Source organism: Anolis sagrei, chromosome 1, assembly GCF_037176765.1.
Source record: "Anolis sagrei isolate rAnoSag1 chromosome 1, rAnoSag1.mat, whole genome shotgun sequence".
Classification (NCBI taxonomy): domain Eukaryota; kingdom Metazoa; phylum Chordata; class Lepidosauria; order Squamata; family Dactyloidae; genus Anolis; species Anolis sagrei.
In genome coordinates, this window is record NC_090021.1 from 315,783,615 (window position 1) to 315,927,793 (window position 144,179).

A 144,179-nucleotide genomic window follows, 5' to 3' on the forward strand; every position below is an offset into this window, starting at 1 on the left:
AAAATGAGTTTGTCATTTGGGAGTTGTAGTTTCTGGGATTTAAAGTTCACCTACAATCAAAGAGCATTTTGAACTCCACCAATGATGGAATTGAACCAATCTTGGCAGATAGGACTCCCATGACCAACAGAAAACACTAGAAGGGTTTGGTGGGCATTGACCTTGAGTTTGGGAGTTGTAGTTCACCTACATCCAGAGAGCACTGTGAACTCAAACAATGATGGATCTGGACCAAACTTGGCATGAATATTCCATATGCCCAAATATGAACACAGATGGAATTTGGGAGAAATAGACCTTGACATTTGGGAGTTGTAGTTACTGGGATTTATAGTTCGCCGACAATCAAAGAGCATTCTGAACCCCACGAACGATAGAATTGGGGCAAACTTTCCACACAGAACCCCCATGACCAACAGAAAATACTTAAGGCAATTCAACTCCCTTCGTGAGGACAAGCAAATGTAATCAAAGCCCTCCTGACAAAGAGCCATCCAGCCATAGATATAGATAGAAATATATGATTCTCTCACACACAGATATAGTATAATAGATTTGAAAGGGACCCCTAAAGAAGGACAATATGTTGCATATCCCAGAGTAGGCAAACCAGACACTCTCCACACCAACACTAACAAAGAAACAGCAAGAAATACTGTTTACTCACTAGCATAAAGAAATTACATATATTAGAAACCAACACTTTCTCATTACTTTATTTTCCAGATCAACAGACTGGGCCACAGCAACGTGTGGCAGGGGACGGCTAGAGATATATATATATATATATATATATATATATATATATATATGGAGCCCCCGGTGGCGCAGTGGGTTAAAGCACTGAGCTGCTGAGCTTGTTGATCGAAAGGTTGCAGGTTCGATTCCAGGGAGCGGTGTGAGCTTCCGCTGTGAGCCCTAGCTTCTGCCAACCTAGCAGTTCGAAAACATGCAAATGTGAGTAGATCAATAGGTACCACTCCGGCGGGAAGGTAACGGCGCTTCATGCAGTCATGCCGGCCACATGACCTTGGGGGTGTCTACGGACAACACTGGCTCTTCGGCTTAGAAATGGAGATGAGCACCACACCCAGAGTCAGACATGACTGGACTTAATGTCAGGGGACTACCTTTACCTATATATATATATATATATATATATATATATATATATATAGTCAAATACTGGCTGTAGTTTTAGGCCAAGTGTGGCTGAGGCCTGTTGCGACTTGCCCACCCTGCTCTAAAGCGAGGTGGAAACATGAGGTAAAATTCCACTGCTTTTCTGGTTAGGTTTTACATTTTTTCACTGGGTTACCATTGAAAGAGGAATTTTAATTGCTCCTTTTATAGCCATGTTTCTGTCAAAAAAGCACCTTCCACATACAGAATTTAGCATTAGGAAGAAGTATCAAATGGCAACAATATGGAATAATGACCATTAGACAGAGAGAGGCCTGTTTTCCTGAGGTAAAATTCAACTGCTGCCCTAGCTAGATTTTAAATGTGGAGCAAAGTCAGTAATCCTGTATCAGGGAGAAAAACAGGGTAAAAATAAATAACTAAAATAACTAATACGTGTTGTCATTTGTTTCAGAACAGCAAAATGTGCAAGATTTCCAAGGAAAGCTCAGTGGAAAGGATTTCTCCATCACTCTGTGCTTCATTAGGAAATGGGCAACTGTTTTAATGGGCTTAGGAAAGACTTATTTAACTCGAGAGCTGAATTCAGAATCTTTTCCTCCTAGAGTTGAAATACACATCAGCATTGCCTATCCACCAATTTGCTTTGTTGCCAAACTTTTCTCCAGCAATTCCTGACTCTTTCCATGCTGTTTTTGAGCAAGGTTCCACTATCACATGTGAATGGCAATCATAATAAAAATAAGTCATCATAACCAGCTGGGTTGTGTGAGGGCGCTTCCAGACAGCACCAAATTGCGGGTTTTCCATGAGGGACAAAATAAAACCCGGGACCTGAGAGCATGTCTGTGCATAGACCTGTTGGTCCCCTGATTTCTGCCTGCAACGTCCAGACTTGCTGCTGTTACGGGATTTTGAAGCCTGCAAGGTGGCTGCTAAAGGATGTCCACCAGAAATTTCAGTGTTTTTTTTTAAATGTGCAGGTGCGAATATGCACATCATTCATATGAGTTTTGTGCCCGAGTCATACATATTTGTTCCTCAAGAGGGCAAAAACTTTGTTCTGGCAAAAGAAACTGTCTTCCACACATTTAATGAAGTTTATGGCTGCTGGAGGCAGGTGTATATGTTGCAATAAGCATTAATTAATTTACACCTGCCTCCAACAGACAAGAGTTCTTTCTCTCACCCTGGACCTTCAACAGATATATAAACCCCACTTGCCTAGTTTCCAACAGACCTGCCATAGATGTGGGTGAAATGTCAGGAGGGAATGCTTCTGGAACATGGCCATACAGCCTGGAAAACTCTCTGCAAAAACTCACTGTTGTGTGCAAGGCTTTTTCTCACATGATCTTCAACAATTTTGTCTAGATGTGTACAGCTTCTAAGTCCTTTATAGATATATATCTATAAAGAACTTAAAAGGACATGTTTTTAGAATTCTGACTCCTGGCACATCTTGTTGCAGCTGTCTGTACTTCCTCATGTAGATTTGGGGATTCTTGTTCCAAATACAGAAGAGAGAAAAAGTGCTGGATGAAGGAACCATTTTGAACATTATGCTCAGATACAACATGTGTATTGTGATGTATGAAATGTGTCCATTTGGATTTCTAAAAAGCTGGACTTTGAAAGGAGATTGTTGAAGATTTAATAACTGTAATTAATATTTAAAAAACCAGATATTAGATTTCAAAATTATAACCTGTACTTATTTGGAATATACTATCTCACTAGCTTCAGTTATGAGAAGTCAAAATGCAACAATTTATTATGAACAGAAATTCCTGAAACTTTGTTATAAATTAATTTAGAAGGATTTAGATATTTTTAATCAATATATAAATACAAACCAAAGGCTCTTTGCATTCATTACTTTGGCAACTTCTAGGAAACTGTATTTTCATGATTCATTCTATTACCAAATTGAAATCAATCTGCAGGGTAGTAGCTAAGAGAAAAGGCTCTGAGTTCTAACATAGAACTTACATTATAGACCAAAATCCAAGGTCAAAATCAAAGTTAACCAAGTGAGGGTTCTGCTTGAGCTAACAAGAAGCATGAAGGATACAGGGGGATGAGGACATTCACGTTCTCTTTCCTGCTGACAGAACCGTTCCATCAGTGATACCAAGTATTATTTTAATGCAAACTACATGAAAAACAGCATAGAAAAAGGGTAGATCTTTAGAGATGGTGTGTCTCAAATTATTCTTTTCAAGGCATCAAGAACTCTTTCCAGTCCTTCTGTGAATAGCTTGGGGACACATTCCCTATAGTTTATCCAAGTCTGAGCAGCAAAATGTACAGAATTCTAATTGTTTTTATGTAGTCCTATGTACATATTGGAATAAAGCATAATTCACTTTAGGCTTTATACATATATTGATACTTTAAATCCCCATTCAAAAGTATGCAAATAAGCAATCCTCTTTTAAATATACAACTTTAACCATTACAGTATTGCATATTTATACCCTACTTACACTATAAATATACAAATGGGAAGTCAGGTTTGCAATTAGTGGTCAAATGAAAATTAATCATAAACTCAATTAATGCTGGCAGGTTTGGAATATTTGTTGCATTACATAGCTCCTGGAATTAGGAAACAACAACTGAAGTATTGCCCAGAAATAAAATCTTGCATTAATTGTTTTCTTAAACTTAAAACTAACAGTTCCTTGCTCACCCAGAGACAGCACTGTCATGAGCATGCTGTCTAGAGCATATTTGAAATATAGACTTGGTCAGCTAATGCCATTCCCTTTGGAACTCTCTACACCCTCTCCACTTTATAGAATGATGATATTCCATTCCTCATAACTAAGGACTGCTGTTCCAGGCTGAGGTGATGAATCAAGATTAAACCTCACCATTCTGCAAGGATTGGGAACACATAGTTCCCAGACTTCCTCAGCACACACAACAATGAACTTACTTTGAAAGGCATGGGTTAGAAGTGCCAAACCAATACCTCACTGGACCAAATACCTTCCACAGGTTGTCTAATGCCTATCCTATTGTGCTCATTTCCAAATGTGCAAGTATTTTCTGGAGATGAGCACGTTTTTATATATTCCCCCTAACCAATGACCCCAAAGCAGCAAACCAGACACCTTTTGATATAGCAGGAAGAACCAAACAAATTGCACATAAGGTTAAAATAATACTGGTGTTAAAATGGATGTTGAATGGTTGAAAGGCTTTGGATTGAATTATTAAACATCTTGCTTTTTTGTTTTACATGTAGGCAGGATTTTCCACTCGAAAGTAGATTCAGCAAACTAGTAAAAACAAGGACTGATTCTGTAAGGGCAACTACGAAAGCAATGAATAGGCAAGAGAAAAACTTTGGAAAATTTGGGAAGTGGGGGGAAGGTGGGAGAGACATTAACATCTTAAGAGCAATTGAATATGAACAACTTTTTACAAAAGGCCTCTTTGTGGTATATTATACAAATGCAGTGTTCTTGTTTTCCTTAAAGTGCTACTGTCATCATCATCAGCATCAATGTGGAACTGTCTATTGCTTGAGCAAGTCTTTCAGTATTGTCCCAGCACTTGCATCAGGGGCTACTGGCAATGGGGTGAAAGTGGGCAAGGCATCAGAAATAGGCTTCATAAGCAGATGCCCAGATCCGCTGGTTCCAAGATTAGATGGGGTGATGAGGGGGACTGCTGCCGATCGGGGTGCGAGGAAGGGATTCACATCTGGTCTCCTACTGGTTCCTGGACCTGATGGATCTGGCAGAAAAAAATCCCAGAAAATATTGCTTAGTTATTGAAGACCTCCTTCTCAGAATGTTAACAACAACAACAACTTCATTTCTAACCCGACCTCTATCCCAAACAGACTCAGGGCAGCTTCCATAAACAAGAGCGGCAAATATTCAATGCCGTGTACAGTATAAAGTGCAAACATTTAAAACCAAGCTAGACAGCCTTGGCTAAAAGCATGTAAATATAAAAGCATATAATACAGTCAGTCCGGCATCATAAATAATATAATTCCACAATTAAAATCCTCATAACGATGTAAAATATAGCTCTTCAATGAATTAAAATAGTTGTTGTCAGGTTTCATCTACTATGAAGGAATCGGTTGATAATTATTCATCTTACTCTCCATAAGCTAGTGAGCAGAAGTTTTAAACTTTTTCTTAAAGGAGAGGAGTGTGGAGGCAGTTCTAATTTATTTAGGAAAGGAGTTCCAGAGGAAGGGGGCGACCACGGAGAAGGCCCCCTCTCTCGTTCCCATCAACCAAGCTTGAGACGGGGGTGGGACTGAAAGGAGAGCATCCCCAATTGACTGCAGAGTCTGAACAGGTTTGTAATCGGGGATGCGGTTTGTCAAATAGTCTGGGCCTGAACCTTTTACGGCTTTATAGGTAATAACAGGCACTTTCAGGGACTAATCATTCTTGAAAACTTGCTGGAAGAAAATTGCTACGAAGAGTGTGGCAGTCTGACTGATCTCCCTGATCTCTCACATCTGTTGAAAGCTTGTCATTTCATTATAGTCTGGTGTCCTAACCTTCTGAATGTTTTAATATTATTTCCTGGTATAAAATTAAAGCTTTATTCCTCCTCACACCTGCATAGGAGGGGAAAGGAGGGGAAAGGATATTATATTCAAGTTCATTCAAGTTTCTTGCTTCACAGCAGTGAACTTGCCACAACCTGTTTCAAGGCCATGAAGAGCACAATTTACCACTATGCACTAGAATCCTTCCTGATCTTGGAAGTTAATCAGGGTCACCCTTGGTTAATACTTGGATGGGAGGCTGCCACTAAATAACAGGTGCTGGCTATATTTCAGAGCAAGGAATTAGCAAAATCACACCTGAGTATCCCTTGCCTAATTCAATGAAATGCACAATACAACAGGTGTCTTGAAGGCACTACACAGACTAATTATAACCTGACAACTTCTTTCTCTTTTATTTTAAGACATGGAAAAGAACATATTCTTATTTTTCCAAAAAACAAAAACAAAAAAACAACCCAAAACAAAACAACAAAACAGTGGAGCAGCAGTCTTGCAAAAAGAAATGACCTAAATAGAATAATAGAATCATTGAGTTGGAAGAGGCATGATGGGCCATCCAGTCCAACCCCCTGCCAAGAAGCAAGAAATAATTTTGCATTGGATTTGTGAGAAATAAGGAAATGTGGGAACTGCTGTGTATTAATTTGTTGCCACATGGAGAAGTCCCCACAAAACTGCAATTCACCACCATTTTGAGCAAACCATCTCTTTTAAAAAAGGATTTTTTTTCTATATGAGAATCAGAACAGAGACTTTAAAAATGAATTGGGACACTCAGGAATGTGTGCATAATAGTTAAAGATAAATCTTTCATTCAGTGAGGCCAACCTTGCAACTATGTATTTATGTCTGTTAATCTATTCTTAACATTTTAAAAGAAATCTGAAATACCCAAACAATTAAGGGATACAGAGTGCATGTCTGGTTTTGTAAGGCACCAATCCAATTCAGGAATGGACAAAGTCCCTCTGAACTTTTTGTCCAGACAAGAAATTTGGGTGCCTGCCAAATAAAATAGGGCACCTTCACTATTCTACCATGAGTGATAAGAGAACAAAAGGTATATAAACCATACTTTTATTGAAAATATAAACTTTCAAAGATAAGCTTTCAGACTGGATATTTCCCAGCGTTGCTGTGAGAATTTAAAGCTAAGCATTCACTGGGAAAACTTTCAGAACCCTGTAGCAAGGAACATTCTCCACAGAGAGGCAAAGTTTTCATAAACTTTTCAAAAGATGGTGTTTTATGAAAAGCCATCTTCTGGGCTCTACTTAACCATTTGCATTGCACAATACTCAACAAGAGCATCCCTCTGGACAGCAAAATGTGATCGCTGTTGTCCGGTTTTGGTCAAAAATGATTTAGCCACTTGTGCTCCTTCTATTTTTATTGGTTTTATACTGATTTATGCAATGCTTTTGACACTAAATAAATAAATTTGCTTCTACAACATGGTTCTGTAGGAAATTTAGGTCATCATCTATAGGACTGCAGTAAAAATAAGAAGTGTAGTTTTTAAACCATATTTACAGCTTCACTGTCACAATGCTTTGATAGCAGGCTGAGGAAATGCAAAAATATTATTTATTATTTATTTATTTACTGTATTTATATACTGCTTTTCTCACACTTGGGGGTAACTCAAAGTGGTTTACAACAAATAATGGCAAAATTCAATGCCTTACATACATAAAAACCAAATCATAAATCTAAACATATAACTACGCATAAATTCAATAAGACAGTTAACCCTAAAATAAGAGGATATTTAAACATGAAAACATAAAAATTAAAAACACCTAATAAAAACATTAAATTCACATGATTAAAAATATTCCCACTTGTAATTGAACCTATCATTTTGCTAAGTCAAAAAAAAAAAAAAGACTTCTAATCTTACCTTGTGCTGTGCAATTAACTTAAAAAACCCTGAAAACCTATATTCAACTGATGCAACATCATCATTCAAGTTCAATATAATGTTTCCTACCTTCAGAAAATGAAAAGGCATTACCTGTCATGTTGCTGGAAGGATTAGCACCAAGTTTGCCAATTCCTGTTGCTCCTAAAGGTTTCATGTCATGAACAGACAGTTTTGGTGGGGGAAGAACTGGGCGGGATTCTGTTTCAAGGAACTTCACAAACAATTCTGAAAAAGACTGAACATTCATACACCAATTATGTGACAAATATTTGGCTCATCAGTTCAAGATGCCTTGAATCAAGTACTGTAGAACAATGCTACGAGTATGGTTTTTATTTCAACATAATCACATTGTTTAACACAAATCTTCAGGACTGTCTGTCAGCAGACAGAGAATCAGGTTCTCACTGATTTCAGGATACAATCCTAAGGAGGGAATTTAGATGATCAAAGTTTTTTTTTCTAAGGTCAACTAGGAATGAAACCAGATTTTGCATGTATGTTTGCATGTATGTTGAAATTAGTCAAGGGCCTCCTCACTTATTAATGCTTACTAAAATATAGAAGATTGATGTTTTAACAATTTGTTTTAGAACTTAACAGAGTGTCCTATATAATTTACTTTGAAGATCCATGATTTCATTGATGTAGGCACTGCTCTACCAACATGGACTGCAATTACTTTTTGCTTCCATTGTGTTTATAACTGCTGAGGCCTATTTATCACCTGAGGCAAGCCTTCTTGTCATGAGCTTCTCCATATCTAAGGCAGTACGTTAGTTTGTCAGAATTCAGAGGAAAAAACAATTATGGATTTACCACACAAAAGCAATTAAGTAAAATACTTACACTGTTGAAAATCGATTGATGGCTTGGCCTCAGAGGTGTGTTGGGGACACTTTTTGATCCAGCACCTCCTCCAAACCACCCAGTCACCCATCGAGTAACACCTGCTTGATCTTCAGACAATAACTAGAAAGCAATTTAAACCAGAAAAAGGGTATTACAATCGGCTACAACCTCATACAACAACAAGAATAAATCCAACAATGTGTTGATAGTTTCAATTTCTTCCTTGCCCATTGCAATCTTCCACCCAAGCTGAAAAACAGCTCTGGGTACAACATAAGTCCTCCAGGGCTGGTTTTGGGAGCACATGAACACCTACAGAAGGAGGTGGGCCCTCTCCTCCTAGTTTCACTTGCTCTATTCTTGTATCAAGAAAACTCAGCTGATCATGCCCTTCATTACAGATGCTATCACTTTTACTATTTATACATTTACTATTCAAACTGGGTATATAATGTATTGTATGTGTGTGTGTGCATATAAATGGCGCAAATAAATAAATAAGTGTGTGTGTGTGTGTGGGGGGGGGTGATGACAATATATCAAATGATATGTTAAAACACATTATAAACTATGCAGTTATATACAGTAAATAGGTTTACCGTTATTAAGGATAACAATGCTATGAAACAAACAAGCCATTCAAAAGCAAAGGAGAAATCATAGTTTCTAGCAATGGAGCTTTGACTATTTTTCTGAATAATCTGCAGAAGGAAGATAAATCTTACATGAGAGAATAGAAATTATATAATGTGCGCAATCTTCAAAATTTCTTCATACACAATTTAGATACCATTTCATTCTCTGAGCACACACTGATCTTCTTGTAGCTAGAGGAGCAGGAACTTCCATTGGAGCAATGGGTTAAACCCTTGTGCCAGCAGCACTGCTGACCAAAAGGTTGGTGGTTCAAATCCAGAGAACAGGGTGAGCTCCCATCTGTCAGCTCCAGCTTCGCATACGGGGACATGAGAGAAGCCTCTCACATAGACATTGCCCAGGATGGCATCCCTGGACAACGTCTATGTGGACAGCCAATTTTTTCACACCAGAAACGACTTGCAGTTTCTCAAGTCGCTCCTGACACGGGAACAAAAGGGGAGCAATGCAGTTTTCTATGAAAAAGGCTCTTCTTCCTATGTACTGACAAATCAAATGTCTTTTATAAGAACATATTAGTATCAACAGTTCGGTCAGACTCAAAACTGTTCAGCTAATTTCAACTGGGCAATTTGGAATAACTTGGTGAATAGAGTATAGTCCATGTGACCAACAGTACTTGAGACAGTTTCTTTATTAGAAGACATGAACAATTAGCTCAAAATGACTCATCTGCTTTAATTTTAAAATATCAAAATAAAGACAACATCATAATTTGCTTACAATTTTTCCAACTTCACAATGGTAGATGATCAACAGCCTGGCTCTCCACTGTGTTTAGCTCCCTACTGTAAGGTAAGTTGCTGGTCTGCTGGAATGGCCATCAATAAATTGAAGCAAGATGTTGGAATTACCTGCTCAATCTCCTCCTTTGGTATTCCCAGGATATTTCCCATTAGCCGGAGCACTTCATGACGCTTATTTTTTGGAGTATGGAAATGACCAATAAAAAGGTTTCTCATCAGCACCCTATCATTGTGGAAAAAAATCTAGCATTACTTGACAGTGCTGATAATCAAGAAAAGGAATTGCATTGATACTGTTTCAAGTAGTAAGGAATAGAAGTCTTACTTTTGAGGCAATACGTTGGAAAACAAGAACTATTTGATAGGCTAAGACATTAAAAGGATTTCAAAATAATTTTGACATGTAATGAAAGACCAGGCTGAGTAACTTTTCTTTTTTTATAAACTGCTTTGTGCCAATCACAGATCTGGCACTTTGTGCTCTTTACTTACATGTTTCTTCCATCTCTGCTCTTTACTTACAGCACATTATCATTTTATGGCACTATAATAATACTGCCACAGAAAAGAATCAGTGCAGAAAATACATTAATCTACTTAACAAACTAAATTAAAGGCTAGTAAATTAACCTTTATTTGTTTTGCAGGAGTTGAATTTTAAATGAATATAGCTGGCACTGTGTATTCCTGGATTCTACATCCAGAGATTTGACCATCCATTGCTTGAAATATTCCACTTCTCTACAATAAATCCAAAAATCAAAACATGACTTTTACCATTTTATATAAGGATTGCCACATAACTATCCCATTTGTATCTAATGGGACTTGAGCATTCATGGATTTGGTATCCATTGGGTGTGCATGCGTGCGTGCATGTCTAACCAAACCCCAGCAAATACAAAGGTCTTACTGTATTCTAAAGAAAACTCTCCATGAACATTTTTGCATATTTTAATTCCTGACAGAGCAATCTGACAGAATTTTTTCTTGCATAAACTTGGTGTGAAGTTGTGCAGAAACATAGCACTGTCAGAGAGATTGTGTACACAACAGCATAGCTCCAAGGTGAGTTCTACAATATGGACATATATCACAAGCATTTGGGTTGCTCCTCAGTTAAAGAAATTGTACTTAATCATATTGGGTTTTAGAGAATAAATTTATTTTGCATCACAGTATTAATTATGAAAGAAAAGACCTTGCTGCCTGGACCAGACAAAGTATACCCCATTAATCTTGATGGGATTCACTTCAAAAGAATTCTGAAGAAATGTGGTCTTGCAGCCTGGTTGGAACAACCTCATCCAATGTCTTATACAAGCAGTCCCCGAGTTACAAACATCCAGCTTACAAATGACTCAGTTCTTGTGGGTTTTTTTGGGCTATATGGCCATGTTCTAGAGGCATTTCTCCTGACGTTTCGCCTGCATCTATGGCAGGCATCCTCAGAGGTAGAGGTCTGTTGGAATTAGGACAATGGGTTTATATATCTGTGGAATGGCTGGGGTGGGGCAAGGAGCTCTTCCCTGCTGCAGTTAGGTGTGAAGTCAGGAGAAATGCCTCTAGAACATGGCCATATAGCCCGAAAAAACCCACAAGAACTGAGTGATTCCGGCCATGAAAGCCTTCGACATGACAAATGACTCATAGTTAAGAATGGGGGTGAAATGAGAGAAATCTACTCCTTGGAAGAGAAATTCACTCCTGGAAAAATTATCATGGGGAAAAGGTGTCTCAACTGAAGCTTTCTCACCAATCCTTGTTTCCACAACAAGCCAAACTTTTCCAAATCCAATTCTTACTGGAACATTTTCTGAACAGGGGCACAGACAGCAAAACAAACACCACAAGGATGTTAATAATACTGATAATAATATTTTTTATTTCTTATCTGCCTCTCCCCATGGCTCGATACATGTAAAGTATTTCTATAAAATACACATTAATCACACAGGACCCTTCTCTGTGCTATCCAAAGTGCTCTCTCTATCTCTGGCTAGATATAAACTTTAAAAATGTACCTCTTCTGACTTACAAACAAATGCAACTAAAGAACAAATCTACAGAACCTATCTTGTTTGTAACTTGGAGGCTGCCTGTACTTTATTATTTTGGAGGGCTTGTTTCCCTTCTTGAATCATCTCATTGAAGACCAAGGTGAGAGTCAGTATTACCAACTGTATACAATTCCCCAAGCTTTCACTGAAGTTGTTCTCCTCCTTCTATCTCCCATGTGGGAAAGGAGAGAAATATCAGGAATCAATTTAAATGTTAGTTATACTTCCTCTGAAGTGGTGCTCAATATTGGGGAGGGGGCTCTTGAAAGAAATAATCTGGAAGATTAGTTAATTGATTGTGACCAATTGAATATGGCCACCATAATACAAAACACCTTTTGAAACAGGCATTTCATGTCACAGCAAGTGTTTTAGAAAAGGTGCGTGTTCCTTTCCAAAAGAGAGAATTTAAACTCCAAATATAAAACATTTTTCTCATTTTAGAGACTCACTTGTCCACTTTTCCTTCTGTGCTGTTTATGAGGTTCATTAGTTTCTTTTGTGCATCTTCTAACATTTCTTGCTGTAGTTCACCTACAGAAATAAGATTTTGCTGTAATGAGGAAACAATAAACGCTGCAGATATTTTATCATCGTAATGATTCCTTTCTTGTCTGAAATGGCTTCCCTTAGAATTTCCATGAGGAACTTCTATGAATAATAATATACAAAAAGCACTTCCCAATATAAACATTATACTTATTCTACTTGTTCTTTAAAATTACAGTAGCAGTGACATGATAACAATAGCAATGTCTTATTTGAATCATTCCAAACTATCTCCATTTCAATTTCTGTGGACTTTACTAGTTTAGCTCGGATTTTTTGGGGCTGCGACTGCAAATGTAGCAACCTTTAATATTGTATTTTTGGAATAATCTGCTAACAAGTCACAGATAACTGCTGACTGTTGCCATGCTGCCCTTTCTTCCAAAAGGCCTTCCAGAAGATTGTTTCTAGGGTCATTATACAAAGGGCAATGTAACAGATAGTGGGTTAAATCTTCTCTTTCCCTCGACTCACAAATACAATGTCATTGGGCATGAGGGATCTCTCTATAGCTTCCCTCTAGCCAGCCTGATGCCATTGTTTGGAAGTGCAGGGCTGTAAATGCTTTTCTAAGGGCTATAGACATCAAGTCTTGAAGATATTGTTGACAATATTGGTCACTCTTTAGTAGAGGGTACCAAGTAGTAAAACCCTTCTGTTTATCAGTCTGCAAGTTGTCAGATGTATCCACCTCAAGATTTTTTTTTCTAATCGCCTTCTTGTCCAACTGCATTAGGGTTGTTGTTGATCCATCACAATACAGATGGAGCAGGGCCAACCAGTGTTGAGCACAACCTCCCTGCTTACATTGCTCCATCAAGCATTGCTTTGTTATACTCTCATCCATGCGAGGGACTTCTAGAGTGTCATTCTGCTGACATTCCAGCTCTCTTCCATTTGCATCTCTCCCTCAGAGGTAGCCTTTCTATCTTTATACTGCCCTCTTGTGGGTTCACCTAAGTGCTGCATACATACATACATACATACATACATACATACATATTTATTCATTTTGGGACCAACGCCCAAATGGGGTAGGTTTATTTGTTGAAACCATCCATGTACTTTAAATTGGATAATGAAGGGCATGTGTATCAAGTCTGGTCCAGATGCATCACGCCATGTACAAGCCTTTGTGGAACGTACATACATACATTCACTTTTAGATATACAGATATGAATAAGAAAGGTGCAAAAACTACTCTGATCATATATGTAAACTCCAAAACCTGAGATTTTAAAAAGAATACTTTTTACACACTCTTGTTATATTGGCAAGAAGATAATTGTTTGCTTTTTCACAAAACAGTCTGAAGCAATCTGGCCAGGATTTCTAGCTAATGAAAAGGATTATAAATTGGCACAAAGCAAACATCTTTTCAGAGTTGTTTCAGAAAAGGATGACACATATGGAAAAATTGTTAATACCTTTCAATTTCTGTTAAAATATCTGTCATATTATCCTGACAGAATGGAAAGAGAGCCAAAGCACAGACAGCAAAATATAAATCCACCACTCAAAACAAGTGAACCATTCAGCCTTGGTTAAATTATATAAAACTGAGAAAATAAGATCTCTTAAAATGATTCGGCCTGTAACCTCAGACACATATACTAGTGAGTAAACCTCTCAGAACACAATATGGTCACATAAACATGGGCAGGACTGCACTGTTCTAAGTTCCTGGTCAGAGTCTAATATAATCAATCAGTTGACGATCTCCTTCCATCAGTGGCAATCTCCTCTGTCCTTTTCACTCCTTTGTGCACTCAAAAATCTGCTCCAGAGTACTGGGAAATCCTCTGAAGCTAAATCTCATTGGTACCAAGGACTACAGGAGGGACGAAGAAAGCAAGCTCTGGTGTTCCACCATGAGAGCAACACTGGACTTAGGCAAGTATAATAAACTTAGGTATTCTCATGAGATGTTTAGACAAGCCAGATCAAAATGTGATCCATGAAGCATCCGTAAGAACTAAATACAGATTTCTAGAAAAGAATTTAACTAGCTTTTGGAGCGATATACTAATGAACAGAGCTAGCTTCTGTCTATTTTTGGAGGGTTAACTAATGGATAGAGCTAGCTTTTTCCGGTAGCCATAATGCCTATGCAAATGGGCCAGTGCCTAAAAGTACACTTACAAAGTACCAACTTAATTTTGTTTCATACTACACATCACTATGGACCAATTCTGATACAGTTCGGTTCTATAGTTTATATGTGTGGTGTGATGGGAAGAAAGCTCCAAGGACATTATGAATTTGGAAGCATCTACTGATCTTGAGAATATACAAGCTTCTGACTCCACAGAAAACTAAATGCATTTGAGATTGTTTATAGTTTACAGTCCATTTGTAACAAAGTAGGATTTTTAAAAAAAATCTCCAAAGAAAACTCTTAATGTCAGTAAAATATATACTCAATTTAAGGAACAAACTATACCAGTAAGGCTATTCAAAAGTTATTTCTGTTTCCGAGAATCCGTTTTTGATTAAAAATGTGAGTATGCATGCTCAATAACTTTTTATATTTCAAACAGGTGTGGTAGACAATGCATTTTAGAAAAAAGAGGTAAAAAATCTTTATTCTGACAACATGCATTTTTAGCTATAAGTTTAGACATGTCATTTCCAAAGGTAAGGCTTTAAAAGATCAATAGTGATTTGGCAGTGCTAGTTAAGTACTTTGTGCACATAAGTAGGAATGAAGCTTTTACAAATATAGAATGTATAACTATACGAAAAATATAAGCAAGGCACAAGGAACACATTCTAAAAATATAGAATCTATCTTTTTATTTCATGCTAATTAAAGTGTAAAAGGAGAGCCATTAGAGTTTTGGGTCAGAACAAGGGAAACTCAGGTTCAAAGTAACATTCAATCATGAAACCCTTGCCATATGACCTTTGGCTAATCACTACCCTTTCCTCCAACTCCACAGAACTGTAAAGACAAAATGAAATGGAGTAGAGAACCATACTTCTCACTTTTAGCTCAATTGCAGGAAAATAAGAAAGAAAAAAAGTAAATTGTTTTGTTAATATATTGTTTCCTTCAACTAAGCATTGCTTACATCTCATCTAGACTACTGTAACAGGCTCTATGTGGAGCTGCCCATGAAGAGTGTTCAGAAACTTCAATTAGTCTAAAGAGCTACAAGCCAGGTTACTTACAGATGCTTGGAGCATACAACTCCTCTGCTACGGCACCTTCACTGGCTGCCAATTTGTTTCCGAGCCCAATTCAAGCTGTTGGTTTCGACCTTTAAACCCTTAAAAGGTTCAGGTCCAACTTACTCATCTGACTGCATCTCCTCATATCAACTGACTCGCTCTTTATGATCTTCAGGGGAGATCCTACTCTCACTTTCACCACCGTCGCAAATGTGATTGACATCAACGAGGGAGAGGGCATTCCCAGTGGCTGCCCTGAATTTGTGGAACACCCTCCCAAAAGAAATTAAAACAGATCCCTTTATTCTTTTAAGATCCAACTAAAAACCTTCTTGTTTTGATAGGTTTTTAGTGAAGGAAATATCATACATTATGGACTGGAGCAATGTGCAATATATCTTGATGGGAATGTACACTGCACCTGTTTCTCAAATTTGCTTATTTTATGATGCTTATATTTATTATCGATGTATTCTGATTGTTGTTTATATGATTTTAATATGTTGTAAGCCGCTTTGGGTCCCGTGAGGGAGAAAAGCGGGATATAATTAAATATTTATTATTATCATCAGGCTAAATTTAGTATTGCACAAAAGATGACTGCTCATCTGTTTGTATATAATCAACTTCTATCATAGAATGGACTTATGGAAAGATATACTGTGATACTTTAATTAATTGGCATAAAAAGACAGGGCAGCACTACAGTTCAGTGTGGGCTCCTGATAATTAGAGACATGATTCTCTGCAATTTTTAACCATTTATGGAAATTCAAAAACCTCCATCTGGTATGCCTTCTATTTTTTTTTTATTAATTTCGCCTGCCAAAAAAATACAGTTAAAAATTCCTTCACAGCAGTTTAGGCCAACAAATCTGTGTCTGGGAATGTATTGGCCACCGTTCAATAAGGCATTATATGTTTGCTTGTGTAAATAATGTCTTTTGAATACAGTTTCCTTTTTATTTTGTTAAACTGTCACATCTGATGGGTGATGGGAAGGGAGGAGGGTGCCAATTCCATTCCCAAATCCTATACAACACTCCACACCCACAATCTGTGCCAGAGATACAGTACGATTTAGAGTAGACTATTATATTTGTTATTACAGTGGTGGCACACATGCCAAGATGCTGACCACTACTATTAGGTTAACCATTGAGGGAAACAGGGAAGCTATAATGGTTCACGACAAGGGTAACAGCCATACTGAAAGAGGGAAGCTAAGAAGTTGAAGGTGGAGCAAGATACTTCTCTAAATCCAATCTTAATCTCCGATTATTAAAAACTGATGATTGCCTGTAGATACTGAGAAACATAATAATATTAGAAGTATCGAGACTCTTGCTTGGCAAACCAGATAGCTAATTTTAGGTAGATTCCTCCTTTTTACTATGATGGCTTAGTCACTGAGTATAGGAACAGTTTTGTGGTATTGATATTTGCTTTCACTAGAACTCAAAAATCTATTTGCTGCGAAAGGCACATGAAGAACTGAGAATCCTTCAACAATGAAATCCAAACTTTTCTTCATTTTATTAATAAAATAGTTTAAGACAGGAATGGCAGTTATACAATGGTCAAAATCCTTGCCAATCTACTAAAATTGTCCAAAGATCTACCAAATTATTCAGACTTCTCTTTGGTGGATCCTTGACTTACATGAGACAGAAAAATGTATGCATGTATTCAGAGACACTGTTGAATATGGTAGACTCTGCTCTAATGGACTAAATTTCTAGAAGAAACCACATGGACTGAAGCCTATTTACTTCATCTCACAGATTTTAATTTTGGGACTTGACCTTTAATCCTTATCTGTAGGAACGTGCCTAGTGTTCCACTTCTCATTGATACTACAGTGCGACACAATGATGTCAAATAACAGAAATGCTGCGGACAGGCTATTAAGTTTCTAGTTATCTGCCCTGAGCAGTACTGGATAGCATAATTTATGAGATTATTAACCAAGGCCTTTTATGTAGTTTTGAATTTTAATCCAATAGAGATTTGATGTTATTAAGAGAAAGGTTTATTCTAACAATGAACCAAATTCTTAATCATTTTTGTTTGGACAAGGATTCAAAGGCATAGAATCGTAAAAATAAGTTATCTCACTTCCCAGTTAAGTGTGGAAAACTTTGGCTTAAAACAAAGTAAGACTTTGGCTTTTAAAAACTATTTATGATTTAACATATTGCTTGCTGCAACATCCCCTTTAGTTTAACTGCTACTCCCAGCAATGGTTAATTCTAGACCAATTCCATATGGCAATACACAAAACAGATGGCCAGATCACAAGGAAGGGATATGTCCCTGATTCCAGTGGAATGTGCCATGATTTACATCCTTGTCTGGAGATGCATCAAAATTTAGCACACAGAAGCAGCTTTACTGTGCTATTCTATTTGCTTCCTGGCCTAAATACCCCAAATTCTCTGCAGTGGTTCTCAACCTGTGGGTCCCCAGATGTTTTGGCCTACAACTCCCAGAAATCCCAGTCAATTTACCAGCTGTTAGGATTTCTGGGAGTTGAAGACCAAAACATCTGGGGACCCATAGGTTGAGAACCACTGCTCTAGATTCTATCTGATCTTGGAAGTTAAACAGGATCGGTCCTGGTTAATACTTGGATGGGAGATCACCTATGAATGCAGGTGCTTTACACTATATTTCAGAAGAAGGAACTAGCAAAACTGCCTATAAATATTCCTTGTTCAAGAAAACGCTATGAAATTCCTGAGGCCACCATAAAGCAATAAGCGACTTGAAGGCACACATACACATTTTCCCTCTAGCACAGTAAGGCATGGCACCAACAAATTCTACCTTTGCTAGTAAGTGACAACATCATGAAAAAAAAATTTCCTTATGACTTACATGTTTTTTAACCAATCTGCAAACCCCAGGATTTTGTTTGTTTATAACATACTATAAAAATGAAAACGAATTGTCTCTGCCACATTCATCAAGACTATCCAAAAGGTGTGAGAATGTAGCACATTGGCTACAGGTTGCATATACTTTCCGCAATATTATCCTATGAAAGTAAAAACTGCAACACACAGCTGGAATGTAAGGCAGTGTTTATACAATGAATCCATAAACATTGCAACTTCTTGTGCAATCAATGCTGACCTACTGTGGCCTTTTCTCTGTGGCCAAATCCCCATATGTCTCACTGACCCCAATCATTATTTTCCCATCTGATGATCAAGGGCGTACAGAAGCCACTGCTGGAAAAGATTGCATTTTTATCTTCTTTTGCTTAGGACAACTCAAACACAGGATGGCTCCTTCGAGACTTTTTATAGTTTGTATTAATTTTGATTTACTGAGCTGCCTTGAGTTGCTTTTGCTAAATAGGGAGCATGATTAAATGGTCTAAACAAACATCAAGACCCACACTCCCCTTTTAAGCACAAAGTAGACAATGGGCCAATAATGCTGAGCCTAAATGCAGAAGGCTTGCTTGCTCACTTTTCTCTTGAAACCCTTTCACATGGATGATGAGTGGAATAAAAGCTTTAAAAATTGTATTTTGGATGCTGTGAGTTCTAAGGCACCAGGGACAAAGCAAGATTTAGATTAAGCACATCATCTATCCTAATGCAGCATCTGTATGAACTCAAATGTTAGAAGATATTGTGAGGGGAATTCCTCATAAGTGAACAAATTCCCAATCACACTCGAGCTGTGTTATCAGTAGGTTGTTGCCTGTTATTCAGAAATATTAGGAAGACCAGGGGGCATAAATATACACAGCCAAGGACTAGCAGAACCATATTTCTTTTGCAATTCCAGTGTCTGATTATGTCAGTCCAAAGAAACAACTCTCAGTAAAATGGAAGCATCAATAACAGATTTGAAGAACCAGGTTTTCATAGAGGTTAAGTATGCTTAGCTTGCTTATGCTGCTGACAAACTTTCTCTATGAAATATCTATGAGACTCAAGACGCATCTATATGATAAATAAAATTCTTACAGAAAGAACCTTAATTATACTTTACTAAAATGTCAAGAGATCATTATTCTCAAAACAGTTTAGAAGTAAGGAGGCTAGTCCCTACATGTTTGGTTTCAGGTTCTCTCATACAACAAGAGCTATTATCTTTTATTAAACCAATGTTTCTCCTGGCAAGCCTTTCAGCTGTCTGGCCAAAAGGCATGTTAAAATACATTTCAAACGTATTTCCTCAACACTTTGGAGTGTTTAATCAAACCCCCCAAAATTGGCAAGTTTTCCAGTAAACACACTATGTAATATATAGACTAGGGATCAATGCCAGTTCTGATCTCTATTTTTTTTCTATTTTATGTCCACTAGATGCGGATTCTGTATAAATTGTTATTTGGGGGGGGGGGGGGGAAGCTACAAGAAAATCTATATGACTTTTTGTGCACATTTCTATTGGTATATATCTTTCCAAGTTTTACAAGCAGTTTTCCTAATTTTGTGCCTTTTGGACATTATTTTTTCACCAATATTTGCATTTGTGTGGACTATTTGATTCATGTTTTTCAGAAACCAGATAACAGCAATCAACAATTTTGTTTACTCCTTATAGGATATGGAGTTTGGGAGGAGCACCTTAATGTGATTTCCATGCCTGTTGCTGTACAAAAAAAATGTAAGAGTGATACATCTTTGTTTAAATGGAAGATTTCTGAATCTAGAACAGTATCTCTCAGCCACTGATCCTCTAGATCGCTTCTTCTTAAACTGTGGGTCCCGACCTCAAATGAGGTTCCTTTAGCTCAATGTTTGGGTCATAAGAATTTTGGCAACAGTAAAAAGTTTCTTAACTCCAACCATTTACACAAATCTGTTAGGAAGAATGTGCAGATTACAGCAGGCTCTGCAGAAAATGCTTTGGCAGGGACTGCTGTAATCTGAACTTCATCTAAAGGAAAATCAGTCTATTTAGTAAGCCTTGCAAATGCTGATTTATTATTTTTTCCTACCTATTTTATATCCTTATATACCCAAAATCTCAGATGAAAACAGGTCACTACAGGAAAAAGTTTAAGACAGGATATTAACTGAGATAGCATACTAGTTGTAGGGTAGGTCCCTACAAGAAAAAAAAAATCAGCCAACTTGCTACAGCTCCTCGGTCTCCTCTCTAAGGCACACATATTATAAAACAAGAATAAAGAGAGAACAATTTACTTCCCACAATCTGCATTTTCTGTCCTATAGGACAGAAAGGCTTCATTCAGTCTTCCTGTTCTGGCAACAGCCTTTTCTCTTTTGAGAACAATTTCCTTTAGTTAAATGATCAACTTAAAACAGGAATTTAAGCATTAGGATAGACACTCCCAACTTCAAAAATACATTGTTAGGTACAAAACAGACCCTCTGCAAATGAAAAGGCACTCAATTTGAGCAAGTTACTCCTTCAATTCCCTCCCTTCCTCAATAACTCTTTGAGCACCTTCCCACACACCATTAGTAGGCATGGAGGGCAGCAGTAGAAAGGAGAGTGAGATAGAGCTCTTGCATGACTAGAATTTTGGGTTCAGGCAATGGATGATCTTTAAATCAGCTAAAGAGCACCATCGCTAAACAGCCTTCTTGTATTTTTGTTACAATCAGTCCCTTGAAGAAGCAGAAGATAAGTTTGCTGGTTGACATAAAAATGCTTGCAAGCATTGATCCCAACTTCTTTCAGAAATGACCAAAATCTAGTCTAAGTATACAATTTCTTAAAGGATGCTCAAACCATCTGGTTTTTGTGACCAAAGAGAAGTTTCATGAATTATCATGAAGCGATGGAGAAAGCCACTCACATTCACTAGAGATGCACACTACATGTAATACAATAACAGTTAAGTCCTCAACCTCATGAGGGTGCTCTTGGACAGTTTATAAATCTCCTTTCTGGTTACCAGTCAGAATCACACCACATGTCAAATCTCCCTCCACCATTCAGGTAGTCGTCCACCCACTCGGGCCTTAGGAAACGCCTTTTATCCTGCCATTGTCCCTCAATGATCTGTTGTTAAAACTTAATTTGTCACCTCATCACTATATCCACAACTCTCACATATTATGGCTATTAATACAGTCTGATTATAACAGTCCGCTTCTAGGCACCAGTTCACCCCATGCATCTGAGAAAGTAGACTGAGTCTGTAAATGCTTAAACTACAACTCTGCTCTCTCACTTAATCTCAAAGATAATACGAGCCATTGAAATAACAAGCATGTGGGCGATTTCAACAGAAAGAAAGAAACAACAAAAATGAACAAAATCTGGCTACCAGTATTTAAAAACTTTAGAATCAGAACAGTAAATAAAGAGCAACACTAAAAAAGCAGGGGAATTCCAGATTAGAATCAATCAGGGCTAGCTAAGACCTCCCAACAAAGGATTCCCCCAGGCAGGAAGCAGCCAGGCTCTGAAGCTGCAAGGCCATTCAATGCTAATCAAGGTGGCCAATTGCAACATTCCTGCCTCAAGCAGACAAAGAGTTCTTTCTCCCACCCTGGACATTCCACAGATATATAAACCTCAGTTGCCTAGTTTCCAACAGACTCTTCAACCTCTGAGGATGCCTTCCAGACATGTGGATGAAACTTCAGGAGAGAATGCTTTTGGAACATGGCCATGCAGCCCGGAAAACTCACAGCAACCCAGTTATTCCAGCCATGAAAGCCTTCGACAACACATAATACTAGATATCTTCTATGTTGAACTTAAAGAATATGCTGTTCCCAATTGTCTGATCAGAGAAAGGAGGCATACTGACAAGAGTGAATCAGGGTGAGGCAGATTCCTTGAATAGAACTTAAAACAGAAATGTTGATGCAAGAATTTGGGACTGGGGAGTGAGGGACACACTTTACGACATTCACTGCAGAATGAAAAATAGGTTCTAACAGATTTCCTGCATTTATAGAGGTATTCATGACAGACTACTTTGTGCAAAAACTTCAAAGAATCTTGTTACCTTGTTTTTTAAGCTCCTCAATTTGCTCTTCTTTGAGATCCAGCTGTTCTGTTAACCTTGATGCAGAATCCAATGCTTCATTAGCTTCTTCTAACTTTTCCTGTTAAAATGAAACAGGTCATTATAGCACTTATTTGTCATAGCGGCATATCTACTGATACAGCAAATTTTAGTTTAAAATAAATGTTGTTTTATTCATCTGGTCTACATGCCCCAAACTTTTTACAGGAAGCTCCTATGAGTCATTTCTGGAAAAAAAATCTAGGCAAGATCAGGTATGTTCTATTCCTGTCCCAAAACCTTGACTTGCCTTTAAGATGATCTTATCTTTTTATGGACCTTCTAATTAATTTCCATTTTTTGGCTCTTTCTGCCATTGCTGTCCTTATTTGCCTTACTAATTGAAATCAAAACAGATTGCATTCTGCCACCATATTATCCTACCTGCAATGAAATGACTTTCTCTTCCTGCTGTTCTGCTTTTTTCTTCCATTCTGCAGTCTGCCTTTGATGTTTTTGTAACTCTGCCGAATACATGGCTTTCTCTTCTGAAGAAAAAAATAGGCCCATTTAGCATATCTAATAATCAGCTCCCACCATCCTTTTAATGTTTCCAAATGTTAGGGAATGTAAGATTTTAAAGGAATTGCTCATTTTAAAGATAGTTACAAAATTGTAGCTCTTTTTAAAACATACACTCACAAAGTATTTATGGCAATTTTCACATCACACCTGGTGAGTTAACCTACCTCGCTGAAACTGCTCTAGCACCATCTGCAGATTGGCCAGGGACATTGCATATTGTTTCACTTGGTCCTGCGAAATTGTTAGCTGAAGCACAGTTTCATCCCTGTGCCTAGTTACGAGATCCAATTGCTCTTGCAAGGATTCCACCTGCATACTTGCTTGATGGCTACAAGCAAAATATAATAAAATAATATATACGCACGCACACACACAATCAGGATATTTTTAGAAAAAAAAACCCTGACTTTTGAATTCTAGGCATCTGGCAATCGTTCAATCAACTTATAAAAATAAAAACAGCTGCTATAGACAGTTTTTCCAGGAATAATAGTTGAAGCGATCCCCTCTGCACTATTAAAAAAGACTAATCAACGTCCTGGCACAGAAGTAAAGACAGCTGTTAGAAAAACAATCTATTCTATTCAGGAAACGACTCTATTTATATAAAGAGGCATTTGCTTTCCACAGAGACGTAAATAAAAAGGAGGGTAGGCGGAGGACACATGAAAATGACCTTACTTAGCAGAAATGCAATGCTTAAACTAAGTCAGGATGAGTCGATGACCATATTATAAGATATCAAGCTTAGATCTAAAAACAGCATGCATTTCTCCATATGACGGCATACATGTGCCGGCTTTCCTGTGGTGAATGTTCAGGAGAGTCTTTACCATATGTTTGTCTTGTCAGCTTATCAGCCACTAAGCAAACTGGTACACAGTGTGGAAATGGCAATTCTAGCTGCACTGCTGGAGATGGAGGTCTATCCTCATGCCTCTTCCTGGAATCTCAATGAAGCCACATGGCATTGTGGTCATAAGGCAAGGGTGGAAAAAAGTTAAAACCTGCACTCGCTAATATGTCCTGCACTTTCTAAGATGTCAATCGAATCCAGTATCTTGTCTCCAAGAATGACCCATCGTGGCCAAGGAGATAATAGCCCTTTTACAATATTGCTCCTGAGCAACTAGAATTCAAATGTTTACTGCCACAGTAAAATGGAAGTCCCAATAATCTATGACATGTAGTAACTACCACTCTTCTTTATAAATTTGAAAAAAAAAAACACTAGGTTACTACAGCCTCTGGTGGTGCACCTGGTTAAATCGCTGAACTGCTGAACTTGCAGTCATGCCGACCACATGACCTTAGAGGCGTCTAAGGACAACACCAGCTCTTCAGCATAAAAATGTAGATGAGCACCACCCCCAAGAGTTGGACATGACTAGACTTAATGCCAAGGGGAAACCTTTACCCTTTAGCTTACTAGTGGTCATCACCAATCCTGTGGCCCTGTATGAAGCAGTACAATATGACTCAGTTAGGTTTTACTTATCTACATCAGACAATATATATATTTCGAGGTCCTCCACTTGATTTTATGGCATGATTCTGGCAGATAGTACCACAGAGTTGCTCTTGGGGGGGGGGGGGTCTAGCAAATTCTTAGAGAAGATAACATTTAAGGTATTGTCGAAGATAAAGTTCTCCAGAGTGACTCTATGGTTACTAGAAGCCACTCATTTCAATAGGTTTCACTATTATCCACAATTTCCTGTTTCCATGGAAAGTTCGGGGATGTATCCTCCACAGATATGGGGTTTATTTTCCTGCAATAATCTACTAATCAACATTGTATCATCACATGTTCTAGTATGGAGCCTCCGGTGGCATAGTGGGTTAAACCCCTGTGCCGGCAGGGCTGAAAACCGACAGGTTGTAGGTTTGAATCCGGAGAGAGTGCGGATGAGCTCCCTCTGTCAGTTCCAGCTCTTCATGTGGGGACATGAGAAAAGCATTCCACAAGGATGAGAAAAACATCAAAACATCTGGGCGTCCCCTGGGCAACGTCCTTGCAGATGTCCAATTCTCTCACGCCAGAAGCGACTTGCAGTTTCTCAAGTCACTCTTGACATGACAAAAAAAATGTTCTATTATGGGAAAGGAAGATTTTTTATCCAGTTTCCCAGACCAAGCATAGTCTTTTGAAAGTTTATCATATCCTCCATCAGTCCCTTTTTTCTATCACAAAAACCTCTGCACTTGTTTATGCTTATTTTCATATCCCTATTAAATCTGCCATTATGTGGTAGCAACAGAAGAAGCACCATGGCAGAAAGTATGTACCTTCAACATTAAATAGAAATGAGAAATGTGCCCAAGTTGTGGTTAAAAGCCTGCAAAGGCTGAACATTAGTATTCAGTGATGTCTGTATTGCATAGAGACATTTTCCACTGATAAATGCATTACTTTCTGAAAGGAGTCAAGAAAGAGAACCAAATACACACGGGATTTTTGGATGAGTGCTACTGAACTTCTGTAAAATAACCTCAACTAGCTGCTGACAAGACATTCAGGAGTAAAAGAAACAAAGTATTACCTAGCATTTTCTACTGCAGTTGATGAAGACTGCAGCTTTTCCTCCAAAATCTGAACTTTCTTTCGGAGTTTCGACTCCCGATCTTCTGCAGCTAAAGCTTCACGTGTGGAGGTGTCTTCCCTTTCCAAAAGGTGGTTGCGTAACCTCTCTAGTTCTTGATTAAGGCGTTGCTCCTTATCACGTAAATGCTGCATCTGCATGATATTGGGGATACATTCCTTCAGTTTTTCTATTCACCTCCCACTCTTTTGTTTCATAGAATCATAGAGTTGGAAGAGACCATAACGGCCACCCAGTCCAACCCTCTGTTTAACCATTGCCACCCCATACCTCATTCTGCAGGGCAGTAGTCTCCATTTGTTTCTGCTTGAGTGCCAACATGACTTGATCCCTCTCATGCTGAAAAGCAACAGCTTTTTCTTGCATAGACTTTGCTTCATTCAGCAGTTGGTTTAGCTCCCCTGCATTTCCCTTTTGCTAACAGAAATAAAGAGATCTTAGGCATTTTAAAGGTTGACCTTCTGTTACTATAAAAATAAGCACTGAATGGCCATATAGTTGCCATATATTATCTAAGTCATATTGGACACATTGCATGGAGAAAAACACAGCACAAACACAGCTAAAAACACACACACACACACACACACATACACACACACACACACACACACACACACACACACACCAGAATAGTTCCACTCCTTTTTCTCATAAATAAGCCTTTGATGGTGTCACATTTGTGGCCCTCCAGGTGTTTTGGACATCAGTTCCTCAAATGTCTTTGAACAAGCTGGCTAGGGCTTCTGGGAGGTGGAGACCCAAACATCTGGAGGGCCATAAGTTGACACCTCTGCTTGTCAGTATAAAAAATATTAGCTTGCTGGGGTCTGAATGTGGAAGCTCTTTTCTATTGTAGCTTTTCCCAGAATTCTACATATGCTCCAGTAACATGTATTGTAAGATATAAGACATATCCTTTACCCCAATGGTTCTCAACCTGTGGGTCCCCAGGTGTTTTGGCCAACAACTCCCAGAAATCTCACCCAGTTTACCAGCTGTTAAAATTTCTGGGACTTGGAAGGCCAAAACATCTGGGGACCCACATCAATCTATATAATCTATATAAATAAAAATGTAATGTTCATTTGTGGGATTAATATAACTCAAAAACCACTGGGCGAGTTGATACCAAATTTGGACACAATACACTATCAGGCCAATGAGTGACCACCACTCATAAAAACACTGAAAAACATAGTGGAAGAGACTTTAAAACCAAAAAAATTAAAAAATACATTACAATACATGCGCAAAACCACACATATACATACACACACACACACACACACAGACTGGGCCATAGTAACGCGTGGCAGGGGATGGCTAGTACAAAATAAGAATTTAATTCATCACACACCTGTTCTCTCTCTTTCAACATTTTTTCAAATGTGAGAGCTTTCTCCTTCATGGATTGTGATTCAAATTCCTTCTCTCTCAACATCATGGAAAACTGCATGTTGGTCTCTTGCAGTGCTCGAAATTCTGTTTCTTTTTCCTGGCATCTCATCACTATTCTATCATTTTCCTCTTTCAATTTACAGAGATCCATTTCCAAAACAAAAGTCCTCTCTTTTAGGTTAGTTACACCTTGTTTCAGCAGCTCATTTTCACTCTCTTTATTACTAAGGTTTTCATTTAGAGAAGCTAACTGATCACTTTTTGATTTTATTAACAGATCTTTTTCCCTGAGTGATTTCTGCAAAACATCACACCTCTCCCTGAGCTGTTTCATTTCCAGGTCAGATTCTACTTGACACTTCCGTCCCATTTCTGATGATGCAGCCACAGAATCGGACAACCTCTGATTATTTTCCTGCAGAGTCTGGATTGTTGCATCTTTTTCCTCCAATGTTTTTGCCATGCGTTCCAGTTCTTCACAGAGTAGTTTGGTCTCACTGGGAAGCACCTGAGAAACTGCTCTACTAGGAATGTTTTGTGGCTGTCCACTTGCGGGAGAGTTTTCTGGCAGAGGTGGTGTTACTATATCAAGCTTACCCAAAATTATATCCTTGGTATTATTAAGCTCTCCTATACTATGTTGAACATGTACTAATTCCTGACTGAATGTTTTCAACTTTTGCTCATTCTGCTCATAGCCCTGGATTAAACCATTATATTTGATTTGCAACTGAGAATTATTCTCACTGTCAGTTGAAATCTGTGCCTGAAGGCTCTGTAGTTCTACTTGGAGATGAGCAGACTCATGTTGCATATTCTGGACAGTGGTCATTACTTGCTTCTTCCACTCTTCCATTTTCTTAACTTGCTGTTTCAGCTTATCACGCTCCTGCAAAAGCTCTTCAAACTGATTGCTATTGATTCCTCCTAAGTCACTGCCTGCGCCGGCGCTGGATGTCTGAAGGACAGTCAATAAAGTTTGGCACTTCTGACTTAAAGCATCAATCTCAATGTCTTTTTCTCTAATAATACGGGACAAGTTTTTAATAGTTTCTCGGGACATGTCTTGACTGCTACTTTCAAATTCACTGGCTAGCTTTTGGTTTTCTTCTTGCAGCTTCTTTAGGGCTGCTTCCTTAGCTGCTACGATATCCATCATCTTGTGATAATCTGTCTTCAATTGACTGTTCTCCCTGGTCTTCTCACTGAGAACGGCCAGCACTTGCTCTCTTTCCATGGCATAGGCTTGCAATTGCTGTTGGAGGTAAAGAACATCCTGCCTATACGGTGGAGAGGAGACCCTGGCATGGAGAGCTTGGATCTCTAAGTTTTTCTCTTGAATGATCTGTGTAAGTTTGCCAACTTCATCTTTGGATAACTGATCTATTTGTTTACTTAGAGAGACATTCTGTTCATTCAGAAGTTTGATTTCCATTTCTCTCTCCTTGATGCCTTTGACCAGTTTTTCAATCTCAGCTTTAGATAAATCATGTTTCTCATTCCCATTTTCGCCATTAAGTGTTTGCACTTTGGTTGCTTGGAAGAGATCAGCAGGATCTGGCTGAATGACCTTTCTCTGATTGTGCAATTGTTCTATTGTCCTCTGCAGGCTTTTAATTTCCTCATCCTTTTCCAAACACACTTGTTTGTGTGTAAGGTTCATTTGTTCCTGCTGAAATCTGTTCTGCTCTATCTCCTTTTTATATTCCTGCAAGGATTGCTGAAGCTGGGCCATTTTTTGATTTTGATCCTCAAGCATCCTTTTGCTCCTTTTCCCTTCTTCTTCAAGATTATTTTTAAATATAGTTAACTGAGTTATTTCTGCTTCTAATTCAGTGATGATATCCAGGGTTTTTGGCTCTGCCAAAGGAGTGGACCTATTTTGTTGATCTTTCAGACGTTCAATTTCTTCTTTCAAATGATTGTTCTCTTCTTTCATGGCTGAAAGGATTTTCTCTTTTTCTTCTAAACTTTGCTTTAAAAGTTCAAGTCTTTTGGAATCCTTAGCATAATCTTCATGTTGCTGCTCCAATTCATAGGCTCTTCTTTTAAACTTTTCAACAAAAACCTCTTTCTCTTTGATGAGCTCTGTCAGTTGTTTCTGACCGGCTAAGCTACTTGTCAACATCTCTTTAGTTTCCTCATGATCAACTTCCATCTGCTCAATGTTCCTCTTAAGTTCTGTGATCTCAAAGTCTCTCTCTTGATTGAGCTTAACTAAGCGTTCATGGTCAAGCTGTAATGCAGTGGTGTCCATGTTGCGTGCATTTGACAACTCTTCAATGGTTTGCTCATATTTATGAGCCTGTTCCAATAACTGGCTTTCAGTCTGGTTTAGTTCATTTTCTAATCGACCTTTTTCTGTTTTCAAAGCCTCCAGCATGGTATCCTTTTCAAAGGCAATCTTGTTTTTCTCGCTACTAGATATTTGCAACTGTTGCTTAAGCTCTTCACATGCTATATGAAGCTTTTCTTTTTCCATCTGAAGATCCAAAATAGATTTTTCTAAGTCTGTGGTTCTTAGTTTACTTTCTGAAATTTGCTCATTCAACTTGGAAATTTCTATTTCACTTTCTTTGACTGAATTATCTTGATAACTGTGAGACGATTCATGGCTGATCTTGGCTAATTCCCTTTTGAGTGAAGAAATTTCTTCTTCTCTTTGAAGCAGATTTTTCTTTAATTCAACCATTTCCTGTTTATTTTGGGACCTATATTGCTGTGATGCTTTCAGCTGCTCTTTTAACTCTTTTATTTTAGTTTCTAGTTGCTGCTTAGTCATATGCAAATCATTAAGTGCAAATGTACATTGATTCAATTTCTCTCTCTGGCTTTCTTGCTCTTTGATAATTTCTAGTTTCTCTTCTTCTAGCTTGGATGAGTTCTTTTTTTCAGAGTCTATGTTCAGTTTTAGTTCGTTGATAGTATTAGCAGCTTCAGCATTCTGTTTGGCTAGCTGTCCTTTTAACACAATCATATGCTAAAATAAAAACAAACAAATTAATGGTAAAGAACAATAAAAACAATACAGAAATCCAACTTATACATGATAAATATGTAAATAATATCGTAAAATATTTAAGAGATAAATTTAAGAGGCTAAACTGGCTTCCTCTTTGCTCTCTTTGCACTGTCACAAGTGAGGCTGGTGGGGACGAGGAGTAGGGCTTTCTCAGTGGTGGCCCCTCACCTGTGGAACTCACTCCCGGGGGAAATCAGGGCATCATCTTCCCTCCTCGCCTTTAGGAGGAGGGTGAAGACGTGGTTATGGGACCAGGCCTTTGGGCACTCTGGCAATTAAATTAGACAATCAGCAAGTAAGACCAACAGGATTGATGAAGTGGAACATAAAACTAGATCTATGAGTTAGCGAACGCTAACCATGTAAGAGGAGAAATTGGGTTTGTATAGGTTTTATTGATTTTATGGTTATAATGCATGAACTGTTATTAATTGCGAATTGATGTAATTTTGTGTATGATTGTTTTATGATGCAGGCATCGAATTGTGCCTTTGCCTCTGTAAGCCGCCCTGAGTCCCCTTCGGAGTGAGAAGGGCGGGGTAGAAGAACCCCAAATAAATAAATAATAAATTGGTACCTAAAGATCTTTTTAGTCCAACAGGCATCTGGTAACTTTACAAGACAAAGGATTTTTAACGCATGTAGTGCTAATTCATCCTTTTAAGTCAATGTTTTAAGTGGTTTTAATTTTAGAAAAAGGTTAGCACTATTATAATCATTTTGGTATATGTCTAGCTACATCTTTTCTTTACTGGTAATTCTTTTTGTTATGTAAGATGTCTTGAGTGACAGATTAGGGGGAGTTGTGGGGTATAAATCAAGTAATATAGAAGAAATGGTTGCACCTCCTTGCTGGTATTTTAGGATTATTTGGCAATAATTAGATAATTAAATGGGGGGGGGGCAGTGGCACAGCGGGTTAAACTGCTGAGCTGCTGAACTTGCTGACTGAAAGGTTGCCGGCTTGAATCCAGGGAGCAGAGTTCGAAAACATGCAAATGTGAGTAGAACAATAGATACCACTCTGGCAGGAAAGTAACGGTGCTCCATGAAGTCATGCTGGCCACATGACCTAGGAGGTGTCTATGGACAATGCCAGCTCTTCGGCTTAGAAATGGAGATGAGCACCACTACCCCAAAGTTGGACTCATCTACACTTAATGTCAAGGGGAAACCTTTACTTTTAGATAATTAACAATATAAACCTCACTTTGAACATCCAGAATATTAATGTTATAAATAGGCATTGGTGTTTTGTGTACATCACCTTCATAAGAGAGGAAGATGTGCACTTTCAATTTAGCCATCTCAACAGAAAAAAGTTCTCATGTCCTCCTTTGAAGAGAAGGGTGGATAAGAACTCTGAAAACTAGTAAATTTTGTTGTTGTGGTGTCCTGCACTCCATATATATATATATATTGCAAAATGTGGTGTTTTTTCCTCCCATCAAAATTCAGTGTTATATGGAGGAGACATTGATGAAGAGGGTTCATGTAGGCCAGGGGTCCACAAACTTTTTAAACAGAGGGCCAGGTCACAGTCCCTGAAACTGTTGGTGGGCCGGATTATAATTCGAAAAAAACATGAATGAATTACTATGCACACTGCACATATCTTATTTATAGTGCAAAAACATTTTAAAACAATACAATAATTAAAATTAAGAACAATTTTAACAAATATAAACATATTAGTATTTCAATGGAAAATGTGGGCCTACTTTTGGCTGATGAGATATGATTGTTGTTGTTATTGTGTGCATTCAAGTAGTTTCATACTTAGGTTGACCCTGAGCGAGGGCCAGGTAAATGACCTTGGAGGGCCGCATCCGGCCCCCGGGCCTTAGTTTGAGGACCCCTGATGTAGGCCATGAATTACCCCTCCCCTCTATTAAAGTCTTGAAATATTTTGTAATAAGAAGTGTTTAAGATGATTGCCTGTCTTCTTTGGTCAAGCTTTAATTTCTATTGTGATGCAGATGTTTTACTGAAGGAATTATATGTACACAGTACAAATGAAAATGGATTCAAACAATAATTCTGGTTGGTATGCAATCAAAAGGTCCCCCTGGTGGCATAGCGGGTTACATCACTGAGTTGCTGAACTTGCTGACCGAAAGGTCGGCAGTTCAAATCCACAGGATGGGGTAAGCTCCCGCTGTTAGGCCCAGTTTCTGCCAACCTAGCAGTTTGAAAACATGCAAATGTGAGTAGATCAATAGGTACTACTCTAATGGGAAGGTAACAGCGCTCCATGCAGTCATGCTGGCCACATGACCTTGGAAATGTCTATGGACAATGCCGGGTCTTCGGCTTAGAAATGAAGATTATCACCACCTCCCAGAGTCGGATTCAACTAGACTTAATGTCAGGGGAAACCTTTACCCTTACTATGACATCAGAACTGAACTCACTAAAAGGTTGCTGATATACCCTTCGCTAATAATGTTTTAATCAGGTACACGTATTTAATCAGCAACCTATGACTTTCTCTTATTGGAGCTATGTGCTGATACCACCAGCAAAACTAGAAACTAAAAACACCACAGCAAAATTGAGCTATCTGCATGGCTCCCTACACTCTTGAGAAAGTAAGGTTGCTTACCTGTAATCATGTTTCTTCTAGTGGTAACTGTGAAATTCACACCTGTGGTATTTCCCTGCGTCCACGCAGCTGACTCGGATCTTTCTTGAAAGCTTTTCCTAATTAGGGACTCCAGCCCCGCCCATCTACTCCTAATAAAGCCAGGCAGCGGGGCTTGGAGCCTTAATTCCGTACCGCGAAAGACAGTCGGAGATAAAAGGCATGACAGAATGTGGGGAGGATGGGCGGGTTGTGTGAATTTCACAGTTACCACTAGAAGAAACATGATTACAGGTAAGCAACCTTACTTTCTTCTGCGTGGTACTGTGAAATCCACACCTGTGGTAGACTAGCGAGCAGTCCCACGGATGGTGGGTGTCATGCTAGTGCAGAAAAAAGTACTGCTCTCCCAAAAGCCGTCTCCTTCTTGGCAGCTAAATCCAATTTATAATGGGAGACAAAAGTATGCGGTGTTGACCATATGGCCACCCGACAGATATCATGCAGAGGCACACTGTGCAAAAAAAAACCATGGAGGCTGCCAATGCTCTAGTGGAATGAGCATGGATCTGAACAGGTAAGTCCAGTCCTGCCATTTCACAAGCTAGCCGGATAGCTGCAACTATCCAGGCCGCCACCTCTGGGTAGAAACAGGAAGGCCCACAGTATCCCTACGGTACTTAACAAAAAGTCATAGTGAGCTCCGTAATGGAGCTATGCGGTGGACATAAAAAGCAAGAGCCCTCCACACATCAAGAAGGTGCAAAGACTGCTCCAGGGGAGTAGAAGGATTTGGAAATAAGGTTGGAAGGGCAATGTCCTGAGACATATGAAACTATGATGCTGCCTTAGGTAAGAAGGGAATGTCTGTGCCCAGCATGACGTTATCCTTATGAAATTTCACGTAAGGACTATCGACTCAAGAGCCATAAGCTCGCTAGCGCGACGAGCAAAAGTAATAGGCACTAAAAATGCTGTTTTCCATGATAGATGGAACATGTCAGAAGTGGCCATTGGCGCAAATGGTGGTTTCATAAAGGCGGAAAGAACAATCTCCAACCTCCAAGAGAGGGGCACAGGCCTACTTGGGGCCAGAAATTTGTAAAGCAGAAATCTCTTTACAAGAGGATCGGATAAAGGAGAGGGAAGAGAATGCTCGCTTCTAAACGAATCTATATTTGCCAGATTGACCTTCAAGAATGATAATGAGAGTCCTGAATCTGACAGAGAGATCAAAAAATCCAGGAGGAGGGAAGTGGAAGCAGACAGAGGCTGAACCCCTTGCTTTTGTGAAAAAATGCAAAAATGACACCACTTACAAATGTAACAATGTTTAGTGGCAGGTCTCAGGGCAACATCCAAAATGCCCTTTACTGGTTGAGAGAGGGCTGAGGCTGGAGCTGCCACGCCGTCAACCGGAACTGAGTGACCTGGGAGTACGGGACTGGGCTGTTGCCCATAGCCAGCAAGTCTGGCCTGAGTGGCAACTGAATGGAACAGCTGCCTGCAAGTTGGAACAGAATGACAAACCATGGCTGGCGGGGCCACCATGGTGTGATGAGAATGCAATCTACCTGCTCTGCTTGAAGACGAGAGACCACGCTGGACAGCACTGGCAATAGTGGAAAGATGTACAGGAGGGTGGATGTCCAATCCAGGAGGAAGGCATCTCCCAACAGCCTGTCTGGTGGAGGCAAGACGTGCTCCAAAGAATTGGCACTTCATGTTGGCGGGAGAGGCAAACAAGTCCAGAAGGGGAGTGTGCCATCTGACAAAGAGTTCCCATGCCTGGGAAGGAGGAAGGGACCATTAGTGGTCAGTATAAACTGTCTGACTGAGGGAGCCAGCAAGAGAGTTCTTGATGAATGGCACTGATGGTTATGGTATACCAGTCCCAGATTCTGATGATGAGGGCAAGCAAATCACAATCGTGGTGGTGGTAGTAAGGTGGACAATACTGTCCATGAGCAAATGAGAGATAAGGTGCAGTGCCATTTCTACTGTGAGTAACTCCAAATAGTTGATGTGCTCCATGCCCTCTATGGCCGCCTAAGGACCATGGATGGTGTGACCCTTGAGGTGAGCTCACCACACTGAGAGGGAAGTGTCGGTTGCTAACATCGCCCACACAGAGATTGGAGCGATGAGTCCACTAGTTGAGAGACCTGTGGATGGCTAGAGGGACAATGACACATTCATTGGGCTCATCCTGCATGGGATGAAGTGCCCGAAGAAACCAATTCTGGAGAGGCCGAAGGTGCAAACAGGAGAAAGGAGTGGCAGCTGTGGTGAATGCCATGTGTCCCAAAAAGCACTGGACATCCTTGGCATGGATGTATGGCGTCCGCCAGACTCAAAGAGCTAATGAATGCAGATTCAGAAACCTGTCTGCTAGCAAGTAGGCCCTTGCATGCCAAGAGTCCAATACAGGCCCATGAATTGGTTGTTTGGATAGGCTGAAGAAGAGATTTTACCTTGTTGATAAAAAGACCAAGCGTCTGCTATAAAGACAGAGTAAAGTGAATGTTCCTCTGTAGATACTCACAGGACTGTGCACCAGCAACCAGCCAGAAATATAGGGGTAAACTACTACCCCGTGCACCCAGGGATGAACCGGCATACAGCCATCTCCTTAGTAACACCTGTGGAGCTGTGGAGATACCAGAATGAAGAACTTGAAATGAAAAAGCCTGACCCATGTCTTGCTGGATAACAGAGGGAGGATGGTTGGTAATGACAATACCTGAAATTTGCAATATGCAATATATGCATAAAATCCTGTAAGGTCCAAACCTGGCCAAAGCCCACTGCCTTTATTGGAAGCCAAAAAACAGCTGGGGAAAAGGAAAAAGAAGGAAACATAGAAAGATGTAAAGAAGCTACTGCTCCTTTTGAAACAAAGTAAGTACCTCCTGCTAGAACACAGGAGGAGGAGTGGCCCGTAGAGTCCCTACTGGGGACAGTTTGAAAAATTCAATTGCATAAACATGCTCTGTAATCTCCAACACCCATGAGTGAGAAGAGATCTAATGCCATGCATCTAAAAATGATGAGGTGGAGCTCCAAAAACTGGAGCTGAAGGGTTGGAGGCTATGAAAGAAGAGAAAATGGATGCGAAAAAACGATTGGCCCTGATCTACTTCTTCCCTTTAGTTTGTTGTCACCCCTGGATAATTAAGCTGAGGGGCTGGCCACCACAATCTAGGCTAGATTGTGGTAAAAAGCCAAACTTAGAAGCAAGCTATGTTCTGCCATGGGCAGTTATCCTGCCATTGCTCTGCCTTCTTTGGAGAGGGTAGAGGATATACACATGCTGGTGGATGGCTGCTGCAACAGCAGCAAACACCTTTAGTACTGTATCGGTGCTGTGCTTAGCCGTAGCGTTGTGATGAGAAGCTAAGGTGAGATACTACTGACAGAAAGCCCTTGGGATCTGTTGATGTTGTAGGGGAAGAAGATCCAAATAAGGTGCTGAGCTATGCCACAAGAGCACCTGATAGGCTGCCATACAAGCATGGTAATGAATCATGCAAGTGAGTAGGCTAGCAGTGGGGTGGATCTTCTTATCACAGTGGATTAAACAACTTTGACCACAATAAAGTTCAGTTTAGTAGGCTTAACTAACCACTCTGCTGAAGAGGTGCGTATGCAGTAAAGTGCATTTACAAACTTAGAAATTCCAGACACAGATACAGGAGTTGCCCTTTGTTTTTCTCCAAGCTTAAGCGAATATGGAAGTGCTGGGAGAACTGTACTTGGAGCTTGTTTCTGCTGTTGCTCAACTGAGAAAAGCAGATCCTCTAAGCAATCAAGGAGGAAAAATTAGGTAACACATCCCCTAAGGAAGCTGGGATGGAAAAATCCTCCTCAAGAGTAGGAGAAATCTGCTACTCATAGGAGTCAGAATCTACATCAGACTCATTGACTGGTTGCAGCTGAAGGAAGCACCAGAATGAGCTTAGGAAAAAGTTTTAATAAACTCCTGAAAACCAAAAGAAGGGACTACAAATCCTTGAAAAGGAAAGGAGGGTGCAGTTTGCCTATGCAAAAGAGTAGCAACCTACCTGTTGAGGCATGGGCCAAGTGGAGATGGGGCCCAAAAGACACAGTACTTACAGTCTGAGCCGTCACTGAAGCTCCCAGGCAGCATGACGCAGAGGGAGGATAGTAGCCCGAAGGCCCCTCCAAGGAGTTATATTCCATGGGCTTAGACCCAAAGCCTTGGCAGCCATCACTCACACAGGTGGCGTGGCTACCTTGAGCCTCCCCTCCCCTGAGGGGGGCAAAAGCATGGCAGGAATTGTTGCAACCCGAAGGCCCCTCCAAGGCGTTATATGCCATGGGCGTGGAGGCAAAGCCTTGGCTAGCCATCACTCACATAGGTGGCGTGGCTGCCTTGAGCCTCCCCTCCCCTGAGGGGGGCAAAAGCATGGCAGGAATTGTTGCAACCCAAAGGCCCCTCCAAGGCGTTTTATGCCATGGGCGTGGAGGCAAAGCCTTGGCTAGCCATCACTCACACAGGTGGCGTGGCTGCCTAGAGCCTCCCCTCCCCTGAGGGGGGCAAAAGCATGGCAGGAATTGTTGCAACTCAAAGGCCCCTCCAAGGCGTTATATGCCATGGGCGTGGAGGCAAAGCCTTGGCTAGCCATCACTCACACAGGTGGCGTGGCTGCCTTGAGCCTCCCCTCCCCTGAGGGGGGCAAAAGCATGGCAGGGATCGTTGCAGCGTCCACTGCCTGCTGGGGTAAATGGGGCAGGGAAAGCACGGGCAGTGAGAGCAAGCTGTCCTTAAAAAAACAGAGACAGCTGAGAGGCGTGGCTGCAACCCAAAACAAAGTTATTGGCACAAAGCCACAGTGGCAGTTTGTTGCCACAAGCTCTACCAGTTCCTGGGTCTGGAAGGGGTGGTAGGCTGGTAAAAATCTTCTTCCCTCCTGCTTTCTGAGCGAGGGGAACAGAAGAAAAAGAAGGTAAGTTACTGCCCATTGCCAAAGGCAAAAACGTCTGCGCCTCAGAGGACACGGCATTTTTTTTATTTATTTTTTTAGAGGGAGGGAGTGGGTCTGTCCTCCCACTAGCCTAAATAGGATAAACAAAGGTCCCAGAACACAAGTTGGAATTGCTGTCTGTTAGAGTAGTCAAACTGGAGTCCTTGAGTCAAACCAATAGTTGTTTTAGGAGAGAACACCGAGTTGTTGCTGCTTTCGCGGACAAAAGGAATTAAGGCTCCAAGCCCCGCTGCCTGGCTTTATTAGGAGTAGATGGGCGGGGCTGGAGTCCCTAATTAGGAAAAGCTTTCAAGAAAGATCCGAGTCAGCTGCGTGGACGCAGGGAAATACCACAGGTGTGGATTTCACAGTACCACGCAGAAGAACCTTGGAGTCCTACTACGACTGATTAGCCCATAACATTCTGCAAACAGGCCTGGGGTGCAGATGTCATTTGCCAATATTTTGATCACAACTGCATCGGAAATCCTTAGTTGCGGCTCTACCAGGCTGCTAAGGTAAGTATTTGAGGTCATGATTGCTTATTCATGAACATAAACATGAATCCCCAGCTGTTATTATATTTTTGTTCAGCTTACGATAACTCCTGAACAGGATATCAACTCAACGTTTTGAAACATCAAAACATGTTGTTTCCTTCCCATTTAGTTAATTAAATATATGACCTGTGTAGCTTCTTGATTCTGCTTGTCCAGTTCTTCTAGTTCTCCTATAAGAGTTTTGTTTTCAGCAATGCTTTCATTAAGTTCCTGTTCCCTTCTTTCCAAGTCTTGTCTTAACTGATTTAACACCATGTTCTGTTCTTCACTGGATTCACATGTACTAGCATTAGATTGTAAAGTTGCCACTTCTTTCTGGAATCCTTCCTTAATTGAGACAGAAAAAAGACTAGGATGAAATCAATCCGGGTATAGTCATAAATACTGTGCTACCATTTAAAAAAGGCCATAAATATGAAATTGATTCTTTCTGAGAACTAAAATGTTATAAAAGCTTATGTCATTATAATTTGTCTTTAAAATGCAATAGGATTCTTGTTTTTTCTGCAATAGACACATAATCATCCCTTCTAGGCTTCTTCTTCTGAGAGTGTATTTTAACATATTGACAGTGATGAGAGAAGAAACAACAGCTGATTACTGAAATGTTGGTCCACAGAGCAGCAACCAGGTGAGAGAGGACAATTTACATCTGCCATGTAAGCCTTTTCATTGGTGTAATGCACTGATTTTTTGGAATCTGGAGGATCTCTGATTTCTGGAGTCTCATAGTGACACAAGGAAATTGGAAATGCTATGGGGGAAAAATCTGGTGCAGCCAACTAATTTCCCATTTTAATTATTTGGCTTGTTCCAAGACCGGCCCTCATGTGACAAATGCTAGGCAGAAGGTAATACAATATATCACCATCTTAAATTGTATGAGGAGCGGCTTAGGGAACTGGGCATGTTTAGCCTGAAGAAGAGAAGGCTGAGAGGAGATATGACAGCCATGTATAAATATGTGAGAGGAAGCCACAGGGAGGAGGGAGCAAGCTTGTTTTCTGCTTCCTTGGAGACTAGGACGCGGAACAATGGCTTCAAACTACAAGAGAGGAGATTCCATCTGAACATTAGGAAGAACTTCCTGACTGTGAGAGCCGTTCAGCAGTGGAACTCTCTGCCCCGGAGTGTGGTGGAGGCTCCTTCTTTGGAAGCTTTTAAGCAGAGGCTGGATGGCCATCTGTCAGGGGTGATTTGAATGCAATATTCCTGCTTCTTGGCAGGCGGTTGGACTGGATGGCCCATGAGGTCTCTTCCAACTCTTTGATTCTATGATTCTATGATTCTATGAAATCTACTGCATGGCTATCGGTCTCCTCCCAGTAGACTCAAATCAAGGAAAAAGCTTCATGAGAACGACCAGTCCTCTTAACGTTCCACCAGCAATAGCAAGGGTATCCCTCTGGGCAGCTAAACCAGGAAATCCCAAATGGTTGGCTCCACACAAGGGTCTGCTTCTAGGGGCAAACCAAGAATGGGCAACTTGGAAATCCCTGAACAGACTCAGGAGTGGGCAGATCAAAAGACAACCTGGCAAAATGGCACTATCTAAAATAATCCACCTTGTGTGATTGTGGAGCAGAACAAATAACTCCGCATCTCTGTCCTCAATGCCCTGCCTCATGCACAGAGGGATCATTGTTTAAAGCTACAGACAATGGGGTTGCTGTTGCCCGTTTTTTATATAAAATTATTTAGTTGCTTGTTCTCTCTCTATTTTATCAGTTTTATACTTATTTATGCAATGCTTTTAACACAAAATAAATTTTAAAAGTTGTAAATCATGGTCTGGGAAATACTTCCATTTCAAGAATATTCATCTTTCTTAAACATTAACAATCTCTTTACCTGTTCTGACTTTTTCAGTCGTGTTATTTCATTTTCTGCATCTGTAAAAACAATAGATGAAAAAGCTATTTCTCTTAGGAGAAAATAAAGACAGAATCTGATATTAAGAGGGTCATTTTAAATCACAAAGGCAAGAAAAAAAGGCAGCATGAAAGGCTGCACTCTTTACCATACAGTCATTTCAAGTAAAGAAAAAGATAATATTAAAAACAACTTTAAATACTAGTGATACTAAAAAGTAATGCATTTATTTTTGATCACTTGAATGGATCTCATTTATGCAGAAGTGACTCAAATGTGATCTAGGAATCTAATTGGCATGAGAGAAGTGGTAGCAAAACAGTGGCTTTTAAGAAAACATTGAGTAGCAAATCATTTTAAAAAAAAAACTTTCATAAAAGCAAACAGAGAAACATTCCGGGGATATTCCTATCTTCCCTCTTCAGGTGGTAGCTTCTTAATTTTGAATATTATGGAAAACTGACTGGAAATTATTGGAAGATAAAATTTCCTATTGCCATTCCGATAGATGTAAAGATCTGAAAAAAGTGGAATAATCTGGAGAAAGGGAAAGAACCCCCCCCCCCTCTTGCCCCTACAGGCCTTTTTTGGAAAGAAAATATATTTTCTATTAGAATGATCAATAAAATAAAGCTTTTCATGTATTTACGAACCTTGATCCATTTCTAAAATTGATGTAAGTGGAAGACTTTTACGTAAGATATAGTATTAAATCACTACAATCTATGGTCTTGGTTGTTTCTCTCAAATCATTTTATGGAAATGAGTGCATTATTGCTGCCTGATACTATAGAAAACTAGTACAGACAAAATATTTTTATCTCTTTTACTCATATTTCTTTTTCTGCTTTTATAGAGGGTTGTTCGCACAGTTAAAACTTGTTCTCCAGCTGCGATCGTATCTTGAAAAGCCTGACTTGACCACAGTGGTCCATGCCTTAGTTATATCCAGAATGGACTACTGTAATGCACTTTATGTGGGGCTGTTTTTGAAGATGGTTTGGAAACTGCAGTTAGTATAGAGGTTGGCTGCCAGATTACTAACTGGACCTAGCTATAGGGAACATACTATGCCCTTACTCAAGCAGCTCCACTGGCTTCTGACAATTTTCTGGGCTCAATTCAAGGTGCAGGTTATTACCTACAAAGCCCTATATGTTTTGGTTCCAACCTATCTTGGAGACCACATCTCTTTCTATGACTGGTGGGGACTTTGAGATCGGCAGGGGAGGCCCTTCTCTCAGTTCCACCACCGTCTCTAGTATGGTTGGTGGGGAAGAGAGATGGGGCCTTCTCTGTAGTGGCTCTCCGGCTCTGGAATACCCTCCCAAAAGAGATTAGGTTAGCCCCTACCCTTTAGTCCTTCCGATCCAACCTAAAAACATGAATTTTGACCTCGAGTAGGCTGAAATGGGCCCATATGAGGTTGACACTTTGGTACTTTAGTTGTGATCTGAAGGCAGCTAGTTGTAATTAAAGATGGTCTGTGTTTAAAACTGTGTTTTAATTTGATTTTATGTGTTAATAGTGGTTGTTTTTATAACTTTATGTGATAATGTTTTTATACTCACATAGTTTATTTTATATACTACACTTGTAGTGCCTTTTAAACATCCCTGAGTTTGAGAGATAATGATGGGATATATAAATAAATATTATTATTATTATTATTATTATTATTATTATTATTATTTTGTGTGTGTTGGGGGGGGGGGGATGGTGTGATGGCCTGTTCCTCAAATGGGCAAACCAAATTTCCTGATAACTTTGGTGCTCCTTATAGTCTAGGACAGGGGCCCTCAAACTTTTTAAACAGAATACCAGGTCACAGTCCCTCAAACTATTGGAGGGCTGGATTATAATTTGAAAAAAGCATAAATGAGTTCCTATGCACACTGCACATATCTTATTTGTAGTGCAAAAAACACATAAAAACAATACAATAATTAAAATGAAGAACAATTCTAACAAATATAAACCAATTAGTATTTCAGTGGGAAGTGTGGGTCTGCTTTTGGCTGATGAGATAGGTTGTTGTTGTTTTTGTTGTTGTGTGCTTTCAAGTCGTTTCAGACTTAGGTTGACCCTGAACAAGGGCTGAGTAAATTACCTTGGAGGGCCGTATTTGGCCCCTGGGCCATAGTTTGAGGACCCCTGCTCTAGGACCTTGTAGTCCCCCAATACTTGAAGAAACACATTGGCATTAACTCTGTAAAAAGAGTGTGTTTAATATTGCACTGTTCAATTCTTTTTATGGGAAAAAAAACCCAGAAAATTTCCCCTCTGCAGAATTTCTGCAATTTTTACATCTCTCTAGTCTTTACATATTGAAAAGAGATATAGAAAAATATGGAATTCCCTCTGTCTTCATACCAAGGAGGGCTTGTTGTAGTCGGAGCACTTCTGCCTGAAGTGTGTCTGCTGAATTATAAGACACTGCCTCGTGCTTTTTCAAAGCAGCCTGTTCTTTGGTAATAGATGCTTGGAGCTTATTGAATTCAGATTTTAGTCTTTCATATTCCTGTGCTAGTTGACTTTTCCCCATTTTTACCAATTCAAGTTCTTTCAAGAGACTATTGTTCTCTTCGTCTGTTGAAGACAATTGCTGACTTAAACTTTTTACTTTATCTTGTAGGTCCTTCAAGTGTAGTGCTGTAGAGTCAGATGGACTGTGTGGTACATCGTGTTCAGAAGATGTTTCAACAGCTCCACCAACTGTAAAGAAGAAAAAAATAGTGTTTTCTTGGTAACTGTCGGAGAACCAGAGTCTGAGAGAATTTAAAAGCAATTTTGGTGATGAAAAGGACCATAAAACTAAATAATTCAAATTAATACTGCTGAACTATACTCTCGGGGTTTTTATTTGTTGTTTGTGGATATGAATTTAAAGAAATCTAAAGGTATCTTTTAATGATAATGATCATTTCTCGTTATCATTACTTGAGTGAGGAGCTGCTAATAACATGTAAATCCTTGGCTATAAGCAACCTTCTGAATGGGAAGGGAGAAGTCAACAACCTAGAAACAATCCTCCCCCAGTCCGCGACATCATGTAAAATACACTGGATGTAAGAACTGCACGTAAACAAGTGTAGAAATTTTATCCTGTCATTGCCACAAAGTTGGACTTCCCTCTTGAAGCCATTTTCAGCCTGCAGACAATAGAGACAGCAATGCACAAATAATTCTTTTTCATGTAGGTCGGTGTATGCCTCCCCTTGGATCCACTAAGGTAGATCTAACCAAACTGAACTGATGTTGAAGCCCTGGACTAGTCCTTGTTCTCACAAATCCTACTGTTGGGGTCAAAGAGAAGAAGCTGAGCTGAGATTATACTGAGACTTTGAAATAAATTCCAGATTTGATCAAAGGCTTAGCTTCATTGTGCATGAAAGCAGTTATTCTCTTGAGTTGCTGTGAGGACTAAATGAGAAAGAGGAAAGCCACAAATACCATTCTGAGCTCACTGAGGCAGATACAGATATAATTATAATTAATCACAAGAGATATGACAGTACTCTTGATGTTCTTACTCAAAAGTGTAAGTAATTGGATTAAGAACTGACCCTCCACAAAAAGATGGGCTCTTTTTGTTGGTGGAAGAAACCGTGATCCACAGGAATCTTCCTACTAGAAGGAGGAGAGAGGCTGGCTCCGTCTCCCTCCCCCTTACAGTCTGCAGGGCCACTACTCTGTGTTGGAAAGCCTTTGAAACAACCAGAGAACATTTTGGGAGTATGAGTGGGCAAAGGAAACCACAAAAGAGAGGGTGAAATTGCCTTCCTATCCTGTTACCCACAAGATTAACCAATTAGTATAGTTCTATTTCATACAACTATGGAGCACAATAATTTACCAGTGCATAAAGGACAACTCATTTTATACTATATTATGATTAATCATCATAATATAATGTTCTATGAAGTAACCTGCTAAAGCTGTAAAACAGGAGCTACCACTAGACAGCTGTGAAAAACAGGTTGAGACTAATTCACTGGATCCTTGGAGCCTTTTATTTAGGACAGGTGCTTTTGCACTGGCAACTTTCCAAATGCACGGGATCCAGATGACAATTTTCCTCAGTAGCAAGTTATGCCAGCTGGAGATGATGGGAAAAATAGCCAAAATACTAGAGGACTACCACATTGAGAAAGCTTGGTTTGAAGCTATTCAGAAGAAATCACTCCCCTCCCATCAAAAAAGTTTAGACTTTGAATGGGGAGATCTTGACAAAAAAATTCAAACTGATCATATAATTTATTAGGTAACCTGTTTCAGCCACTATACCCAGGCCAATCTTATACATGATTATGAGAATAAAATGGGACTATCTTTCTCAACCTCCTCCAATATGCTGTTCTGAATGCCAACAAAATGTTTTAAGCATGTGCATGATTACAATGTCAAAACTGCTGGCCACTGACTAATATCAGTTAAACTATGACAATCCTCTCATTAGAATACCTCACAAAAGGTTTAGGAACTTTTGTAGCTCTTACTAGCAGACAAATATCATGTTAGATAATGTAGCTATAAGAAAACTAAAGCAGGAATTGGATTTACTACCAATACTCTGGTAGGCAGACAGTGTGCTCCCTGTGCTTGAGAAAAGCTGACACTGATCAGACTTGGGAAGTTGGAAATACTACTACAGTAGTCTCACTTATCCAACATAAACAGGCCGGCAGAACGTCGGATAGCCGAAAATGTCAGATAATAATTAAGAAAGTGGGGGCATTTTCTACCTTTTCTCTCCTGGCCTGGAGGAACCCCAAGCCCCGCCCCTCAGAACTGTGGAGTCGCTGTCCCTCAGGGAATTGGTGGTGCGCGCTGCCCACTGCTTTGGCCTCCCTCCCTCTGTCTCGTGCCTCTCTCCTTGTCCCTCTTCCTCCAATGCCACATGCACGCGCTCCAACGCCCCAAGCACGCTGTTGCCAGGCAACCAAGATTGTTTGCTGGTGTTGCCAAGGTGCTGAAGGTTGCATTGCCCTATCTTTGATCTAATGGGAGGTTGCGCGGAAGGATTTGAGAGCGTCTGATAAGACGGAATGTTGGATAAGTGAAGGTCGGTTAAACGAGACTCTACTGTACATCAGCATTTCCTAGCTCTCATCATCTTAAAATAAAGACCACTCTATCTGGTGATGATGAATTTCTGGTATAACATTTTTTGATTAATCAAGCTAGAAAACAATTAAGTACTAAAAATGTTTTAAAAGTCACACTCAAAAGGCTAAGGGGAAAAACACAAGCACTTAGCAAAACATAAATAGAAAGAAAATTTCTATTTTCCACTTGAGGAAGAAATTTTAAGGCTGCTTTATTGTAATTCTTGTGAAAACTAAGTGTTATCTTTCAAAGTATATTAGGACAGAATGGGGTGGGAGGCACATGACAGGAAAATGATATAGTTTATTCAGCTTTATTCTGTAAAATGTTCTTTTTAAATTTTGGATGATAGAAGATCTAGACCAAGATGGGAATCATAAAGATCTCCAGATATGGCAGGACTGCATCTTCTAGCAATCCTTCATTATTAGCTATAGTGGCTGAAGATGCTGGCATTTACAGTCCAACAAAATCTGGAGGACCATGTGATTCTTGCTTTGGTACAATTTGTAGATATTATGGAGAAAATAAGGAAAATGCAGTGACATTTCAGATATAAAGATATACTTGAAATGTGTGGTGTTAGGGTCTTTGAAACTTTGAAACTCCCAATGAAGGAAAAATAATCAATACCTCTTTGTATCTGATCTTCAAGTTCTTCAATTCTTTCCTCATATTCACCCAGTTCTTCTCTATGACGCCGGCTTATATCTCCTAATTTTTGCCGGTGTGCATCCTGCAATACTGAAAGCTCATGCTGGTGCTCATCAATTTCTTGACTCAACTTCTGTTTTAGCTCCTAAAATTTGTAATGAAAGAAAATTGAAGACAAGCCTGCATTACTCAATCCAACCAAATATTACATATGATTTTAAAGAAAAACTATCACAAACAAATGTCAGTGAAAATACACTCTGCTGCTTCATTCTACAGACACACGAAGAACTCAAAAAATCCTATACAAATAGCACAACCAAATTTATCTGTATTAAGGACAAAAATGTGAAGGTATCCAGGGGATGGAGGGGAAGGACACCGATTTTTTTTCTCCTGTGGTATGGAGATTGGTCCTGGTGCATAAATCATTGACTATCACAAATCAGTTATGTCTTCTTGCCAAATTAGGGGGTGGGGTAGGAATGTAACTCCTTACAGCAGATACCTTGACAATCACAGATGTAGAAGAACACTGTAGTTCTTGGTTGTAATTCTTGAAACTCTCCAAGGGCCCTTCCACACTTCCATATAACCCAGAATATCAAGACAGAAAATCTCACAATGTCTGCTTTGAATTGGGTTATCTGAGTCCACACTGCTATATATTCAAAGCAGATAATGTGGGATTTTATTCAGCTGTGTAGAAGGGGCCCAAGTTTCAATGCTTTATGTCTGTGTTGTGTGCCTTCAGTCATTTTGGCTTATGGCAACACCAAGGTAAGATTTGTCATGGGGGTTGGGGGGAGGGGGTTGCTATTGCCTTCCTAACACTGAGAGAAAATGACTTGCCCAAGGTCACACAACAGATATTCCTGCCTGAACAGGAATTAGATCCCTTGTCCTCAAGAGTTGTAGTTCAACACTGAGAACACTACACCATGCACCAATGGAGACAAAATATTGTTTTAGTAAGTGTGATGGTACCTTTGTAGGTAAAGGGTTTCTTTTGTTTGATCATTATAAGCTAGCAAAACCAAAGAGGCTTCTTAGCATTCAGGACTTTGCAATTATAGATTCACTCAGAAGAAAAAATAAAATCTTAAAAAGTAAGTTCACTATTATTGTTTTCTGAATAAACTGCGCTTCTAACATAACAAACAAATATAGGTTGAGTATTTCTTATCCAAAATACTTGAGACCACAAGTGTTTTGGTTTTCAGAGTTTTCATACTTTGGAATGCCTATATTTGCATATATGTACAAAGTGATATATCCTGGAGATGGGACCCAATCTAAATATGAATTTCATTTATGTTTTATAAATACCATATACATACTGTATAATCTGAAGATAATTTTGTATTATAATAATTCTATGCCGACCAAGGGCAAGATGGATGGATGGCATCCTTGAAGTGACTGGACTGACCTTGAAGGAGCTGGGGGTGGTAACGGCCGACAGGGAGCTCTGGCGTGGGCTGGTCCATGAGGTCACGAAGAGTCGGAGACGACTGAACGAATGAACAACAACAATGCATGAAAAAAGTTTGTCTACACTGAACTATTAGAAAGTAAAGGTATCTCTGAAATTGCCAGCCATGTGGGCACTTTCAGATTCTGGAGTATTTTGGATTTGCAGATGAGGAATTCTCAACATATAATTTTATACCAAACCAAGTAAGAGATAACAGAGTTTATGTTCCTAAAGGAATAAAATGGCTTGGAATCTGCAGACTGCCAATATGGCATATTTTTTTCACATTCTACACCTGCCAACCCAGAAACTTTATTTTCTCTTTATGGCTTGAAAATCCATCGGCATTTTATGTAAAGATCAGAACTTCTGATGTCCATCAATACTGTATATGAGATCATGACCAAAATGCGTAGGCAAGTTCACAAGTACACAAAATCACTTATAATTAATCTGGAAAATGTATTATGAAGTTAACAAGATTTATATTGATCTTTATGTGAAATCAAACTGTTTCACCTTAGAAGAACTGAACACAAATGAGTTATATATTGGAGGTGAGAAAAGATATAGCAAATGCACAGAAATAGCAGATTTATTGAAAGAGTGGCCTTACCTTGATAATATTTTGCAGCTTGCAGATTTCACTCTGATCTACATTATTTGCCCCCACTGGCTTGGAAAACTAAACAAAAGAGCAAAATTTATGTGTAGCCACAACATGACTTTCAAAGTCATGCAGCAGTACAAAAAACAACTATACATTTATACTGTTTAGCCATTACTCTACCACCTGACATTCGCCGGGAGGTAGAAGCCAATAATGAAAGGCCCATCTCCTGTTCAAATATCAGCCAGCCCGCCAATGCCTTAAATCAAGAAATAGCTTTCTAAGATCTACAGTGGCACTCACAGGAACACCTCAGCAAGCGAGAGTCCGAAGTGGCAGGCTCAATCCATGGCTGATACTGAATGAGAGAATCCCTTCTGGGAACACAGAAGACTGGGCAATTTGGAAGGCACTGAACAGACTGCGCTCTGGCACCACGAGATGCAGAGCCAACCTTAAGAAATAGGACTACAAAGTGGAGTCCATGACATGTGAGTGTAGAGAAGAGTAAACCACAGACAACCTATTACAATGCACTCTGAGCCCTGCCACATGCACAACGGAGGATTTTCTTATAACAACACTAGAGGAACTCCAAGTGGCCAACTACTAGTCAAATGACATTCAGTATAATGTCAAGTTTTTAACTTTGTTTGTGTTTTAAAATGCATTACAACTGTCCCCTCAATTTGCTTATGACACGATAAATAAATACACGTTTCAATGTCTACTGTGTTGATGTGCCACCAATTCAAAACCACAACACCTGAAACAAGCTTATACTTTACAGAGAACTGGGGGCCTGGGTTAAAATGCTTAGTTCCTCCAGAGGCCTCAACCCAGGTTTGAAAGATAGTGAGATAGTGAGATGTAACTGTACAACTTCTTTTGCAAACTACACTGATAAGGGTTGTTGTAAGTTTTTCGGGCTGTACGGCTATGTTCCAGAAGCATTATCTTCTGAGACCTCACAACCTCTGAGGATGCCTGCCAGGGATGCAGGTGAAATGGCAGGATAGAATGCTTCTGGAACATGGCCATACAACATGATAAACTTACAGCAACCCAGTGATTCCGGCCATGAAAGCCTTCGACAATACATTGATAAGAATTATCTGGTTCAAAAATGAAGAAGGGAGTTATCAGCAAATTTCGATACTCAGGCAGCTATAATAATATTGCATTTCATAGAATCATAGAATCATAGAGTTGGAAGAGACCTCATGGGCCATCCAGTCCAATCCCCTGTCAAGAAGCAGGGATATTGCATTCAAAGCACCCCTGACAGATAGCCATCCAGCCTCTGTTTAAAAGCCTCCAAAGGAGCCTCCACCACACTCCGGGGCAGAGAGTTCCACTGCTGAACAGCTCTCACAGTTAGGAAGTTCTTCCTCATGTTCAGATGGAATCTCCTTTCTTGTAGTTTGAAGCCATTGTTCCGTGTCCTAGTCTCCAGGGAAGCAGAAAACAAGTTTGCTCCCTCATCCCTGTGACTTCCTCTCACATATTGATACATGGCTATCATGTCTCCTCTCAGCCTTCTCTTCTTCAGACTAAACATGCCCAGCTCTTTAAGCCGCTCTTCATAGGGCTTGTTCTTTGATTTCTTTGATTCTAAAATGTCATCAATTGTAAGATGCACACTAATTTCAGTACCACCAACATAAAAAGCTACACGCACACATGTATGAATGTATATATAAAAATCACTTGCCATTCTAAGATGCACACTATTTTAGAGCTGTTTTTATATGTAGGAAAAAAATGCATATTAGAATCTAAGAAATATGGTACATCTCTATACTGTATTCAAATTTAAAATTAGGACTTATTTGTTCCTGATAAAATTCAATATACTAGTAGAAACATGGATTTGCTTATTATAAATTTTCTTTACAGGTGCATCATAAACAGATACATTATACATGTATAAACATATCATCTACAGATAAAAGTGACCAACCTGTGCAATTTGTCTCCAATGGTCAACTTCAGATTCCAGCCTTGAAACTTCATTGGACAGTCTGTTTATTTCTTGCTGGGACCAGATTACATCTCCAAAATCCATGTCATCTCCTTGAAAACTGGAAGGACTATGTCTAACCATAGGAACAAAGGAAGCTGATGTACTAGTGGATGAAGAGACAGCTGCTTTTAACTGAGATGACTGAGCAGCTGACTGTACCTTCTGCAGTTGCTCTTGTAGTGCATTCTGCCTTGCTTTAAGATGGCTGATTTCCACCTATATAGATGGGGAAAAAGACATTGAAAGTTTAGTAAGGAGGGACAAATAATCTCTAAAAACTATCACATTTTAGCAACACCTTAGAATTGGATTACATTTCTTAATACTTGCTAGTAGACAGGTGACTTGAAAGCATATGTGCACATGCACACATGCACTTGCTAGAAGAATTCAATGCTCCTTTCAACAAATCAAATGTGCAATTTGGTTTTGATGTTCTACAAAAGGGGTGGGGGGGGGGGTAGGATGTCAGATTACTTCACCCATACACTCACCAATTGCTCTGTGGGTCAGATTACATGTAACGAGGGGGCCAGGTGGTGGTAACTAGGTTCCAGGCACTTGAACTGTAAATTGTATTTTATGACATAAATGAAAAATGTAATAGAAGACCAAGACATGGTGATTTTGTTAAGTGTTCTTTATATCATTTTGTACCTCTTTCTGCTGAAGTTGGTTGCGGTATTCTATAGACTGCTGCTTTATTTGAAGTTCTGCTGCTTCATGTTTTTCTTCCAGGTCACTACAAACTGTCTTCAACCTCTCATTCTATGGAAAGAAAAGTAGCTGAATATTTCAAAAACCGAACTCTCCAAATCAATGAAGCATACGCTGTATTGGAAATATACCAAAGCTGCCAAACTTATGGAAAAATAATAACAAATTTGGAAGAGACCACAAAGGTTATCCAGTCTAGTCTGCTGCCATGGAGACACACTGAATGAATGCCGGCCTGATTGATCAACATCTACTTCTGCTTAAAACTGGGTTTTTTCTTGTTTTTTTCAACAAGCCTCATTTTTGCAGCATACTGTCTTACCTCCGATCTTAGTGTTGCAATAATGTTCTCTACATCTCGGAGACCAGAATTGGATACAGGAAAACCTGCTGCAGTATCTGAAAAGGGTGAAGGGAAAGTAAACAAAACAAGAAATTCTCACAATACTGTATTCTATTGACATAACTTTGGCAAGTACTTTTTAAGACCAGAAATCCAAATATTTTAAATGGCCTTCTCAGATTGAATTCCTACACTTGTTTATATTTAAAACACCACAGATAATCTTCAGAATGCACGTTTGGGATTCAAAATGAAAAACAAATATATAAGGGAGCATATTTTACTCAGATTCTTCAAACATAACTGAAAGTCTGGCCCACCTAATACTGAATTTCCTTTACACAAACCATAGGCTATGCATATGCAAGGGTACTAAGTTTCTTTTCTTGGAAATTGAAATGCCTTAAATTGGGCAGAGCTACTTGCGCCCTTCAAATGTTACCAGACAGCCACTGCCCTAATCTCTGGCCATGGGCATTGAAGGATATGGTTGATGACAGCTGCAATTTAACTGCATCTTGACAGACACATACGGTCCACCATAACCTAAATCACCTCAAAAACACTATTATTTATTTATTTACCATATTTATTCCCTGCCTTTCTCTACCCTGAAGAGGACTCAAGGCGGCTTACACACAAGCAATTATTCATGACTATTTTCCATTTCATTACAATAGTTGCTTTGACTAATAATGACAATAATTCATTTTTAATTGTGGACAAGTGGTATACGCTGAAAGCTGTGTATTTACTTTTGATTTTATTTTTGTTTGTTAATTTGACACTAATGGTACGTCACTTTCTTCTATTCTACTCATCTTTGTCATTCCTTAAAAATTACTCCGTAAAAATTCCTAGCCCTCTGGACTAGGTTGTTTTTGGGAGGGAGGGAGGTATATGGAGGACTATATGATTGTTGGGCTCCTTTTCATTTCTGCTGGTGGAAGCAGTATTGTCATTAGAACCACTTTGTTGATATTTTCCATAATTAAAAGCAAATAATAAATTTTATAGAATAACTCATTGATCCCAAACAGATCAATTCATAAAACATGGTTTGTTACCAGTTTAGAAATCATGTTATTCAAGAGCAATCCTCAAGAAGTTTAAGTTTCAATGTCACAGAAAACTTTCTGGTTTGTTCTGTTATATCTGCTCATGCAAACAAGATATTAAATCAGTTTATGTAACTGTATGCTGCTTATTCAAAATAATCTAGGGCAAAGCTGGAATGTTACCTTATCATTATGTGAAATAATACTTATTGTATCTAAATACTAGGCAATGTAGTACTTCTGTCAGAACAAAGCCCAAAGCATTCAGATTCATTTGAAAGTTAAGACTCTGAAAACTAAAACAAAAGCCCATTGCTATCACCACTTAGTTAAAGATCTCAAAATCCAATGTTGGATAAAATCACCACATATTTTAAATTCCAACCTATGCACTAAAACTTTTTAAAATTAGCATATTCTACACAATTCAGGGAGTCATTTTAGATTGTATTTGTTATCATACTTAGTATGAAGAACATGTGATCTCTTGAATTTATTTTAACAGTGACTGCAGAAAACTTTTAACATAGCAACTGAACTTTGCCTTCTGCGTGTCCACAATGGAAAATGTTCTCAGATGAGATAATCTTATTTTTTTCTCCACACAATGCACAAATATTCTCCATGCAGCACTGCCTCAATGTGTACTGATGTTGCCATTTTTAAAACTAATTTCTGATGTGAGCTTTGCCACAATAGCATTCTGTAATAACTGAGAAAGTACACGTCACAACAGAAAAGATCTGTTAGTACCTATATATATCATTTAGGCCCAAAGAGAGATTTAGTTTATTAGTAGTTGGAGTCCTGCTGCCAATAACTCCATGCAACATTTATGTGCCAAACATGTTGGCAACATTACAACAAGCTTGAAAATCAACTCACATAATGCAAAGTGAAAGCAGTTATCTATGGGGAATTTTAAAGTAAAGTGGAACCTGAGCATTACTTAGTACTACCATCCAATGCTTTTTTCCTCAGATATGTATATTGTTGAGTATAAATGGGATGTAGTTCCATATAGATATATATTTAATGCTAAAATATATGAATGCATGATGCTATAAAGGAAGCAATTTACAAAGCTCACAACTAAAAATGAGAATGCTCTAAAACAGGCATGAGTAACTGTGGTACTCAATTTATTCTTATCAGCCCTTTTCAGGATACTCAAGGATGAATAATTTAGGAAGTTGAAATCCAAAAAATAACAGAACATTGAAGACTAACACCCAGATTAGCCACATCACAGCCCAATACAGTTAGTTAAAAAATACAATAAATCTCTCCCAGGTTCAAAACATCGCCTTCCCAAGGGTTTGAAATAACTGATCCAGTTTTGGACCCCATCTTGTTTCAACTTTATATGCATATTTTGGTCATCCTTCTCCTCCCCTTGACACCCCCAAAATTTGTAGTTAATGGTCTTCAGGTCAACATCAACTTATGGCAACATCATAAATGAGAGACCTCTGAATCACCAAGAGACCTGCTGAGAGCCCTGACATCCTGATTAAGTCTGCCATCTGGAATATGGTCATCTTCTATCTCTGCTGCCCTTAAGTCTACTCCTCCCAGTAGACTTAAATAAAGGCAAAGTTTCATGAGAACCACCACCTCTTTTAACATTCCTCCAGCAACATCAAGAGAATCGCTGTGGGCAGAAAAACCAGGCAATTCCAACTGGATGGCCCTTTATGATGGTATTAGATATTGATATTTGGAACAGCCCTGGACTAGGATTGTTGGCTTGTGTGATTTTAACTCTTATATAAATATGTTTTTAACTCCACGTTTTAATGTTTAAATATAATTGCATTTTTATTATTTAATTATGTACGATATTACTATTTTTATATATGTGAGGCATTGAATTTTGTGGTATAAATGTTCGAAATCGCTTTGAGTCCCGTCCCCCCACCCTCCCATCCCCAGGTGAGAAAAGCAGTAAACAAATGAAGTAAATAAATAAACAAATGAAATATTCATTCAGGGGCAAACCAAGATTGTCTGCTCGCTCCATCTCTCTCCAAATACCTATCCTAGTTATATGTCACCTTGTCATGCCCAGCATTTACATTTTTTTTAATTATTACATTTGGCCCTGCCATAGGTTTTTTAAGTGTCGTGGTGTTATTGTTACTGTTTATTGTTTTGTTTATGAGTTTATTTATTGTTTGTATTGCTGTTGTTGCTTTTTTATTGATTTATTTGGGCTCGGCCTCTTGTAAGCCGCACCGAGTCCTTCGGGAGATGGTAGCGGGGTATAAATAAAGGTTTATTATTATTATTATTATGTATTGTGGAAGGCTTTTATGGCCGGAATCACTGGGTTGTTGTAGGTTTTTTCGGGCTATATGGCCATGTTCTAGAGGCATTCTCTCCTGACGTTTCGCCTGCATCTACGGCAAGCATCCTTAGAGGTAGTGAGGATGCTTTGCCATAGATGCAGGCGAAACATCAGGAGATAATGCCTCTAGAATATGGCCATATAGCCCGAAAAAACCTACAACAACCCAAGCCAAGAATGGGCAAGTTGGAAGTTCCTGAACAGACTCAGGAGTGGAGTCAGCAGATTAAAAGACAACCTGGCTAAATGGCACTTCCTAGAATGGTGGTTCTCAACCTGTGGGTCCCCAGATGTTCTGGCCTTGTGACGGAGCAAGTGGCGCCACCTATGTGTAAAACTGTTAGTTGCAAGATTTAAGCTGTTGTATCATGCTTAATCCTGCCCCTTTTACCCTGCTAATGTATAGTTGTATGGATTGGTTACTTATAGCTGTCAATCAGTACTGTTTGGCTCCACCCCTTCCTGCAGGAGGGGAGAGCTTCCTTTTCTTTCTCATTCTGCCATCAGAGTTCCTACCATATGGACGTGAGTAAGAGACTTGACTCTAAAAGACCCTGATTTAAGTTACCTCTTAGCATCAACTCTGAGGTTTTTTACCCTTGGGGCTCATGCTTTATGTCCAGATCGTCCTGGACAACATTGAGGAGACCCAAGCGCCTTCAAACCGGTCTTTTTGGCACCAAAGGAAGATCCTGAGTCTTCAAAACATAGGCCATCTGAACTGGGGTTGTGGTTTGCTCTGGCATTCACAGCCATTGAGGAAAGAGGAAACTTGGTGAGGCTTCTCGGCTTCAAATCCCTTGGACCCAGGACTAATTAAGACTGTAACGTATATTTTCCTTCACCAGCTCATTGCTTTAAAGAAATGACTTTGTGATAAATAAAACTTATTTTGAGTTATTTACAGCGTTTTGGGTTCTTGAAAGTTCCAGTTTCCTATAGGAGGGCAAGAAGCAATTCCCTGAGGGAAAGATGCCATGTCCATCCCTCCTTTATTGAGAATAATAGCCCCCAGGCGCGACGGCATAGGCTTTAAACTCCCAGAAACCCTAACAACTGGTAAACTGCCTGGGATTTCTGGAAGTTGTAGGCCAAAACACCTGGGGACCCAAATGTGGAGAACCACTGACCTAGAAGAAACCTCCACTTTGTGCGGCTGTGGAGAAGAACAAACAACTCAACCCTTCTGTTTAAGGAGCTCCACTGGCTGCCATTTATCTTCCGAGCCCAATTTATGGTGCAGGTGCTTACCTACAAAGCCCTGAACGTTTTGGGACCAGCCTACCTGTGTGATCGCATCTCCGTTTACGAACCCACGCGCTCTCTTCGTTCATCTGGAGAGGCCCTGCTCGTGATCCCACCTGCGTCACAAGCATGTTTGGTGGGGACACGAGACAGGGCTTTTCCCGTGGTTGCCCCCCGACTCTGGAACACCCTCCCCAAAGATCTTAGACAGGCCCCTACATTGGCAGTCTTCAGAAAGAACTTGAAGACCTGGCTGTTCCGATGTGCCTTTCCTGAATAGGAAATCTCCAATACCAAGTCCCATAAGCACTTTACTAAAGCTAAGACCGCCGCACACCGCACACTGCACTTGCCCATAAGCCTTATATACCACCTGTCACATCAGCACTTTTAATCCTGTACCCATTACTCTGGCCCAGCCCAGTTCTATTGTGTTTTAGTGTATTGTTTATTGCTTATTGTTTATATTGCTTTAATTGTTTTAATTTGCCTTAGGTTTTGTATTGTTATGTTGTGTATTGAGGCCTTGGCCTTTGTAAGCCGCATCGAGTCCTTCGGGAGATGCTAGAGGGGTACAAATAAAGTTTAATAATAATAATAATAAACTGCCTGGGATTTCTGGGAGTTGTAGGCCAAAATACCTGGGGACCCCACATGTTGAGAAGCACTGACCTAGAAGAATCCTCCACCTTGTGCGGCTGTGGAGCAGAACAAACAACTCCACATATGTATGCCCACAATGCCCTGCCTCATGCACAGAGGTAGAACTGTCACGCTACAGACAATGCAGCCGCTGTTGCCCGCACCCCACGTAAACATTAGGAAGGCCCTCCTGACTCTGTGAGGGCTTTTTTCCCCGCCGCTTGCCTGCCTTTCCCTCTTTCCCCTCTCACCTGCTGCCTCCTCCGCAGCGCCTTCCAGCAGCATGTCCTTGGTGAAGCTGGAGATCTGCCCGGTGAGGGTAGAGAGGCTGCCGCCCACTTGCCCCACCAGGGACTGGCCTAGCCCCGCGCCCAGGCCGCCCAGCCACGACGCCATCCCTCAGGACTCAGAGGCAGAGACAGACAACAGAGAGAGAGGCAGGCAGAGTGGCGCTGAGGGCCGAGGCAGCCACCACAGCGCTCTCCCGGCCTCCCACCGCCGCTTTCCCGCCTGCTCCGTGCCCCTCCTTCAACCGAAGGGCCTCCAGCGAAGGAGCTGGTCAGCTGTCAGCCTTTCGAGGGAAAGCCGGCCATGTAATGCCCCGGCCGAGCTCCTCAAGCGGCGGCGAAGCCTCTCAACCGGGCTGCCACCTCAACCGCCGCCATGACACTTCCCGGCTCACCATAGAGAGCAGGCGGGTAGAAAGTCCTCTCAGCCACTCAGGTAACGTGTCCCCGCGCGAAAGGCACGCCGGGATACGGGAGGCTCCGCAGCCGCTTCTTTCGAGGACAGCCTTGGCTGACGTCATCACCTGAGGATTTCTCTCTCGCCTTTTGTTTTGATGCCGGCTTCTCTTGATCCTCACTTCCAAAATGCCCCAAAATTGTGCAGATATCATTATGTATACCAAGCATGGGCAAACTTGGGCCTTCTAGGTGTTTTGGACTCCAACTCCCACCATTCCTGACAGCCTCAGGCCCTTTCCTTTTCCCCCTCAGCCGCTTAAGCGGCTGAGGGGGAAAAGGAAGGGGCCTGAGGCTGTCAGGAATGGTGGGAGTTGGAGTCCAAAACACCTAGAAGGCCCAAGTTTGCCCATGCCTAATTTATACTTTTGCTTTCTGAAGGTTCTCTGTGCAACTGGTAATTTTTAAGTAATGTATTGTATATATTTTACATGTTCATTTGTTTCTGACTTTGTTATACCTTCCCTTAAGCCATTATGAGAGGTGAGGTATAACAATTGATATGCCAATTCTGTATCTCTGTGTAGCAAATGTTGTGTTTTAGGTAATTTATTGTATTTTATTTATTTACTTTATTTGTATACCGCTCTTCTCAGCCCTTAGGCGACTCAGAGCGGTTTACAACAGTTTAGATATACAGAATACAAAATCATTAGATCTAAGGAAGTAATGCTACCCCTCTATTCTGCTTTGGTTAGACCACATCTGGAATATTGTGTCCAATTCTGGGCACCACAATTCAAGAGAGATATTGACAAGCTGGAATGTGTCCAGAGGAGGGCGACTAAAATGATCAAGGATCTGGAGAACAAGCCCTATGAGGAGCGGCTTAGGGAACTGGGCATGTTTAGCCTGAAGAAGAGAAGGCTGAGAGGAGATATGATAGCCATGTACAAATATGTGAGAGGAAGCCACAGGGAGGAGGGAGCAAGCTTGTTTTCTGCTTTCTTGGAGACTAGGACGCGGAACAATGGCTTCAAACTACAAGAGAGGTGATTCCATCTGAACATTAGGAAGAACTTCCTGACTGTGAGAGCCGTTCAGCAGTGGAACTCTCTGCCCCGGAGTGTGGTGGAGGCTCCTTCTTTGGAAGCTTTTAAACAGAGGCTGGATGGCCATTTGTCAGGGGTGATTTGAATGCAATATTCCTGCTTCTTGGCAGGGGGTTGGACTGGATGGCCCATGAGGTCTCTTCCAACTCTTTGATTCTATGATTCTATGATTATGCATTTAAAAACAATTGCTAGTATTATATTGCATTACATTACAATATTATAAATATTATATGTATATACAATATATTATATTATAACATATTATTAGAATAGCACAGGAGACAAGGTGGAACTGTCCCCTGGCCCCTCTTTCTTCGCTCTGGCCCAGAGTGGCAGTTGGCGCTGGGGGGAGGGGTCCCCAACGGATGGCAAATGCAGGAGACAAGGTGGTGTCTTGTATATATTTAATGTTCATATGTTTCTGACTTTGTTATAAACCACCTGGAGTCATTAGGAGAGGCGGATAATAAATAAAATATAATACTAAACATGATAATATTAATTAATCATACCCCTTATTTTGAAACAATTGCATTGTAGGGGCAAAAACGATCAAGATAATCCACAAATCCAAAATCCAAGAGCAGATTGCCCCTTCCAAGGAGGGCGAGGAAGGACACCACGAAAGTTGAATCTTTAAAACTGCAAAATGCTATTTATTGCGCAGCTGAAGCAATAGTGACAAACATGCATATGGAAATGCAATAAAGGGGTTTGTCCAACCTAAAGTTGGTTGCATTGATTATTTATGACTTTCATTAAAACAGTTTGATTGGTACATAGAAATCAATCATCTCATTGGTTCCCAAAGACAAATCATTTCATTGGTCTAAGTTAGCTATGCAGTTGTTCATTAGTTGTTTATGATTTTGATTGACATTATAGCACACGTGGGATCCTAACAATGGCGCAGCTATAACAGTTAGTCTGTTGCAAACATGGCTTCAGAGCGACTGGGAAACTTGGGGGTTCTATCTAGCAAACAGCTAGCTGGTTTTGTCCGGATATGTTGTTACCCTTGAATAGTAACTTCTTCTTTGGAGCACTAATTTCTCAAACAATCAGCATTTTCTGTGAACAAAGGCCTACTGCAGAAATAGGCCAATATGGCAGTAAATCATGACATATGGGCATTGGGGAAATATATGAAAATTCCCTTTTTAAAACCACATCTCCTCCATTATATAGTTATTTTGGAGATGAGACTCCAAAGGTTTTGGCACCTCAGCACACCATATCTTTTGAAAGAAACAGCCCTAAATTCATTCAGATTCAGCTTGTCCAGAAGAACACCATTTATTGGAAAAGTACAAAGAAAAAATAAACTTATGTTTTATACAGAGTGGTATGATTTCATTTCATGCGTTATATGAATCCCTTCGCATAGTTATTTTGGAGATGAGACTCAAGTCTAAATACACATGTATTATTATTAATAATAAAATAGTAGACTAATTATTATCTATATAAATAAAAATGTAATGTTCGTCTGTGGGATTAACAGAACTCAAAAACCACCGGATGAATTGACACCAAATTTGGACACAAGACACCTAACCAGGCCTGTAGCCTGTAGCCAGGTTCTACCCCCCACCCCTGAAAATTTTCAGGTTAAAAAAAAGTGGTTTACTCATGAATTTTAACTGGTTAACCAAATCCCCATGCTAAGTCTATGAGACACAAAAAAATCCCACCAAAACTGCAAGCACTATCTCAAGCAAATATTGACAATTTATTCACACTGTCAGTACTTGCAGCCATAGCCAATGTAGTGAAGCAACCAAGTTGGGGGGGGGGGGAGTGTTGAATGCTCTCATTAAGGAGGTCAGACTTGGTGGTTGACAGGGGTGGAGTTGCAGGCTATTGAAGGCTGCTCTGCCCCCTGCTGTGCTCTTTGCTTCAGTATGAGCTAGGAGGCAGGTTTCAACCCCCCCCCCCCAAATTTTCAACCCCTCCCGATTTTTTTTTTCTGGTTACAGTACAGCCCTGCACCTACAACCCAATGTATGTCCTTCACTCCAAAAAAAAAAAGAAAAGAAAAGAAAAAAAAGATTTTGTCATTTAGGAGTTGTACTTGCTGGGATTTATAGTTCACCTACAATCACAGAGCATTCTGAACCCCACCAACGATAGAATTGGGCCAAACCTCCCACACAGAACCCCCATGTGGGCCACAGCAACGCGTGGTAGGTGACAGCTAGTTATTAATAGAGATTTAAAGATGGGCTCAAAGCCAAAGTTAAAAACTCTGGCATAAACACTGAGAACTAAGAAGCCCTGGCCCTTGAGAGCTCCAGCTGGAGGTCAGCTGTGACCAGCAGTGCTGTAGAATTTGAAGAAGCACGAATGGAGGGCAAAAGAGAGAAATGTGCCAAGTGGAAGGTGCATTAAGCCAATCCTGACCAAGACCGCCTTCCACCTGGAAACCAATGCCCTCACTGCAGGAAAACGTACAGATCAAGAATAGGGCTCCATGGTCACCTATGGACCCACCGCCAGTACACTGATCTTGGAAGACAATCCTACTCAGACAACAAAGAATTGCCTAAGTAAGTAAGTATTGTTAATAATAAACATCAACCCTCGTTAACCATAAAATGTTTCCCATTCCATCCTGTATGCCAGAATTGGATCTTACATTTATGAAATCATGCTGTTAGTTTGCACAAGTAAATGATCAAGCACTTTCCATCTTTCAGCTAATGAAGGATGTAGGATAGTTAAAAAAAAAGCCAAGGAAAAAGATTTGGCTATGCTGATCAAATATAATGACAGAATGCTTATCAATGCTTTAAACCCAACTTTTTGTTTAGGAGTATGAATGCAGAAGTAATGATGCATTAAATCAGTGTTTCTCAACCTTCCTAATTCCATGACCCCTTAGTACAGTTTCTCATGTTGTGGTGACCCCCATCATAAAATTATTTTCATTGCTACTTCATAACTGTAATTTTGCTACTGTTATGAATTGTTATGAGTTTTGTAGTTGTAGTTCACTTACATCCAGAGAGCACTGTGGACTCAAAACAATGATAGATATGGACCAAACTTGGCATAAATATTCAATATGCCTAAATGTGAACATTGGTGGTGTTTGGGGAAAATAGGCCTTGACATTTGGGTGTTGTAGTTGCTGGGATTTATAGTTCACCTACAATCAAAGAGCATGCAGAACCCCACCAACGATAGAATTGTGCCAAACTTCCCACACAGAACTCCCATGCCTTGAAGGTACTTGCTGGCGCAAGCCTCCCTCCAACCTTGCACACTCTCCCTCGCCCACACATGCGCACCAGGCTGGCATGTGTCAAGCATGCCAGCTCTCCCCTCACCCACTTGGAATCTCAGAAACAGCCACCCCTCTTGGCTGAGAGGCCGGCCAATGACAGTGGAGGAGGGCTTTTGGTGGGAGGAATTGCTGTCTGTTTCAAAAAAGGAAGAGGACGGGCAGAGAGATCTTCAGCCTTCTCTGCCAAAGGGGTTCCTAAGACCATCAGAAATATGTTTTCTGATGGTCTTTGGTGACCCCTCTGAAACCCCTTCACAACCCCGCAGTGGGTCCCAACCCCAGGTTGAGAAACGCTGCATTAAGTGATTTAAGAGCTTCACAATTTTCAAAAGCAGGTGGGAGGATAGGCAAGTAAAGACGGTCTGTGTCTGGAACACCAGTGATGGCCAATGCATTTTATGTTATGCAGGCTGCGTTCAAAGGTATTGGCACCTGCCATCTTCAAGAATAATAAAACTACTACTTTTGGAAGTCTACATGAGTTGTAAAACTCTGTGGGCTTTTTCTAACCTTTCTCTAGAGGGGTTGCTTGTCACAGAAAGTCCCTTGAGGAACCTGTATGTCATCCATCAGCCACCCATTATCCACCTCTGATTTAAATCTAGTTTCAGCTAATATTTCAGCATAAAGAAATCTTGCATTTCAAAGGAGACTGCAAAAAGAACATGTTCTGTCTGAATTATGTAAGGCATTTATATTTCAACCACAACTTGATTCCTAAATGCCCCTTCTCCTCTTTTTGTTTGAGTACATTTTAAACAAAGGTAATTTTAAAAAATGACTGGCATGGTAAAGGTGTTTCATTAGAGATCTGCACCTCAGCACACCATATCTTTTGAAAGAAAGGGCCCTAAATTCATTCAGATTCAGCTTGTCCAGAAGAACACCATTTATTGGAAAAGTACAAAGAAAAAATAAACTTATGTTTTATACAGAGTGGTATGATTTCATTTCATGCGTTATATGAATCCCTTCGCATATTCATTTTCAAGTAATAGCTTAAAAGCAACAAAATTATAATAAATGCAGATAACTTTAAGTAACTAATGTTGCAGCTGTTTTAAAAATCCATGATCTGCGCATGAAGTTTCCTACTATTAAAAAAGTCAAGTATGGTCAAATAGTGCTGCTTTAGGTTTATGGAAACAGTAAAGCTAGATGCAGTCCTAAAAGTAATGCTCATATTCAGAGCCACATCCCATTGCCAATACTTCACAAAGATCAACAAAACATGAAGCATGCAAATAAGATAACTGGGATTTGGCTCCTTATACGTACAGAGCCATTTAAAATCCATTACTGTAAACCAGTATCATCAAAATCCAAGTGCTCTTTTTATATCGCATTATTCCCTATCGTACCATATAGTTGCATACAATTATATTTTTCATTCAGTAGCTAGGAGTGACACATCAGTATGGTGCAATAATAATAATTTTGAAACAATGAGCAAACACAAATAGATTTTCCAATATTTTCTTACTGTATCTGGCTAATGCCTATGGGCTGAGAATACAGTCTGAACACTGTAAACATCCATAACCAGAGCAATCAGATATAATATGTAAACAGAAGGTATGCTTAAAGCACCAATTGCAAAACAGAAAAACTGTTTTTGTAACACAGAATGCCAATTTTGGTCATTCTGTCATAGAAATCTTGTATATCAAAAGTATAATTTGACTAACAAAAAAGTAGGTTTGCTCCCTATTCTCTCAGTAACAGAAACAATGACAGAAAACTGTAAGGTGCATGAACAAAGGCCATTCATGAAAAGCTTCAAAATTCTTACAGGCAAAAGACATTCATTAACTTCTGATAGAATACACACCCACTCACACATTCCTTTATGAATATTCATTCTCAACACATAGGTATCCATGCAGGGTTCATTTCATGTATCTTGTATGCATAATCATGGCGTGGCACTGAAGTCGTGGCATTAAAATGTTTCCTTCTCTTCCTCAATTCTGGACAGTCTGGAATACTCAGAGGACCATAATTCAGTGGAAGATTACATGCTTTGCATGCGGAATGTCCCAGGTTTAATTCCAGACATCTCCAGTCCAAAGCAACTCAGAAGGACTTGAAAAAATTAGTATTTGAGATCTTTGAGAGATGCTGCCCATCAGAGTAGACTGTGCTTAATGTAAGGCAGCTACATAACTTCCTTTAATACATGTAGAAACAAAACAGTAAAGAGAAAGCATGAAGCAAAGATTTAATTTCCAAACAGAAAAGGAATAAAGGTGATTGCATAACAAATAACGCAGCACTGTCAAGTTATTCAGCCAACATTCATATACTTGAGTGCTTGTGCTAGGACAAAACACCATGATGGAGATTGCCCAAAATTTATCAGAAGAATATATTTAAAAATCCCTTTCCTCCTCTTCTTAAAATAAAAGAGGAAAACTCTAGTATGAGCTTAAGAATTCTGTCTTTTAAATGTGATCCATGATGAACTTGTCTTGCCTATCTCTTGCAAGACGTAGAATTCAACATATGCTTTAACTCACTGGGTTTCACAACTTAAAACAGATTTTTCTCTGTTTTTGCACACAATTTTAATACTCTCACCTATAAAATGCTTTCATGTTATAACAAACAAAAATACTTGTCAACATTTTGTTTACATACAGTGTAACTGGAATACCTTTCAGAAATTAATGGCAAATCATATTTATATGATTCAGAATATAGAAGGGAAGGTTAGAATACCCTTAAACATGTGAGTCTAAGAGGTTTCAGATGTCAACATACAGGTCTCATGATTATGAATGTGGGTCTATTTTTAAAGGCAATTTTGCTCCAAGAAAAAGGAGTCTGCAAGAGCACAGCATCATAACTGACTGGGGCTGTGGTACTTTACAACTATTTCCCAATATCATAAACACACCCTGAATGCCTACACAGGTTGGGAAAGTGCTGGGGAAGACTTTATGACAGAATGCTATCTCTTTACTCAGATGGGGAGTCTCTATCAACTTGATTAGAACTAACCATGTGGTCAAAGCTAAAACCATTCACTGGTAATATTTTATTTATGTTATATGAAGGCTGCCTTTTAATTCTGATCATGAATCCCAAAGGTTTCAAGCCAATATCCTGCTTTGGTACATCAGTGAAATGAACCCGACTTTTATACCATCCTCACAAGATTAATACAGGATTTAGTGTTTGAGATAAAAACAAAAATAGGCATTTTTATCATTTCTTTTCTTCTACATTCATGTTGTTTCTAACAGTTTCCAAGGACATATTCATGGCTGCTTGAAGCATATCATCTTCACTCATAACGCCTCCTGGCAGGAAACAAGACAAAATGGATTTGATTTTAGAGTATCATGCCAAAAAAACACACACACAAACTATGGTGTATGAGATCAGGAAATAACACACTGACCAACCTCTTTTCCATAGCCTCTTCCCGCCACTCTTCCTATCTTAATAATCAATACATTCATATGGGTTAAACCCCTGTGTCAGCAGGACTGAAGACCGACTGGTCACAGGTTTGAATCCGGGGAGAGGCGGATGAGCTCCTTCTATCAACTCCAGCTCCTCATGCGGGGACATGAGAGAAGCCTCCCACAAGGATGATAAAAACATCAAATCATCCGGGCATCCCTTGGGCAACATCCTTGCAGACGGCCAATTCTCTCACACCAGAAGTGACTTGCAGTTTTCTCAAGTCGCTCCTGACACGACCAAAAAAAAAAAAAAACTTTCAAGGTAGTCACTTCAGTTCAGGAGACTACTGAACTCCACTTTGAGTCAAAACATAAATTACAGTGGAGTTTCTCAAATTGTGCTCCTCCAGACGTTTTGGACTTCAGCTCACACAATTCCTAATAGCTAGTAAGCTGGCTGGGATTCCTGGGAATTGAAGTCCAAAACAGTTGGAGGAACAAAGTTTGAGAAACACAGAATTACAGTATACGAGATCAATAATAATAGTTTAAACTAGCCAACGTTTGTTATATCTCTTATGCGATATTATTGAAATCTATTTTATTTTTCATCATGCAATCAATTGCAGGACCAGGCATATTATTACTAGAAATAGTATTTCCCAAACTGGCATTGGCCAGATATGCTAGGCAATTCTTATTATTCTCATGACCAGTGGCCATAGAGGATAATATGATAGGATCTATGTCTATAACACTTTTGGAGGATGTCAGGTTGAAGACGGCTATGGTCAAAGAGCAGGACAACAAGTACATATAAAATTCAAAGAAAAAGAAAGTTTAAAACTGAATTATAATGGATGTAGAAGACAACTAGAAAAGAGTTAGGTGACAATAACAACAAAAGATAAGTTTCTGAAAAACGGTATTATAGCGAGAAATAGGAGGTAAAGGTAAAGGATTCCCCTGACATTAAGTCTCGTCATGTCCGACTCTGGGGGGGGGGGGGGGGGGGGTGGTGCTCATCTATTGATCTACTCACAGTTGCATGTTTCTGAACTGCTAGTTGGCAGAAGCTGGGGTTAACAAGGGGAGCTTACTCCACTCCCCGGATTCGAATTGCTGACCTTTTGGTCAGCAAGTTCAGCAGCCTGGCAGTTTAACCTGCTGCGCCACCGGAGGCAAGAAACAGAAGGCAGAACATAAATGCAGCAGACCACACAATTCAGGAGACAAAACAGATTGAGGGGTAAGTGGGTCCTTATTGGCTTCCATTACTTCTGATTTCTCTTTTCTGCATGGCAGAATGGATGCCTCTTGTGGCCGCTTCCAACTCTAACATTCTATTATCACACACATCACTGCACCAGCATATATAAAGGATGGAGAAACAGTATGATCAGAAGCTAAGGATGGCTGTTCCTTTAGAATTCCCTAAGCTCTGTCTCCTCTAGATGTTGAACTCCCAACTTCTGGAGAGGAAGGACATTTTACATTGTCTCCTGAAAGTAAGAACAAGTCTATAAACAAGAACAATAAATATTTCTATCAATGTTTACTTTAAACAAACAACTGCACTATAATTACCAAACTTGAAAACTTCAGTCATTATTGTTTTATTATCAGGAGAGAATTATTCTTGCAAAACCCACAAATGGAATAGCACAATTTTTCTCAACCTGTGGGTCCCCAGGAGTTTTGGCCTACAGCTCCCAGAAATCCCAGCCAGTTCACCAGCTGCTAGGATTTCTGGGAGTTGAAGGCCAAAACATCTGGGGATCCACAGGTTGAGAACCACTTAATAGCAGGTTATTGTATGTATTGTCACATATTATGCAAGAGAATCCTAAGCACTGAATAGTACCTGGATCCGACACTTGTGCATTTGTACTTGTAACTGGTATGCCATGAAATTCTGTATTCTGAACTTGTTGATGCAGCTGCTGCTGTCTGAAAGAATCAAACAATAAATTGTTTCAAAAATGAATGGAAATACAGAAGATTTAATTTTGATTATATAAAGGAAAGTCTACTACTCCCACCATTCCTTGTCTTTCTCCTGGGCCTTAAGTTTATTTCTTCAATGCTGAGGTAATAACTGTTATGTTTAGAAACGGTCAGCAATGAACTGTAGAAATGTCCTACTCAATCATCAGTTATACATATTTAAAAATTAAGCCTTAAACCCAAATGCTAGTTTTAACTAGAACATATCTATTATAAATGACAGGGATATATAAAAATCCCATTGATTCAAATGTGTATACTTTTGTTGGAGCTAACAAATTGATTTATATATAAATGTCTAAGAAATTATTAATATTTGTCAGGAATTTCTGATCAACAACTTTGTCAATAATTATGCGGAAAAATACTATAGTTTAATGAACCAAAATCAACAAATTTCACGGAAATTTGTCAATGAAAACCAGACTGATCTATTACACTATATGAAAAACAATTATAGTGCACATTATTATAAAACATTCATCTATTTGTTTCTGAAGACAGATTATAGCTGAATTTCTCTTTCATGGAAGTGTTGCAACAGGTAGTAAACTTCTGTAGCTACTATTTTTTATTACAAGATTAAATAGGAACTATAAATATTCTTAAAATGTTTTTCATGCATTGGGTTGTTTCAGGTTTTTCGGGCTGTATGGCCATGTTCTAGAAGCATTCTTTCCTGGCGTTTTGCCTGCATCTGTGGCAAACATCCTCGGAGGTTGTGAGGTTTTCATGCATTATTTATTTATTTATTTGAAACATTTATATTTCGCCCTTCTCACCTGCAAGGGGACTAAGGCCAGAGGCCCACATATATATGGCAAACATTCAATGCCGGGACATAAAACCATAAATATACACAAACATTAAAATCACTTATATTCTCTTTAAAATCAGTTGCTTAAAAACCATCTCAGGACACCATTCTATTATTGCCTCATTGCACTGCCCCAAAGGCTTGGTCCCACAGCCAGATCTTCACCATCCTTCTGAAGGACAGGAGGGAGGGGATGATCTAATATTGCCAGGAAGGGAGTTCCTTCCAATCATTCAATCCAATAATTCTCCCACTATGTGAATGTATGGTAGTGATATCAGATTTTATTAATATAATCTGTAATTATTGTTGTAAAAAAGGAAGAAATTGGAAGTTTTGTGGCATATCTAAGAATTTGATGTTATGTTTAAAACAAATAACAATAGCATGACTATCCAGGTTAGATATGCTGCATGCTGGTGAAATAGAGGCTTACTGTGAGGAAGAAATACAATGATGTCAATTAGGGAGCACCTGGAATTTCTAAATGAATATGAAAGGCGATGTTACAACTCACTTGAATAAAAGGGTATGATATTTGTCAGGAATGAAAACCAAACAAAAAAAGCAAAAGAAAAGAGCTGAAATCCTGCTGTGTCTGGGCTTGCAATTTATCACACCTAACAAAAACACATTTGTGATGAGAATCTACCACTATATATCCTTCTGCATTACAAAAAAATGGATAATAAGTTAAGTGATAATTAAAGGTACCAATTACTGTTTTCAGTTAATAAAAGGCTTCCAGGACTATCTATCCACAAATCTCACTTTGAAAGAATCAACTTTACTTTTCAAAATATGCCTGTCTTCTTCGACGCAGTTCTTCAGATGTCAACGATTCAGCCAGGTTTGTTCCAGAGGAGTGTGGAACATTCTGTGTGGAAGACTCTGGAAAGCCAGTTCGAGGGCCTCCTAAAATTAAAACATGAGCACCATTACTGAGGCAGGGTGGTTTAATATAACAACAACAACAACAACAACAACAACATATTTCTAACCCTCCCTCTCTCCCAGGAGGGACTCAGGGCAGCTTCCAATACAAAGGAAAATATTCAATGCCATATACAATCATAAAAACAAAGCACAGTAAAATAATGAATGAGTCGTAATTAAAAACACATATCAAATGATCAGGCCTCATAAAGTGAATTTTTCCAGAACTGGAGGTCATTTGGAATATAATACATACTTAAGTTTACAATTTAAACAGCCAATCACCCTGTGTCTGGTGTATACCAGAGGGAGCCCACTGCACAAGAGTAGGAGACAATTCTGACCCAGCTGCATTGACACAGCCTAAGTAACATCACATTACTTTCAATGGAGAGATGGGGGAGAATAGGGGACCAGGAGGAGGAAATCTGCCACAAAACCTTTCCAAGATGAGTGTTCAGGGGGCCACAAAAGTGGAAGTTGGGAAATGTATGTGACCTTGGTTACAGATCCTATAGTTCTGGTCTACATCATATACAAATACAAATAATAGGCACCACCAAAAGACCCAATTGAATATAAACATTTTTAAAAATTACCAACAGTCATCTAAGAGCTAGGAGTATACTTGCAATTCGAAAAACTGAAATTGCAGTATAGAATTTGGTCTTTAATTAATCTGAAGCTTCACATTAGGATAAAATTAAGTTGTTTCCACTCTAATCTTTCCTGTCTAATATGAACAGCATTGTTTGCTGTTTTGTTTCCATGCCCAACTCCAAGTGCAGGTTCAGCCTTTAAAATAGCAGCAGCAATATTTATTTTTATTGCATTTATAGAGTATTTATACCCCACTTTTTAGATGCATGGGCTTTCAGTGCAGCTTACAAAACGTTAATTTGTCATCAAGCTTACAATTTAAATGAAATGTAATAAAAATACAAATGAGTAAATGGGAGGCAACCAGGAAGCCAGCTGGTTTCCTGGTTGCCTCCCACTTAGTAATAGAGCAGCCACCATATTGAACATTTTAGTGAAAACTTGTTTTTACAAATTATTTTTTAAAAATTTAAGATACAGGTATATTCTATTGTAATTTTGATATCTTGGATACTACCTTGCGTCTTATAAGATGAAATATGACAAAACATACTTTCAATTAAAGGTCTTTCTACCTTGCATACTAAGTTGAATGGCTCGACGGAGATCAGCTTCTTCATCCTCCATATCAATCTCCTGCCTGCTGAGAGCAAGTGCTTTTTGGAAGTTTTCTTCATCTTCATCTAACATGGCCGTGCCATCAGAATGGTTAACATCTACTGTTTGTTCTACATCCGGTTTTTGCACCCTATAGAAATTACAAAGGTAAATATAAATGTTTCCACTCTAATGTGGAATTTTAAAAACAGCCAATTACATTCTTCTTCCTCAGAAAAAAAAACTTTATAAAGTCTCTCCTTTAAAAAATCATTAATTTAAATTTTTCAAATCAGATTCCCTAAAACATCTTATAGGACTAATAAGAACATAAAATAGCATGTATTGTCGAAGGCTTTCATGGGCAGAATCACTGGGTTGTTGTAGGTTTTTTCGGGCTATATGGCCATGGTCTAGAGCAGGGGTCCTCAAACTTTTTAAACAGAGGGCCAGGCCACAGTCCCTCAAGCTGTTGGAGGGCCGGATTATAATTTGAAAAAAAAAACCATGAATGAATTCCTATGCACACTGCACGTATCTTATTTGTAGTGCAAATAATATTTAAAAACAATACAATAATTAAAATGAAGAACAATTTTAACAAATATAAACTTAATAGTATTTCAATGGGAAGTGTGGGCCTCCTTTTGGCTAATGAGATAGGATTGTTGTTATTGTGTGCTTTCAAGTCGTTTCAGACTTAGGTTGACCCTGAGCGAGGGCTGGATAAATGACCTTGGAGGGCTGCATCCGGCCCCCGGGCCTTAGTTTGAGGACCCCTGGTCTAGAGGCATTCTCTCCAGAAGACAATGCCTCTAGACCATGGCCATATAGCCCGAAAAAACCCACAACAACCCACAAAATAGCATGTTACAGCTCCTAATGATTCACAAACGTGAATGCTAAACATCCATCAGTCAGTTGCTTTCCAGCCCCTATCCAAAACCGTAAGAAATGAAAGAAAACCACATGTCTTATGTCCTCTAGTTAACTAACTTCTGCCCATAACTGCCCCTCACTTTGATACATTATGTTAGACAAATTCCACAGTATTAAATATGAGTTTGTCTACAAATAATAACATAACAAATAATAACAAATGCAGTTTATGTTAATCAATATGAACAAAGTATCCCTGCTCTGAGGAGCTGCTAGTCAGGAAGTTAAGAGTTCAAAATACCATGCTGACATCATGCAGAAATTAGTTAGGATGGCTGAGAAAAAACGTAACAGGGCAAAATAAGATAAACAGTTAATAAGATCATACCAACACTTCCAGGTGAAGTGTAGCTCGTGTCACCTAGAATCCTTATTACAGCTTCATTCATGCACATAACTATAATTTAGGGTTTTTATATGAGGAGGGAAAAAAATCATTTTCTTTCCTTAAGGGAATGACAGCCATAGCTTAAAATATTTTGCTTCATTATTATTAGTCATATGCAATCTTCATAAAGAAAACTTTATATTCTTGAGTATTTCATATAGAAATTATGACACAGAGAGTGGGGAAAAAGGAATCTGACAGCACACCATAAAACAGTTGTGCAGACAAAACAAAAGCAAGTGTGGGAAATGACGCCCCATGATCCTTTGCAAACTGCAGGTGTTATTTCCCATAGTACTTCCATATTTGCATTTTGGGTTTGGAATTATTCACAGTTCACATTCAACACATTATAATATTGAGTTTTTATTTACCTTACCTCTGATCTTTTGATTGCAGGCTATCTTCCCCAATCAGTTTAGGCCGCTGCATTTGCTGCACCTGAACTATCTGCAATAACTGATCAGCCTCACAATCTGGTAAATCACCTTTTACAACAAATATTGAATAACCTGAGGAAGATAAAAACACATAGTCCAGTATGAGAGAGAGGCTATCAATAAATATGAAAAAGAGAAGAAGCAGGAAATAATCTTTTGCCCCACTGTGACATTTTTGTTTTTTGTTCATTATAGCAACATTTTATGACTTTACTGTTTTGCTCAAATATTAAGACAAACAAGGCTTTCTGTAAAAAGGTTTGACATCTGAAAGTCAGAATTACCTTCCTGTTGTAACTGGGCCAGGAAAAGTGCAAGGTAGGTGTCAGATATTAGTTCTGGACCCGTCAAAAGGGAATTCAAGTTGAACCACTGTAATTTTAAAAATAGGTATCAAATAAAGGTGGTTACCATGTTATTTAATTACTCTATTCTTAAACATAGCAAGCATCTACCTTTTCTCTGAGCAACTGTTGTTAGACTAATATAGTATGCTACAGCATACATGAATTGTATTGTCGAAGGCTTTCATAGCTGGAATGACTGGACTGTTGTACGTTTTTCAGGCTATATGGCCATGTTCTAGAAGCATTCTCTCCTGACATTTCGCTTGCATCTATGGCAAGCATCCTCAGAGGTTGTGAGGTCAGACCTCACAACCTCTGAGGATGCTTGCCATAGATGCAGGCAAAACGCCTTTGACAAGGGTTGGACATCACACCACTATGTTGAAGAATACATCTTTGGGATTCTGGTGCAAAATTATGTTGAGTTTTCAAACTAAGCCTGGAAGTGGTGTACTCCCCATGCCCATGTTTCATCAAATCATACAGTTGAAAGAACTTTAATGTTCAGCCTACGATTGTGTCTAATGATCAGGTTGCTTTGGATGATGGGGATGACAATGTTGTTCATGTTCAAGTTGATTCCTCTGATGGGAATGGGGATGCTGTCCATGAAGATGTTTCTGAAAGGAATGGGGATGATGGTCTGTTTTCTTGGCCTCGTTTTAGAGATGTCCTACACCCTCTGAAGTACTCCATTTCACTACTGAACAGCTCACTCCTTTACCTTATAAAGAAGCCTGACCTCGATAAATCTAATATGATGTGCTTTATCATAAAATCATAGCACTCTAAAGTCGAAAAGGCATGTAAAAATCCCTCACCATACAGAAATTCACAACTAAAAGCACTCCTTAAAGGTGGCCATCTAGCCTCTGCTTAAAGACTGCCAAAGAGAGTAAGTCCATTAACATAGCAGTCTATTTCATTGTGAAAAAGCTCTTGCAATTAAAAAAAGTTCTTTAATTCATATCAAAATGCACAAGTGACTTGTAATATTATAAACTATGAAGCTCAATCCTAAATGTTCAACTATGTGAGGGCAGTATCAATTCCCAAAACGAATATTCTTTTGATATCTATGTTTATAACCATTTTTTAGAAAGAAGGAAAAAAAAGAATATCACCTGTTTTCCTAATTTTCGAACTGTAAACCAGTGTTCTTTATAGTTACAAATAAAAGATCTTTCATTTCTGAAAGAAGAAGAAAAAACAATGAAATGTTAGAACTCATGTTTAAGGGTTTATTTTGGAATCCTTAGTCATACAATTTTGTATTTTAAAACATTTTAGGAAACAGAACTAAAATTCAGATTAGATCTAATCATTTGATCTGCTTTGGTGGTTCAGAGTATTCTAACAGCGTTATGTTGGAAATATGTTTAGTATGTAATATACTTTATAAATCTAGACAAACAGAATGATGTCATAAAGCAGATATAATGCCACATACCATTCAAAGTCAGCATTCTGTGATGCCACAGATACTGAGATATCATGAAGGCTCAGAGGACAAAGGGACATGTAAAGCCTCAAAAATATGAAAAAGAGTAAGCTGGGGGGATAAAACCAAAACTTCAGATAGCAATTCTCAAAAGAAACTCTCTGAGGGAAACAAAAGGTTTCTTTTTCTGGCATTATTTGATCTTTCGGTATATGGAAAAAGGGAGCTAAATAGAAAGTCTTACATAGGGTTGATTCCGAGCCTCTGATATTCTGGGCTGTTGAAGAGGATTAGTTCTAAACCCCAAACTTTCAAGGCATTGCTTATAACCTGTCAAAAAACAGCACTTTTCATGAAATAAACCAGTCAGTTACAAATTTAAAGCAATGCAACCATTTTAGCCACTATTAAAACAAATATATTGTTTTCACAAAGCTGGGATTGGTAAAAATTCTAGGTTTCATATAAAGAAAACTATTGGAGTGAGAAAAATTCAAGGTCAACCTTCATGAATCTACATTCAGCAGACCATACATAACACGGCAACGAGTGAATAACAAATACATACTTTTACCAAGTGATTCTCAAAAAGCTCACAATTTCAGAATTGTACTACAAGTAGCTGTACACTCATCACTTTATTTCACCTTTAAAGCATCAGATATATGCTATGTGCCTAAAATGTACATTGCTAAGTTATTTTGGGGCTATATCCCTAATTCCTTTAGCCATTAACCCGAAATATAGATGCCACTGTGTTCTAGGCAAGTGAAGACCTACCCAAAAAATCGTAAATGTGCACATATTATCTGTATATCTTTGGCAACATTATAAACATATACAGTAGAGTCTTGCTTATCTGACATAAACGAGCTGGCAGAACATTAGGTAAACGAAAATGTTGAATAATATGGAGTCTCCTACTGTTACCTGTCCCAAGGAGGTTCTAGACACCTAGAATACTAACAATAGAGACTCAAAGGGTTAAGACAAGGCAATGCCTCAGGGCTAGAGCGGCCCAGCAGGAAGTGCCCAGATGTAGAAGAGGAGCGTGGAAATTACAGAGGGAAGGAGGGAGGATGCTTCCGCTTCCGGTCCTGCCCCTTTCCCCTCTTTCCTCCCTCATCCTTGTCTTGCCTTTTTCGCTTATTGGGAATGAAGAGAGAATTGGGGAAAGGTCCTTTAATTGAAAGGGAAATGTTGGAGGGAAAGGGGGGGGCGTGGCGTTAAGTGTTGGATAAGGCAGAATGTCGGAAAAGCGAAGGTTGAATAAGCGAGACTCTATTGTATTTGCCATTAGATTTTTAGTTTGAAATACATAGTTAATATCAAACGTCTTCACACATCATTGAAAGCTGTTTGGAGTGGCAGATAGGAAATTTAAAAAGACAATTCACCTTCACCCCAGATATACACTCTGTACAAAACAGTAAAGCAATTTACAGCAAATTGGAATTCCAAAGAAAGTCTCCCTGTTTCAGTAATTTCAATCTGTTTTAGAAATGCAGAGTAGCACTACAGCACAAATTTGTTTTAGTACTTGCACTCCAGTGTTTCTTGCAGCAAACATACAGAGTTTAGGGAACACATACACACACCCGAGTTTTGAGCCTTGGTGATTTACTTAAGATATAGCCCACCTTTCGCTCTGCCATACCTACAAAAGAGCTTATAAGGACATGATAAATAAAATGCTTTCTTCATGTCTATAAATGACTATAATCCCATAGGGTGGTTTTGCTGCTGACCTGCAATATCCTCTCACTTCTGCAGCCCCCTGTCCACTGTAAAACCTGCTCTGGAAGGATAGGAAACCCTCTGGAGGTGGCTTTCTGGTGGTGCAGAGGGCTGGAGGGAGGGAAAGAATATTTTGTTGAACTAGAAGGCATCTGCTAGCACAACATGGGGTCAAAATTTTGTCTGCATGCCAACCACATTTTACACACTTGGTTTAGAAACATCACTTAAGTAGAAACAATTTATACACATGCTCTATAAAGTGTGGGGCTTCTCCATTGCTTTTTACAACTCTCAATTGAACACAAGGCTTTCAACTGACGGACTAATCTATTTATTAGGATCACAAGTGAATGGAAATTTTCCTACATGCCCCCCCGCATATTTTAATCGAGAACTTAAAGAACAGCTCAATACACTAATGGTTTGCCACCCTAGAAGACAGAGATAAGCAAACCACATACCTAAGTATGTAGATGAATCTGACTACAACTCTCAGCATTTCTCACCTTTGCCTACACTGGTTAGGGGTTCAAGTACTTGCAGTCCAGCAATATATAGATTTCTACCACACTTCTGGGCTGCTTTAGACCCATTCAAAGTCTAACTGCAGGACTCCAAGTGCAAGGACCCAATCCAGTGATATATCTACATTATCATTTTGAACTATACTTTTGAAAGGTGAACAGATTCTAAGATATCTAATTTCACCAGGTATCTCCTAAACTTCCTAAAACATAGACAATGCTTTTATTGAAATGCACTAATCTCAATATTTTCAAAACAGTGGGACTATATCCGAATGCTTACTTGAATTGAGAAAAAGCCACTATCATCCATGTTTCCAGAGGGTTGCTATTGACCAAAGAAACATAAGTAAAAACATGATTAATCCATACTGCTCAAACAGTTTAAGAAATCAAAAACTGTGCAAGATATATAGCCATTTTAACACTTTATCCACCCCGGAACATGCAGTCTGTTTCAAACTATCCTAGAACTGCACATAAATGAAACAAATGACCATGGGTTGATTTTGGTACTGTTTTTTTCTTAATATTGTATAGCTTTTCACAAAATGTATTTCTCAAAAGATCTAGATACCCATTTCAGACAACATTTTTGGGGAAGTGGATGGATTGTAGAAACTTAAGGAAGGCTTGGGGAGTTAAATCTATTTATTCTGGGATCTGTTGATGTAGATTTTTCACCAAAAGATATACTTAATTGGATCCTGGCCTGACATTGACAGAAAACATGTAGAGGAATACAGAAAATTGACTCAAAGGCAATTTGAGAACCCAATGGGAGCTACCATCTCAAACAATTACCATCTTGGATGCATAACTCCTCCTGTGTTACCTTTTTTTGTAGGCACCAACTTAAAAGCAGGGCAAGAGACATTTTTGGTTCTAGTTTTCCGGAACAGTGATTTGTGTTGAAAACATTAAACAGAAAACCTAAATATGATGTATAGAATTACAGTTCTACAATGGAACTATCCTGACCAGAACACAAAATCTGCATAACACAAGCCTGCAGGATAAGTCAGCCAGTTTAAATAACTTTAAAGTTTGGTACCTGTAAAAATGTCCTATATTCTTCACTAGAAAGTCCTCCTTCTGCCATTCTTTTTCTTTCTTCTTCATCCAGCTGTTGTGCAATAAAGGACAGTTCTACAGGACTGAAATATTCCCCTTGCAGCAGATTATTCAAACAGTGTTGGGCACACAAGGACCCTTCTTGCTATTAAAATAAATAAGAAACACAAAGGCAAACACAAAACACTACTGTAAAAATTATGAAATCGTGCCATGATTTTGGCTCAAATGTGATGTCTAACATAGAGAAGCAATTCTAATTGTTGAAGTATGCCATTGTTGCTGAATTTGGCCAGAGCCTGAGAAATGCTTTCTCGACAGTCAATCAAAAAGGTATGCTTAAATAATCCAAATGATTATTCACTGATTAATTCAACAATTTCATGCCTCTGATTGTATAAGTTTATTTACCAGCATTACCTGGGTGTTGGAATGCCCTCCCCCACTTCCATCCCATCTTTCTCTTTCCCTCTCTAATATATTTTCTCCTTTTCTTTCCCTACAGTCCTTCCTCCCTTTTTCTTCCCCCCACCTCCCTCTCTTTATTTCCTTTCTTTTTGTCTTTCTTTCCTCTCCCCTTTCTCCTTTCTCCAGCTCAGAGGACCTGCCTCAACATGGCTCTCCTTGTTGATCTTTCCATTCTTCATCTCATCCCCTCATACACATGTCACCCTTCTATTCCAGGGACATCATAGAGGCCCATTTTATCTATCAACAGGCAATCTTTCAACTAGCAACAGCCAGTCCAGTGGTATCACAGAGGGCCACTTTACCTAGCAACACCTTTTGTGGTGAAGACAGACATACTTTGACTTTTATAGAAAGAGACTGAAAATAGACTATCAAGAATGGCATTCAAGTTGGCTAATGGTTTCAGTCATACAGTGCTGATACAGTTAAAACACCAGAGATTAAAAGCACACACAAACCCATTCATCTATAAAAGAAAAAGGAGCATCCATTCTGTTAAAATCAATTTCCCCAACAACTCATCATAACTGTGAAAAAGCTGCCTCATTAAAAAAGTATCTGCCCTTTAAATTGTTAAATGGTTAAAAATATTCACAAGGGATAATCATTGCAAGGTTAATCAAAAGTAGCAACTTAAAATTATATTCATATAACATAAAATAGTAATTGCTACTACAAACATTATTGAAGTCAGCATTTGGTTGAAAACTGGAATGAATTAGTGGTGCTAAATTACTGTATGTACTTTAGTATAAGTCAATGCTGTTTTTGATCAAATGATATTTAGTCGCCTGTGCGCCTTCTATTTTTATCAGTTTATACTAATTTATGTAATGCTTTCGATACGAAATAAATAAATAAATAAATAAATAAATAGCATAAGTCAAGGTAGTATAATGTATAAGTTGAGGGCAATATTTGGGGCCAAAGTTATGGATTTTGGTGTGAGCAAATCAGGCATTCAAAAAAAGCCAGAAACAATGCTATTTTAGAGAGAGATGGGGCAGTCAGTGATATAATAGCAACTTTTTGAATACAATGTTACAGAACTGCTCAATTCTTATCCCCAGAAACAAGTGAATTTACGAAAATTACAATCTCCACAGGATGCTGGTCAAAAATATAAATTCACAATGCAGTCAGTCCTCCATATTTACAGGTTTCACTTTTATGGTTTTGATTAGTCATATATTTCCTTAATGTATTCTCTCTAGGAATCTCTAGGTCAGTGGTTCTCAAACTGTGGGTCCTCAGATATTTTGGCCTTCAACTTCCAGAAATCCTAATAGGTGGTAAACTGGCTAGGATTTCTGGGAGTTGTAGGCCAAAACACCTGGGAACCCACTGGTTGAGAACCACAGATGTGTTGCCTGGAGACGAGGTGAACTGATGAGAATGCATTTTATTTTACCTTTCTAACAACAAATCCAGAAATCCATGGGAGGCAGCCATGCCAGTTAAAATGCAAGCAAGGAGAAACTTTGGCCCTCCAGGTGCTTTGGACTTCAACTCCCACAATTCCTAACAGCTTACTGGAAGTCCAAAACACTTGGAGGGCTGAAGCTTTCCCACAGTTGGGCTAGAACATGGGGGAGTAGTAGCAGCAGCAATAATAACAATATTCCACCCTATCTCCCCAAAGGGACTTAGGGCAGATTCTGATCACAAAAAAGGCAAACATTCAATGCCCAAATACGACAACCAATACACACATAATAGCAAAAAATAATAACCCAATGAATAAAAACAAATTATAGCCTAACATCTAAAATTAAAATAAGACATAACCTATCAAATAAATTATAAATTATATCAACATAAAACAAAACATCTAACAGAAATATAGCCGATAGAATTCAAACTAAAAATGATTCTGCCTAAATATTAGGGAGAACTGCCTGACAGTGAGAAGTGTTTCACAGTGGAATATGCCACCTCCTTGAAGTGTAGTGGAGTCCTCCCTTCTTTGGAGCTTTTAAAGCAGACGCCATCTGTCAGGAATGCTTTGATTGTGTGTTCCTGCATGGCGGAATATGGGTTGCACTGGATGGCCCTTGAGGTCTCTTCCAACTCCATCCGATTTCTGCTTGCCCCATCTATAGTGTCGCCTCTATAATGATGAATGAACAATAATCCCGACCTGGCCAAATCCTGCAAAAATGTCCTTGGAAGCACTTTTTTCCTGCTAGTAATCATACGTTGTCCCCCGGATCTGCTATCCTGACAGTTTACATTGCTCCCTCAACCAGTGTTTTTAAATTTTTAATTCTTTGCAACTGGCCCTGCCCACTGTGATTAATTTTCTGTGTTCAAGTGTTCTGATTTTATATTGTTTGATGTGTATATTTGTATTGATTTTGTATGTTATTTTTTCTGTTGTATATTGCTTTATTGTACTACTAGCCATCCCCTGACATGCGTTACTGTGGCCCACATGGGGGTTCTGTGTGGGAGGTTTGGCCCAATTCTATCGTTGGTGGGGTTCAGAATGCTCTGTAATTTTACGTGAACTATAAATCCCAGCAACTACAACTCCCAAATGTCAAGATTCTATTTTCCCCAAACTCCACCAGTGTTCACATTTGGCCATATTGAGTATTCGTGGAGAGTTTGGTCCTGATCCATCATTGTTTGAGTCCACAGTGATCTCTGGATGTAGGTGAACTACAACTCCAAAGTGGAATCCTCGACATGCGAGTGTGGAGAAGAGCAAACTACAGACTACCTGCTGCAATGCAACCTGAGAGCCCTGCCACATGCACAATGGAGGACCTCCTTGCGGCAACACCATAGGCACTCCAAGTGGCCAGATACTGGTCAAAGGACATTTCATTAACTACCAAGCTTGCAAACTTTGTTTTTTATCTATTTGTTTTGTTAAAAATGTAATACAAATGTCTGGTTGCTCCTGACACGATAAATAAATAAATAACTCCAAAACCAAAGGACGCTGCCCACCAAACCCTTCCAGTATTTCCTGTTGGTCATGGGAGAACTGTGTGCCAAGTTTGGTTCAATTCCAACGTTGGTGGGGTTCAGAATGCTCTTTGATTTTAGGTGAACTATAAATCCAAGCAACTACAACTCCCAAGTGACAAAATCAGTTTTTTTGAGTGAAGGACATACATTGGGTTGTTAGGTGTCTTGTGTCCAAATTGGATGTCAATTCATCCAGTGGATTTTGAGTTCTGATAATCCCACAAACAAACATTACATTTTTATTTAAATAGACTAGCCGTCCCCTGCCACGCGTTGCTGTGGCCCAGTCTGGTAATCTGGAAAATAAAGTAATGTGAAAGTGTGGGTTTCTAATATATGTAATTTCTTGTTGTTTCTTTGTCAGTGTTGATGTGTGGATGGTCTGGTTTGCCTACTCTGGAATATGGAACATAATTGTCCTTCTTTAGGGGTCCCTGTCAAATCTATGATCTCTGTGTGTGTGTGAATCATATCTATCTATCTATATTTATGCCTGGATAGCTCTTTGTCAGAAGGGCTTTGATTATGTATTCTTGCCCTGGTGAAGGGAGTTTAACTCGATGGCCTTAAGTATATTCTGTTGGTCATGGGGGTTCTGTGTGGGAAGTTTGCCCCAATTCTGTCATTGGTGGGGTTCAGAATGCTCTTTGATTGTAGGTGAACTATAAATCCCAGTAACTATAACTGCCAAATGTCAAGGTCTATTTCCCTCAAACTCCATCTGTGTTCATATTTGGGCATATGGAATATTCGTGCCAAATTTGGTCCAGATCCATCATTGTTTGAGTCCGCAGTGCTCTCTGGATGTAGGTGAACTACAAGTCCCAAACTCAATATCAATGCTCACCAAACCCTTCCAGTATTTTCTGTTGGTCATGGGAGTCCTGTGTGCCATATTTGGTCCAATTCAATCACTGGTGGAGTTCAGAATGGTCTTTGATTGTAGGTGAACTATAAATCCCAGCAACTACAACTCCCAAATGATAAAATCATTTTTTTTTTTTTGAGTGAAGGACATACATTGGGTTGTTAGGTGTATGCTGTCCAAATTTGGTGTCAATTGGCCCACTGGTTTTTGAGTTCTGTTAATCCCACAAACAAATATTACATTTTTATTTATGTAGATTTCTATCCTGCCCTTCTCCTCCTGAAGGCGAACTCAGGTGAACTATAAATCCCAGCAACTACAACTCCCAAATGACAAAATCAAAAAAATTTGAGTGAAGGACATACACTGGGTTGTTGGGTGTCTTGTGTCCAAACTGGGTGTCAATTCGTCCAGTGGTTTTTGAGTTCTGTTAATCCCACAAACAAACATTACATTTTTATTTATATAGATTGGACTTGGCCTCATGTAAACCACCCCAGGTCCCCTTGGGGAGATGGTGGCCGGGTATAAATACAGTTTATTATTATTATTCCTCATGATTCAGCTCATGTTCTTTGTATCCAGCAGGTATTCAAGTCACCATCCACCCCACAATTACCTGTCTAATTACTTTTCACTTCTAACGCTGCGATTCTATGATTGTAAGAGTGATATCATGACAGATGTCAGTGAAGTGGAGCAAGCAGGTGGACCAGTAGCAGAAGCTCCCATGCCAGGGTTGTGATTAAGTGTCTGACAAAACAGGGCTGAGCCCACACACCCTCCTCCTCCTCCTCCTCCATGTTGAGACTCATACTTCCCTATTTGGGACTCACTGCCACCAGCAAGAACTCCACCCATTTCTACAATGTAGATCAGGCATGGGCCAAGTTGGGCCCCCCAGGTGCTTTGGACTACAACTCCCACAATTCCTAACAGCCGTAGGCTGTTAGGAATTGTGGGAGTTGTAGTCCAAAACACCTGGGGGGCCCAACTTGGCCCATGCCTGATGTAGATACAGCTTTCCCTCCTTCCTCACAACATTAACTTCGGTCCCCGAGTAGGAGGCTTCCCCGGAAGGCCTCCAGCTCTCTGCCTCAACTTCCAGCGGGAGCGACAAGCCCTCCTTCCTTCCTTCCTTCTTCCGAGAAGACAAGGAATTGGCTTCTCCCGCCTCCCTGCCGGATCCCGCGTGGCCCCTCCAAGGCGCCCACTCACCCTCTCGTGAAAGATGGCCTCCATGTTTATTTGTCTCCCCACCGACACCAGCCTCCGCGCCACGTGACGGAGAGTCAGCCAATCGCAACAGGCTCCGTCCCTTCGACCAATCACCGCCGCTTCGTCATTCGAGGCTGGGCTTTACCTCACCCCGCAACCTATCTATGAGCTCAACCCATACGTCAAAGAGAGGATGCTAAGGAGAGCGTGCTCTGTTTTACCCACACTTCCGGTTCCAATTGACAACATTTATTTTATATATTTAATTCATGCCCTATCCCGAGCTCTGAAGATCACCTGGGAAGGAATCCCACTGGAGCATGGCAGCGCACCCAAATACCTGGGAGTCACTCTGGACCGTGCCCTGACCTACAAGAAGCACTGCCTGAACATCAAGCAAAAAGTGGGTGCTAGAAACAATATCATACGAAACCTGACTGGCACAACCTGGGGATCACAACCAGATACAGTGAAGACATCTGCCCTTGCGCTATGCCACTCTGCTGCTGAGTATGCATGCCCGGTGTGGAACACATCTCACCACGCTAAAACAGTGGATGTGGCTCTTAATGAGACATGCCGCATCATCACAGGGTGTCTGCGCCCTACACCACTGGAGAAATTACACAGTCTAGCCGGTCAAAGCCATGGTATTCCCTGTAGTAACCTACGGATGTGAGAGCTGGACCTTAGGGAAGGCTGAGCGAAGGAAGATCGATGCTTTTGAGCTGTGGGGTTGGAGGAAAGTGCTGAGAGTGCCTTGGACTGCGAGAAGATCCAACCAGTCCATCCTCCAGGAAATAAAGCCCGACTGCTCATTGGAGGGAAGGAGACAAAGTTGAAGTACTTTGGCCACATCATGAGGAGACAGCAAAGCCTAGAGAAGACAATTATGCTGGGGAAAGTGGAAGGCAAAAAGAAGAGGGGCCGACCAAGGGCAAGATGGATGGATGGCATCCTTGAAGTGACTGGACTGACCTTGAAGGAGCTGGGGGTGGTGACGGCCAACAGGGAGCTCTGGCGTGGGCTGGTCCATGAGGTCACGAAGAGTCGGATACGACTGAACGAATGAACAACAAAAGCCGGTATAGCAACCACCTGACATCCGTCGGGAAGTAGCAGCCAATAGTGAAAGGACCAAGGCAGTGACATCTCCAGCCCATCCCTTGTTTGGGTATCAGCCAGCACGTCAGCGACTTAAATCAAGAAATAGTTTTCTCAGTTCTACAGAGACACTCGCTGGAACACCCCAGCAAGCAAGAGTCCAAAAGTGGCAGGTTCAAACCCAGAACCTCAATCAATGGCTGATACCAAATGAGAGACTCCCCCCTGGGCACACAGAAGACTGGGCGACTTGGAAGGCACTGAACAGACTACACTCTGGCACCACGAGATGCAGAGCCCACCTCAAGAAATGGGGCTACAAAGCGGAATCCACGACATGTGAGTGTGGAGAAGAGCAAACCACTGACCACCTGCTGCAAAGCAACCTGAGCCTTGCCACATGCACGATGGAGGACCTTTTTGCGGCAACACCAGAGGCACTCCAAGTGGCCAGATACTGGTCAAAGGACATTTAATCAGCTACCAAGTTTGCAAAATTTGTGTGTTTTTTTAATGTTTGTTTGTTTTCTTCTGTTAGAAATGTAATACAATGTTCTGGTTGCGGATGACACGATAAATAAATAAATATGGTGTATTGTTTATAGTCTATTGCTTGATGTTTTTGATTTGCTTTATAATGTTATGTGTATTGTTATGTTGTTGTCTTTTATGAACCCACGCGTTCCCTTCGTTCATCCGGAGAGGCCCTGCTCGCGATCCCACCTGTGTCACAGGCGCGTTTGGTGGGGACGAGGGACAGGGCCTTTTCTGTGGTAGCCCCCCGACTTTGGAACACCCTCCCCAAGGACATCAGACAAGCCCCTACACTGGCAGTCTTTAGGAAGAGCTTGAAGACCTGGCTGTTCCGGTGTGCCTTTCCAGAATAGGAAACTCCAGCAATATGTCCCAGAAGCACTTTATCAGAGAGTTAAGATTGTCTGCACATTGCACTTACCCTAAAATCCTACATGTTACCTGTCATACTCAGCACCTTTTAATCTGTACCCATTACAATCGGCCCAGCCCTAGTTTTTAATTGTGTTATGGTGTATTGTTTATCGTCTATTGCTTGATGTTTTTGATTTGCTTTATAATGTTATGTGTATTGTTATGTTGTTGTCTTTTGAGGCCTCTGCCTATGTAAGCCGCATCGAGTCCTTTGGGAGATGCTAGCGGGGTACAAATAAAGTTAATAATAATAATAATAAATATGTAATTTCTTTATGCTTGTGGGTAAACAGTATTGCTTGCTGTTTCTTTGTCAATGTTGATGTGGAGAGTGTCTGGTTTGCCTACTCTGGAATATGCAACATATCTTTAAGGGTCTCTTTAAAATCTATGATACTATATCTGTGTGTGTGTCAATCATATCTATCTATCTGTATGGCTGGATGGCTCTTTGTCAAGAGAGCTCTGATTGAATTTTCTTGCAGTGAAGAGTTGGACTGGATGGCCTTAAATATTTTCTGTTGGTCATGGAGGTTCTGTGTGGGAAATTTGCCCCAATTCTGTCGTTTGTGGGGTTCAGAATGCTCTTTGATTGTAGGTGAACTATAAATCCCAGTAACTACAAATCCCAAATTTCAAGGTCTATTTCCCCCAAACTCCATCTGTGTTCATATTTGGCCATATGAAATATTTGGGTCAAGTTTGGTCCAGATCCATTTGGGTCAAGTTTGGTCCAGATTTGAATCCACAGTGCTCTCTGGATGTAGGTGAACTACAACTCCCAAACTCAAGGTCAATGTCCACCAAACTCTTCTAGTGTTTTCTTTTGGTTATGGGAGTCCTGTGTGCCAAGTTTGGTTCAATGCCATAATTGGTGGAGTTCAGAATGCTCTTTGATTGTAGGTGAACTTTAAATCCCAGCAACTACAACTCCCAAATGACAAAATCAAAAAATTTTGAGTCAAGGACATACATTGGGTTGTTAGGTGTATGCTGTCCAAATTTGGTGTCAATTGGCCCACTGGTTTTTGAGTTCTGTTAATCCCACAAACGAACATTACATTTTTATTTATATAGATTTCTATCCTGCCCTTCTCCCCCTGAAGGGGGATTCAGGGCGGCCTCACATAAGCATCATGTGATGCTGTCAGCATATAACAATAAGGAATACAGTAAAAATCATTAATTCTGCAGGAGGCAGCAACCGGATTTTAAGTGGATTTTTTTCTCTAGTATGATGAGGCCCCCGGACTTCAACCCACACAATTCCCAACAGCCTATTGTCTATTAGGAATTGTGGGAGTTGAAATCCAAAACAACGGGAGTGCCCAAGTTTGGCCATTCCTTATTTACATTGTCGAATTAATGCATGATTTCTTTTCCTACTGCCTTCTACTTTACTAGGCACAATTGTCTTTTCTAATGAGTCATGTCTTCTCATGATACGTCCAAAGTACAAGTTTAAGTCTAGTCATTTGCTTTCTAGGGAGCGATCAAGTTTGCTTTGCTCCAAGACCCATTTATTTGTCTTTTTGGCAGTCACAGAACTCTTCTTTGGCATGACATTTCAAATGAGTAGACATAGGCTTTCCTCACTGTTCAGCTTTTACAATCATATACAGAAGAAAATACAATGGTAAGGACAAAGATTACAAAACACATCATCCTCCTTTCCTAAATGCCGAAGGAATAAGGGACAGATTAGAATACCTCCTTCATTATGTGTTTTTTTTCCTTTTTGAAATGAAATTTTAGTAATGGTTAATTAGGTCTTCAAAGCTCCATTATGCTTCAGAGATACTCATCTGGGTAATAATAATAATAATAATAACAACAACAACAATAACACTTTATTTATATTCTACTCTTATCTCCCTGAAGGGACTCAGGGTGGATTCCAAACAAAAAATGCAAACGTCCAGTGCCCTATTTCTGGTATTCCTGATATCTGCAGTGTTTTCTTCTAGCAAACAAATGAGTTTTAAAAGCACTAAGAAATTTTAAAAAGCTGACAAAGTTTTAGAGGTGTATATTTTCCCCTCTCACTGATTTATATTCCTATGTAGAATGCCTTGTAAAACAAATGTATAACTAAAGCTATTTATATTTCCACTGCCAGCACTAAATAGATATATTTTAATGCATTTGTTTGTTAATATGCAGCAAAGTATAAAGTTTTGGGAGAGAGAATTTCAAAACAAAACATCCAAATACTTTTTAGGCTGGTTGTCATCTTCTTTTTATTTAAAGGTGGAAAAAAGATCTCATGTGTATGTCCCCAGAGAAGAAATTCCAGAAATACAAACTTTAGAATTTTACTCTAAAGAAAAATGAATGCAATGACATTCATTCATAACTGGAAAAAATGTTATGTGTTTCTTCTTAAAAGTAACTTCTTAAGCTCCTGCTAAAGTCATGAATTTAATAGATGGCCCGGGACTAACAATTTTTGTTTCACTCAATGACACGATCATTTCATTTGAAACATTATTTCCATGTGACTTCTTCTCCAGGTTTCAATTCCCTGTGAAAATGAAAGAAAGGATTATCAAATTAGGAATGTTGTCTTTCCAGAAAAAATTGTTCACATTTAAAAGTACGGTATATTCTGCTATGCAACTAGCAATTTTGGTAACAGATGGGAAAAAACTTCACCACAAGTCTTCACTTTTATGCTTTTTTGAACAATATTTCAAATAGTAATAAAGATGACAATTTATTTTTAAAATAATATGTTTGTAATTTTTTGTACTCAAAATCCCTAATTGGATATATGGCCTGTTCCCAATATTTTTTTTGAATAAATAAAATAAAGATGTTCAGCGCTCTTCAGTTACATTTTCAAAATAATTTTGGTTACTAGAGCAATAGAAGACATCATCTCCACCACGTTCAAGCTAACAGTAAAAACAGGAGTAGAAACATGGCCCACTGGCTTCATGTAGCATGCCTTCCAACCCTGTATTCACAATGCCTATGCTTTCCATTACCCAGATTTTTAGTTTAATGAAAATGACAGAACCACAGGTCCAGGTGTGTTTGACTCTGATAAAGCAATCCTTTCCCAAGTTGGTTTAAATAAGCACCTCCTATCCCTTAAAAAAAAACACTTAAAATTGGACCTGACCTGGTTTGGCTTCTAGAAATTGGTGCTAAACACAGTGAATTGGGTAATGACATGCAGGCCACAAATCTCTCAAATTTACCCACCCAAAAGCAACAGGGAAATGCAGGAAAGTGGATAGGACTGTGTGATGTATCGGCAAATAATGCGTGCAGATCCCAGTAAGGTGTCCTTCTGCAGCTGGTAATTTTGTCAGCGTCACCTGAGCAACTGTGTTATGCCTCTGCTTGCAGTCTGTCTGCAGACTTATATTATGTCATTATTATTATTATTAGACATGACGTTGCTGTGTTGTGACCTCACGATCGCGTTAAAATAAGTATGGATCATCAATGCTGCAATCCTAGGAGACAGCAGAACTGAAGAGAAACAACTGGAAAAGCTGACACAATATGAGGATTTAAAGATCAAACTGTAAAGACTCTAGCACAAGCCAGTAAAGGTGGTTCCAGTGGTGATTGGCACACTGGGTGCAGTGCCTAATGACCCTGGCCTGCACTTAAACACAATCGGCGCTGACAAAATTACCATCTCCTTCTTTGGAGGTTTTTAAACAGAGGCTAGATGGCCATCTGTCAGGGTGCTTTGAATGCAATATTCCTGCTTCTTGGCAAGGGGTTGGACTGGATGGCCCATGAGGTCTCTTCCAACTCTATGATCTGTCAGCTGCAAAAGGCCACCCTACTCGGATCTGCATGCATTATTTGCTGATACAGCCCACAGTCCTAGACACTTGGGAAGTGTCTTAACTTTTGATCCAATACAACAGACAGCATAATGATCATGTTTGCTGTGTATTAATCTTCTTGTGATTCTAATAATAATAATAATAATAATTTATTTCTAGAGCACCCTCTCTCCCTGGAGGAACTCAGGGTGGTTTATAAACAAAACAGGCAAACATTGAATGCCGCAAAATGGGTACAAACACATCAAAATAATACAGGATAATGGATAGTAACAACAGTAAGCTTACAATGAAGGAATTGAGCATCAAAATAAAAATAAACATGAACAATCAACTAATACATAAAGAACTAAAACATAATAAATCTTATGTAATATTTATGTAAGAATTATTATTGATCTTATGTACATTGTAAGCTTGAGGACAAATTAAAATTTTGCAAACCAACCTGAGTGCCTTTGTGGCTGATGAGCAGGGTATAATAATTTGAAATGTTATCCTTATGTTACTCCCTACCCCAAAATAACTAACCTGTGATATAATTTGCTTTTGTTTCTGAATAAGCTCAGTTTCTCATCATTTCTCCTGTCAAAGTAACATCCCACCACAAATCCAATCGGAACCAATGTCAGGGCCCAGTGATCTCGCACAAGCTGGAGGATATTCACCATAGTTACTAAAAGGAAAAGAGAAAAAAAGAGTTATATCCAGCAAAACATGCAAATATATAAATCACTTATTAGTAAAATAAATTAGTAAAATTAGTAAAAAACAAAAACAAAAAACACCTCCACTTATAACAATTTAATTAATCAATTTCTACAAATAATCCCATGTTTTATGGTTATTAGAATGGGGAGAATGCGTATTTCCCTCTAAATTAAGAATTCCCAAATATTTGGCCTGTCCTCATAGATGGACATCATCCATTAAGATGACCATAGCAGCCTCAAATCCGTATCCTGAAGCAGGTTTGAAATGGGTCAAGGAAGTGTGTGTCATCCAAGACTGCCTGGAGTTGGAGGGCAACCGCCTTTTCCATCACTTTGCCCAAAAAGGGGAGTTTAGACACTGGGCTGTAATAATTAAGGTCCAGGTGATCTTTAACTGCCATGACTCAGTGCTATGGAATACTGAGACTTGTCGTTTTACAAGGACCTTAACCTTCTCTGTCCAATAGTACTGGTGCCTCATCCAACTGCAACTCCTATCATTCTATAGCAGTGTTTCTCAACATGGGGGTCGAGACCCCTGAAGGGATCGTGAAGGGTTTTCAGAGGGGTCACCAAAAACCATCAGAAAACACATATTTCTGATGATTTTAGGAGTCCCGTTGACAGAGAAGGCTGAAGATATCTCCACCTGTTTTCTCTTCGTTTTTGGAAACAGATGGCAAATCCTCCCACCAAAAGCCCTCCTCCTGCTCTCTGAATGCACATGAACTACAACTCCAAAACTCAAGGTTAATGCCCACCAAACCCTTCCAGTATTTTCTGTTGGTCAAGGGGTTTTGTGTGGGAGGTTTGGCCCAATTCTATCATTGGTGGGATTCAGAATGCTCTGATTGTAGATGAACTATAAATCCCAGCAACTACAACTCCCAAATGTCAAGTTCTATTTTCTCCAAACTCCACCAGTGTTCACATTTCAGCATATTGTGTACTAGACATCCTCTGCCATGCATTGCTGTGGCCCAGCCTGTGTATGTGTTTTGTGTATGTGTGTGCATATTTTTGTGTATATATGTGTGTGTGTATTTGCATATATATATGTGTGTGTGTGTAGTTTTGTGAATGCATCGTAATGTTTTTTTTTGCTTTTTAAGTCTTTTCTGGTGTGTTTTACAGTGTTTGTATGAGTGATGGTCACTTGTTGACCTGATACATGTATTCTGTCCAAATTTGGTGTCAATTCGTCCAGTGATTTTTGAGTTATGTTAATCCCACAAATGAACATTACATTTTTATTTAGCTGTCCCCCGCCACGCGTTGCTGTGGCCCAGTCTCTGTGTGTGTTTGTTTTGTGTGTATATATATATATATGTGTGTGTATATATTTGTGTATATGTGTATATATGTGGTTTTGCCCATGCATTGTAATGTAAATTTTGTTTTTTGGTTTTTTAAGTCTCTTCTGCTGTGTTTTTCGGTGTTTTTATGAGTGATGGTCACTTGTTGGACTGATAGGTGTATTGTGTCCAAATTTGGTGCCAATTCACCCAGTGGTTTTTGAGTTATACTAATCCCACAAACTAACATTATATTTTTTTATTTATATGGGACTAGCTGTCCCCTGCCACGTGTTGCTGTGGCCCAGTCTGTGTATATGTGTTTTGTGTATATATATATTTGTGTATATGTATGTTTGCGTATATATGTGGTTTTGTTTTTTGGCTTTTTAAGTCCCTTCCAATGAGTTTTTCAGAGTTTTTACGAGTGATGGGCATTCGTTTGCCTGATAGGTGTTTTGTATCCAAATTTGGTGTCAATTCATCCTGTGGTTTTTGAGTTATGTTAATTCCACAAACTAACATTACATTTTTATTTATATAGATAGAAGATTCGTGCCAAGTTTGGTCCAGATCCATCATTGTTTGACTCCACAGTGCTCTCTGGATGTAAGTGAACTACAACTCCCAAATGACAAAATCACCCCCCCCCCCCCCGTATTCAAATTTGGGCATATCGGGTATTTGTGCCAAATTTCGTCCAGTGAATGAAAATACATCCTGCATCTCTGATATATATCAGATATATATATATATATATATATATATTTACATGACGATTCATAACAGTAGCAACACTACAGTTATGAAAGTAGCAACGAACATAATTTTATGGTTGAGGGTCACCACAACATGAGGAACTGCATTAGGAAGGCTGAGAACCACTTGCTCTACAGCAGTGGTTCTCAACCTGTGGTCCCCAGATGTTTTTGGCCTACAACTCCCAGAAATCCCAGCTATTTTATCAGTTGTTAGGATTTCTGGGAGTTGTAGGCCAAAAACATCTGGGGACCCCAGGTTGAGAACCACTGCTCTACAGCATTGCGCCCTGGTAGTTAAACTGGTCTCAAATTGTGTTAATTCTGCGGTGTGGATGCACCCGCTGAGAAAGGCCTCCCCAGTCTGACAAGCTCACCTATGATGCCGCCATTCACTCACCCACCCACTGCCTTCTGGGCGCCTTCCCTCAGCCATTCCAACACACACTTCCCCCTCCACTCTCCCTCCTTCGCCTTACCTCTCCTTCAGGCCTTCTTGTTCTCTCTAAAGAGGTCAAACTATTCAGGCCGGCGGGGAGGCGGAAGAGTCCATTCGCCGAGGGAAAGCAAAAGAGACATTTCCTGTTTACTTCAGCGCTCAGACTCCCTTATTCTATGCGATCACATTTTTAAAGGAGACGAGAGACAATTTAGCAGCTTACTTTGAATGAGCGGAGGGGGAGGAGTCTTCCTTGCAGATTTCTCCCTCCCCCCGCTGAGCTGGGCTAATGGTTCGGTCCGAGGCCCTTTCCTTCCTTCCTCCCTCCTTCCGGTTTCCTCTCGGGCCAAAATGGTGGCGATTGAGAGGTGGGAGCTGTGTGGTTGGGAACAGCCCTGCTTCTCTCCCGGTTTTTGAATAGGTTTAGGGCCCTGGCATTAACAAGGGGCTTTTATGCACAGGTAAGGGTTAACATGAGTGCCAAATAGACCCAGATTGGAGCCTTCATCAGTTATTTCTACTGCCTCACATACATACACTGCTGAGGAAACAAGAACTGATCACTTCCCGCCATATTTTTAGCATGGGAAGGGGGAGGCAGATTGGCCGCCTCCCTAGGTCTGTAATCTTTATTATTAGGGCAGAGGATTCGGTGCATCTACATGAGGCATGGGCAAACTTGGGCCCTCCAGGTGTTTTGGACTTCAACTCTCACAATTCCTAATAGCCTAACATCCATTCTGCAGTGTAGGTGCAACATACAGCCCTTTCACACAACCATAAAATCCCACCATATCTGCTTTGAATTGGGTAATTTGAGTCCACACTGCTATATATTCCAGTTCAAAGCAGAGGAGGGCGACTAAAATGATCAAGGGTCTGGAGAACAAGCCCTATGAGAAGCGGCTTAAGGAGCTGGGCATGTTTAGCCTGAAGAAGAGAAGGCTGAGAGGAGATCATAGCCATGTATAAATATGTGAGAGGAAGCCACAGGGAGGAGGGAGCAAGCTTGTTTTCTGCTTCCCTGGAGACTAGGACGCGGAACAATGGCTTCAAACTACAAGAGAGGAGATTCCATCTGAACACAAGGAAGAACTTCCTGACTGTGAGAGCCGTTCAGCAGTGGAACTCTCTGCCCCGGAGTGTGGTGGAGGCTCCTTCTTTAGAAGCTTTTAAACAGAGGCTGGATGGCCATCTGTCAGGGGTGATTTGAATGCAATATTCCTGCTTCTTGGCAGGGGGTTGGACTGGATGGCCCATGAGGTCTCTTCCAACTCTTTGATTCTATGTCTCTATGTGGGATTTTATTCAGCTGTTTGGAAGGGGCCTAAGCTGCCAAGAAGGCTTTAAATCAGGGGTCCTCAAACTTTTTAAACAGTGGCCCAGGTCACAGTCCCTCAAACTGTTGGAGGGTCGGATTATAATTTGAAATAACCATGAATTAATTCCTATGCACGTTGCACATATTTTATTTGTAGTGTAAAAAAAACCCCACTTAAAATTGTTCTTTATTTTAATTGTATTTTTAAAACAAATATAAATAATAATAATAATAATAATCCTTTATTTATACCCTGCTACCATCTCCCGCAGGACTCGGTGCGGCTTACAAGAGGCCGAGCCCAAAATACATCAGAACAAAAAGCAACCACAACAATACAATACAACAATAAATAACTCATAGCAAAGCAAGAACAATAACAAAATATCACGACGCAATTTAAAAACCTGGCAGGGCCAAATTTAAAGATTAATTTTTTAAAAAAAAATGCTGGGCATGATCAGGAGAAAAAGGATGGGTATTTTGGGGGTAAGTGGGTGTGCAGACAATTCTAACTCTCGTAAAGCGCATTTGGGACATATTGCTTGGGATTCCTTAATCTGGGAAGGAACACTGGAACATCCCTGTTTTCAAGCTCCTTCTGAATGTTGGGGCATGCCTGATGTTCTTGGGAAGGGAGTTCCAGAGTTGTGGGGCCACCACCGAGAAGGCCCTGTCCCTCGTTCCCACCAATCACGCTTGCGATGCAGGTGGGATCGTGAGCAGGGCCTCTCCAGATGAACGAAGAGATCGTGTGGGTTCGTATACTTATTAGTATTTCAATGGGAAGTGTGGATCTGCTTTTGGATGATGAGATAGGATTGTTGTTATTGTGTGCTTTCAAGTTGGGTTGACCCTGAGCGAGGGCCAGGTAAATGGCCTTGGAAGGCCGTATCCAGCCCCTGGGCCTTAGTTTGAGGACCCCTGCTTTAAATCGATACATGGGTTCAGTGTCTCCTATCCACAACACTCCCAAATTGTTCATTTTGGTGGATGGTTCAGTGTATGGCACCTTTGTCACATGGACAACATTATTAAAATACTGTAATACTAGCTGTACCCACCACGCATTGCTGTGGCCAACCTTCCCTCCCTCTTTCTCTTCTTTTTCTACTTCCTTCCCCTTTTTCTTTCTTTCTCTCCTTCTCTTCTTCTCCCCCTTTCTTTCCCTTCCTCTTTCTCCCCTTTCTATTTCTACTTCCTTCCCTCTTTCCTTCCTTCCCTTTTTTCTTTCTTTCTCTCCTTCCTTCTCTTCTTCTCTCTCCCCTTTCTTTCCCTTCCTCTTTCTCCCCTTTCTTCCTTCTCTACCTATTTTTGGACTGCAGCTCCCAGCAGTCCTGATCAATCTACCTACCTATCTATCTCCACCTAATCTATGTATCTGGGGGATTGCTGGGAGTTGCAGTCCAGGAATAGGGAATTGGAAATATGGAGGGATTGGGATGCTCTCAAAAAATCCAAGGAAAAGAAAGCTTGCAGCTTGGAAGCAGTGCATTTGGATCATCCGCCTCTCCTAAAAGGCCTGGTCAAGGGGATCCTGGGAACTGTAGTCTGGAAGAGTGTGTGGATATGCTATTGTGTGCCTTGTTTGCCAGGGGGAATCATTTTTGCACATAGACTGTAGTGTCTTTTTGGGGTTTTTTGGCTTTTTAAGTCCCACAGTGTTTTTCAGTGTTTTTATGAGTGATGGTCACTCGTTGGCCTGATAGGTGTTTTTTGTCCAAATTTGGTGTCAATTCGTCCAGTGGTTTTTGAGTTATGTTAATCCCACAAATGAACATTACATTTTTATTTATATAGATGTAAAATTGCCTTATGGTTGTATGTATAAGTTAGAATGAATTATAAATAAATTTTGTGTTTAGATTTGGGTTCCATCTCCAAGTTATCCCTCTCTCCCCTTCCCCTCCCTATATATGGGGAGAGAGATGAGGAAGAGAGAGCAGGCTTGTTTTTTCTGCCCTGGCAATAGGTTCAAATTGCAGGAAAGGAGCTTCCACTTGAACATTAGGACAAACATCCTCGGAGTGAGGTGGAGGTTTTTAAACAGATTGGATGGCCATCTTTCAGGGGTGCTTTGATTGTTCTTTTCCTGCATGTCATGGGGTTGGACTGGATGGCCCATGCAGTCTCTTCCAATTCTATGAATCTATGATGTGCAAACACATATTCCAAAATTCTCTCTATTTACTATATATGTTGTGCATATTATCTGAAAAAGAAAATGCTTCTGGTTCCAAGTGTTTTGCCTAAGGGATACTCGGCCTCTAATCTAGCTCTCAAACCATATGCTCCAATTTAGGTCAGGCTGAATTGGAGAATAAAAGGTGCACAGTAGTTGATGTTTTCTAAAGGCTGATAGATTGGGTTGTTAAATCCTTTTGAGAGGACTATAGCAAGAAAGTAAATATCTTCTGTTGATTTTAAAACACCCGTTATTATCTTACAGTTGTGACTTGGTAAGCACATTTTGGAAGGCAGAATGACATCAATTATCAAGCTAACCACCCTTTCAGGGGTGCAAGAAGAATCAGCTCTCTGTTATTTACTTCAAGTAGATGAGTTTCGCTTTCTATTGGATTGCGGATGGGATGAAAATTTTTCTATGGACATCATTGATTCTTTGAGAAAGTAAGTAGAATCTGATTTTAACTTAAGTTCTGTTTCTCTAGGAGTAACTCTGAATTACTTTCTAATTATTGTAGGTTTGACATTGTCTAACTAAAAAGATGTCTGCAAATATGTGTATGCATTTTAGATAATCAAATCTGTTCAGTAAAAAAACAAAAAAACAAAAAGCAGACTTGTGCTACAACCAAACAACCCAAAGGGAGTAATGGCTTTCTTATATGAGCGGTAGAGCAAGCTAAGGCAGTGTGGCCTTAGCTTAACTTAACTACCAGAAAACTGGTAAGAAAGACAAGTAATGGTGGTCTTGCACTGTGTATTCTAACATAAACATAGTTTATCACTCCATTGTAACTGATAATAAACTCAGGAATGATCGAGTGTTCTAATACTATAGTTAACTACTTTCTTCTGATAAAGCATTTACAAACAGTATTGTATCCTTTTCTTTTTGGTGTTCTTGTTTGCTTGTTTTGTGTTTTTTCTCTCTCCTTTTCCTTCAACAAAATATATTCAAAGTTTTTGTAAAGATACGTCCTCTGTTTTGCATATGGTAGTTTTCTGTAAATGGGATTCGTACAATCAAGGGTAAGGAAATACAGGAAACCATAATCCTATGGATGAAAATTATCTATGTGTGTTTATTTATTGATGCGCTATGTATAATAAATGAAATACTTTGATTTTTGAAATGATAGAATGGTTTGTAATTCCACTCCAATGTTTCATTTTCTTTTATAGACATGTTCATCAGGTTGATGCAGTACTTCTGTCACATCCAGATCCTTTACATTTGGGTGCACTTCCATACGCAGTAGGAAAATTGGGTTTGAATTGTGCTATTTATGCAACCATTCCAGTGTACAAAATGGGCCAGATGTTCATGTATGATCTCTATCAGGTACAGCTTATGAAAGGTTTACATTTTAAAGAACTGTTAGTTGAGTGTGAATGGAATCTAAAAATATTTCTGTGTTCTTTTTGTTGATTAGTCACGGCACAATACAGAAGACTTCACGTTGTTTACCCTGGATGATGTGGATGCAGCTTTCGATAAAATACAACAATTGAAATTTTCTCAGATTGTTAATTTGAAAGGTGAAAAAGAACATTTTTTTAAAAAAGTGATGATTTGTATCTTTGTTTGGAATTTGCTGTCATTTTTTCGCATATGCTAGAAACACATTTTTGAATGCTTCCAAAATAGTTTAACGTTATATGTTCTTAATACTTAACTTCTTTTCTTTATATTCTGTTTCTTCTGTATGCTTATCTTCCTCAGTATTTATTTATTTACAGTATATTCTGCCCTTCTCACCCCACAGGAGACTCAGGGTGGATTACAATGTACGTATACATGGCAAACATTCAATGCCATAGACACACAACATATATAAACAGACACTCAGAGGCTAATTAACATTCTAGCTTCGGGCCACCAGGGGATTTGTCACTTCACTGTCCGTTTGTGACATTGATGAAGTACTTCCTCTTTGCATACTTCCTGGAGATTGTTATGGCCTCGTAAATCAGTTAAATTAGCCTCCCCACATAAGTGGTACTAAATTTCCTACTTGACAGATGTAACTGCCTTTCAGGTTGCAAAGGTCAACAACAAGCTACACAATTTTGGTCGGAAGCTTACTCCGACCCAGTCTGGCTTCAAACTCATGACTTTTCAGTCAGTAGTGATCTTAATGCAGCTGACTCCCAGCCAGCTGTGCCACAGTCTCAGTAGCTATTAACATACTAATGGGAAGAAAGATCATTTTCCTCAGTTTCATTCTGGGATTAGTTAAGTTGTCTATCATCCCCTCATCAGTGAGGAAAGGAGTCTGATTGAATTAGTAACGTTTTTGCTACTCCATTCAACACTCTGAAGGCCAAACTCCTTATTAAGCTCATTTTGATAAATCAAATGTTCTCTCTCTGTAAAAGTGTATGCGAGATAGGGATGACACTGTGTTGTGAGTTTCATTTACTATGATGTGTTAAAGGCCGAAGTTGGTCATTTGTTACTTTTTATTTTCATTTTTTTCTTGTTTTGTAAGGTATGTGAAGAACAATTTTAAAGAGGTAATGTAGGCATAAGGAGCCCCAGGTGGCGCAGCGGGTTAAACCGCTGAGCTGCTGAATTTGCTGACCAAAAGGTTGGTGGTTTGAATCTGGGGAGCAGGGTGAGCTCCCGCTGTTGGCCCCAGCTTCCGCCAACCTAGCAGTCGAAAACTTGCAAATGTGAGTAGGTCAATAGGTACCGCTTCTGCGGGAAGGTAACAGCGCTCCATACAGTAATGTTTTGCCGCTTTGACAAAAAAATTAGGTACCATAGGAATTATTCTACATATATTTATTTACATTTATTTAATTTAAAGGATCTATATGTCCTGAGTCTTGTTGTGCTGAGTGATTGGAGTTGTAACCATCCATCTGTAGTTCATTTACTGTTATGTCTGGTTCTGGCAGTCTTTCTCTTTTGCAACAATCATCAAAATTAAACCTATAATAAAACATGAATTATTTTACTGGTTTGTTAATGGAGAGACAAACCAGATTGTAGGCTTACTACATTAGAATAAACAGACAATCAATAGAAAGTTTCTGTTTTATTCAGCTGTTTATGCTCATCATGGAACAACAGGCATCTGTATACTGGCCTGACCTAAACAACCCAGAATTTAATGGGAATCTAGTATGTCATCCTGTACAAATGTGCCCTTTGTGTCAGGAAAGAGGAGAGTGAATAGAGGAATCAAAGCTAATTTTTCACCAATTCTTCAAGTTATGAATTTTTTATAAGTAGAAATGGAAAGAGTTCAGGGAGACAAGGAGCTCAGAAACCATTGACTGTGAGTAGATCTAGACCACTTCTGTACATTTTGGTAGGGATATATATAAAATGCTGCAGTGAAAGCTATTTGCAAAACTCAGTCCTGATGCCCTGTTTCAATTGGCTTGATGTTAAAACTGAGTACAGGACACTTTGTGTGCCTATCTCTACAGTACTGTTGTTGCTTTTTTCCTTTAGGGAAAGGACATGGTTTGTCTATCACACCATTACCAGCAGGCCATATGATAGGAGGTACAATTTGGAAGATAGTCAAAGATGGAGAAGAAGAAATAGTTTATGCAGTTGATTTCAACCACAAAAGAGAAATGTATGTACCTAATGGTTAATAATTTCTGGTTGATATAATTTTGTTGGGATTTTGATTTATAGACACTTCTGGTCTTATATTTAATATAGCTGCAGGAGTTACTAGCCTTGCACGTGCCTATTGGCCTGAAAGAGACTGATTCATTTTAATTTTACAAGAGCTACTAATGTGGTCATATAAAGCTTGTTTTTATTTGCTGCATATTATAAGCAGTTATTTACAGCACTGTGGTAGATTAATACCCAATACATAGCGAATTTCAAAGATTTGTATGACAACCAATTAAAATTTGAAAACAAAAGTGGCTGAAGGAATGCAAAACGTGAAATTTAAAAGCATTTTGAAATAAAGCATCTAGCAGCAACCCAGTCTATAGTTGGTCTTTCCCAGTCATTGTTTATTTAAAGACAAGTCCTCATTTGCTGGAAGCTGACCATAGAATTGCATTGAAGGACCTAGAAATTTCTAGAGATGTGTTCTCTCTTGAAATCTTTCGGTCCTCAAGAGGAAGGTGACATAGAGTCACACTGGAGGACCTAGAGATTCCTAGAGGGGGAATATTATGCAAATTTGAATAATCAAACCCATACAAGCAGAGGACCGATTGTAATGGAAATGTATTTGTTATGGAAGTGGAGAAACTGGAAAGTAGGAAAACAGCTTGTGGGATATTTCTGCTGTTTCAGTTTTGACATTGACTGTGTTTAGCTAGCTGACTGAAATTATCTGATACGATTTTTTTTTGCAGCCATTTGAATGGATGTTCCCTGGAAATGTTAAGTAGGCCTTCCTTGCTTATCACTGACTCCTTTAATGCTACCTACGTACAACCGAGACGGAAGCAAAGAGATGAACAACTGCTGAGTATGTATTTTGCTATGACTTTAAATGCCAATAATTGGATAGAGGTAAAATGGAAATTGTATTGTCGAAGGCTTTCATGGCTGGAATCACTAGGTTCTTGTGGGTTTTTTCGGGCTATAGAGCCATGTTCTAGAGGCATTTCTCCTGACGTTTCGCCTGCATCTATGGCAAGCATCCTCAGAGGTAGTGAGGTCTGTACAGACCTCACTACCTCTGAGGATGCTTGCCATAGATGCAGGCGAAACGTCAGGTAAAATGGAAATTGTTTGACACATATTCTTAATCCCAGCTCCTGTGTAGTACATTCATGCTAAAAAGAGAGAGATAAAGTTTTGCAATCTGGTTAAGACTGAGTTTATCTCTGGAGCTCACCTGAGCCCCAGTTTATACATTTTTAAAAACAAATTAGAAACTTGTAGTTATTCTCTGGATTTTTTAGACTTTTCCCAAGCTTCCTCTTATTGTGTGATGCCTTTTAAAGGCAGTCGTTGGCATAATTTCACAAAATTAATTTTAAAATGGCAACTAAATATATTGCTTTTCAGTATTAAGGTGACTTTTAAAAGTGCCTCTTTGGAAGTTTTTTTTCTGAAATACTTCTTTTCTCATTTGAGCACACCATATGTGCTCTGTAATGAAGTGACATCCTCTCCGCAGAACTTTAGGAAGTCTGAAATCTTTGTTTATATATTTCAAGATAAAATTACAATATTTTAAGGTAGATGTGGTCCCTCCAGATATTCTTAGCAGATAACTCTCACGAGTCCTCAACCAGTAGGGGGTGATTGTGGATTTTGCAACCCAAAAGCACGTGGAGGGTTACAAATATGGAGGCCAGGGTTAGATTCCGCATTTGACCATGGAGACCTGCTAGGTGATTTTTGGTAAGCCACCCACTCTCAGTCCCAGGAAATTGTGTGATAAGTTTGCCTTAGGATCACCATAAGTCAGAAACAACTTGAAGGCACACAACAAGAATAAACAGTTCTCTCTCTGCTTTATCTGGAACTAGCAAATGTACTAATTTCCCATGGGTCAGAAAACCCTCAGGCCTTCATTCTACCTCCTTTTCTCTTTCCCTCTGCTATTTCTCTTCATTTACTCCTGCTCCAGACTTTGTCTTTCTTCCTGGCCTTTGTTTGCCCTCAAGCGTTTGTTTAACTTCTTCCTCTATACACTTTCCTCCTCACTTCTTTACCAAACAGCACTGTTTTCTCTTTTTGATCTGTTTGAAGTGCTAGGTACAGTGGATGGGACATAGAAGACCGCTGGCAAAATGAATATCTCAGAACTATCTCTTGTTTTGTCAATCCTAGTTGTGGAAGGTCTGGCACCAAGTACCTGAAGATGGTACTGTAGGCAGGAAAGAGATTTTAATTGACCCAAATCAATCCAAATTTAATTGTTTTTGCCTGTAAATTCTTACTTATGGATTAGTTTGCCCTTTAGAAGTGACAGGAGTTAGGACCAACATTTATCCCTTCCATCACCAACTGCTAGGCCTGATAACACCAGCCGCCATCAACTGCAGAACATGATACATTGCAATTACATCTATTCCACTCTATCATTGTGTTCATAATTTCTGTGACTTGCTTACCAACCTTTAGCTGATGAGCTTCTCCATAGGAGAAGTCTTCCCGTAGGGCTGTAGTATGAATGGTGGAATTTGCAAGAGCTTGTGCTTTGAACCTGGGTAACTGCCACACCAGAAGTATGGTAGGATTTTGTGAAAGAAAGGCAGATATCATATGTCTTTAAAATGCTATTTGGAGAAAGGCATTTAATGTCAGCTACATGTCAGCTACAGCTGGACCCCCAGTGGCACAGTGGGTTAAACCCCTGTGCCGGCAGGACTGAAGACCGACAGGTCGCAAGTTCGAATCCGGGGAGAGGCGGATGAGCTCCTTCTACCAACTCCAGCTCCTCATGCGGGGATATGAGAGAAGCCTCCCACAAGGATGATTAAAAAAAATCAAAATCATCCAGGCGTCCCCTGGGCAACGTCCTTGCAGACGGCCAATTCTCTCACACCAGAAGCAACTTGCAATTTCTCAAGTCGCTCCTGACACGACAAAAAAAAAAAAGCTACATGTCAGCATGTAGTAGTTCATTAAACTACTGAGCAACTAGAGGACTATAAAAAGAACTTGAATGTTCCCCTTTTTTCTTTTTTTAAAAGAAGGGTGCATAAAAAGAGAAGGTGCAGTAATGTTACATGAAATGAAGTGTGTGTAAGTATGAGCACCAACGGAAACTAAGTGTAAGCAAGATGTTGTAATATTGAAACAATAAAAAGGGAAAAAGAAATTGAATATTAATTTTAAAGAGGATGCAAAAACTGTTCATTAAATGTCTGTTTTTCTCCCCCTTGTCTTTAGCAAATGTTTTGGAAACACTTAGAGGTGATGGGAATGTCCTAATAGCTGTGGACACTGCAGGCAGAGTTTTGGAACTTGCCCAGCTGCTTGATCAGATATGGAGGACAAAAGATGCTGGTCTAGGAGTCTACTCTTTAGCACTTTTGAATAATGTCAGCTACAACGTTGTGGAGTTCTCAAAATCACAGGTTTGTTTTGATAGCAGAACGTGCATGAAATTATATTAAGTCTTTAGCCACATTAAAGTGTTTTGGGGGAGAAAAATTGTACTGCGCTATTAGACATTTGCATTTTGCTGTTTTAGTGGAGGAAATTACAGTATTATCTGAGGAGCATGCAGTTCAAACTGGAAGGTTATTGGTTGTCTAGATGTCGAAATTCTTAACTTAGTGTGTAAAAGACTTTACAGGGCCTCTTGAAATAGAGAATGTTTAGCCATACAGTCTGATTTAATATTCTGAAAGTACATATGTTGATACTATGTGTATGAACATCAATAAAAGACATATAAGTCAAAATTTATTTTGCTTATGCATTGCTACAATTTGAGACTAAAACCTGTCTGATTACCTTCCTTTTTTCCTCCTTTTGTAGGTTGAATGGATGAGTGACAAGCTGATGAGATGCTTTGAAGATAAGAGAAACAATCCTTTCCAGTTTCGTCATCTCTCTCTCTGTCATGGGCTTTCAGATTTGGCTCGAGTTCCTAGTCCCAAAGTTGTCCTTGCCAGCCAACCAGATTTGGACTGTGGGTTTTCAAGGGATCTCTTTATACAGTGGTGTCAGGACCCTAAAAACTCTATCATTTTGACCTATAGAACAACTCCAGGAACACTGGCACGCTTTCTCATAGATAACTCCTCTGAAAAGGTTATCGACATGGAGGTAAATAAAAATGCTCCCTTTGCTTATACTTTGGTTGTAAAAATAGCAATTTAAGAGGAGAAATCCTTTTGTGGGGTGAGTGGTATTCTGGGAAACATATATTCTCCTTTGAACACTGGATTTCTGTGGGAATGAACTATTTCGAGAATATTGTTTTCATATGTCATAGTACATATTTGCGTTTGTGCATGTATGTGCCTTTATGTGACCTGTGACTCCATGGATTTCATAACGTTATCTTAGACAAGGAATGGGTGGTTTTGCCAGTTCCTTTGCGATGCAGTAAATTTTGCGCAGTCTTGATTTCACAGTATATACCTGTGTAATATACATATTTGTAAATGTGTCTGTCATGCGCATATCTTAATCCTATATGCATATAAATGATTCACTTGTGTATGTAAAATGGGCTTAGAACTATTCTAAAAGCTTTGTTAATAAATTTCCTACAATTAATAATCAGTGTTAGGCCAATTACCATATTTTATCACACACGCACACATATATATTGGTATTTACATTTCTTTCAGTTGAGGAAAAGGGTTAAACTGGAAGGAAAAGAACTTGAAGAATACCTGGAGAAAGAGAAACTTAAAAAAGAAGCAGCTAAAAAGTTGGAACAGTCAAAAGAGTGAGTATGGCTGCATAGAAATTATTTGGAATTATTTGAGGTAGTTTTTATAGATACTTTAATGTCACTTAAATACTGATATAAATATATCTTGTTGAAAGCTTTCATGGCTGGAATTACTGGGTTGCTGTGAGTTTTCCAGGCTGTATGGCCATGTTCCAGAAGCATTCTCTCCTGACGTTGTGCACACATTTATGGCAGGCATCCTCAGAGGTTTGTTGGAAACAAGGCAAGTGGGATTTATATATCTGTGGAATGTCCAGGATTGGAGAAAGAACTCTTGTCTGCTTGAGGCAAGTGTGAATGTTGCAATTGGCAACCTTGATTAGCATTGAATGGCCTTTCAGCTTCAAAGCTTGACTGTTTCCTGCCTGTGGGAATCCTTTGTTGGGAGATGTTAACTGGACCTGATTGTTTCTTGTCTGGAATTCCCCTGTCTTCTGAGTGTTGTTCTTTATTTACTGTTCTGATTCCAGAGTTTTTTAAATACTGGTAGCTGGCCAATTGCAACATTCACACTTGCCCCAGGCAGACAAGAGTACTTTCTCCCACCCTGAACGTTCCAAAGATATATAAACCTCACTTGCCTAGTTTCCAACAGATCTCACAACCTCTGAGGATGCCTGCCATAGATATGGGTGAAACATCAGGAGAGAATGCTTCTGGAACATGGCCATGTAGCCATGTTCCAGGAAAACTCGCAGCAACCTACTGATATAAATACGTCTTAAGATATGTGTAACTTGATATCTGTATTAACATTTAAAAATACAGGGCAAGTGTATTTGTTTCCATAATACTGTATGTTAGAGAAAAATGAATCCAGTGAATTTTCTCTGAGCATTCATTGCTTTATCTTTGTGGAAGGCACAAGCAAAAACTAGGAGCCAAAAATTCGGGCATCTGAGGCTATCTCCTGTACAGAAACAGTGAGGGAAAAGTTGCATGATTAAAGCTATGTAAAATTGGCACAGTGTGAAAGAATTGAATAGAAACGTTTTGATCACTGTCTCTCAATACTCAAGGTCATGCATGAGTGGAATGGTGGGAAACTTTAGAAATTTGACACAGTTAAACCATGGAATTTGGTCCCTTGGTTGTAAATTGCTTACATTGGTTTAAGGCAGGGGTTCACAAACTTTTTTAACAGAGGGCCAGGTCACAGTCCCTCAAACTGTTGGAGGGCCGGATTATAATTTAAAAAATACATAAATGAATTTCTATGCACACTGCACATGTCTTATTTGTAGTGCAAAAAACACTTTAAACAATACAATAATTAAAATGAAGAACAATTTTAACAAATATAAACTTATTAGTATTTAGTATATAAGTGTGGGCCTGCTTTTGGCTGATGAAATAGGATTGTTGTTATTGTGTGCTTTCAGACTTAGATTGAACCTGAGCGAAGGCCGGGTAAATGACCTTGGAGGGCTGTAACTGGCCCCCGGGCCTTAGTTTGAGGACCCCTGGTTTAAGGGATTCAGACATTTTCAGAGAGAATCAGTCTGTTTGGTGACTATTAGACATAATAGTAGTATATTCCCTCCTGTATCAGATTGCTCAGGAGAAGGACTTTCTCCCTCATGTCCTTCTTCTGGGTTTCCTATATGTATCTGGCTGGGCAATGTAGGAAATAGGATGTTGAACCAGATAAGCCTTTAGAATGATTCCACAATTTTTAAGTGTTTGCAGGTCGAGCGTCCAAATGAGAAAACACTGAGGCAATATTGAATGTTGTAAAGAAACATCAATCTTGTTTTGCTATAAATATTCAATGTTGGGCCCCTGTTTTAGGGCAGACATTGATTCCAGTGATGAAAGTGATGCTGAAGAGGACATTGATCAGCCATCAGTTCATAAAACTAAACACGACCTGATGATGAAAGGGGAAGGAAACCGGAAAGGAAGCTTCTTCAAACAGGCCAAAAAAGCATATCCTATGTTCCCAGCTCCAGAAGAGAGAATTAAATGGGATGAATATGGAGAAATTATCAAGTAAGTGGGAGAGAAGAAAAGGCATATTATTCTTGCATGTGTAAAATGTGCAGAACCTCTTACACCTCAAAAACCCAACACCGTCTTCATTAAAAATACATGTTTTGCTCCTTATATCTTTCTATGCAGTCCCCAAATCCATTTTAAGGAGCAAATGAGAGGAGTAAATGAGAAGAGCAGAAAGGGAGGCTTCTTTGTACACATTTTGAAATGTTGTATTTTGGGGTCTCTAATATTAATTTATGGATCTGAGTCAGCTTTTTTTAAGTGATAGTATGACATTGCTAAGTAAAGCGGAGATCTATATATGTTGTCTACCTTTTCACTACACTTTTCATTATTTTTACAAATTAGTTTATTTACATGGCAGAGGAAAGTAATCATGCAGATAATGGGATAGTTTAATTCTTCTCTTTGTATCTAGTGATGCACTTAACATAGTGTTTTTCAGTATTAAAATGTTGACTGACCAAAGCAGTTTCTATTCTTGTTATTCCACAAAATACTGACAGTAATGATGCAGAATTTTCCCACATCAACTGCCATGGAGAACAGTGTGTAAATTATGCCTAAATCTTTGTAACACAGACATAAAAAATTGGAGTTGTGTCACAAATCTAATGGCTCCTCTTCCATGGGCTGATTTAAAATTTCCTGTCACCTTTCTATTGGTTAGTATATCCAGGTTATGTGATGGACTATGCAGCATTTTAAGCACAATTCCATATTTCTCCCTAAGTCGTGACTTCTTTGAGCATAAAAAATGCCATTGTTTCTCATCAGAAGCTAATAATCCATTTAATGAAGCAGAATTACCTAACTTCGCCAGAAGTGAACCCCAAAGCAGTAAATAATGCAATACTGAGATTTCTCTGTGTTGTCATAGTACTTTGGGCTCAAAAAACTCTTGTCTGATTCCTTAGCAGTTATTTTCGTGATAGTGTCTTAATTTGTATTCATAATCCTCCCTTTTTTAGACCGGAAGACTTCCTTGTTCCAGAACTGCAGGCAACAGAGGAAGAAAAAAACAAATTAGAATCGGGGCTTACCAATGGAGAGGAACCTATGGACCAGGATTTATCCGATGTTCCTACCAAATGCATTTCCACAACAGAATCAATGGAAATAAAGTAGGTACACTGAAGACAGGTGGCCACTAGAGGGCACTGTTAGCTACTGAGTAATTATGGTTAGTTCATTGCAAGCTATCCCTCTTCCCATCAATTGATATTATGTGAAATCAATACTGAGTTTTCATACTGTGATTCTTCTACCTCCCCCCCCCCTCCCCCCGGTTAATGTTTGTGTCATCAACCAGGGTGATTAACAGGATTTATCCTCACTTTTGAATGTACCTCTTTAGTAAGGACTGGAACCAGTGCCCCAAAGCCCTATTCTTGACCTGTATTTTAATGTGTTTTAATGTAGTAATGTACTATGATATTATTATGCTTTATTTGTATATTGATTATCTGTTGTTAGCCGGCCTGAGTCCCTCCTCGGAGGTCGAGAAGACCGGGTTATAAAAGCTCTAAAAAAATAAATAATAAATAAATAATATTCTGGAGAGAGAACCTGTCCCAGATGGATATAGTTTTTGATAGTATTGACAGTTATGATGAGTAGTAGGAGCCGCGGTGGTGCAATGGGTTAAACCCTTGTGCTGGCTGAACTGCTGGCCTGAAGGTCAGTGGTTTGAATCTGCAAGATGGGGTGAGCTTCCACCTGTCAGCTCCAGCTTCCCATGCAGGGATATGAGAGAAGCCTCCCATGGGATGGTAGCACATACCGGCGTCCCCTGGGCAGCACCTCTGCAAGATGGCCATTCTCTCACACCAGAAGCAACTTGCAGTTTCTCAAGTCGCTTCTGACATGATTAAAAATATGAGCTGCAGGAGATCCCACAGGGTGTACTCCCTCCTCTTATTCCAAGAATAGGAAATCAAAGTAATTTATGTTCTGGAAGCCAGAATGACATTATTCTAAAGGGGTGATAGGCAATTGTGGGAGCATTAGCTTTCTGGGAGATCTTGGAAATCACATACTCCCACTTCACCCCCTACCAAAAAGTAAAATAAAACACACCTCCCTAAATAACCTCTAGGGGGCGATGCCTCCCGCACAATTTTATACCCAGGAAGACTTTTTTAACAGCTAGAAGACACATCCTGTTTTAGAAAACGGCCTCTCCTGGGTTTAAAGTAACTTAGTGGATGGCCAGAAATGTGAATTGCTCATTATGTTTCCATGGCAAAGTAAGGATTTGTACCCTGCTCTCCAGAGTCATACTCCCATGTCCAAATCACTGCACCATGCTGGCATTTACCGGCATAAGTGGCTTACCAATTAGGAATTGATTTAGCGAATCTACTGCCATTGAGGCCAGCTACTGGAGCTAGGCCATGTTTTTTGCACTTACTTGCTGCATCCAAGATAAATTCCAATACTATTAGAGGAGAAAAATGTCCACATCAAAGTAATGTATGTGGTTTTAAGGGCTTGAGACACCAAATCAGCTTCCCTAGAACTTTTTGTCTGAAGAAACTGATAGATATGTTTTAACCTCCATCACATTAATGGAGATAAAAAGCACCACTGGCAAAAAAAAATCAATCGATTTTTGAAATGTTCTCTACCTTAGGCAATTTGTTGATGGAACAAAAAGTTCTGCTAGGGAAAGGGCATCTTCTGTAGGTTCTTTGTCCTTTTAAGTCTCCGCAAAGGGCTAAAGGATTTGATTTGTCTGTTGTCGAAGGCTTTCATGGCTGGAATCATTGGGTTGCCATGAGTTTTCCAGGCTGTCTGGCCATGTTCCAGAAGCATTCTCTCCTGACGTTTCACCCACATCTATGGCAGGCATCCTCAGAGGCTGTGAGGTCTGTTGGAAACTAGGCAAGTGAGCTTTATATATCTGTGGAATGTCCAGGGTGGGAGAAAGAACTCTTCTCTGCTTGAGGCAAGTGTGAATGTTGCAGTTGGCCACCTTGATTGTCATTTAATGGCCTTGAAGCTTCAAAGCCTGGGTGATTGCTGCCTGAGGTCCTTTATGGGGGGGGGGGTGTTAGCTGGCCCTGATTGTTTACTGTCCTGATTTTAGAATGCTCTAATAATGGTAGCCAGATTTTGTTCATTTTCATGGTTTCCTCCTTTTTGTTGAAATTGTCCACATGCTTGTGACATGGCATTTGTTAGAGTGGTCCAGCATTTCTGTGTTTCCAAATAATATGCTGTGTCCAGATTGGTCCATCAAGTGCTGTGTTATGGCTGACTTCTTTGGTTGACCACTCTAACAACTACCATGTTGGACTACACAAAGAAGCCACTGAAATCCACAGGCATGTGGACAATTTCAACAGAAAGGAGAAAACCATGAAAATGAACAAAATCTGACAACCAGAATAAAAAAAACCCTCTAAAATCAGGACAATAAATAAAGAGCAACACTCAGAACTCAGGTGCATTCCAGACAAGAATCAAGGCCAACTAACATCTCCCAACAAAGGATCCCCCAGGCAGCAATCAGCCAGACTTTGAAGCTGCAAGGCCATTGAATACTAATCAAGGTGGCCAATTGCAACATTCATATTTGCTTCAAGCAGACAAGAGTTCTTTCTCCCACCCTGGACATTCCACAGATATATAAAGCTCACTGGCCTAGTTTCCAACAGACCTCACAACCTCTGAGGATAGCTGCCATAGATGAAGGTGAAATGTCAGGAGAGAATGCTTCTGGAACATGGTCATGTAGCCTGGAAAACTCACAGCAACCCAACTTGATTTGTTTATTGTAAAAAGTAAGTTGTTGCTCTCCTTTCTGTTGTTAACCTGTTTCTAATTCATACAAATATATGTCCTCTTTGATCTAATTATCATGGGACCTTTACGTGAGGGGTCTCTATCCAACTGTTCCTTGAAAATCCAAAAAGGGTTTTTCTTAAGTGAAATATTATCAGGTGTTCTATGGATTAGTAGAGTTACTGCTGTATGTTTTTCTGTAGCTAAAGGTTTTAGTTATACAAGGTTGAGACTGGCAAAATTAAGATGCACAAATGTTGCATTTGCACTATAAAATTCACAAGAGACTGTCTTAGGCTAACAATTGCATTATTAGCTACAAAAGACCTTAGTTCATGTGAAAGTGCTTGAATGATTATAGAATTGTCATTTATGGGTTTGGCTTCTCTGCCTTGCATTTAAGCTCATCAATAACAAGTTTGATAGGTAAAATCATTGAATAGATTTTTTTTCCTTACATCAAAATGTAGAGCTCGTGTTACATATATCGATTATGAAGGTCGGTCAGATGGAGACTCCATTAAAAAAATCATTAATCAGATGAAGCCGCGGCAATTGGTCATTGTCCATGGGCCACCTGAAGCCAGTCAGGATCTGGCTGAGTCCTGCCGAGCTTTTGGTGGAAAGGACATTAAAGTTTACTTGCCCAAACTGCATGAAACGGTTGATGCGACCAGTGAGACTCACATATACCAGGTAAGTTTGTAGAATGGAACAGAAAGGGTTCAATAACAATACAAGTAATAAAATGGAGTCATAAAGTTGTGTTTCAAATACTGAGGTGCTGGTTCTTTCCGGAGAGGGTGAGAGAAGGAAGAATAATTCTAAGCAAGTATCATGTTGGAAATACTGTTCAACGTGACATATAAGTTCATGCCAGGACAATGGTTGCTGTCATCAATTAGGACAAGGGTGGGTCTCAAGTAGCCGTCCAAAGGTTTGGGTGCAGTTTGCAGCATTCCTTGACATTGGCCATGTTAGTCAAATTTGGTGAGACTTGCACTTCAACAACATCTGACAGGTCACATTAGCCCCAACACAAAGCATGTTATGTGACAGTGTTTATTATACCTGTTGCACTTTTTGTTTGTTTTGGGGTTTTTTGGTATTTCTGTCTAGGTTTAACAGCTTACGTGGACCTATAAAACTCTGTTGGTTATTCCGAACTAGAACAGAACTGTTGTTGAAGAGTATGTCAACACATACTTGATTCTAGTGAGGATTGACACAGTTTTTAGACCAAAGTTTAGACAGTTGTGGGGTATGATTACATGAAAGGCCACCTTCATTCGTAACACTGGGTTTTGGTTTAGGGCCCTCTTTGATACCAAAATCTGTGGTGCTCAAGTCTCATTATATACAGAGGCATAGAGTAATAGAATCCCTTATATAAAATGGGCAAAAAAAAGTTAGCTTTGGGATGTTTTTAAAAATATTTTCAAGCTATGGACAGTTGAATCCATAGATATGGTGTGTTGACTATTTTTAGATTATGATGATTAACTGCGATGATGATATTAATAATAAATGTTATTTTTAAAGTATTATTTTGTATTATATATAACATGCATGCCTATATATTTAGTTAAGTATATTTATATATTTTGGTTTGTGTGTGGGGGGAGAGGGAATGTATATATATGTACATACACACACGCATAAAAATTATATATATACTTAACTGTATCGACTAGATGTAGTTTCTTCCAACTATTATTCTAATATCTATATTATTAGTTCTTGGAAACAATAATAGAAAAATAGTACCTGAATATATATATGTGTGTGTGTGTGTGTGTTTTCAGGTACTAAAGACTTTTATATTCACTGGCTGTATTATATTCGAAAGGAGAGCGGATATTTATGTTGCCACATTACCTTGTGTGTGTGTGTTTTTGATACTTTATACCCCAAACCTTTTCTCTCTACAAAATTCCCTGTATGATATTTCTTTTGGCATCCTCTTCATGAAATATGTTCTGCCAACACATAAATGTTCGCCCAGCACCATTATACAGAGGAGATTTGGCTGTGATTTAATTGGCAAGTCAGAAAAAGTAGTTGCAAATATATAATAAAATATAGCATTGCAGCCATTTTACAAAAATGAGAGCCAGCACAATGTACTGGTTTGAGTGTTAGACTGCGACACTGGAGAACAGGGTTCAAATTCCCACTTGGGAGATGGAAACTAAGCGTATAGCCTTGTGCTAGTCACACTCTCCCAGTCTCAGAGGAAAGCAAAGGCTAATCCCTTCTATACAAATCTTTCCAAGACAACCCCATGATACCACCATAACTTGGAAGGAACCTGAAGACACACAAACAGCAACCATACAAAAACACACCTGTGCTTTAGGAGTATCTACTGTTTAAATCACCTCATTGGTGAGAAGCCCCATTTTGAGAGAAAGGCCAAATATAAGTTGAATAAATAAGACAAATAAGTTTACAATTCTTCTGATTTAGTTGTGTGATAGACTTTTCCCATTTCTTTGTAAGAGGAAGGAAAAAGATGTTAGTCAAGCCTAAAATTCCTGCTACTATAAAAATAACATATAGAGTCTTTTGTAGTGAATAAATCTGATAGCTTCATCCCATTTCTACATTTGTTTTTTTTTATCCTACACGAAAATTAGTATGTGTTTTTGTTGTGCATTTCTTCAAATAGAATTTTTTTCTATGCAGTTTTCCCTAACACACTTGCATTTTTGTACATGCTGTTCTGCAAGATTAACAATTTGCTGTGTGTTTTTACCGATAGTCCCCCTCAAATTTAGAATACTGCTAATATTGATAAGGTATTGCATGGTGGATTTTTAATGGTTCAGACAATGAACTAAAATGTGTATGTAATCAATTACACCTCCTTCCTGATTTTCACAGCCATCTGCTTGACTAAATAGGACAGTCAGCATCACAAGACTGTAGAAATGATACACTCTCTCCCAGTAATCAATGTTATTACTAAGATTCTTTTTATTCCTCTTTCTTTTGGTTGCCTATCTCAGTCCTCACAATTGTTTCAAAAATCAATGCCATGATATATTACTTCTTATGGTCTGTTTCTATTATTGTTGCATCTCTAAAGCTGTTCCATTGATTTAATGCACATAGCGATGTTGAACACAGAGACTGGTCTTCATTTGTTTCTCTTTTTCATTTGTGGATCAGGTTAGGTTAAAAGATTCTCTCGTCAGTTCCCTTCAGTTTTGTAAAGCAAAAGATGCTGAACTGGCATGGATAGATGGAGTCTTGGACATGCGGGTATCCAAAGTGGACACTGGGGTGATTTTGGAAGAAGGGGAACTGAGGGATGATGGCGAAGAGACAGAAATGCAAGTGGAGACTTCCTCTGCTGAAACCAGCACTGTAGCACAGCAGAAGGCCATCAAGAGTCTCTTTGGAGATGACGACAAGGAAATATGTGAAGAGAGTGAGATAATTCCTACTTTGGAACCCTTGCCTCCAAATGAGGTACAGTTTTTTCTTCAGATATGTGTTTATTACTTTGAGGTTGTAATGTGTCTTCAAAGGAAATTATTTGCATTTATTTCAGTGTTGAAATCTAGGTATATTTTCTTATATACGCTGTATGTAAAACATTTTCTAAAATCAAAGGATTATCAAAGTCTTTAGGAGGAGCCTGAAAACGTGGTTGTTCCAGTGTGCCTTCCCAGAATAAGGAAAACTCAGCAATATGTCCTCAAAATGCACTTTACCATTGATTTAGAACTGACTGCATTCCCTCACTTCTCTCTGAAAATGTCCACGTCACGTCAGCATTATTTTAATTTTAATCTGTTACATTTGGCCATTGGTTTTTAAATGCTTGTATGTCACTGTCTCCCTGGGGAGGGTGTTCCAAAGTTGGGGGGCCACCACCGAGAAAGCCTTTTCCTTTGTCCCCACCAACTGTGCTTGTGATGAAAGTGGAAGTGAGAGGAGGGCCTCCCCGTCGGTACATAGGAGAGATGGGGTCAAAAAGATAGGCAGGGCCTGAAGCTTTTAGGGCTTTGTAGGTCATAACCTGCACCTTGAATTAGGACCGGAAACTTATCGGCAGCCAGTGTGTGAAATGCATGTGTATGAAAAGCACTGATCAGTTCCTCTGTAAAGCTTATAGTTATGTACACTTTCCACCAGTTGCAATAAAGCTTATACAGATCCAATTCTGGACTGTAATGTCAACCCCCCAAAAAATCTGTTAATGGAATAGTTTTGTCACAGTTCTATCTTCCTGAATTGAGCCTTTGCACTTTGTACAGAGCTACTTTGATGTTTGTAGGAGTGTTTTCTTCACTCACCTTATACCTTCCTATTAACATCTAGTTTATACTTTCTTCACAAAAGGTTCCTGGCCATCAGTCTGTCTTCATGAATGAGCCCAGGTTGTCTGACTTTAAGCAGGTTCTTCTGCGTGAAGGAATTCAAGCCGAATTTGTAGGAGGGGTCCTTGTATGTAATAACTTGGTGGCTGTTCGCAGGGTAAGTAGATTCTTTTTCTCTGTTCTCTTTATGTTCCTGTTACAGTAAATTTCTCAAAAGTCAATAGTTAATTAAATGTAATGTGATTTCTTGCAGACTGAAACGGGTCGGATTGGACTGGAAGGCTGTCTTTGTGAAGACTTCTATAAAATTAGAGATCTTTTATATGAACAGTATGCCATTGTCTGAAGGAGAACTGTAAATACAATACATATGGACTTGTTATATTTTTATGGAAATGCTTCAGCACACATGTGTATAAGGGCCTATAGTAGACTTTATCAAAGGTTCCCAATGGCAGACCCCAGTGATGGAACGTGCTAGAGAAAAAGAACTTCTACATAAATGTTCTGTATATTTTGCCAATTTTATTTTTCAGATCAATTCTTTTTGTTAGAAAGGAGTTGTTTCATAGCATTTTACATGTAGATTTTTGCATTTGGTTTTTTGTTTTTTTGATGTGGGGGAGCTGGAGATAGCTGGTCTAAGTTGCATTTGGTTTCTACTAAACTTGATTGTGAATTAAGTTGATCAATTGTTAAACTACCCCATTGTTGTCAATACTACATCAGACTAAGTCTGGTTCCAGCCTTTCAAGGTTATGTTTAAAAAGGCAAACTGTGTATTTGTCAAAGACAGTTTTCCAATTAAAATAATTTTCTTCTGTCCATGGTTTTGTGGGAAATGTACATTCCTGGTTTGGTAAAGTCAGACTTGATACATTTGATATACCTCAGTTTTGTGATCATATGGTATTAATTAGCATACATCCAGATTTTAAAATTTAGATTGCGGATATTTTCAGTGTGTTATCTTTAAGCGTTTTGGATAATTAAATCAATTTTTACTAAACTGGAGAGACACATAAAACTGTAAAGGTGCCCAAAGGAAATGTGCCAATGAAGAAGTTCTCTCTTTTGAACTGAGTGTAATGTGGGGACTTTCTATAAATAGGCTGCACAGATTTTAGCTGTTACCTAGAAGAGATGTCTCTATCAGTTCAGAATTATATAAGTCTAGCTTCCTTAAGTAGTTGCCACTGATAGTTGTTTTGAGTCTTTTTCTTTAGTAACTCCATGGAGGATGAACTAAAATCAAAATATTACTTATACTACTCGGTTCTTGTGGGTTTTTTCGGGCTATATGGCCATGTTCTAGAGGCATTTCTCCTGATGTTTCGCCTGCATCTATGGCAGGCATCCTCAGAGGGTGAGGTCTGGAGTTGGGAAAAAAGGGGGTTTATATATCTGTGGAAAGACCAGGGTGAGACAAAAGGCTACTGTAAGATGGGCTAGGTGTGAATCTTTTCAATTGACCACCTTGATTAGCATACAATGGGCTGACTGTGCCTGGAGCAAACTCTTAATGAAAGGTGATTAGATGTCCCTGCCTGTTTTTCTCTCTGTTGTTTTAATTTTAGAATTTTTTAAAACTGGTAGCCAAATTTTGTTCATTTTCATGGTTTCTTCCTTTCTGTTGAAATTGTCCACATGTTTGTGGATTTCAATGGCTTCTCTGTGTAGCCTGACATGGTGGTTGTGAGAGTGGTCCAGCATTTTTGTGTTCTCAAATAGAATGCTGTGTCCAGGTTGGTTCATCAGGTGCTCCGCTATGGCTGATTTCTCTGGTTGGAGTAGTCTGCAGTGCCTTTCATGTTCCTTGATGCGTGTCTGGGCGCTGCGTTTGGTGGTCCCTATGTAGACTTGTCCACAGCTGCATGGTACACGGTAGACTCCTGCAGAGGTGAGAGGATCCCTCTTGTCCTTTGCTGAACGTAGCATTTGTTGAATTTTCTTGGTGGGTTTGTAGATTGTTTGTATGTTGTGTTTCCTCATCAGCTTCCCTATGCGGTCAGTGGTTCCCTTGATGTATGGCAGGGACACTTTTCCTCTGGGTGGATCTTCATCTTTATTCTTGTGGCATCTTTATTCTTGTGGCCCGAAAAAACCCACAAGAACCGAGTGATTCCGGCCATGAAAGCCTTCGACAATACATTACTTATACTAGGTTTTTTTCCATAAAACAGTGTTAATAGGCATCATCTAATGCTGGGATTGCACTGAAAGCCCTTTTCTATCAAGAAAACTGGAAACATATTTCCACATTCCCTCTCCAGCCCTGTCTACACTCTAAACTACAGTCGGAAAATCATTGGGAACAGGATATCTGGTAGTACAAAATGTTACATCAGGTGGATAGTGATGAACATCCCATGCTTATGGATTTAAGCCATTGATTTTACTTTTAGTTATGCATTCCTTGCTATTTATCACACTGTGTTTTTAACAACGAAAGGAAATTGAAAATGGCATATAAGTAACCTTAGAGGACCAAAATTTACATAGTAATTTATCTTGTTTTTTTTAAAATACACATTGAAGGGCAGCATCATTATTTCTGAAGTGTGTCATAGATATAACAACTGCCCTACTGCTGATAAAAATGCTTTATATTTGGAAAAGGTCTATTTTAATTGGAATAGTAAAAGTATTATTTGACTAAAGTGACAAACTTAGGCAGAAATTATTTATTTTTTCTTTAACTTTTTATTCTTTATTAGCGTTCATTTGCAATGGTTGTTATTGCTTACTGTTATGCTGCTTTCAACTTGGAGCAAAACTCTCTGAATAAGAAACCATTAAGAACCCTAGACTTCAACATCCTGCTGAGGTCTTTCAAATTCAGGGTTGTGGTTTCCAGATTGAATCAATCCATCTGTAATGTGATCTTCTCTTTTTCCTTCTTCATTTCATTTTATCAAACATTCTTGTTTTTTATATCAAGTTATGTTGCCTCGGGATGAGTCCAAAGTGTCTGTTTAGTTATTTTGGTTTCTAGGGAAAGCTCAGGCTTAATTTGATTTCAGGCCCATTTATTTGTCTTTTTTGGCATTTTATGGTATCTGTAAAAATATTTAAGTTATGTTATTATTTTTGTTTTCTTACTGCTCAGTGGTAACCTTGATTGGGTACTTTCTTAACTTTTGTTAGTAGTTATTCCAGATACTTGTTATTTTGTGCTTGACAGTAGGATGTACTTACTTATATACTTATATCTTACTTGATATTCCTTAGTGTTTCTTCAGTTTTCATAACGCTTTCCTCACAATCTAATCATTCTGTTATTCTCTGCATTTAAATTATACAGATAGGGTAATTAAAATGCAGCTTTACCTGACCCCGTTGCAAATGGACTTACGTTGTCATTTCCAAAACCAAATTCTCTGTAATCATGGGATTGAAAATGTCCTACGCCTGTCCATTTTAACTCACTTATTCCAAGTATTGTGTTGTCAATCATTCCATTTCTTTTCTCCTTATCCTTTTTCCTCCAATTTCTATGACTTCAATTCAAACTTCTCACAAGCTCATTGTATATATTCATTGTGACTTTGCTTCCACATCTGTGCATGTCCATAGATCAATATCCTTTTGGCCTGAGTCCATTTACATAATTAGATACACCACTATTTGTATTTGTCCTTTGCTTTGCCCCCATAACTGGTTCAGTGTCTCCTTTTCTGGCACTAATTCTTGCTCCACGGGGCTTTTGAGGTAAAGAACATTGAGTAGTGATTTGCCATTCGCTCCTTCCACTTAATACTAACAGTGCTGTTGTATCTGTGCCTCCTCTAGCATCAAACTATTGCTGCTACCTAGTAGCTTCCTTTCACTGAATTAAAATGTTTTGTGCATTTTTTCCGGATCCTCAACAAATGCCAGTATCATCATCATCGTCATCATTTTATTTCTTACCTGCCTCTCATCATGGCAATAATAATAATAATAACAATAACAACAACAACTTTATTTTTATACCCTGCCTCCATCTCCCCGAAGGGACTCGGGGCGGCTTACATGGGGCCACGCCCAGTAACACAGAGTTAAAACATAGCATATAAAATATAACAGTAACATAAGACAACATAAAAACAACATTATACCAATAATAAAACAACCATCATAAGCAACAACCAAGAACATACTTCAAGTCGCGCTGTGGGAGGTGGGCTGGAGTGCAACAGGTTAGAAAAAAGGGTAATCAGTAAAGTGCATAGATCATGTTGCAATATAAGGATAGAGCAGATTATAACAGGGACATTATGACTTTAAAAAGTGCGGCAGCAAGGTGCAGGGACATAGTCTATTTAGGCCATGGATTAGAGCCAACAGTAAAGGGAGTTGTTTAATCAAATGCACAACGGAACTTCCACGTCTTTAGTTTCTTACAAAACGTGGATAGGGAGGGTGCTAGCCTGATCTCCCTGGGGAGGGAGTTCCGGAGCTGAGGGGCCACCACCGAGAAGGCTCTCTCGTCCTCACCAACCGTGCCTGAGATGGGGGGTGGGAGCAAGAGAAGAGCCTCCCCAGAGATGGTGTGGGTTCGTAGGGGAAGATGCGGTCACACAGATAGGCAGGTCCCAAACCGTTTAGGGGTTTATAGGTGATAACCTGCACCTTGAATTGGGACTGGAAACTTATTGGCAGCCAGTGGAGCTGTTTAAACAGAAGGATTGACCACTCCCTGTAACTTGCTCCAGTTAGTAATCTGGCAGGTTCCAAAGTAATTAAAATACATAAGCACAGCAAAAACACTGCAAATTCACATACTAAAATGTACCTCCATAAAAGTTACATACCAAAACATTTCTTTACAGAATACATACCAAGACACAAAACGGATATCAAACAAAAGGACACTTAAAATTCATGTTTAAAGACTGTCTGGGTAGGCTGACCAGAAGAGAGAGGTATTTACATGATTTTTAAATTCCAACAGCTCATTTAACTGTCAGAGTTCTTCCAGCAGGTTGTTCCAAGGTCGTGGGCAGCTGATGAAAAAGTCCTGTGGGTGGTAGTTATCAGTTGGGTTCTAGCTGGTTGGAGCAGACACTCCCCAGAAGACTGAAGTGTGTGGGGTGGATGGTATGGGAGAAGGCAATTCTTTAGGTAACCTGGACCCAAACCATGTCGGGCTTTAAAGGTGAAAACCCATCCCTTGTACGTACTTGGGGATCATACCATTCGCAATGCTATCATCAACATACTGGTATGTTCTTGTCCTGTGGAAGCCTGAAATCCCATCATCATGTAAAGGGGGGCCATGGCTTGATATATGATATAGGGCCTGACACAATTGTGATCTTTTCCTTCAATTTTGATTCTCTGAGTGCAAACTATGCACACATTTCATTATGTTTATGGAAAAGAAAGATGTATTCAATTCATTTTTGTAACTTGTAACATGGTTGCCAGGTTAATATAGAACTGCTGAGTTTTCAAAAGTTGAATAGATGAAGGAGAAATTGGCAGGTGAACTGTATATGCCACTGCAGGACTTTGGGCAATTAACAGTTGCCAAACTTTTCATTTCTGCATTAAAAGAAACCTTTTTCTATATACCTTTTTTTAGACTTTGAAGAATATGCTGGTTTCAGATTCACTATATGGTCAATACAAATATTACCTGCAAGTCTCTTTCAATAAGCTTTTTCACTTTAGTAACATGTATCCTTCATCTTTGTACAATTCCCTCCTAGTTCCATCATATCCATATTTAGAACAAGGGCAGACCTTTATGGTTCTCATCCCTAGTCTTAATGTAACGTCTCTAGATGTAGAACCATGTAGAATAGATAGTACAGCTTATTCCTATCTAGTGTGAATCCCCTGCCACCTGCTTCCACAACAGTTGAAATTAATTAGATTCTTAATCAATTGCACATTCGAGTTAAGAAACCTGGTTAGTTTTAGCAACTACGAAATTGTTGCAAATATAATCCACAGCTGCAATAACGGTGGAAGGATGAGTTGGGATTCACTGTCTTGTTTGCAATAATATACATAGATTTCCCATTTGCGTGGTCACAACACTTCAGTGCATCCAAAGACAAGACTTGTAAACACAGACTTTCACCTATAAGCCTAGAGTTCATATATAGGATGGTTCTTATTTTCCCCAACTCCATGGGTAATTGTGGAAAATCAGTAGACAGGTATGGGGAAAATGAGAGCACAGTTGATATCCAGTTCCTGTTTCAAAAGATTTGTATATGTCGAAAACCCCATGAAATCAACAGACAACTTAAAGTATGCACATCTATAACATTAAGGAGTAAGTGAAACCACATCCCAAACTTATTTTGATAGACGAAACTTTGGTTAATCGAAGGAATAAAACATAAAAAAGATTTTTATAACTTCGTAAATGCCATTCCTTAATGCATTTAAGAATATTGCCTTCACTGATGCTCATAGATATGTTGATCTCATGTATAGGTCATGGGCAGATTGGGGGCCAACATTATGGATTTTGATATGACCCATTGATAAGTCAAGGGTAAAACTTAGGGGTGTATAATGAACGACATAAATGGCAAAGGTAAGGAAAACGAAGCCAAAGAACTTACAAAATTCTGACAGCCATAACTGTTTGTGTTTTTCCTGCTTCTTGGCAGGGGGTTGGACTGGATGGCCTACAAGGTCTCTTTCAACTCTATGATTTTATCTAAAGGTTGAATTGGTGAGGAGAGAATTACAGTAAATAGTGGCTGTGCAGTGTGTAGGGGCGGTGACAAGGCCTAGGTGGGCCTAAGAAAACGATCCACTTCATCAGATGTGAAATCGTCAGCACCACCTCAGCCTCTAGCTACCATCACCATTTTGCTACTCAGTTATACAAAAAGTCTATAATTGATGACACAGTACAGAGGGCCCATGCTTCTACTATGTTCTCCTGTGATGGACTAAGTTCCAACCTTTCACCCTCAACTCAAAGAAGGGGGGTGGTTTTTAAAATACAAGTTAAGGTACAGTACTTGCGTTGACCTGTGGTTAAGTCGACCCAGGTTTTTAGGACTGATTTTTTACTAAAATTCCTAGACTTGCGTATGAATATACACAGACTGTATATGAGTACATAATTCTTGGTGTGAGCTGTGGTAGAAATGTTTCCTTACAACATGCAGACGTATGGAGGCTCACATGTTTGCCTTGGGATGGAATTGGAATGCCTTGTGTATTATATCACATAACCTTTTACTTTCTGTTGATCTTTTACTATTTGACCGATATTACATCTGACCCATCCTCCAAAGTACTCAGGATGGCTTTTTCACTTTTGATGATTGCACACAGAGTGTTTGGCTGTAGTTGCATGTCTTGTGTTTCTTTCTCCATCTCATTAAATAATGATTTTCAGAAACCAGGTTTTAAAAGAAACAGATAAATACCAACTGTATCTACCAGCCTTTTAAAAGTAAAAATGTTATTGTGGGAAGGAGCATTGTGCCATTATATAATGTAAAATAATTGGCTACTTTGTCTTTTCTCTTTCCAAACAACTGTCACCTAAGTTAGTTCAAAACCAGATTTGTTCCACATATCCAAGTAGAATAACTTATCTAATGATAATATTTCACTATCTTGTAATCCAGATGTCATTTTCAATGTAAGTGTAATATGGGGTTGGTTTTTAGGATTTTAAAAATATTCTGCAATAAAGAATATATTCCAAAGAGAGCAACTACAAAGTTGAATAGAAAATTACAAAGCAAATCAACCTTGTATCAAACCACATCTTAACAAGTTCATGAGCACCACGGTAGTTTTTGCATGTTCAGACAGGAGAAAAAAGAAACAATAGCTAGGCTTGTCGACACTAGACCTTAGGCAAAGTAGAATGAGTGATCTGGCAAAGCGGAATGAGCGATCCAATTCCAATTTTCATGGCAAGTGTGCATGTATGTTTTCTGTGTAGGTCTGTATTTGATGTGGAAAATCTGACAGGGCACATCTACATGGGCAATATGTCCCAAAGTGGATGAGAATCCACTGTGCAGTGTATAGATGACTCATGGAGCCACCTCACCCCCAAAACAGGGTATGGCTGCTTAGCACGCTTTTGCACTGGGTGGTGAGAACAGCTGGGCCCATTCCAATTTACTCCCCTCCTTTCCCACTTCCTTGTATTGTGTGGATGCCTTTGATGACATCAGCAAACATTCCAAGAGACAGCCAGGATCTCTTTGGAGCTCTGTAGTCACAGCTAGGCTGCCAAAAAATGACACGTAAGGGTGGCCATCCAATCAATGGCCACAAAGCACCAAATATCTCCTGGCCATCTCTTGGCGTGGGAGCCCCTGGTGGCACAGTGGGTTAAACCCCTGTGCTGGCAGGACTGAAGACCGACAGGTCGCAGGTTTGAATCCAGGGAGAGGTGGATGAGCTCCCTCTATCAGCTCCAGCTCTTCATGCGGGGACATGAGAGAAGCCTCCCACAAGGATGATAAAAACATCAAATCATCCAGGCATCGCCTGGGCAACATCCTTGCAGACGGCCAATTATCTCATACCAGAAGCTACTTGCTCCTGACACGACAAAATAATAATAATAATAAATCTCTTGGCGTGTTTGGTGATGTCATAAAAGGTGTCCACATAACACGAGGAAGGGGGAAAGGAGGGGACTGAGCTGGAATTGGCCCAACTGTTCACACCACCAACTGGGCAGTTTAGACTCCACCCTGCCTTCCCAGGGCCAAGTTTTGCCACTCTGGACCAGCCACACATTAAGTGGCCACCGTAAATAGGCCCAGAGATGGTGTATTCATAACTAGACCGAATCTCACCAGAAGTAGGGCCAAAAATAGGCAGGGTTGCCTTGTTTGCTTTTTCTCTTTCATTGTCTTCTTTATCCAGTAAGGAGACAAGATCATTCTAGCCAGTTGCGACAGTCTCGACTGATTGCTTGTAGAGGGTTTTGAAAATAGGTCAAAGGCCACAGACATGCCATATGTCAAATACTTGGGAGTGATTTTTCTCCCAACTATTTCTGCTGGTTGTTTAATCTTCTTAGTTCCTAGCTACTTTATAGCCTATACAAAATAAAAACCCTTATGAATGGAAATAGCAGAACCTCATGACAAAATCTCATACAAAAGATATATTTGTGCTGTGATTCATTTCCCCGTCGTGCAACCACATGTTTAGGAACCTTCCATTGTTCAAAATCCTATTCAAGCTACTGCAAGCTTTTTCACTGTTTATACATTGTATAGGATAAGGTTAAATGGTTTAAATTGCATTTAGAAGTGTGGCTATGCATTGTTCCAACAAGTTATTTAATTTTTTTAAAACCCTAGAATCTGTTTGCTGCTTTTATAGAATCATAGAATCGTAGAGTTGGGAGAGTCCTCGTGGGCCATCCAGTCCAGCCCCCTGCCAAGATGCAGGAAAATCACATTCAAAGCACCCCTGACAGATTGTCATCCAGCCTCTGTTTAAAAGCTTCCAAAGAAGGAGCCTCCACCACACTCCAGGGAAGAGAGTTCCACTGCTAAACAGCTCTCACAGCCATGCTCACGTGGAATCTCTTCCTGTAGTGTGAAGCCATTGTTCTGCATCCTAGTCTCCAGGGCAGCAGAAAACAAACCTTTTCCCTCCTCCCTGCGACTTCCCTTCATATATTTATACATGGCCATCATGTCTCCTCTCAGCCTTCTCTTCTTCAGGCTAAACATGCCCAGCTCTTTAAGCCACTCCTCATAGGGCTTTAGGACAAAGATCAAAATTAGTCTGTGCAGCAAAAATAACAAAGTGCTTTGTGGTGTTGTAAAGAGAAGTGGACTGTGTTCCGAGACAACTAGAACCCCTTTGTAAGATTAAAGTTTATATACTATGTAAAGAAAATATTGTATAAGCTGTGGCCAAAGGAAAGAAAATTAAAGGAATGTCAGTAGTCAAGGTCCATTTCTATCTAGAGTAGACATTTAATACACCTGAGACTTGTGTTCACAACAGACACAGAACCCACCAAATTTAGGAACAGGGATCTCTTGGGAAGGGCATGTGCAAGAAAATAAATTATTTCGACATTTTTACCATTGAGACCGACTGAAGCAGGTGCAGTGTAGAGCCCTTAAAACTGGGCCCTAGAAGCAAAAAAAGAGCCATGTCTGCCTGTAATGCTGTTGGTTTGAAGAAGACAACCATCCCTGTTGGAAGCAAAGTTCATGATAGAAAGCATCCTCATGTCCAGGATCTACAGCATACAGCACCATTTTGGAACCCAGTATTTTGGTCTGAAATTGCATGCCTAAGAATATATTTGTACCTCTGACCGTTTTCCATTTAGATGCCCAGTGACTATGTTGGCTGTGCACAACAAGGATCATAGTGTAGCACATCTGGAATGCACTGAAATTGGACCAACCAATGTAATAGCACAAGAGTTTTAATCTATTTTTCACAATATGAATGTTTCTCGTAAAACCATGAATGCAGAACCGATTTTCTTTTGCAGCCCACGCTGTTGCAACAAGCAGTTAAATACATGATAAAATTAACATTTGGGAACGTTTTGCACAACACCTCAGTCTTCAAAATGAGTATTTAACAGCTGGAGATGTGGGGCTATGTGACTCTGCAACAATGCAGATTAGTATTCTGATTTTGAGAGCCACGTATTATGAAGTGTCATTGGAGAGCAATAGATGGGTGTTACCTAGCCCTGTGCATATTTGGCATAACGTACTCAAAAGTCAAGTGTGCACCAGAGTGCAATCTTAATGTTAGAAGAACTTTTTATAAGACATTGCAAGTGAGCGGCTCATCAATGTTTTTCTTTTCCTGGCAAGTTACTTACTCCTCATGTGTTACTCTTTGGAACCAGCAGCTGTGTTTTATGGGTTGCTTGGGGGAAGATGATGACAGGGCAGCTTTTTCTCTGTGCACTTTGTTGGGTCAAATAAGTTAATGTTGCATAAAATCCACTGCAATCTGTTTCCCCAATGTGCTGGATAATCCTACTGTATTAGCCAGACAGTCAGACTCTCAACCTCTGTCACTTTTGATCCATATAAGATGAAATCCTTGTTTCTCATATTCTAGAGATAAACTGTTACAACCCCAGAGCCAAAGCAAGGCTTCTCTCCTCTTATATAGATGCTAGTGTTCTTATTGTATCATATACTTTCATTTATTATTTTTGAAGGGTTTCCCCCACTCTGTAATCTCTGCGATTTCACTAATGCACAATATTGCAAATGCATTGGTACCCAGGCCAACAGCCTTTAAATCACTTGCGGATCTATAAACCTCTTATGCTGATTAAAAGTGTTAAGGTTATTATTATTTTTATGTAACTTGAGCTAAATTTAATTTGTGTTGCCATCAAAGGAATACTCTAATATCACAGAACATGCTCCTGATTATGCATTCACTGGAGCCCATGGAAAAACCCTTAGTTTCAAACTTGATGGGATTCTCTCTGTGGTTTCAGGACGGCTTTTGATTTCGAATTAAAACATTCTGGAAAATCTCAGAAACGTACAGGCAATATATTCTGTGTAAACTGTACAAAAACATGTGGCAAATAAAACTGAAGGTTTTTTTTTTAAATGAAGTATGTGTTGCTACTAATTTTGCTTGTATTTTCGTTTTTAACAAGCCATAGCCTGTAACAAGTTATTGTAATTTGTAGTACTCTGTTGAAAGTTCCACTCAGCCAGCTAGGCTCACTTTCATTTTGTTCTCTTTCTTCTTCAGTTTCTCATTTTCTTCTGCAAAACATGAATGCCCCCATACATGCCTTTGGGCCTGTGGGGCACAATTGTGCCATGTTTTTGTGCCCTCATTATGTTTGTATTTAGGTCCAGGAAAGTCCTCTTCTAAACCAAGAAGAGAGGTTTTAAGAATTTGTAAATAAACAATGCTGCAGTGGTGCAGCAGGTTAAACCGCTGAACTGCTGAACTTGCTGACCAAAAGGTCGGTGGTTTGAATCCGCAGAGTGGGGTGAGTTCCCATTGTTAGCTTCAGTTTCTGCCAATCTACCAGTTTGAAAAGATGCAAATGTAAGTAGATCAATAGGTACATTTCAATTTATTAGGCATGATTTTAAAGGTTTAAAGTGGGCTTCCCTTCTGCTCAACATACCTTTACCTGATTCTGCTTAGCTGCAGTTAAAAGTTCATTACGGTTAACAAGATTTTATACGCAGTCAGAATTTGTGAGTACCACTAAGAAAAAAGCTGTAACATTTAATGAGGATTAGAACAAAATCAACATCCCTGTACTGCCCCCACACTATCTTAACTGCTTGGAAGGTGAACTGGCTGTGTAGGGAACAGATTGGAGACCATTTAGTTGAATCAAACAGGAATTTATTAACTGACAAGAATTTTAGACTTTCTCTTCTCCTGAGTGTCACATCAAAGTCTTTATGAGAGGTGAAGTCTTTGAGAGATAGACACAGTTCTGGTCGAACTAAAGCTCTTGAATCTTTATTTCTTCTTATTGTTTTTCTCTTGTATGGTGTTCAACTGTCTCTAAGATGGTTTCAATATTTAACTCCAACTGGACTTGAATACAGCTCCCACTAGACTTGAATACAGCTTCGACTGGACATGCTATTTTGTAGACTTTCCAATTTTCTTCTCTCTTCACCTTCCACTCACAAAAAGGCTGACTCTTCCAAGAACCAGAAATGTCTTGCCTGAGGCTTTGCCCCTGAGGGGATTCTTAAAAGGGCAGGGCGATGGAGGTTTAAAATGTAAAGCTGCTGTGTAGATTGACCACCCAGAAACTGTACAAAAATATTAATCCCTCTAACTAAAAAAGACTTATCGTAACACTTTTGGTACTAATGTTGGAGAGTGGTCTCTGGTCAAAGTGGTCCCTGGTCACGTGATCCCTGGTCAAAAAATGGTTTTATATTTTGTCAGAGGATAAGAAAGGGGACCTATTTTCCTCTTCATCTCCACAACTTATAGTTTTAGTAGGGTTGGACAACTTAAGCTGGCAAATTGACACTGGCATGAAGGAAAGCTGTGCTTACTTCAAGTGACAACTGCCAGAGGACCAGGAGAAGTAGTGAGCAGTTAGAAAACAAGGCATTGTGTATCAGCAAGCTAACCTGCACACCCAAAGTGAAGTGGATACCCTCAGGTGTGTGTATGGTGAAGGATGTGGTCTACTGCCAATATTGTGAGGAATAATAATAATAATAATAGTAGCCTCTCCTCAAGGCTTGAGTTAGAACATATTCCCATAAAATGCACAAAAACTCATAAATACATATTTTAAAATACAAGGGCAATGAACCATATTGTGAAGTCCTTTTGTGTCATTCCTGCCTTGACTCATCAAATAGTTTGGAATTTTCTTAATCTTTGCTACCATGAATGATATAGCTGGCATTTAGAGGAGAAAAGCACTTTAATTTGCATCTCTTGAGTATATTTTTGGTTTGACTTGCTCAAAAAGTGGGGGACAAGATGTCCACACAGAGGCAATCCCAGAAGCGGGTGGTTGTTTTGAAAACCCTTGTAAATACATTTGATGTGCTTAAAAAAAAGAAAAAAAATCGGATATGTTGTTGGCTTATTTTCAAGGCTTCTCCAAAGGCACTTGCCTACTATTTTTGTCTGTGAAGATTTCTCAGTTTTTTTTGTGATAGTGTTATTTAAAAAAAAACCCTGATTTTCCTCGCTAATGTTTTTAGACTGCAGTGCTTTCGACACTTAATTTTTAAACAGGTAATTAGGCTTACATTTTTTTCCTAAATAATACCCTTTTCAAATTATTTTGTATATGTTGTGTGTGTGAGAGAGAGATGATGAATATGTTTAATGGGTGCATGCAGACACATACCATCCCCTGAGAAAAACAGGTTGCCAGTTCATTCAATGCTGTTTTAATCCAATGTGGGTTTTTCTTCTCTATTTGTAATTGCACTGATTTAGCTGTGAGAGAAGTGTGATACTGTTTGTAAGTGCCGACTGCATCTGTCGAACCAAAGTTCATTCTAAGCCTACCAGAGAGCAAGGAAACAGAGGGAGTCTGTCATAATAAAAGTAAGTTAAGGCTGACACCCTGTATACAGCATTGTCACTTGCAAGTAACAGCCTCTCAAGCCAATATGGGGAGAGAGTATACTTTTTGTTGGGATTTCAGCCTGTGTGAACATTTTTACCCTTTCCTTACTTGTTCCGGTACTGGAAAGAAAATGCAGCAACCATTATCTTGAAGAAGATAACTAATGCATTTCAGAATTATCAGTTGCTGGAAAAAGCATTTATTTCAAACTTTTCCATGTGTTTAATCCCTTATATATCCCCAGTGAATAAGCCAGTATGGTGCAGTGGGTGGACTAGGACACAGCAAGATCATGGTTTGAATCCCTGTTCAGTCATGGAAAAGCACTCAATAATTTTGAGCAAGTCACAGACTCTCACAGATCTGTGGTCCCACGTGCTTCACAAGTGGGGTTGGTGGGAACAAGAGACAGGGCCTTCTCAGTGGTTGCTCCCCGACTCTGGAACTCTCTCCCAAGTGAGATTAGATCTGCGCCCTCCCTCCTGGCCATCAGAAAGAGAACAAAACTTTTGACTATTAAAGTAACTTAGTACAAGAAGTAAATATGGAATATGTGTAAACATCTGGAATGGCCCGATCTACAAGTTTGGATCATGTGATTTTAATGTTTTATTAGGTGTTTTTAATTTTTATACTTCATGTTTAAATGTCCTATTATCCTATGGTGAATTTGTCTTATTGTATTTTATGCTTAGTCATATGCTGTTTGATTTATGATTTGGTTTATGTATGTAAGGCTTTGAAACTTTTTGTAAACCTCTTTGACTCCCCCCAAGGGTGAGAAAAGCGGCATATAAAAACTTGCTAATAAATAAATACTCTCACCCTTGAAGGAAGACAGTTACAAACTCCTTCTAAATAAATCTTTTCATGAAAACTCTGTCTTAAGATTATAATTAATTGAAAATGACTTGAAGGCACACAGCGCTAACGATAGCATATGCACAGCAATTACTTTCCCCAACATGGTACCCCCACGTTATTTCCATACAGAAAAGGTGAACAAGGAGAAGCTCTGCCTACCATTGTAAGAAACTTTCAGTTCAATTCAGTCTAGCAGAGAGCAAGGAAACAGGGAGCCTGTTAAATTAATATAAAGTTAAGGCTCACACCCTGCATACAGCATTTCACTTGAAAGTAACAGCCTCCAAACCAATATGGGGAAGAGTATACTCTCATGGGGACATGATTATAAGATCTGTATTACAGTTCCTGCAGATAAATTGCAAAGGATTCTACAAAATTTTATTTACATTTTTTTTACTGAAGAGAATTACGAGATAGTATAAGTTATAGATATTTTGGAATATTTGGGAAGCCATAATGAGAAAAAGGCTGTTCTTACATTTTTAAATGTTGAAAAGGCTTTTGATTATTTGAATTGGGATATTATTATTTTTTTGGACACAAGTGTAATATGAATTGCATCAAAACTATGAAATTTTGGTCAAAATTCCATATCAAAAGGGTTTATAATACACAAACAGCACAGATTCTGATTAATGGAGGATTAATAAATGCATGCAAAATTTAAAAAAGATGCAAGGAAAGCTTGCCAACTCTAACCTCAGCTGTTTATCATGCAGTGTTAAATGGAGCTATAAGACAAGAGTAGAGGATTAAAGGACTGAGCATTAAAAAAGAAATTCTTAAATTGAGGTCATTTGCAGATGACATGGTGATTGTGTCGGAAAATCCTTTAGATAATATTGCTGCATTATTGAAAATATTAAAATATATTTGAGTTTTGGCAGGATTTAAAATAAATAAAATGTGAAAATGATAAGAACATGAAAAAGAAGAAAAGCTGAAATTAATGAAGAAGTCTAGCTTTAAAGTTGAGAAAAAATGAAATAGATAATGCTAAAAATCAAAAATATTTTTTAAAAGTTTGGCAGAGATGGGATAAACTTAAGTTGTCAATAGTAGGAAGAATTTCAGTGGAAAATGAATGGGTTGCTATGAGTTTTCTGGAAGTATTCTGTCCTGCTGTTTCACCCACATCTATGGCAGGCATCTTTAGAGGTTGTGAGTTTTGCTGGAAACTAGGCAAGAGGGGCTTATGAATAATGAATGTTCTGTCAATATTTTTTTTTAATTCCAGACAATTCTTATGACATTCAATAAATGTCATAAGGATTTACCAAATTTTATATGGCAAAGGAAGAAACCAAAAGTAAAATATAAAGTCATTCAAGTTGCTGAACTAGATTTGGAAGGACATGATTGCAGATTGGATGCCATGGTTTTAACAGCACGCTAAAGCAAATGTGGGTTTTAATAAACACATTCAACTTTTTATAAATTCTCAGTAAATAGTTAAATTTAAATAAATAAAAATATAGATGCACTTATATAAATAAAGACTTAGTAGGCTGATTAAAAACTTTAGTTTGGCATATATGCTGCTTCTGCTGTGACTCTATGGACCCATGTGCTACTTAAAAATAAACGGGTGACATAATGTTGGTCATGACTAGTACTTGCCTTCCATCAGATGCTGTGCTAAAAAGACAGAATTGGAACAAAAAGGCCCAAGGAAAATTCTTCAGAGCCTGGGAAAGCATGAACAAGTACACCGTCTGTCAAGGTCTGGCAAACCCTCATGTTGTCTGGTATCAGTGCTTTCAGAAATTTTACAAAACAAATTAACTTTGAAAGACAACATTAACATAGAAAAAAGGACAAATTGAAATAAAGAGTGAAAGGTCTCATGTTCATATTACATTTTGAAATTTCAAATGTATTTTTATTATACTTGTTTTGGTCATTGCTTATGCATTTCCATAAATAATTAGCATGAGTGCATCCAGTCACTTCAAAACATAGGGTCATGGGATGAAGCCAAGCAATAAAGAAATATCAGATTCTTATGTTTTGTTCCCAAACACATTATGAAACCTACAACACTTAACTCATCATCCTGCACTCCCACAGTCAGAGAAGCAAAAGAGAGTTGAGTGGGAGACAAGATTCACGTCACAGTACCAAAAACCTGTCTATGATCAGTCCCTGCTTTTGCCATGAACTCACAGGCTGGCCTTTGGAAACCCATTATTTTCAGTACTACCATGTGCAGTGAAAAAGACAATTCCCCACTTTATTTATATCTTGTCTTTTGCTCAAAACTAGGACTCAAGGCAGCTTACAAAATTAAAACATGATGCAGAACAGCATTTTAAACTATTTATTTATTTATTTACCATACTTGTATCTCATCTTTCTCAACCCCGAAGGGGACTCAAGGTGGCCTTACAAAAGCAACAATTCAATGCCGCATTAATTCCTCAATTGAAAACAAAGACCATTTAAAACAGTTTAAAAGAAATGCAATGCACAGTAAAAAAAAAAAAAAGCAAAACCCTTCTTACTTTAAAAACAGTTTCCCAGTGCCTAAAAATGCTAAAGGCATTATGTCCTATCTGACCTTGGAAGCAAAGCAGAGTCAAATCTGGTTAGTACTTAGATGAAAAGCTACCGAACAAATACCAGATGATGTAAGCTATATTTTGAAGATTGAAACTGGCAAAACCACTTATAAATAGCGTATTTCATTGGATAATTGTCACCATCATATAATAGTACCCCCTTTTTTGGATCCCGTTTTTGGTATTTTACCATTCCTCACATAATAGTTGCACCCAACTTCACTATTATGCAAAAGGGCAACACCCACTGGATCGCATCTCCCCTCCAAGATCCAGAGGTTTGCCTTGCCAAAGCAACCTTACTAAGGTGCGTGGACGGCTTTGCAGCTACAGGGTATTGCTCAGTTGGCAGCTAAGGAAGTCCTGTAGCTGCAAAAGAATTTTTTTGTGTAATAGGCGCACCTACCATTTCCCCCCCCCCCAAAAGGGGGGGAGGCAGAGTGACTATTATGTGTTGAAATATATTATTCCTTGCCTTGAAAACTTTATGAAATTAATGAAGTCACTATAAGAGGACAGGTGAACTGTAGGCACATATACACATATTGAGTCTACTAGCTATTTATAGAGCTGATAAGTACTACAATGGACTACAAGACTATGACCTATGTCAGTGCTTAAACTTTTTCCACTCATGAACCATTTCTGCCTGATAATGTTTTACATGACCACAGATATATAAGTATATAAAATAGGTATACCAATAAATCATTTACTGATAATAAACCTGTCAGAAATATTAAACATTAACTAGGTATTTTTAATTACAAAAATATAAGTCAGACACTGAAAGGGTTAAATGGATCCAATGACTCAGCAAAAGCTGTAGGTGTGCCTGTTTCTCACACTGAGAACACCTCTGTCAGAGAGAGTTCTCAGTGTGAGAAAAGCCTCTCTGTGAGAGAACTCCTCAGTGGGAGAATGGGCTTCAGAGAATCATAGAATCATAGAATCAAAGAGTTGGAAGAGACCTCATGGGCCATCCAGTCCAACCCCCTGCCAAGAAGCAGGAACATTGCATTCAAATCACCCCTGACAGATGGCCATCCAGCCTCTGCTTAAAAGCTTCCAAAGAAGGAGCCTCCACCACACTCCGGGGCAGAGAGTTCCACTGCTGAATGGCTCTCACAGTCAGGAAGTTCTTCCTAATGTTCAGATGGAATCTCCTCTCTTGTAGTTTGAAGCCATTGTTCCGCGTCCTAGTCTCCAAGGAAGCAGAAAACAAGCTTGCTCCCTCCTCCCTGTGGCTTCCTCTCACATATTTATACATGGCTATCATGTCTCCTCTCAGCCTTCTCTTCTTCAGGCTAAACATGCCCAGTTCCCCAAGCCGCTCCTCATAGGGCTTGTTCTCCAGACCCTTGATCATTTTAGTCGCCCTCCTCTGGACACATTCCAGCTTGTCAATATCTCTCTTGAATTGTGGTGCCCAGAATTGGACACAATATTCCAGGTGTGGTCTAACCAAAGCAGAATAGAGGGGTAGCATTACTTCCTTAGATCTAGACACTATGCTCCTATTGATGCAGGCCAAAATCCCATTGGCTTTTTTTGCCGCCACATCACATTGTTGGCTCATGTTTAACTTGTTGTCCACAAGGACTCCAAGATCTTTTTCACACGTACTGCTCTCGAGCCAGGCGTCCCCCATTCTGTATCTTTGCATTTCATTTTTTCTGCCAAAGTGGAGTATCTTGCATTTGTCACTGTTGAACTTCATTTTGTTAGTTTTGGCCTGTACAGAAGTGTTTATTATAATGTGTTTAAATCTGTATTTGTGTTTTACATTGGTTGCCTGTGGCTGGAGCGGCCCAGCTGTGAGAGATATGTTGCCATGGAAACAAGGCAGAAGAGGAGGTGGGAGGAGCTTAGAGAGAAAAAGGTTTGAAAGTGACAGTTAAGTTTCAGTCAGGAGGAAGAGACCCTGAGAGAGAGTAGCAGAGTCAGATAAGGACTCTGAGAGAGTAGCAGAGTCAGGGAAGAGACTCTGAGGAGTGAAGAAGTGTAATGTTAGTTAGTGTTCGTGAATATTTCTTCAGCTAGGGAGCTGAAGGGTAAAACTTTGTTAGATTTCTTTAGTTAAAAAGAACTAACAGAGGCTTTGTACGATTGCCAGTCGGTGGAAGACTGGAGTTCTATTATTTGATCCAGTATAGATCAAACAGTGAGAATATTCACAGCAGGGAACACTGAATAATAGACACCTTCACCAGAGCAAGAGTTTAAAAGTTGTAACATCAAAGGCTGAATTGTATCTCTACCAAGTCATATTGTAACCATCAAGTATATGCCAAGCATAACCTCTCCATATTGTAACCATCAAGTATATGCCAAGCTGAACATCTTTATATTGCAACCACAAGCTTTGTTCAACAATAAACTTGTTCTCTTTGTTATTTTAAAAACTGCCTCATCTCCATTGATTTTACGTTCGGTGCATTTCCACTCTACCAAAATTACCTCACAACGCAAACAGAGACTAACAGAGACTTTAATACCAGCGTATCTATACATTATGGTGGCAGTTTAATTAGCATTGTCAGAGGTTCCTTACAGTTTTTGGTGGTCCCATTTCGGTGGCGTTAATACTTCTTTGCAATTTTGGTGGCAGACGACGGGATACGATTAACAACTGATCAAGTGCCTTAATATTAATTTAAGAAAAAGTTGTGAGGTAAAAGTTACTGGAATATGACTACCAGGCGACAGAGAAAGCTTGCTGAGGAAACAGAGGGAGACCAAGAGGGAAGTTCGGGCTCTGAGGCAGAAACAGAGCCAGTGCCTATGTCAGAAATGGCTTATAAGTACAAACTAGAGATGAAACGATTGGAAATAGAGGCAAAGGAAAGACAAAGAGAGAGAGAACTGGAGATGGAGGCAAAACAAAGAGAGATGGAGATGGAAGAAAAACAAAGAGAGAGAGAACAGGAGTTAGAATTGAAGAGAATGGAGTTTGAGCTGCAGAAGCAAAGATTGGCTTTGTCTCAAACATCCAGTGACATCCAGGAAGGGAGATCTGGAGTGGATACCCCAGATTTGACGAAGAAATTCCCTAAATTTACCAAGGACGATGATCCAGAGAAATTTCTAATCTCTTTTGAGAGATGTTGTAGAGATTTTGGGGTGGCTAAGGAAAAATGGATGACATACCTTAGGCCTCAGATTAGTGGAAAGCTCTTGCAAATTTATGGACAAATGCCTGAAGAGTCTTATGGAGATTATGATCTGTTTAAGAAGCAAATTCAACAAGAGTTTCGTTTAACTCCGGAATACTATAGATTTAAGTTCAGGACCCTAAAGAGAGACAAAACCCAAAGTTTTGCTCAGGTGGCCTCTAAATTGTCTCAACTGTTCAATAGTTGGCTGAGGACGTCTGAGGTAGAAGATTTCCAACAGCTGAGAGAACTTTTAAAGCTGGAACAATTTTTCCAATTAGTGCCTTATGATATTCGCTGGGTGATTCAGGATCGCAAACCATCCACTATTATAGAGGCAGCGGTTATGGCAGATCAAATAACAACCCTAAAAGAAGGATTCAAAAGGGAAGATCTGCCAAATGATAAAAGAACAAACAGGCAGCCATTTTATCAACAACAAACGCGCCCACAGCAAGAAAAGGGTTCTGACATAGAAAACACCATCTGGAGGAGGCAGGGTGTAACAAGACAAACTGCTCCTGAGGTAAAAAGAAGGTGCTTCCAGTGTGGAAAATGGGACCATATAAAGTATCAATGTCCCCTGTTAAGAAAAGAGAAAACAACCCTCTTTGTGAATAAAGTAAAAGAAACACCAAAGGCAGAACCAGATACTGTGTCAAAGAAGAGTTCAGATTCAGAGCCTCAAGAGAAACAATGTTTGTTCATCTTGTCAGGCAGCACATCTAAAGATTACTTAGAAACCATTTCTATTAACAACAAAGACATGAAAGGACTTCGAGATACAGGCTCTGAAGTATGTATAGTACATCCAGAAATAATACCTCAGGAATTTCAGCGGCCTACCTCTGAAATAAGATTAAAAGGTTTGGGACCTGCGATACCAACAGCAGTAGTGACTTTGCCAATAGAATATGGAGGATGGAAGGGTATGTGGGATTTTGCAGTCAGTCCTGACATACCATACAGATGTTTAATTGGAAATGATTTGGCTAAGAAGATTGAAAGCTGGAGGATGACGTGTGAAGAGGAAGAATATAACAACGAAAGCCATGATCAAAAAGCCATGTGTTTTGCCATACAACAGGATGGGGAGGAGAGTCCGGAATCCAGCGCTACGGTTGCTGAGCTTGTTAAGAAGATGGGAGGAGTTGAAGAAATTCGGCAGGAACAAGGAGCCGATGAATCTCTTAAACCTCTATTCGCTTTGGCTCAAAACCCCACAATATTGGCAAAGGAACAGCCCTCCGAGTTTGTGTTAAAGAATGGTGTTTTATATAGAGAAACCAGGAATGTGGAGTCAACAGAAAAATCAGTGACAAGTAGTCAAATTGTAGTGCCTCAAAGTTTTAGAGAACAGCTGATGAGGGTGGCACACGAAAACCCTCAAGGTGGACATTTGGGTGTGAGGAAAACCACAAAGAGAATCACTAAGAACTTTTATTGGCCTGGCATGTTCCAGAAGATCAAAGAGTTTTGCCAGTCTTGTGACATCTGCCAAAGATTGAGTACTGGAAGGGATAAAATTAAAGCTCCTATGATCCCTATGCCAATAATTGGAGAACCATTTTACAGAGTGGGTATTGACATAGTGGGTCCTCTTTGTAAACCAAGCAGACGTGGTTACCGATACATTTTAACCATGATTGACTACGCCACAAGATATCCAGAGGCTGTAGCTCTAACTAACATCGAGACAACAACGATTGCAAATGCACTGTTATCCATTTGGGGAAGAACTGGTTATCCTAGAGAATTGGTTTCAGATTTGGGAACCCAATTCACTTCCAGACTTATGTCGAAGTTGCTTGAGTTATGTGGTATTAGACACCTGACTTCAACAGCTTATCATCCACAGACAAATGGACTAGTTGAAAATATGAACAAGACTTTACTCAAAATGATAAAGTCTTACAGTCAAGAGAAGCCATACGACTGGGACGTCAAATTGCAACAACTGTTATTCGCCTACAGGACCGTCCCTCATGACAGTACTGGCTACAGTCCATTTGAATTGCTATATGGAAGGAAAGCTCGTGGTCCATTAGACCTGATAAAGGAATATTGGGAGGAAAGTCCAGCCACAGATCCAGTTCCAGTGTCAGAGTATCTAAAAGATCTTCAAGCAACAATGCAACTAGCTAGGGACATTGCACAAGAACATTTACTTGCGGCTCAGCAGAGACAAAAAGACTATTATGATTCTACTGCTAAACCAAAGATCTTCAACATCGGAGATGAAGTTTTATTTTTATCTCCCAACAAAACCAACAAACTTCAATTGGATTGGTCGGGACCCTGGAAGATCATCAGAAAACACAACCAAATAAACTATGATATTTATGATGAACATTCCAATGTAGAAAGAAGAGTCCATGTAAACATGTTAAAGCCTTATGTTGAAAGGTCTGCTAATGTATGTTTTGTTGTTTCGGAGGAAGAATCCGGTCCCTTTTCTTTTTGGGAGGGTGATCGTGAACAGTACAAAAATTTGGATCGGGTAGAAATGAACATAGAATTGTCCCAACCACAGAGAAGAGAGGTTGTGAAAGTTTTGAGTAAATATAAAGACATATTTTCAGATATAAAGACATATTTTCAGATTTGCCAGGAAAGGTCCAGGGAGTCCAGCATCAAATAAACACCGGTGATGAAACTCCCATAGTATCTCCATTTTATATTTGAAATTAAACATGTTTCAGGTAAACGGAACATAGTTGCGGACGCCTTATCTAGAATTTCGTAGGTTAAAGGTTTGTATGTATGTGTAATTGAAATGTATTTAACCTTAATGTGTTTGCCTTCCAGAAATGTTGTGTATGTATTTATTGTTAGATAATATGTGGAATTATTTTTGCCATTCTGGGATTGAGAATGGTCCAAAAATAATTTTTCTGGGGGGGGAGGTGTACAGAAGTGTTTATTAAAATGTGTTTAAATCTGTATTTGTGTTTTACATTGGTTGCCTGTGGCTGGAGCGGCCCAGCTGTGAGAGATATGTTGCCATGGAAACAAGGCAGAAGAGGAGGTGGGAGGAGCTTAAAGAGAAAAAGGTTTGAAAATGACAGTTAAGTTTCAGTCAGGAGGAAGAGACCCTGAGAGAGAGTAGCAGAGTCAGATAAGGACTCTGAGAGAGTAGCAGAGTCAGGGAAGAGACTCTGAGGAGTGAAGAAGTGTAGTGTTAGTTAGTGTTCGTGAATATTTCTTCAGCTAGGGAGCTGAAGGGTAAAACTTTGTTAGATTTCTTTAGTTAAAAAGAACTAACAGAGGCTTTGTACGATTGCCAGTCGGTGGAAGACTGGAGTTCTATTATTTGATCCAGTATAGATCAAACAGTGAGAATATTCACAGCAGGGAACACTGAATAATAGACACCTTCACCAGAGCAAGAGTTTAAAAGTTGTAACATCAAAGGCTGAATTGTATCTCTACCAAGTCATATTGTAACCATCAAGTATATGCCAAGCATAACCTCTCCATATTGTAACCATCAAGTATATGCCAAGCTGAACATCTTTATATTGCAACCACAAGCTTTGTTCAACAATAAACTTGTTCTCTTTGTTATTTTAAAAACTGCCTCATCTCCATTGATTTTACGTTCGGTGCATTTCCACTCTACCAAAATTACCTCACAACGCAAACAGAGACTAACAGAGACTTTAATACCAGCGTATCTATACATTATGGTGGCAGTTTAATTAGCATTGTCGGAGGTTCCTTACAGTTTTTGGTGGTCCCATTTCGGTGGCGTTAATACTTCTTTGCATGGCCCATCTCTCTAATCAGTCAAAATCGTTTTGAATTCTGGACTATTGCCTATCCCTCCCAATTTGGTGTCGTCTGCAAACTTGATGATCATGCCTTCTAGCCCTTCATCTAAGTCGTTAATAAAGATGTTGAACAGGACCGGGCCCAAGACGGAACCCTGCGGCACTCCACTCGTCACTTCTTTCCAAGATGAAGAGGAAGCATTAGTGAGCACTCTCTGTGTTCGTCCACTTAACCAATTACAGATCCACCTCACCGTAGTTTTGCCTAGCCCACATTGGACTAGTTTCCTTGCCAGAAGGTCATGGGGGACCTTGTCGAAGGCCTTACTGAAATCCAGGTACGCTACATCCACGGCATTCCCCGCATCTACCCAGCTTGTAGCTCTATCGAAGAAAGAGATCAGATTAGTCTGGCATGACTTGTTTTTGATAAATCCATGTTGACTATTAACGATGACTGCATTTGTTTCTAAGTGTTTGCAGACCGCTTCCTTAACAATCTTTTCCAGAATCTTGCCCGGTATCGACGTGAGGCTGACCGGACGGTAGTTGTTTGGGTCATCCTTTTTTCCCTTCTTGAAGATTGGGACCACATTGGCCCTCCTCCAATCTGCTGGAACTTCTCCCGTTCTCCAAGAACTCTCAAAGATGGTTGCCAATGGTTCCGAAATGACTTCCGCTAGTTCCTTCAATACTCTGGGGTGTAGTTGATCTGGCCCTGGGGACTTGAACTCATTAAGAGCGGCCAGGTATTCCTGGACGACTTCTTTCCCAAGTTTCCCAAGAATGAGGTAGGTCTCTTTATGAGAAGGCATGTATGAAGCTCCAGTGTGAAGGTTGAACTTTATTTATGTTATGAAAACCTTATTCTTATAAATAGTGCATCCATATTATTTTGCTATAAGAAAAGCCTTTTATGGAAGAGATGATAATGGTCTGTTTATTTTTGGTTTTTTTTATCACTTTGGGCTACTGGTCACGCTGCTGTTGATAAGTTACTCTGCTATGCATTTTTGAGGAGAATCTTTTGTTAGTATGACAACTAGCCCAATCGCAGTTATGGGCCCAGTATAGCCCAGTGAAACCCAGTACAGACCGGTACAAATCACTACAGACCATTGTGAGGCTGAAGAGATATGGTAATGGCATTTCAAGCAAGTGGATTGCCTTTTGAAAGGTTGAATCCCAGCAATTGTGCCACATGGTCATTTAAAATTTAAAACTTAATTTTTTTCCACTCATGACCCTTTTCTGCTTGATCATTTTTTTTTACATGACCCCTGATATATAAATATATAAAATAGTTATCAGAATAAAATATTTACTGACAATAAACCAGAATTTGCACCTCTCGCTAAACAGGCTTTCCTTTTTATAGAGTACACCTGAAGCATTTTTCTGCAGAGTCCACTGTAAGTACTGCATGTGGTTATTCCAAGACTAATGTAAATGGGTAGCACTCAGAAATCTTTTACTGTTGCTAAATTTTTAGTGACCCCAACATTGAACTAAGAGGACCCCATTTGGGATCAGGACCATCATTTAAGAAGCTGTGGTCTTATGTGGCTACCATTTAAATTTCTTACACTCATCTGGAGAAATTCTTCCCTCGTAGAGGGAGCTGTGGATAGTAGGCTTGGTTGATCCAGTTCGTTAATTTCTTAATTCGTTATTAATTTGTTAAATAATTACCTTTAGAAGCGATATCGACGCGTTTTGGCAACCCGGAAGTGTTTTTGCCATATCGAAGCCACGCCCCTATCTTCCTTACGACTTCCACCAGTGAATTGTAAATGCTGGGGGCATGGCCTTTAGGAACAGCTGTTCTTACCCACGCCCACCTCCTCCCTCTTTGCATCGGCGGCTTTGCGAGGTGGGCGTAACTACCTCCATGGCAACAAGCGGCGATGCGGAAGAGCTGGGCGTAGCCATGGCCACCTTGCAAAGCCGCCGATGCAAAGAGGAAGGAAGTGGGCGTGGCCAAGCACAGCGCTCCTCGCTCGTAGGTCACTGTGGGCGAGGCCTCCGAGGAGGGCTGTACTTGGCCACGCCCACCTCTCCCTTGGACAGCTTGCCAGGGAAGAGAAAGAATGGTGAGAGATTTAAAAACCAACACTAAAAATCTCTCACCTTTCTTTCTCTTCCCTGGCAAGCTGTCCAAGGGAGAGGTGGGCGTGGCCAAGCACAGCGCTCCTCGCTCGGAGGTGGCTGGGGGCGATGCCTCCGAGGAGGGCTGTCCTTGGCCACGCCCACCTCTCCCTTGGACAGCTTGTCAGGGAAGAGAAAGAAAGGTGAGAGATTTAAAAACCAACACTTTTAAAATCTCTCACCTTTCTTTCTCTTCCCTGGCAAGCTGTCCAAGGGAGAGGTGGGCATGGCCAAGCACAGTGCTCCTCACTTGGAGGTCGCTGGGGGCTGTGCTTGGCCACGCCCACCTCTCTCTTCTGCTGCAAGGGAAGGAAGGGAAACTGCGAGATTTTAATGGTTCTGGAGGGAGGGAAGGGCACCTTCCATTAACGAAACAAAGGAAACGATTCGTATTTCCTGGTAATTTTGATCTTTTTTAAAGAAAATTTCGTAAATAATTTAAAAATCGAACCTCCAGCACCTACTACATACGAAACGAGTTTAGAACCATTTTTTTTCTTGATCAACCAAGCCTAATGGATAGCTAAAATGAGGATTAGTTTGAAGACCTATCTGCCTCTACCAGTTTTAATAGTGGTCCTTGCCAGCATGCCATGTCTGCAGCACTGGCAAACTACTTTTTGAGAATCAGAACATGCAATGCAAACGTGGGCTTACAAATTTTTCTTGAGAGTGAACAGCTAAGAAGTGATCTGTAGGGAAAAATGTCTGTTTAGAAAAAAAACCCAACAAAAAACAAAACCAATTCCTCTTGCCACCTCCCACAGAAAACCCCATACTGACTGTGTAATCAATAATTATTAATTACTTAGCTATTGTCACAGGCAATATTTATTATGTAAGCAGGGTAAGAAGAGCAGTTACAGCTTGTGTTTTTCTTTACTTGGAGTGGTAATTTATATGGAGTGTGAAATTTCTTGGAACACATTCATTTCTGGTTCAATCATGTAACTTACTGCTTGATTAAGCAGGCATGAGACAGCCTTCATCCCAAACAGCATATAATTAGCTGTTTTTTTGGCAAGCAATTTGGATTTTTTTCTTCTCCGCATCAACTCAGTAGAAGTATGGTCAACCTGCGGGTTGCTGTGCTTAACTGCTGTCAAGTGTTGTTGTCTTTTGTTCTGTTGTTATATACTCCATTCTTCACTTTAGAATTTCTATCCTAATTCCTGATTTCCCCCCAGGCAGTTTAAAATAGCAATTAAATGTAATTTGACAATAAAACATACGCACGGTTCAAAAATAGTATCAAGGCAATTCACCTGACAACCAATACACCACTGGGAAAATGATATCAAATAATGTTCAGAATTCAGCATCAGAGTCTTAATTCTCAGTTGGTCCTGAAGCTCTGGAGAATGTGGTTTTCATCATTTTCCTAAGCAAGAGTGAGCTGCTCCATCTGGCTTTTCTGGGTAAAGGGTTTTAAAGATGAAATTGTTAGAAATGGCATATTAGCATTGTTTTTGTTCATTCGTTCAGTCGCTTCCAACTCTTTGTGACTTCATGGACCATCCCACGCCAGAGTGCCCTGTTGGCCGTCACATCCCCCAGCTCGTTCAGAGTCACACCAGTCACTTCAAGGATACCATCCATCCGTCTTGCCCTTGGTTGGCCCCTCTTCCTTTTTCCTTTCATTTTCACCAGCATGATTATCTTCTCTAAGCTTTCCTTTCTTCTCATGATGTGGCCAAAGTACTTCATCTTTGCCTCTACTATCTTTCTCTTCAATGAGCAGTCAGGCTTTATTTCCTGAAGTATGGACTGGTTGGATCTTCTCATGGTCCAAGGCACTCTCAGAACTTTCCTCCAACACCACAGTTTAAAGTATCTATCTTCCTTCGCTCAGCCTTCCCTATGGTCCAACTTTCACATCCGTAGGTGATTACGGGGAATACCATTGCTCTGTCTATGCGGATCTTTGTTGCCAGTGTGATGTCTCTACTTTCCACTATTTTATCAAGACTGGACATCACTCTCCTCCCAAGACTGATTTCCTGGCTGCAGTCTGCATCTACAGTAGTCTTTGCACCTAGAAATACAAAGCCTCCATGTTTTCTCCCTCTATTTGCCAGTTATTAATCAGTCTGGTTGCCATAATCTTGGTTTTTTATGTTTAACTGCAACCCAGCTTTTGCACTTTCTTCTTTCACCTTGATTAGAAGGCTCCTCCTCGCATTTGGCCATCAAAGTAGTATCATTTGCATACCCAAGGTTGCTAATGTTTTCCTCCAGCAATTTTGACCCCAGCCTTGCATTCATCAAGCCCTGCACATCGCATGATGTGTTCTGCATACAAGTTTAATAGGTTGGGTGAGAGTATACAACCCTGCCATTACTAATCTATATAAATAAAAATGTAATGTTCATTTGTGGGATTAACATAACTCAAAAACCACTGGATCAGATGACACCAAATTTGGACAGAATGCACCTAACAATCCAATGGGTGACATCATTTTTTTTAAAAAACACAAAAAACAGCAAAAGGAACTTTAAAACCCAAACATGATAAAACAAGGTACAGGGCATGCACAAAAATGACTCCCCTGGCTCCATCCCTCTCCTGCACGAGGAGGAAAAAACAAACAGCTGCAGGGAGCATTGAAGGCTCAGATGGGCGGGGAAGGGAGATCCTCAACTTCCCCAGGCCCCCAATTTGGGGTGTCTCCCTCTCTCTTCAACCCGCCACCCCCATGGGACCCCTTCCTTCCCTTTGGCCCTACCTTCCTCCACCATGCTGGGGCCTCATGTGGAACTTCCTTGTCTCTCTCCCTATCGTCCAGGGAGGGAAGAAAGAAGAAAAGAGAGAAGGAAGGATGGGAGCAAAGAGCAAAGGAAGGAAGGAAGGAAAGAAAGAGGTAGAGAAGGAAGAAAGAAGAGGAAGAGGAAGGGAAGGAAAAGGGGGGAAGGAAGGAAAGAGATAGAGAAGGAATGAAGGAGAGAAAGAAAGAGGGAGAAAAAAAGGGAGGGACGTTGGCCACAGCAACACGTGATGGGTACAGCTAGTACTGTATTAATATTAGTTATTACTTATACTAATATATATAAAACTCACTGGCATTGCCACCAGTCATTCTTTTGGGGGACATTTAATATCCTAGTAGCATATTGTTTTAAAATTATTTTTAAAAGCTTTAAAAATAGAAAAATGACCCCTCCCCAAAAGACCCTTTAAACAAAATTAACAAAACAAATAAACAATGCTCATTAAATTACAGCAAATTAATGTTAACATTAAAACAGAAAAATTGAAATGTTGTGGCCTTGTCATAATAAAAAAATGGCTTAAGTACTTATACACTACAGTCCCAATATCCATGTTCATAGATTTCATGTGGATACATGAAATTGTGAATAATATTGTGGGATTGTGGCTGAGTGTCAGCTGCATTAAGATCACTCTGACCAAAAGGTCATGAGTTCGAAGCCAGCCCGGGTTGGAGTGGGTTTCCAACCAATTGTGTGTAGCCTGTTGTTGACCTTTGCCACCCGAAAGACAGTTGCATCTGTCAAGTAGGAAAATAAGGTACCACCTTAAAGTGTGGGGAGGCTAAATTAACTGATTTATGAGGCCATAAAGAAGACTCCAGCAAAGCATTCCAGCGGGGAAGCATGTGAGGAATGCAGAAGTGCTTCATCAGCATCGCAGATGGACAATGAAGGCGACAGCTCCCCTGGTGGCCAGAAAATTTTTTTTAAATAGCCTCTGTGTATGTCTGTATATGTTTGTATGTCAAAAATTGGCATTGAATGTTTGCCATATATGTGTACACTGTAATCCGCCCTGAGTCCCCTGCGGGGTGAGAAGAGCGGAATATAAAATCTGTAAGTAAATAAATAAATAAATAAATAAATATTTTCAATGGGATGGAATACTGAGAAAATGGTGTAGATTGTACAGGAGGACCTAAATGAAAAAAGTTAAGAACTGAAACCATGATAAATGAAATTGCATTTATCGGTTCACGGATATGGGAGTTATAATGTGAATGGACAGAAAGGAATCCAGTAGCATCAACATGGCTATCTCTTTAAATGCAATTAAATCCGTTAACTCATGGCGGTTCGAGACATCACTTCAACCCGGGAACAATCACATTTGAAAAACATGATTGCAGCCAGGTTGAATTCCACACACACCCCAGAAAGTGTCTGCAGTTGGTCCCAGTGAGATCCAGGCTTGGACAAGCCATTTCAAGACAATTTCTAAACCAATATTTAGTTA

At 39.5% G+C, this 144,179-nt stretch overlaps 4 protein-coding genes across 6 annotated transcripts; 1 reads left to right on the top strand and 3 right to left on the bottom strand.

Annotated features, from left to right (window-relative positions):
- Positions 1-2,951: 2,951 nt before the first annotated feature.
- Positions 2,952-57,189, bottom strand: TRIP11 (thyroid hormone receptor interactor 11). Its single transcript, XM_060756614.2, has 20 exons — positions 56,720-57,189; positions 51,153-51,229; positions 50,771-50,881; positions 50,051-50,329; positions 48,094-48,162; positions 45,980-46,145; positions 42,611-42,952; positions 40,217-40,257; positions 38,492-38,692; positions 27,171-30,191; positions 26,081-26,227; positions 25,751-25,944; positions 23,372-23,535; positions 23,067-23,170; positions 22,623-22,722; positions 12,393-12,474; positions 9,989-10,103; positions 8,475-8,597; positions 7,716-7,860; positions 2,952-4,893 (listed from the first exon to the last, which is right to left on the bottom strand). The coding sequence occupies exons 1-20, from the start codon at positions 56,862-56,864 to the stop codon at positions 4,673-4,675; spliced, it is 5,847 nt and encodes a 1,948-aa protein (XP_060612597.2). The 5' UTR covers positions 56,865-57,189; the 3' UTR covers positions 2,952-4,672.
- Positions 57,190-62,414: 5,225 nt separating this feature from the next.
- Positions 62,415-82,447, bottom strand: ATXN3 (ataxin 3). 3 transcript variants are annotated; one of them, XM_060756597.2, is made up of 12 exons: positions 82,355-82,430; positions 76,799-76,870; positions 76,028-76,072; positions 75,229-75,328; positions 73,725-73,810; positions 73,164-73,230; positions 71,977-72,064; positions 71,632-71,764; positions 69,904-70,076; positions 68,584-68,707; positions 66,833-66,918; positions 62,415-64,860 (listed from the first exon to the last, which is right to left on the bottom strand). In XM_060756597.2, exons 2-12 carry the CDS (start codon positions 76,864-76,866, stop codon positions 64,766-64,768), a joined length of 1,065 nt encoding a protein of 354 aa, XP_060612580.2. In that variant the 5' UTR covers positions 76,867-76,870; positions 82,355-82,430; the 3' UTR covers positions 62,415-64,765. The 3 variants fall into 3 exon arrangements, with proteins under 3 accessions (XP_060612580.2, XP_060612572.2, XP_060612588.2); XM_060756589.2 differs by lacking the exon at positions 75,229-75,328 and having other exon boundaries at positions 76,799-76,963; positions 82,355-82,447; XM_060756605.2 differs by lacking the exon at positions 75,229-75,328 and having other exon boundaries at positions 82,355-82,434.
- A 4,182-nt stretch (positions 82,448-86,629) lies between these two features.
- On the bottom strand, positions 86,630-91,660 carry NDUFB1 (NADH:ubiquinone oxidoreductase subunit B1). The gene is made up of 3 exons (XM_060756578.2): positions 91,464-91,660; positions 88,750-88,894; positions 86,630-86,930 (listed from the first exon to the last, which is right to left on the bottom strand). Exons 2-3 carry the CDS (start codon positions 88,887-88,889, stop codon positions 86,894-86,896), a joined length of 177 nt encoding a protein of 58 aa, XP_060612561.2. The 5' UTR covers positions 88,890-88,894; positions 91,464-91,660; the 3' UTR covers positions 86,630-86,893.
- An 84-nt stretch (positions 91,661-91,744) lies between these two features.
- On the top strand, positions 91,745-114,237 carry CPSF2 (cleavage and polyadenylation specific factor 2). Its single transcript, XM_060756570.2, has 15 exons — positions 91,745-91,884; positions 95,194-95,375; positions 96,114-96,273; positions 96,365-96,470; positions 98,398-98,527; positions 99,276-99,391; positions 101,773-101,960; positions 102,367-102,657; positions 103,188-103,288; positions 105,086-105,286; positions 106,264-106,416; positions 109,552-109,777; positions 112,256-112,558; positions 113,435-113,569; positions 113,666-114,237. Exons 2-15 carry the CDS (start codon positions 95,227-95,229, stop codon positions 113,756-113,758), a joined length of 2,352 nt encoding a protein of 783 aa, XP_060612553.2. The 5' UTR covers positions 91,745-91,884; positions 95,194-95,226; the 3' UTR covers positions 113,759-114,237.
- The last annotated feature ends 29,942 nt before the right edge of the window (positions 114,238-144,179 follow it).

Bases quoted from the DNA above. Each gene is read 5' to 3' on its own strand.
- TRIP11 (XM_060756614.2), bottom strand. From the start codon at position 56,864: ATGGCGTCGTGGCTGGGCGGCCTGGGCGCGGGGCTAGGCCAGTCCCTG. The intron at 48,163-50,050 runs GTTGGTCACTTT...TCTTTTGTTTAG, and splicing joins ATTGGAGACAAATTGCACAG to TTTTCCAAGCCAGTGGGGGC. The intron at 10,104-12,392 runs GTGAGTCTCTAA...CCACAATGATAG, and splicing joins ACAGAAGGAAAAGTGGACAA to GGTGCTGATGAGAAACCTTT.
- ATXN3 (XM_060756589.2), bottom strand. From the start codon at position 82,378: ATGGAGGCCATCTTTCACGAGAGG. The intron at 71,765-71,976 runs GTAATTCTGACT...TATCTTCCTCAG, and splicing joins GGCCCAGTTACAACAGGAAG to GTTATTCAATATTTGTTGTA. The intron at 68,708-69,903 runs GTAGAAAGACCT...TTTTAATTTTAG, and splicing joins CATTCAACTTAGTATGCAAG to GAGGCCCTCGAACTGGCTTT.
- NDUFB1 (XM_060756578.2), bottom strand. From the start codon at position 88,889: ATGGTGAATATCCTCCAGCTTGTGCGAGATCACTGGGCCCTGACATTG. The intron at 86,931-88,749 runs GTTAGTTATTTT...TCATTTTCACAG, and splicing joins AAAAGCAAATTATATCACAG to GGAATTGAAACCTGGAGAAG.
- CPSF2 (XM_060756570.2), top strand. From the start codon at position 95,227: ATGACATCAATTATCAAGCTAACCACCCTTTCAGGGGTGCAAGAAGAA. The intron at 103,289-105,085 runs GTGAGTATGGCT...CCCCTGTTTTAG, and splicing joins AAGTTGGAACAGTCAAAAGA to GGCAGACATTGATTCCAGTG. The intron at 113,570-113,665 runs GTAAGTAGATTC...GATTTCTTGCAG, and splicing joins ACTTGGTGGCTGTTCGCAGG to ACTGAAACGGGTCGGATTGG.